General features: G+C 32.4%; 12 protein-coding genes and 1 long non-coding RNA gene across 34 annotated transcripts; 9 read left to right on the top strand and 4 right to left on the bottom strand.

Annotated features, from left to right (window-relative positions):
- The first annotated feature begins 28,129 nt into the window (after positions 1-28,129).
- LOC145314417 (uncharacterized) lies at positions 28,130-48,331 on the top strand. Its single transcript, XM_080154312.1, has 15 exons — positions 28,130-28,220; positions 32,352-32,444; positions 34,109-34,223; positions 35,798-35,861; positions 41,304-41,463; positions 42,069-42,132; positions 42,406-42,458; positions 43,083-43,188; positions 43,990-44,083; positions 44,681-44,756; positions 45,238-45,432; positions 45,888-45,998; positions 46,345-46,415; positions 46,810-46,888; positions 47,436-48,331. The coding sequence occupies exons 2-15, from the start codon at positions 32,422-32,424 to the stop codon at positions 47,761-47,763; spliced, it is 1,539 nt and encodes a 512-aa protein (XP_080010438.1). The 5' UTR covers positions 28,130-28,220; positions 32,352-32,421; the 3' UTR covers positions 47,764-48,331.
- A 439-nt stretch (positions 48,332-48,770) lies between these two features.
- LOC145314416 (dipeptidyl peptidase 3-like) lies at positions 48,771-62,486 on the bottom strand. Its single transcript, XM_080154311.1, is given in 23 exon segments — positions 48,771-49,026; positions 49,308-49,393; positions 49,771-49,854; positions 50,058-50,175; positions 50,433-50,537; positions 51,393-51,491; positions 51,855-51,963; positions 52,226-52,397; positions 52,853-52,975; positions 53,299-53,496; positions 54,043-54,122; positions 54,443-54,545; positions 54,976-55,089; positions 55,444-55,562; positions 56,164-56,276; positions 56,621-56,795; positions 57,017-57,082; positions 57,915-58,015; positions 60,357-60,497; positions 60,765-60,830; positions 61,425-61,466; positions 61,830-61,914; positions 62,438-62,486. Coding segments are annotated over 22 exon segments (2,367 nt in total). The 5' UTR covers positions 61,913-61,914; positions 62,438-62,486; the 3' UTR covers positions 48,771-48,956.
- On the bottom strand, positions 62,479-66,766 carry LOC145314414 (PITH domain-containing protein GA19395). Of its 2 annotated transcripts, none has more exons than XM_080154309.1 (8): positions 66,685-66,766; positions 66,149-66,218; positions 65,600-65,692; positions 64,774-64,849; positions 64,189-64,308; positions 63,745-63,854; positions 63,156-63,266; positions 62,479-62,751 (listed from the first exon to the last, which is right to left on the bottom strand). In XM_080154309.1, exons 1-8 carry the CDS (start codon positions 66,714-66,716, stop codon positions 62,716-62,718), a joined length of 648 nt encoding a protein of 215 aa, XP_080010435.1. In that variant the 5' UTR covers positions 66,717-66,766; the 3' UTR covers positions 62,479-62,715. The 2 variants fall into 2 exon arrangements, with proteins under 2 accessions (XP_080010435.1, XP_080010436.1); XM_080154310.1 differs by having other exon boundaries at positions 65,600-65,685; positions 66,685-66,750.
- Positions 66,767-70,708: 3,942 nt separating this feature from the next.
- OstDelta (oligosaccharide transferase delta subunit) lies at positions 70,709-77,503 on the bottom strand. Its single transcript, XM_080154308.1, has 14 exons — positions 77,373-77,503; positions 76,774-76,819; positions 76,477-76,565; positions 76,135-76,390; positions 75,830-75,913; positions 75,445-75,587; positions 75,123-75,260; positions 74,684-74,911; positions 74,262-74,319; positions 73,817-73,956; positions 73,231-73,372; positions 72,248-72,374; positions 71,785-71,924; positions 70,709-70,895 (listed from the first exon to the last, which is right to left on the bottom strand). The coding sequence occupies exons 1-14, from the start codon at positions 77,478-77,480 to the stop codon at positions 70,738-70,740; spliced, it is 1,857 nt and encodes a 618-aa protein (XP_080010434.1). The 5' UTR covers positions 77,481-77,503; the 3' UTR covers positions 70,709-70,737.
- Positions 77,504-82,689: 5,186 nt separating this feature from the next.
- LOC145314409 (elongin-C-like) lies at positions 82,690-85,191 on the top strand. Of its 3 annotated transcripts, none has more exons than XM_080154302.1 (5): positions 82,690-82,830; positions 82,984-83,051; positions 83,173-83,294; positions 83,919-84,017; positions 84,747-85,191. In XM_080154302.1, the coding sequence occupies exons 1-4, from the start codon at positions 82,745-82,747 to the stop codon at positions 84,015-84,017; spliced, it is 375 nt and encodes a 124-aa protein (XP_080010428.1). In that variant the 5' UTR covers positions 82,690-82,744; the 3' UTR covers positions 84,747-85,191. The 3 variants fall into 3 exon arrangements, with proteins under 3 accessions (XP_080010428.1, XP_080010426.1, XP_080010427.1); XM_080154300.1 differs by having other exon boundaries at positions 84,671-85,191; XM_080154301.1 differs by lacking the exon at positions 84,747-85,191 and adding an exon at positions 84,372-84,593.
- A 12-nt stretch (positions 85,192-85,203) lies between these two features.
- ND-B17 (NADH dehydrogenase (ubiquinone) B17 subunit) lies at positions 85,204-89,090 on the top strand. Its single transcript, XM_080154298.1, has 6 exons — positions 85,204-85,341; positions 85,606-85,694; positions 86,760-86,837; positions 87,735-87,806; positions 88,139-88,277; positions 88,874-89,090. Exons 1-6 carry the CDS (start codon positions 85,204-85,206, stop codon positions 88,925-88,927), a joined length of 570 nt encoding a protein of 189 aa, XP_080010424.1. The 3' UTR covers positions 88,928-89,090.
- On the top strand, positions 89,053-96,083 carry LOC145314399 (rRNA N(6)-adenosine-methyltransferase ZCCHC4). The gene is made up of 12 exons (XM_080154285.1): positions 89,053-89,160; positions 89,739-89,952; positions 90,428-90,577; positions 90,661-90,737; positions 91,989-92,095; positions 92,243-92,381; positions 92,751-92,862; positions 93,065-93,121; positions 93,237-93,307; positions 93,838-93,946; positions 94,803-95,351; positions 95,953-96,083. Exons 1-11 carry the CDS (start codon positions 89,111-89,113, stop codon positions 95,283-95,285), a joined length of 1,569 nt encoding a protein of 522 aa, XP_080010411.1. The 5' UTR covers positions 89,053-89,110; the 3' UTR covers positions 95,286-95,351; positions 95,953-96,083.
- Positions 96,084-97,543: 1,460 nt separating this feature from the next.
- On the top strand, positions 97,544-100,607 carry LOC145314410 (uncharacterized). The gene is made up of 6 exons (XM_080154304.1): positions 97,544-97,570; positions 98,032-98,135; positions 98,540-98,612; positions 99,438-99,540; positions 99,736-99,814; positions 100,261-100,607. Exons 3-6 carry the CDS (start codon positions 98,550-98,552, stop codon positions 100,340-100,342), a joined length of 327 nt encoding a protein of 108 aa, XP_080010430.1. The 5' UTR covers positions 97,544-97,570; positions 98,032-98,135; positions 98,540-98,549; the 3' UTR covers positions 100,343-100,607.
- LOC145314412 (zinc finger protein 706-like) lies at positions 100,607-102,524 on the top strand. Of its 3 annotated transcripts, none has more exons than XM_080154305.1 (4): positions 100,607-100,739; positions 101,149-101,190; positions 101,461-101,569; positions 101,882-102,524. In XM_080154305.1, exons 1-3 carry the CDS (start codon positions 100,638-100,640, stop codon positions 101,548-101,550), a joined length of 234 nt encoding a protein of 77 aa, XP_080010431.1. In that variant the 5' UTR covers positions 100,607-100,637; the 3' UTR covers positions 101,551-101,569; positions 101,882-102,524. The 3 variants fall into 3 exon arrangements, with proteins under 3 accessions (XP_080010431.1, XP_080010432.1, XP_080010433.1); XM_080154306.1 differs by having other exon boundaries at positions 101,461-101,574; positions 101,883-102,524; XM_080154307.1 differs by having other exon boundaries at positions 101,461-101,592; positions 101,883-102,524.
- Positions 102,525-102,548: 24 nt separating this feature from the next.
- Positions 102,549-112,534, top strand: LOC145314397 (CXXC-type zinc finger protein 1-like). Its single transcript, XM_080154282.1, has 15 exons — positions 102,549-102,660; positions 103,688-103,854; positions 104,437-104,935; positions 105,198-105,264; positions 105,636-105,733; positions 106,153-106,222; positions 106,570-106,655; positions 106,905-106,976; positions 108,999-109,097; positions 109,448-109,550; positions 109,769-109,907; positions 110,331-110,437; positions 110,724-110,864; positions 111,246-111,387; positions 112,163-112,534. The coding sequence occupies exons 1-15, from the start codon at positions 102,599-102,601 to the stop codon at positions 112,258-112,260; spliced, it is 1,950 nt and encodes a 649-aa protein (XP_080010408.1). The 5' UTR covers positions 102,549-102,598; the 3' UTR covers positions 112,261-112,534.
- On the top strand, positions 112,489-115,093 carry LOC145314407 (uncharacterized). The gene is made up of 4 exons (XM_080154299.1): positions 112,489-112,625; positions 114,012-114,188; positions 114,390-114,585; positions 114,878-115,093. The coding sequence occupies exons 1-4, from the start codon at positions 112,557-112,559 to the stop codon at positions 114,970-114,972; spliced, it is 537 nt and encodes a 178-aa protein (XP_080010425.1). The 5' UTR covers positions 112,489-112,556; the 3' UTR covers positions 114,973-115,093.
- On the top strand, positions 115,075-124,401 carry Cdc37 (cell division cycle protein 37). Of its 17 annotated transcripts, none has more exons than XR_013877755.1 (13): positions 115,075-115,158; positions 115,594-115,667; positions 116,019-116,067; positions 116,450-116,654; positions 118,626-118,720; positions 119,102-119,171; positions 119,362-119,483; positions 119,940-120,028; positions 120,934-121,092; positions 121,713-121,790; positions 122,578-122,794; positions 123,156-123,188; positions 123,828-124,401. XR_013877755.1 is itself a non-coding variant. In XM_080154292.1 (12 exons), exons 1-11 carry the CDS (start codon positions 115,123-115,125, stop codon positions 122,759-122,761), a joined length of 1,161 nt encoding a protein of 386 aa, XP_080010418.1. In that variant the 5' UTR covers positions 115,075-115,122; the 3' UTR covers positions 122,762-122,794; positions 123,828-124,401. The 17 variants fall into 17 exon arrangements, 5 of the variants coding, with proteins under 5 accessions (XP_080010418.1, XP_080010416.1, XP_080010417.1 ...); XR_013877751.1 differs by having other exon boundaries at positions 123,769-124,401; XR_013877750.1 differs by having other exon boundaries at positions 123,088-123,188; positions 123,769-124,401.
- An 838-nt stretch (positions 124,402-125,239) lies between these two features.
- Positions 125,240-128,849, bottom strand: LOC145314411 (uncharacterized). The gene is made up of 6 exons (XR_013877761.1): positions 128,822-128,849; positions 128,344-128,384; positions 127,874-128,010; positions 127,409-127,492; positions 126,931-127,015; positions 125,240-126,744 (listed from the first exon to the last, which is right to left on the bottom strand). It is a non-coding gene; the product is annotated as an uncharacterized LOC145314411 (long non-coding RNA).
- Between the last annotated feature and the right edge of the window lie 1,025 nt (positions 128,850-129,874).

Here is a 129,874-nt window from a genome sequence, read left to right as displayed (position 1 = left end):
TAAATACTATAAGCTTTAAAAAAATCACAATTTTTAAATTTAGACTTTCAATATAAAGGTTTTTAAAAAAAAACCTAACAACAAATTCTAACATATTTCTGATCAACATAGCAATAAAACGTCTTTTGCAAAATCATCAAAAATAAATAGCACTTACTAAAGACTTTTTTTCATTTAAACTTATACTTTTCACATTAATTAACTTTAAAGATTGATTTTTTTAAAAAGAAAGGTTGCGTGATTTTTTTCTTCATAATTAATTGCCTAATTTTAAGATTCAGACAAAAAACCTCACTACTTTTTATTAAGGGATAATCTACTAGCAGCGGCTACGCCTCTAGAGGCATGTGAGGCCCTTAAGTTGGGGGGGAAGTCGAACCCCCCCTTACAATTAAATTTTTTTTTAATGAAAAAGATAAAAACATTTATTTTGGAGAGTTATTTCTCTTTGAATAGTGGTGGTACCCTTCCCAAAATAGTTATAAACCTTACCAGGACATATGAGAAGCTACCATGTAAAGGAGAACCATATCGTTTCAGTGGTTAGTGAGATCCCTTGGTGCACAAAGACTCACATAGAACCTGTTACTTTATTATAAAGATACATATATACACAGAAACTCTACAATCAGAGTATGTCTGTTTGTTCATCCGTCTGTATAAAAACAATACAGAATATATTTATTTGGTACTAGCGGCTACGCCCCTAGAGGCCTTTAGGGGCACTTAAGAGGGAAAGAAGGGGTTGAATTTAACAACTATATTTTTATTTTAGGTCTAATAAGAAAAAGTTTTTTTATGTGTTGTGGGGTCCTTTTTTAATGGGCGATTTCTCTTAGGGAGGTAAAGGTACCATCCCAAAAGAAGTTATAAACCTTCCAAGGACCAATGAGAAGCAAAATAGTTAAGTAAAAGAACCATATCAGTTCTTAAGCGTCAGAAAGATGGACAAACAGACATTAATATATTTTGTATCATAAATAGTGCTTTAAAGCAATGAGAGAAATATCATCTAAAAAAAAAATATTTGCTATTGTTTAAAAGTTATATCCCTATATAAAAAAGATAGGATGTCCATGTGTTTTTTTCTGTCTGTGCCTAAAGTTCTTGCTAACCGCTGGACCTATTTGGTTCTTCTTTATTGACCTATCTTTTAGACTAATAATAGGATCAACATATAAAGGAGTAGTTTAGTGTCTATTAATCCTTATATAAAAGTAACAGTTTCTGTGTCTGTCTGTTTGTGTGTGTGTGTGTGTAAGTGTCTGTCGGTACTGAAGATTCTTTATAACCGCTTAACTGATGTAGTTTTTCTTTTGGTTCCAGCTTTTCATGGTCCTGAGAAGTTTTGAGTTTAAAAAAAAATGATTTCCTACCCAACATTTAAAAAAGACTTTACATACTACAACTGAAAGTAGGGGAGGGGTCAACTTCCCCCCACTTATCAAGGGCCCCTAGATGCCTGTAGGGGCAAAACCGCTAGTGATAAAATAATTTTTATCTTGAATTATGATTAAAGTGTTCTTTTTCCATTTTATAAAACATAATTGTAATTATCAACCTCAAAGAATATCCAGATTTAGGTAATTGGATTTAACAAGGAAAAAAAAAGAAGACAACATCCATAATTAGCAAAGCTCTTAAGTTTAAAAAAATACATAAAGATGCAAAGATATATTAATCAGAGCAAGATGGGACAATGGGCTGTTTATTAGACTAGTCCCCATAGTTTAATATTATATAGCAATTTGTTATTCGTTGGCTTAACTACTTAGGGGACTTGTTGCGATTTTTGTTTGGTTGGATTATTAAATTAAGTGCCCAACATTTCAATCATTAACTGAAACATAAAAAAGGGTTATCCATGTATCATATTTGGGAATGTAAATCAATTTAGCGGTCATTGTCTTATCCCTTTAGATCCCTGAATAGTATGTAACAATGATCAATGGTTCTTTTTTTCTATGTAGCTTCTCATTGGTCCTTGGAAGGTTTATAACTTTTTTGAAGGATACCTCCACCATCCTAGGAGAAATCACCCCCTAAAAAAGGACCCCATTACACACACAAAAAACAACTTTTTTTTTAAGCCTGAAATAAAAATCTAATTGTAGAATTCAACCACTTCTTCCCCTCTCAACTGCCCCTAAAGGTATTTTCATAATAAAGTAACAGGTTCTATGTGACTCTTTGTGCACCCAGGGATCTCACTAACCACTGAAACGACATGGTTCTCCTTTACATGGTAGCTTCTCATATGTCCTGGTAAGGTTTATAACTATTTTGGGGATGGGTACCATCACCATCCCAAGAGAATTTACTCTCCAAAATAAATATTTTTAACTTTTTCTTTAAAAATACTGTAATTGTAAGGGGGGTTCGACTTCCCCCCCAACCCAAGGGCCCCTATATGCCTCTAGAGGCATAGCCGCTGCTAGTAGAGTATCACATGATATAAAGCAGTAAGGTTTTTTGTCTGAATCTCAAAATTGGGCAATAAATTATGAATAAAAAATCACGCATATATATGTATATATGTATCTTCATAATAAAGTAACAGGTTCTATGTGAGTCTTTGTGCACCAAGGGATCTCACTAAACACTGAAACGATATGGTTCTCCTTTACATGGTAGCTTCTCATATGTCCTGGTAAGGTTTATAACTATTTTAGGAAGGGTACCACCACTATTCAAAGAGAAATAACTCTCCAAAATAAATGTTTTTATCTTTTTCATTAAAAAAAAATTTAATTGTAAGGGGGGGGTTCGACTTCCCCCCCAACTTAAGGGCTTCACATGCCTCTAGAGGCGTAGCCGCTGCTAGTAGATTATCCCTTAATAAAAAGTAGTAAGGTTTTTTTGTCTGAATCTTAAAATTAGGCAATTAATTATGAAGAAAAAAATCACGCAACCTTTCTTTTTTAAAAAATCAATCTTTAAAGTTAATTAATGTGAAAAGTATAAGTTTAAATGAAAAAAAGTCTTTAGTAAGTGCTATTTATTTTTGATGATAAAGATTTTGCAAAAGACGTTTTATTGCTATGTTGATCAGAAATATGTTAGAATTTGTTGTTAGGTTTTTTCTAAAAATCATTATATTGAAGGTCTAAATTTGAAAATTATGAATTTTTTAAGGCTTATAGTATGTATATAAGTTGTTTGTATCTTTTAGTAAAAAAAAATAAAAAAAATTATTTTCTGTTTGTTTTTTATTAAAGATTTTCATATTTTTTTCAATTTTTTTTCAGAACTTAAAATTGAAAAAAAACCAAAAGACCCCGCTGAAATATTTTGTCTCCACCTGGAATCATCATGGATTTATGTCTATTTTCACCCTACATAGGTCCCAGGGCTCGGCACTTACTTTTGTCTTGATTCAATTCTAGCCCACAGTGTGAGTCTACGTAAAATAGCGTCATTCTGAAGAATTTTGTGTCATGAATTGATAAAATTTGTTCAATGTCACTAAAGATCTGTAAGAAAAGGCTTAACCAATAAGAAATATTAGTTTTTTAAAAGTAGATTTTAAATCACTCTAAACAAAATTCAATGATTCATACCATCCTTGTTTTACAATTATACAACACACACACACATACACATACACATACCAAAGAACCCAAGGCATATCAAGAATAAAAATAGACACATCAATAATTATCATACAGATATTAATCACAAAAATAAACACAAAATGTATTTTGAAGTGGCATTTAGATAATCTTTATGACCAATCTAACTAACAACATGTTATGTCCGTGTGTCTCTTTGTCTATTTGTCCGTCTTTATGTACGTTATATGCCTCATCAAATCAGTCACATCTATTGACTGTTTTTATTGTTTATTGGCCAATTTTAATTAACATCCATAAACTCTTTGAATTTCAGTTTGGCATCTTAAACATTAACAATTTATTATTTTGGGGAAATCCATTTATTTTCTCAACTTTGTCATGGACAATCGGTTCAGTGGTAAACAAAAACTTGACATAGAGACATCTAAAACATATTTGAATCTTGTATCTTATTAATAAAGGTCTAAATAAAATTCATGTAATTTTTCACATTTTTAATTCGCCTTGGAAAAAAATTTACCCTGTTATATTCTATTAATAAATAATTACTGTTATAATTTCAGTGTGATTTAATAAAAAGAAGTTTAATTATAACATAGCTATTAGATAAATGTCAAATTTAATTGGTTATTCAATTATTTGATTAAAATTTGACAACAATAATTAAATAAAATAAAAAAAGTATTTAAAATTTGTAAAATTGAAACAAAATACCTACATACATGTAAAAGAAGTCTGGTTGTACCAAAAGATCTTTTAAATTAAACTTAAACAATTAGGTTATACCTTTTCAAGAATGTTCGTTATAGGTTTTCATCTTATTTACTAAACCCTACATAAAGAAAAAGAATAGGGTTGGTAGGAGGATGAAATATTGAAAATACATATATAATATATATACAAAAATTTGTAGAATATTAAAGCTTAATTAATATTTGACCTTGGTTGGTAAACTTACTAATATTTAAATCTTTAGTAATGTAATTAAATGTCGTCTTATATACAAAACTTTTATATGGTCAGTTAATATTTCAATTTGAAGAGTTTAAGAAAGGAGCTAAGAAAAGCCGAAAAATAGAGAGAGAGAAATATGTTTCAGCCTACGATTTTTAAAACAGCAGCTTTTCTATAATTAGGGTCGGTCCGTCCGTACGTCCGTCCGTCACAGAGAGTTAGCTCTTTTCGTTAATTTAAACAGGTTAGAATTGTCCTATCGATTCCAAACTTTGCATGATGATTCCTATAGTAGTTAGGTACACTTTAGAAAGCGTAGCAACTCTATAAACAATACCAGAATGTCCGTACTTCCATTTTAAACATGTTGATTTTTAAATTTTTTGACAACAAATTTTTGTGTGTTAAAATTATCCGATTCTTCTGATTTTTTGAAAACTGATTCCTATTACAACAAGGTACAAGGTTATAAGCGAAGATTCTCTATTAACAAGTCCCAAAAATGTAAGTATGTCCTTAAAAAGTATCATCTATTTATGCAGTTTTGCAACAAATTTTCTTAAAATGTTGTTTGTACTGATGCATTAATATTCTGCTAATTCAGTTCTGAAAATCTACAAGTGTTAATGTCCATGTGACCTATCGTTTCAGAGCTTCGCTTTTATGGATGTTGTCATCCTTGTTTATTTAAAAACTTTTAGGTCTAGGTCTAAAACTTTAAACGCTCGATGGAAAGGCATCGTCATGAGTTTTTCACAGTTTCAGATAAGGATTAAGGAGGAAAATGTCACAAAATAAACTCTCACCTCCCCCCCATTATCCTCCCTATACCTCATAACCCTTGAAAAAATATATAAATCTTGGAGAAGTTTAAAACCACTGATCTACTTCAAAAACATTTTTTTTGTCTATATGTTTACATTTCAGCATTCAAACAGTTCCATCTGTTATTGCCCAGTTCTAAAAAGTATCTTTAAAGATCTTCTAGGCACATATTTTATGGTTAATATTTAAAGTACCAGCTGATGCACCTGGACCTTAGAAGCTTTAGTGTAAAGAACCATATCTGTTTAGTAGTTAGCGAGATCCTTCATGACTCACGCAGTTATCATGTTACTTCTTTATAAGGATAGTGTATTGGCTAAAAATACTGAAATCTGAGGGTGGCTTTGACTTATTAAGGCTTACAGTATATGTTGCAAAGACAGGCTAAATTAAAATTTGATTTAGACCGAACCATGATAAATATATGTATATCTATAATAAAAACTACTTTTTATGCTTTCTCTTATTCTTGTTTGATGTGTGAAATCACGATTACATTTTATAGCCGCTAGATAAATATTACATCATAAAATTGAATAACTATATGCGTAGCATTTATAATTTAGATGTCTGTCAGTAGTTCATCTTTAACAAGACTATTGAACCATTGACATTATTTTGACAATGCATGCCATTGCAGTAAAAAGTGTAGCTATGGAAATGACAATAACAGCTATACTACAATTTATTCTTCTGCAGCCTATTTAGAAGATTTGTTCAATGGAAATAATAAATGAATATTGTGAAAGACGTCAATTTAGGTTGGTAATATATTTCTCAGATACATGGTCAGAGGAGGGAATGGAGTAAAGTTATATATGGGGAGTATCGTTATGATAACCAGCTGGTAGAAAAAATGGCTTATCATGGATAAATCTTTCAAGAATATCTCCAAAAAAAATTGAGACAGTACAAAATGGCACCAAAAAATGACGTCATCCGATAAAATAACCAATGAGAGGCAAGAATATATTTTACCATTGCAGGTCAATTACAATGTATACTGGACTCTCATTGGACAACTTTATTGTATGACGTCATTTTTTTGTGTCATTTTGCGCTGTCTCAAAAAAATTTGTATGAACGAAGGTAACATTGTAAACCAAATAAATAACTACATACAAGGTCTAGGTTAATTGTTTACTTAAATTACTTTTGCTATCATACAATAGCGCTAAAGATACATTATGTGTAAAAAATGTGTAAAGCTAAAAAAATGTGTTGAGTAAATTCAACGTTTTATGACTTTTAAAAAATATTCTAGAAATTAATTAAAAATTGATATAAATCATATGGGAATAAGATAGTTAGATGGGGCTTGCTTGAAGTGGGAGGCCGCTTTTCAAATTGTTTTTTTCAAGTATTGATCTATCCTTTTAGAATTATCAATATGTTCACAACAGAAACCTTTGTATTCAAACAGTTTCGCTGATTTTCATGAATAATTTGTTAGCAACATGATATTCACACCGCCGTTGACAAATTGTAGGCCAGGATGAGAATAAAATCTTTAGACAAAATTAGTATTTTAAATAAAACAACCTTAAACCTCAAATCTTTTTGTGCTATTTGCATACTGTTCTTTTAGATTTCTTAATGATCTTATAGTGTATGTTTTTTTAGAAAAAAAAAATAGTTTCAATTCTTTTTTTTAATGGTTTAAATTACAATATAAAGTTTTTTTTTACCTTATAGTAAAAACACTAAAACAAAGATAATTATTTCATTGAGATGAAATTTTTCTGGGATAATGATCTGAAACATGAAATTTTAAAAATATATGAAATTATATTTCAATAAAACAAGACTAACAAGAAAATTATAAATTGTTTTGTTGTAAAAATCAGCTCTAACAAGGATAACTAAACTTGATAAAAAGGAAAATTTAGTTTAAAACAAATATAAAAAATGTAATGTTATAAAACTTTTTTATAATTTGTTTATGTCTCAAAACTTCTGGTACTTTTATAAAATTTTTCATTGGTTTGTTCTAAACTAAAAGTATCTAAACTTTTCAACCAATACACAGATACTAGTTCTTCCAATATTAGCAAAGACAGACCAAACAAATTGTTGAGTATTCAGGCGAATCTTCAAAAAAATGTAGATTCTTATTGCATGAAGCATAAGATTAAATCCCATTTTCAAGAGGGAAATTCTCTGAAATAGCTTTATTAACGTTCAGAGATAAATATTAACAAACTAAACGAATTATTAAGTATTTACTTTTTGGTCGGGAGAATCTTTACAAGAAGTATTTAACGCCTAATCACATAAAACAGATTAAAAATTTCATTTTTAAAGTAGAAATATAAATGATATTGTTGTCTAAATTTTTAAATTGAGGTAGGGGTGGAAGGATATACTTTTTTTGGTTGACTTTTTGGTTAACTGTTACTATATAAATTGTTGATCATATATTTTGTTATGATTTTAAACAGAGCTGGATCTTTAAATCATTTTAGTGGTGAGCCAGATCGGGGTGAGCCGAATTTCAGCCAATCACAGCGCGGCATTTCATAAAATGCTGTGCTCTCGTTGGTGGAAAGTTGGCTCACTCTGATCTGGCTCACCACTAAAATGATTTAAAGATCCAGCTCAGCTTCGCTACTATTTGACGTTATTGTTCTTGTTAAATTCACGATTATTTTTTATTTATCATTTAAAATTCACGAAACCTTTTAAATTATTAATTTCTATAACATTCATTCTACATAAATTATACATATCTATTAAACACTGTAATATTATTGGCTTACACTAAGCTGCAAGTATAAAGGAAGTCCAAGAGTTTTTTTAGGTGATATTACCACAATCCCCCCCCCCCCAAACTCAAAAAATCTAAACTTCTAAAAACGTCCTTAAACGTTCTTGTGCTAGGGGTTGTAGCAATCAAATGAATAATTTTTTGTCTTAGAAAACAGTTTAAAACCATCCAGATACATAATGGCTTTCATTAAAAGTTATCATTTCAGAAATCCTTTGCTGCTGACAAAAAAGCTTTCCAATTTCTACTATTAATTATGGGATAATTATAATTCATATATAACTTATGTTTCAATTTGATTCTCCTATAAAAAAAGTATTTGTATTCAAGAGAACGTTTTGCGTATCTTAAAAGGTTTTAGACATAAAAAGTTGATTAACATAGTAATCTGAACAAGGATGATAATATTATGATAAGAGAAGAAAATGAAATAGCAAAACATATTTCAACTTCAAGAACATCTAAAAATACAGACACACAGAGTTTTTTTTAAGTCGGTGGTATTTGGTCAGGGGATTTTTTAAAGACTTTTTATTAGTAGCTAATACATTTTTTATAACATTAATCATCACAATGAGAACATCCGCCTATTTTAAATAGTTGCCAAGTAAACTCAGTTTCTTCTAAAGCGTTACGGACAGACACTGTGAGTTACAGAGTAGCTGTACTTCTGACAAATAGATCTCTCTATTGTTTATGGGTGTAGAACAACATTCTTAACGATATTGGGCCTCAGCAGGGTTAAAGGGATAGGTAAACGAAGGATAAATTTATATCATAACACTTTGTTTACTTGGCTATTGTAGCTTTCAGACCAATTTTTTAGGAATTACTTAGATCCTAAATCAGATTATCAAGTAATGTAATAAAGTGAAACTTGTAGCTGGCTAAGATAACTATCCTCCAATCAACCTTATTCCCTTCCCCTCTTCTCCTACTGGATGAACTAACTGACCAATAAGTGATGTTTACTTAAGAAACCTAAATTAACGACAATTTCCCCCTGTCATAATATCCACGTACATTCTATGTCTATTCCAATTTTTAATTTTGGTTGAGATTTCAATATTTTTGTTTAAACCTAGAAAAAAATTATTTTCCTTCAAGCTATACCTTTATTTATAGAAGTGCTTAAATTGGCCTAGTAAATCCTTAAAACAACCAAAAATTTAATTTAAATTTCTTTTGTCGAATACTACTTATCTTATGGAGCTTTGCATTGGTCCTATTTCTAAGCAGGTTTCAGTCTATTTTAGTAGGGTTAGATTAACATTATATCCAAAGAAAACGTGGTAAAAAATCCATATTGCTGAAAGAGGTTCCTCTGTAGAACGTCAAAAAATACCCAATTTTTAAAATAATTTCTCTAATCCCTTTTTAAAATGTATAGTCTCCAATATAAATGTACTTAACTTTTCAAACTATATATAAAAAATCTGCGATATTGGTTGAACACTTTTCAGGCCCTTGGCAAGATTAGGTCACGAATTATCAATAAATTACTCTCCTACCATTTCAGAGTATACTCCTTCGCGAGGAGATTTGTTGAAATATTCAAAAATTATCAGGTTTATAACCGTACAAAACATGTCGACCCAACGCAAGGATGTTTTAGTAGAGGGGGGGGGGGGGCTTCAAGATGTGTTACTTCTTTACACCATCCAAACCTTGTATTAGCATTTTATTTTTTACTAACGTTTCTCTGCAATTTTCTTTATAAACCGATAAGCAAAGTTTTAATTAATAGTTAAACATATTTCCAGCAAAAATAATGTTTATCTGAGATTTTATAAGGTTGTGTTCCTTTAATTATTCAACCTGTATAAATATATCCTTGGTACTCGAATATCTTATCCTAGCGCGGAGAAAGTTGGGGAAAATTCATGTATGTATGGATGCACCAGTGTTCTTAAAAAATAACAAGAATGTGATATTAGCGCATCCAATTATTTTAACATTTTTTTATCCCATCTGTAACGTAGCTTAGAAATGATAAAAAAATAAAAAGAACAGTAATTTATCTTAATAGAATGAAGTTTTCAGATAATATTATTGAATTAAAATTAAGTTTTTAAAATCTGTCAATAAACAAGGTTACAAAGTCAACTTCCTTAACTTACTTTGATATACTGTCATAGTGACTTACAGCAGACTGACCCTAATAAGAGTAAGCTACTAAAAAGTTTGTATCAAGGTGCATTTTGTAGTGAATTGAACGATCATTGGCGAAGTATCGTAAAAAGATTTTTGTATTAATATCAGATGTTTTATATAAACACCCAAAGTTAGTAAGAGAGGGTTTTAAGAACTGGAATATTTATATTTATTTCTACTGGGATATGTATTATGTAGAGGTCAAGTTTTCTTAACTCTATATATGGGGGATTGGGGCTGGGCTACTACTTACTCTAATCTATTAATATGGGAAAGATCTATTCTTAATCCTACATGTGTAGGGGTGGCTCGAATAAGACTATGTTTATTGAGTATTATAGGGTATTATAGGTATTTGGGGGGGGGGATACAGCCCCCCCCCCCCCCTCCAAACCACCCATCCCCAACGACCTTTTACATGAAAAGAATAAAACCAATTTTTTGATTTAAAGTAGGTAACGAAATTTTTGTTGAACTTCGTATACAATCCCCAAACAAAATCAACTGTCTTTGAAAAACACACACATTTTTAGAGTTAACCTCTTTACTGTAAAAATTAAACAGTTACAGCTGTAATTAGCCAAGGCAATTAGGTCAATATTAAACTTCAGATTTAATTTTGGGAGCACGTTTACTCTAGAATTTATTTTCTAAACTAAAACTAATCTACAATTATCGTTTTTGTTATTATTGTTATTCGATTTCTTTGATTGCTTTATTTTAGTTTTAGTAACGCTTTTGCTCTAAAATTATGAAAGTTATTTCTTTGGTCTAAGTATTTTTAAGTTGATAACAACGACAATAATGTATTTAGAAAGATAAATTTTTACAGAAAATTCATAACTTCTATTTTTTCTTCATCTCTTTTTTGTGAAAAATAAACTTTTGCTTGATAATCCACTTTGACCAATTGCCAATCCATAACTTTTTTTGTGCTTTGCTATGTTGCCAGCCTTTTTTGAAACAGTAGCATAAAACGTAACTATGACCAGTATGGAGCTTATCCGAAAATATATACATTTCAATTACACTTTCCCTTTCTTTTAAAAGGAACTAAAAAAGTTTATAGCTGTATATTTCTTTATGTTGCTTGCTCATTTGATAAATAGGCAGTAAAGAACCTTTTTACAACTGTAAATTCTCATTTACACACTAACATACACTACATACACACATACCCACACACATACACAAACAAGAACAATTATTTTCATTGCTACAAATATTAAACCTGCACTGAATAAATACTGCAATGAAACTTTGAATATTAGGGAGTAAAAGATAAAGAGAACAATTCAGAATCTCCTTGGAAGAGCGGGGATATTGGAATGATGATTACATTGGTACACAAAGTTTTATAACTACGTTATCTTATGCGTTTTATAGAATCTTGATTGGTTATTTGTAAACTAGAAGTGTTTAAACTTTACAACCAATAATTTTACAGTACATAAGGGTAATCTTGTTAATCATCATTTAGGATGTAAATCTATTTAACGTTTTATTCTTTAAGAATTTCCTACAACAACAAATTAAATTTCTGTCAGTAACAAAAGACATAAAATGACTTTTCTGTATCTTATTATACAATAGTGTGCTGTTTCATAAAAAGATAGATTGGTCAATGAAACAGCTGACAAAGGATCTAGCATAACTATGTAGAGTAGTCTCGCTTCTGAAATGGTACAAACAAATGTCATACAAATTTTGGGCCCTTTTTTAATGCTTGTCCACAAAATGCTTTAGTAACAAATTTTACTTTAGTTTTTTTTAATAGCGTGGCTACTGTATGTATAACTAAGATTTGTCCGATTAAATGTGAGAATTTCTAGACCTTCTTTATAACTTGTCCACAAAATTTCCCTTGCCGTATGGATTATAAGTTACTTAAAGGGAGCCTGCATTTTATATCTGCGGAATGCTGTTTATAATATGATGCGAGAAATAACTATAATCATTCTTATGTGCATGCGGTGTTCATTAACTGCTACACATGAAACCTTTTGCGTCAAGGTTCAGGTATATGGCTAGGTTGTCAAGTGCCCGTGTCTAGGCAAGCAAGGGGGCACACTGTTGCTGATAGATAGGCCATGGGGCCGATTGCTGCGTGAAGGCAGGCAAGGAGGCCAAGCACTGCTGCAATGATCATTATTTTGTGGGGGGGGGGGGCCCGGGGGGGGAGGTATACAAATTTTCAAATATGAAAAAAAATTCCTAGGAGAAATATACCACATGATGCCAGAAAAGAGCTCAATCAACCCAGTTGTTTTTCAATAGTTAGAGTAGGCTTTAAATTTATGTGAAAACTCTTCGTCTGCTTGAAATTCCTTTACAATTTGGATAAAGTATTTTGTCTTATTGACAGTCTAGTGTAAAATTCTTCTATAAATCAAGAAGATCTTTTGTGTATAATTTACATAACTACAAAAATAATTTGTTCAATAAACTTTTCTTCAAATTAACATTTAATATTGAATGTCGTTAATGAATCTAAGATAATATAATGTTTTTGTTTATTCTTTATATTTAGACAACATTTCTTCAATTAATGATTTAATGACACGTCTAACCTTCACTTTTATCTATAAATAAATCATTGATATTTTTTCTGTTTATCTATAATTCTTAGATTTTTATTAATGTTTGTTTATAAAAGCGAAGTTTTCTATAATTATCGTCGGTGGTCTGTTTATGACATTTAGCGCTCTTCGTTAATTTAGACATGTTAGAGATGGGCTTCTTAAACTCTTTCTGTGATATTTGTGGCCTTTGTCTAAAGAATAGTTATCTATCGCATCGTATTATAGACAGCTTTCCGCGGACATCAAAATAAAAAAATATAAGATTGAAACCAGTTTTGTTATCCCAAAGGGACTAAATGCCTGGACTACCAAAACCGGTGTCAATACTAAGATTTATCTTTTAATATTCATAGATTTTCAGTATGGCTTAGAACCGGTTCCAATCAGCTGATATTAATCGGTTTCGAAGCTATATTGGAAATAGTTTTATTTTTGTGCTTCGCTTTATGAACATAGCCCATATTGTACATTTATGTATGTAAGAATACTCGTCCTTAACCGTGGGTAAATATAAGATTTGAAATGTTTAAATATTATACATAGGACATGTTTAAGATATAAAACTATACAAATAGATATATAATTACATGGATGTTGCACCACATTATCATGTACTCTAATAAAATGATACTCCCAGCTGGCTAAAATATACGATTCCCACAATCCACCGCGCCATCCCCTCCCCTCCAATTAGATGAAAGAACTGACCAATAAATGAGGTCCATGTAAGCAACCTATAAAGACGACAAGTATTAACCTGTCAATATATCCACGTATTCTATATCCATTATTACACATGTTTCAAATCTAAATCTAAACATATAATTTTTCATAAACGTAATAATAATATTAAGTAGAATCTTTAAACGAAATTAAAATTAAAATTAAATTTTCCAAAAATAAATTAATTTAGATGGTCGGACAGAATCTTCACATGATAAAATGTTTTGGTCTAGCAAAATCGAATACATATATTCTTAAGGGCTAAAATGCAATAACTTAATAACGTTCAGGCTATTTATTTGGAATAGACTTGCTTCAATAAATAAACATATGATAAGACTGACAAGCAAAAAATTCCTTACAAATAATATTTATTGATTTGTCATTCATGTATTAAATATTTTGAAGAGTTTTAATTTAAAAGTCCCCTGACAAAAACTTTTCCTCTAGAATATTGGAAATAATTTTTGGAGTTAATAATAGCTATTTATCGCATCGTAATATAGACAACTAGACCCAAAAGTTTTATATTAAAGTTTTCTTTTTCGTTAGCTTATAACTTGAAATCTACTAAAGGGGGAAATTTGTGTTTTAACATTTGGGAGGTAAAATTTATCAGTCATTGGCCTAACCCTGTAGATTCTTGATTTTGAATAAAATTTGGTCCCTCTATTCTTGACCCTGATCTGCGAGAAATTAAAGGATATTCAGAGAAAAGGTGTTAAAATAAAATCACCAGATTTTTTCTTTGATAAATAGTCACATGGACTTTGTTGTCAACAAGTAACAAATAAGAAATGGACCAAAAAAAATTTACGTTTATTAATTTTAAGTTAAAAAATAGACATTTAACTTTGGTATTTCATATTTTGATTGAATTCCTATTTTGATATTTCTGTTTAGTCCCTTTATTATTATCTCTCTCTCTCTCTCTCTCTCTCTCTCTCTCTCTCTCTCTCTCTCACTCTCTCTCTCTCTCTCTCTCTCTCTTTCTTTCTTTCTTTCTCTGTCTCTAATTTTTACCAAAATAAATCTGTATCTTATTTTGTATTTAATGCCTTTGCTGGTCCCAGGACAAACACAGGAGTCACAAACGTAGTGGACAAACGTCGGAGTGGACACTTAACCTAACCTAACCTATTTTAGACTGTCTTAAAGTTTTTTTTAAATGCATAACCCCTGTTTTGGGCTTATTTGTACATTCATATCTTAACCTAACCTAATCTATTTAGAAATACTTAGTAAAATTAATATTTTAACACTCCTGCGTTTGTCCACTTCGACTTTTGGGACTCTTGCGTTTGTCCTAGAACCCATTTGCTAAATCAAAACAATATTTTACAAAATGTAAGAACACCGCTAGATGAAATTTGAGTGTCTGTCCATCTACCAACCAACCTCTCTACGCTTAATTTTCATCCATCTCAAAAGTCCCATCGTCATTTATAAGTCAGCATAGCAGCACAATATGAATGTAAATTGTACTGTTATTTTATTATTTTAAAAATGCGGGAACCGCCAGGAGTCAAGTTATACATAGTTACTTACATTACATCCCTGTCTGTCCGCGTATTCTCATATCCATACATCTATCAGTTAGATTCAGATAGTGAAAGTGTGTATATCATATATATACATCATGATATATAATATTTTTAACATAATAGAGTTATAATATACTAGATAATCAACAATTAAGAATAGTGAAAATGTTTAAATAATTTTTGTTAGAAATGAATTGATTCTAAAAAATAGTTACTTAAAATTACAAACAGGTATTTAATTTTTTTTATTATATCCTAAAACATTAAATATTTCGAAGAAAATTGTATTTGGATTAATTGCTTATATCAATGGATATATTATTACTCCATTATTTCCATGTTCTGTAATAAAGTGAATTATGTAGCGCTCCTTTACCCCCATCCTCTCCTCTCCTACTGGATAAACGGCCCAACCATTTAAAGCAAGGGGAAATTGTAACCTAAATTGACGACAATTTTTCTCCTGTCATAATATCCAGGTATAATATGCATCCATTTTGAAATCATCAATCTAGTTTCTAGCCAAAGAGGGGCCCGAGCCCTGTGGGGCTTATTACATCCTAGCTAAACCTATACTAAGCATATCAAATACGACTTTTTCATAAAGTTTATTCATGGTTCAAGTGGAATTGTTCAGCATTAAAAGTAAATTGTGTTTCAATACTGGAAAAATAAACTTACCTTATAAATCACAAAATTAATGCATGTTTTTATTTTTTAGTTTAAACAATCAAACTGATTAAATGGTTATGTATTGGGTAAAATCCAGAAAGAAAAATCAAAAATACGTTAATGTATATAAGTTTATGATGATAAATTTAAAACTTTTAAAACAATTTTATTCATAAATCAAACTTAATTTATTATCAAAATTTACTAACACAATGTAATAAACATTAAATCTATTGATGATAGGGTTGAAATAATAGTATCACAAATAAATTGAGTAGAGACAGCTCTGGGCTAAATAATTATTAAACCATTGACTTGATATAGATAGATTCATTATTTATTTCAAGGTTATCATCCAGGAAGGGAGGGGACAATGGGTTGTTTATAACACTAGTCCCCAAAGTTTTACAATAACGTTTTATCATTCGTTGGATTAACAACTTTTATTCAAATTTTATGGTTAGTTCATTAAGTTAAGTTTCCAAACGGTTCAGCCATTAATTTTAATCTACAGAAGGGGTAATTTTGTGAAGCATCAATTTATCAGCCATTGCCTTATCCCTTAAGATCCCTGTTATTATTAGTCTTGAGCTTGTAAAAGATTATGGTTAACAAATTTTCTCTTTATAAAGAAATTTTCTAGGTGTGCAACGTCTCTATTTTGTTGAATAAACAAAATTATTAATTTTTTGGAGGGTTTGGAGGGGGGTTACGTTACAGACAGACATCCTGTTACTTAAAGAAAAAGATACAATCATTTACACGAATAGGGTGGAGGAAGATTGATTTTATTGGCCATTTTATTTCTAGCTTTTTCCTTTTTGTCCTAAACATTTTTCAAAAAATATATTTTCTTCTGGATTTTTTATAACTGCAAATAGTACGTGAAGAAAGTAGCTAAAAAAATCTGCGAGTGACGTCATAAAAATGAGGAAGATGAGAGGAGAATTGGGAAAGAAAACCCCTTTAATAGAGATGGATAATCCCTCTTTTTTTGACGTCACATGCTGATTTTTAGGCGACTTTTTCACGTACCTGCAAATACAAAGCTATTCTGTAAATCGGAACATCCTCTTTTTAAAATTTATTACTGTAAATTTTTGTTCTTTATAAGATTGTATGTATATCCTGCAAAATGAATTGAACAGAACTTAAAATCAACAGCATGGGATTCTATTTCAATCTTTTAATTTTAAACTTAATTTTCAACTTTTATTTACTATATAAGATTAATTGAACAAAAAATTTGTCAAAATCATATTATCTACAATAAAAATAATCAAATAAACCACATTAATACTTCCAATTGTATTATTTTTGCAACTGGTCTAGTGTTGTTTTGTCTGATGTTTATGAGATTATTTTACTCGCCGCTCATCTTTATGGCACCACATGTATGGTGGACCAACACTACAATAATACAATTACAACAAGATCATAGAAAAATAAAGATAGAATGAATAGTAAGTAACAGAAAATAAGGCAATTTAAACTAGAACACGAAAAATTAATGATAGAATTATTAGCCAAATGCTTGAAAGCTCTTTTAACATCATCATAAAAATTTGAATTAATCGACCGAACAATAGTATCATTTATATAATCATAGATAAATAGTAACAGAAATGTTTTACCCTGTTTAAAAGCCGCTCATTTTTTATAGCACTATAAAAATACAATAATAACAAGATCATAGAAAACTAAGGATAAAATAGTAGCCAACAAAATAATAATAATTTATAAAAATATATCAGAATATCAAAGTTAGATTAATTACAGAAAACAAAGTGCAACATAATTCAATAACATTTAAAATAATTATTTTAATCAGTTATATTATTACAAAAACCTATATTATTACTCAATAAATCAAAATTTTTGATTAGTTGTAGATTGAATATAAGTAAGGCAAACATTTTTTTCTTGTTTCAATTCACTTTAAAAAAAAACTAAAACATATGAGGCTCACCTTTTAAGCATTCTGTTTCTATGTTTCCAAGTATGTAATTCCAAATTATTCTATGTTTTTATTTCATTCTAAAGTACATTGGGATTTTCTATCTTTTTTTCTCTATGTTCTCTTCCTATTTTATTAGAGGGCTGTATCATATAAGGATGACTTTCTAAAAAATATTTTCATAAAAGATGTTATCTTCTTGTCTCTTTTTCTGTAATACAATCAAATTTTGATAGTTTGTAGCTTCTCTATAACAGTATGTTTGTAGGTAAGTTTAAGCATAATCAGGAGAGGTAGTTGGAATGGTCCGTTTTTTATGTTTATTGTAGGTTAGGTAATTTAAAATAAAGACTAGAAAAGCCCCGCAGGATTAGAACCTCTTGAAGTTGTTAGAAATATGTTTGTTAAAAAATCTAAATAAGCAGGGGGTAGGGGGGAGCTTGAAGCTTTGAGCGAAAATTTAGATGCAGAAGTTTTATATTTATATAGATTATTTTGTCATTTTTTGTAAAATGTCAGCAAAGACTATTTTTAATAATGTTGCTGATAAGTATGATATGTTTTTTAAAATATTACATTATAATGATGTTTTCCTTCTTTTATTTCTTTGGACACTATCTTCCTTGGTTTGTAACTATTATACTCAAACTATTGTGCCATATTCTAGTAAAAAAATATTAAATATGACTTTTATCTTTACACACAGGATAGGTACAAAAAGTATATTTTAAAGAAAATTTTTTTTTTAAATATACCGTAGTAGCCATTAAATTTCTTCTCCCAAAATACCTCAGAAAGAGAAACAGATAATGTGAAATTTTAAGTTGTTTTCTTTTTTATCTCATAATAAATTTTTCAGTTTTTCAATCAAAAAACCAAATACTACAAAAAAGTTTTTGAAAATGTTAACTATAGGACTTAGAAAATAGATAGTTTGGTAATAATGAAGGAAAAATGGCAATCCTTTCAGTAGGTTGTGTGTGTTCGTACGACGATCCTCATGATTATCGTTATTCATTAACTAATAAAACTCATTATCCTTATAGACATCCTTATATGAAAGTAATAAGATGTCTATCCTTGTGTGTGTGTGTGTGTAGCTAAGGATCTCGCTAACCACTGATCCTTAGCTACAGTAAAGACCCATATAAGCCATGAGAAAATTTATAACTCTCCTGCATCCCCTTCCATGAATTTATCATATTTTGTGGTAAAGCAAAGTTGTTTGGGGCAGTTTCTACAAAAATTTTATAGATTAGTATTGCTGCGCTGTCTACGACCATGATTATCTTTGTTTGAAGACAATGTTTTAGAATAATATGAAAATTGATTAATAACTAAACATTCATGACACTTGACATATTGGAAAAGGTTTAGGGCTATAAAACATGTAATAATACTTACAGTTAGAGATAAGAATTAGGAAAATTGAATAATAGTCTTTTATGGATAGCTTTCCGAAGATATTAAAATGAAATATTATGAGATTAAAACCAGACTAACAAAACTGATATTAATTTATTTTTTTTATTTTAATATTCGTGGAAAAATGTCTGTAATACAATGCTATACATGATTTTTCAGTGTGTCTGAGAACCGGTTCTATTCCAGCGGCGGATATTAATCGGTTACGAAGATATACTGAACAGTCACTCCACTGACAGTTGGCTTGTGGCTGAATTGAAATTCGGTGGCTGTGGCTTACTGGGTGTCTTTGGAAGCCGCGCGGCTGATTCATGAGCCAGCTGTTTGTGCCTTTGTCTTCTGCTGAGGCTGCCGAGCCCTGAATAGACAGACAGTAGACAAATAAAAAGAAGAGGATTTGGCTTTTAATTTAATTCTTTGCCATTTATTGTTTATAATGTTTTTCCTTGCCGCTGATTATGCAGTACAATTGCTTTAAGCTAACAAGAATAACAACTTTAAAGATAGCGAAGCATCAAATAATCTCTAAACAACTTAGTCAAAATAAGTGCATATTAAAATGTGTTTTATTGAGTAATAGCTTTTTTCCCTTTGAATTTATTAAAAACTTGCAAAGTTTAGATTACGAAGACTAGATTATTGCATTACCAAAGGCTATATACAGACAGGATATTTTAGGACAGATTCGCTTTTAACCATACTAGAATTATGAAGTAATATTGTGTTTCAATTACTAAATTACCAAAACATTTTTCTGGTCAAAAGTGTGGTTTCTTTTATTTGTTTATGTGGGGGATTCCATATAATTATCTAGCTATTTAGGGATAGAAATTTAATAAACAATTACATCCAACATTTCTATCAATTAATAATCAATTTTACTTCTGTATGGACTAGTACTATTATTTTCTAATTTTTAAGAGAATTAACTTTGAAACCCTGTGCAAGCCAAAGAGCTAGAGTTAAGCAGGGAGGGAAGGGACATTGAGCTGTTTATTACAGTAATCACCAAAGTTTTACAATAAAGTTTTTTTTTTCGGTTTTACAACTTTGGGGGCTTCAATTGAATTTTAGTTGGTCGGTTCCAAACATCTGAACCACTTATTGTAATCTACAGAAAGGGTAAATTTGTGTATCATCATTTGCGATTTACATCAATTTATAGGCCATTGACTTTTCCCTTTAGATCCCTGAGAGTTAAGTCTAACAAGGTTAATTTTGAGTTAACCATCAATTCCACATAATTCTTCACACCATAAAATGCAAATTATTACTACAGCACAAACTGTCCCATTCCCCTTTGTTTTGCATTCATTATTAATCACCCCCTGTAATATATATGCCAATAAATGTATATATTCCTACTATTGACGAAGACCAAACTGCATAACTTTTGCACCACTTTTGACGTCACATTCTCCATCTCTTTTTTAGGGGTTTTCTTTTCCCACTTCTTCTCTCATCATCCTCATTTTATGACGTCACAGGAATCAAAAGTGACACAAAAGTTATGCAGTTTGGTCTTCGTCCTACTATTGAGCTGTGTGTTTTTCCTTGGATAGTCTCTTTTCAACAACGTTGTCGTGTATTATACAATTTCCATCATACTGAAAAGAAAAATGAGGTTCTGATAGCCAGACTGCAGCCTCCTAATCCAACAGAAAAACCAGAAGTAAGGCGTCCACATGTATCCTGCACATTCAACTGTACAGCATTACATTTTACCAATAAATGTATAAGTATACTTAGATGTATAACCCAGAGAACTACTTGGGGACATTTTTCATCTTCTAGCTAATTGTGTAGCGACTTGGCTGTGTATATATTTCTGATGCTGACATTCTTGAACCCTTTTGAAAGTTGGCACAAGGTAGAGTTACATAAAGATCGTCTCCCCTCTAATCTTTTTCTTTTATTATATGCTATTGTGTCTTTTTGAAATACCTCGTTGATAATATCTGGAAGAAATTTGTTGAAAATTACCATATGCTGAAGTGATAATGCTTCTTAATTACAAGATAAAATTACATGGTTTGATAAATCAGACACAAATATCTTGCGTATAATTGCGTATCTTGCGTCACTTTAATTGTTAATCATGCACTTCAAAGTAAGTAAAATAATGTAAAAAGTTGATCCGTATTTTATTGAATTATTATTTGAATCAGCATCCAATTGTAAATTTAATTGCAATAAAATAACGTTTTACCATCTTTAAATTTCAAATATCTAGATAATTTGATAAAAAGAATTAGGTCATGTGAAGGAAACGAAGTTGCAGGTTTCGTCGTATTTTCACAGTAGCTTTTGAAAGGTTAATATTGGGTAGGTTAGGTTAAGTTAAGTAAGGTGATTGCCCCGCAGGGTCAGGCAATTGGCCTCGAAGGGTTAGAGCCCCCCACAGGGGATAGAAATAAGAGAAAAGCTAATGTAAAAATATAACGAAACCCGCAACTTCGTTTTCTTCACACGACCCAAAAAATTCTAGGTACATAATTTTGATTTTTTTAAAGGGTTACGCTAAACAGAAATATGTGAGTAACTTGTTGAAATGTTTAATATTAATGAATAAATTGTAAATGGATATAGCATTCAAAAATCAAATCATTACTTATTAAAATAAATATGATAATATTTAGTGCTTTCATTCATTCCTGTTCTGACCCCACGGGATACTATACCTGCTTGACTCTCTATTAATATTAGATCTAATATAATTATTTAACCATGCAATAATATATTTTCTCTAAGGTCAATTTTTGGATGGTTTTCAAATCTTCAAATCAAGCTGTAAAACAATACTTTGAGATATTATGTCAAATTTAAATGATCTTAGAAGGTGATTGATACTATAATTTTTTCCATTATGCCTCAAAACCGAGCAATATCCGCTGGATCAGAACCGGTTCTAAGCCATAGCGAAAAATCATTGGCAACATCTTATCATAGACAAGTTTCTACGAATAATAAATTAAAAATCATAATATTACTGCTAACAAAACTGATTTCATGTTATAATTTTTAAATTTTAATATCCGCGGAATGCTGCCTGTGTTCCTGTGGACAGTTTACCCAAATTCTTTACATTATGGTTTAGAACCGGTTTGTATCCAGTGGAAACGAATCGGATTATAGAGCCAAAAGGAAAATGAGTATCTAAAATATTTGATAGCCCATGGCGTATTTAGAAAACATAATTTGATTTCTTCAAGGTCTCATACATAATATATTCATTGCGTATGAGAAATTATTATGTAATTTCTTTTTCAGTCTACCTCGTTGGGGCGTGATTATCTTTCTATTTTATGTGATCATCTAGAAAAGCCAAAACATCTGCTTATAATGGGATGCTCACACTTGAATAGGCTAAAAATTATCGAGGATTCCTAACTGTACAGTGTACAATGTACATTAGGATATATAAGTTGGAAGGAATTTTAATGTTAGAGGGAGATTTGAAATCTGCATCAAATTTTAAGGATTTTTTTTTATAAAATTCGTTTTTTGTATAATTCTTTATCTAAAAGCGGAAATACAATTTAAGTTTATAAATTTTGACCAATAGGATAGGTGGATTGGAAACTACCTGCGCTCTAATTGGTTGAATGATGTGCGACACTTAAGCTTCTCCAATCAGAGCGCAGATAATTTTCAATCCACCAATCACAGATGTCAAAATTAATTAACTTAAATTGTATTTCCGCTTTTAGATAAAGAATTATACAAAAAATGAATTTTATAAAAAAAAAACCTTAAAATTTGATGCAGATTTCAAATCTCCCTCTAACATTAAAATTCTTTCCAACTTATATGTATATCTTAATGTATATGGCACTGAGTTGCTCTTATCTATGGCTTATCTATGACCATGGTCTGCATGTAATATAAATTATAAATCTTTATTAAATTATAATCTTATTAAATGTAGATTCGAAAATATATATTCATTCATTCATCTACTATTTTAGCAACATATGATTCAATCCCATGAAATAAGCCAAGAAATTTTTACAATGTACCTATACAAGATTTATCCTAAAAAATCACTAGCTTATAGGTGACTGTGTTTCTATTGGTCCAATTAGTAAAATGGTCATCTTGAATTATATATTTATTGCTGAGACAGATTTCTGCGGACAATAAGATGAAAAATTATAAGATTAATTCCAGTTTAGTTGGCCCTGAGGAGTCTAAGGCTTGGGCCGACTAAACAGGTATTAATTTTATGATTTTTTTATTATTTGTGAAAAAATTGTCTATAATACGATACGTTACCGGTTCTTATCCAGCGGATATTACTCGGTTTCGAGCCATATTGGAAAAGATCATTCTTCTTTTACACAAAACAAAAAAGGGTCGAAAATTTGCAAACTAAAAACTTTCTCAAATTTGTTTTAAGCTGTCTGTATTTGAATAAACCTTTAGCAAAACAAACATTAGCTCAAAATATATTTTCCTACCACTTTCACCAATAGTGAGTGTTTATGTAAGTTTACAAAAGGTCATTGGTCTTTTTAGCAACCAATGAATTCCTTTTAATCTCTGTAGATAAAGGGTCTTTGGTTAGTTAAATAATTGATTTTTTATAGTAGGAAAAGTTAGGTTAATCTTAAATTTACTAAAACCTAAATAATAGTAGTAATGTCAATTTAAATATTTAACTTATTCAGCTCCATTTTTTTTAATTGTAAGAAAAGCAAAACACAAGTTTAAAGTTTTTCAAGTTAAAGTTAAAAAGTTAGACGAATGTCTTGAAGCTTTGTCTTTATTGGAAATAATAGTTCTTGTTGTGTTTTGGATTTTAAAATTAGTCAGTTTTGTAGGACACCTTATCTAATATTCTAGGATAATGGATCCCATTTTAGATAATGAATTTTCACTCAGTTTTTTCTTTTAGACTTTTTGGAATAATCCACTATAACGAGGGGTAACCATAGGACCCCCCCTCCCTCCAAAAAAAAAGTTTTAGTCCTTGTTGCCCTAAGAAAAAAACCTAAATGAAGAATAAAATTTTTTTGTAAAAGTTTAGGTTAAAAATGAAATTATCGACCTAAAAAATCATTAGCTTTCCATTTAAATCCCCCTTTACTCGATCCTACTAGTTACCCCCCATCAAATATAAACTTAAAGATGGCTTTGGGTTGTCTACTGGCGATAAAAGGGACTTTACCTTATTTTTTCAGTCGCTCATTTTTTACACCTGTGTTTTTTTCTTCATTATTTTACAACTAGAGCGTTAATATCTAAAAGTAGAAATGTTGTTTTAAAAGCATCATAACAAGTTTCAATATAATCTTGTTTAATGATTTTTGTGATGATTTTTTAAATTTTATTTATTTAATAAAATGTTTCAAGGCCAAGGGGTTAAAAATGTGACCTGTCTAAATTTGCTAAATTAAGGACTTTTAGTAAGAAGGAAGAATTTTGTTGACATACAATTTTATTATGTCGGCTTTATGTCATTAAACAAAAGAAGATATGACTTAAATATTATCTATACAAAGTTATTAATATATAATACTTAACTTTTTTCGGCGATATTTTAGCGAAGCCACTCTAGTTCATAATACGACATAAAAGCCCGGTCATAAAACATAATTAAGACAATAATTTAAATTTTTATAACTGTGAAATTACGTAAATGTAGTTTTGTTTGTAAACTAAAATACTAAATTGTTTGTTTTAATTGAATTTTCTTAACTATACTTTTTTCATCAAAAACTATTTCTAGAAAATGCAAAGGCCCCGTAGGGTTAGTCACTAAAAAACAAACAAATAATTAACTAGGTCCTTAATAGGTATGACTATTATAATAAATAATATTCTGTTTGCACTAAGGGCCATAAAAATAAAGCAAAATAGCACTTAAAAATTTATAGCTATCAATTTTTCAGAAGAAAATGGTGCTGAATTAGGATACAGGGAATTTAGATATAGGCAAAAAGAGATAAATGTTCTGTTCAGCTTTTAAGTATTGGAGTAAAAGGAGGGAATATTATTTTATCAATTATTCTTATCATGTATCAATATTCAAGAAATTTAAAATGAATTTCTAATGATTGGTCAACAGAAAATAAATTAATCTTACATCAATACTGACTAAAGAATTGAAACTCATCAATTTAAACAACATTGTTTTTACCATTCCCGCTTTTATTTACATATCTTAATTTACAACCTTTCCTTTAAAAAATTGTGTTAACATGGATGACAACATCCATAAAAGCGTAAAACTGCGTAATTAAAGTATACAGTAAAAGGACATTATCTCATTTTTAGGATTTTATTATAAAGAGCTAACCGTTGCGGATGGACGGACCGACCATAAATACTTTGCTTTTTAAAAGGACAAGGTTAATTTGATGCAGTTTAACTATCTATACGCAATTTATCAGCGTTTTATCTCTGTCTGCTTAATTGAAATGCCAGCAATATAATTGAATAACAAAGGCTAAAAGTTACATTTCGGAAAATAACACAATAAAATCTAAATTGACTGACCACGGGAATCTTCACTAGTAATGTCAAAGAATTTGGGACATTTCTATGTTTTGGGCATGAAAACACCATTTTCTAGAGTAATGAATTTACGTACAATGTAAGCTGTAGAGTAGATGGTCACTGGTCTTTAGAATCTTTTTTTTTTTAAATACACATATTTTCAATAGAAGCCGATAAGATCCCTTTTTTTCTTGAAGTAACGTACAAACTTACAGAAATCTAGAGTGGTCTTGCTGCTAAAATGCATGTCTTGTTGTGCAGGTTCGCGGAAACCCCCAATTTATCCGCCAGGACCGTAAAAATGTGGAGTATCTCTAATTAGAACCTTGACGAGTTTTAACTGATGCTTAAAATAATGGACTTTGGCTGACGCGTATACAGGGGTGGTTGTTTGAAGTATCAAATATGTATTATGATATATTATAATAGCCTAATTTATTCCCAGGAAGGTTTAATGCTACTTGTTAACCATGGGTACACCTTGTTTTTAAATTATATTGAGTCTGGTTTAAATTGTCAGAGCTTATTCTTTTTATTTTTAGAAGAAATTTGAGATGCAGGTCAATTTAATTTTCTTATATTTAATGTTATACCTTTTTCTCCATGCCTCATACTAAAATTGTCATAAAACTACAAATCCTTTAAAAAAAGTACCGTTTACGCCCTTGCTAAGCTGCGTACTAGTAGGTCATTTTTTGCACCATCTAAAAATAATGTCCTCACTTTACGCTTTCATACTTTGTGCGAAAGTGGAAATATTTACAGTTTTCCATAGCTTTTATTTGGACCATTTATCCAACCCAACTTTTCTTATAGATAAGAAAATTGACAAATTGAATCAAATTTTAATTACATTCCAAAGAGGTCTTAAGATTTAAAGAGAATTGAAGAGAATAGTTATTTATCGCATCGTATTATAGACAGCTATCCGCGGTTATAAAAATAATAAATTATAGGACTTAAACCAGTTTTGTTAGACCAGAGAGTCGAAGTTCCGAGCACACAAAACTGGTTTTATTTTTTTTATATTCCTTGAAAATTGTTCGTCATACGATGCTATACAATTTTTCAGTATGGCTGAGAACCGGTTCTAATCCAGTGGATATCAATCGGTTTCATAAGTGATAAATTAAGATATAAATATTCGATGCAAGTTGCGAAATTTCTACATTTATTTTCAGAGGGAACTGATGAATTCTAAGTTAAGCCAATTGCTTAACAGTTATATGCTTTTTTGAAAGTTTGAGGGGGTGGGGATTATTGAAGGGTCCATGTGAATTTTAACGAAAACTGACGTGACAATTATATTTATCACACTCTGTTAAATAAAATCTCCAACGCGTTGCAAATCATTTGTCAAATGAGGTTAAAAACCATAAAAACTATTTAGTTAATTTATCTTAAGTTCTGTTTAATTTTCAGATATAGGCACCTTGTTGTATTGTTTAAAGGTGGATAAAATAACGATTTGATTGCAGAATTTTAATAACTTCAATATCGTTACAAACAGACACCTAGTTGTTCTGTTACAAATAAAGCTGGGCATTATTAGCAGATTAAAAATATTTAAATACAAAAATCCTATCTTGCTCTTTCAGTAATAAAATTTACTTTTCTTTTATACAAAACAAAGAATTATTTTGTAGAAACAAAATAAAATATTTAATTTTTTTGAATACCTTAAGTGATGAAAGTTGCCAATAAATGTGGTATTTTGCAGTAAATATGCAATTTAAATAAATGGTTTGTTATTATGTTTATTGAATATTCTACTAGAATAAATTGAGTGAACAATTTGATGATGTTATTATTTTCAGGATGGATTTCTGGGAATCTGTACAGAGGTGGATACCTAAAACCTCTGGCGGCCACAAGATGTATACCAAGTACCTGTATCACATAATTCTATGCCTGCTCTTGTATTCCACATCTGTTTACTCTCTACAAATTCAAAATCAGGAATGGAAAACGTTAAGATAACATTTTTAGATATTTTTCTGTTGATTGATCTGTTGTTTAGTTGGTACTTCTCATTGAGATTTTAATAAGAATTAAAACTTAGGGTTACAATTTTTTGAGTTTTGGGGAAATCGAAAATATTTTTTTAAAATTTAGCAAGGGGGATAAAACACCATTTACCCCCTTCCCCCCTGGACGTCCTTAACTTCTTGTCTAAATATATATGAGTTTATGTGTGTGCAACAGCTGAACCAAAGGGTCTACACTTTTTAGGGAAGCTTAGTTTATGTCATGTGCAAGTTTTAATATTTTTTGCTTAATATTTTGGGGCTTGGTTATTAGATAGCCCTTGATTTTATAAAAGATGTTTTATTGTTCCCATGTTGTATTATACCTCTAGGCTCTAAGATCATACCTACATTCGTATTTCTGATAATGCTGCTGGTTATTCAAAATCTATAAATAAAAAGTTAATGTTTTTCACTAAAACAAGGATGCTGATGATCAAAACTCTGTAATCTGCAACTCTCTGGCATTTCAACCTCCTGACAAATCTTTTGTTAAGTTTCTCTGCTTTTGTAGGTAATCTTTTTAGAAAGTTTCTAGTAATATCATAGATGGAACCAATCAATCAATAACTCTAACATTTTTTTTCATTAAATTTTTATTTTGTTTACAGCCCCTAAAGAAAGCTTTAAACCTGTGGGTCTCTCATAAAAGTACTTAATTTTTCCCTTATTTGAGAGCTTGAGGAGGGGGGGAGGAGACATTGGACTGCAAATAATGCTACTCAAACTCATTTATTGACTTAAATACCTTGGGAACTTGTATTAAATTTTTATTTGTTAGTAAAAACAAATTTTTCCACTTACAGTTTTAAACTACAGAGGGGGTATATCATAATGTTTGATGAACATGAGTACATCAATTCATCTTTAATTGTCTTATACATCAAGTCCCTGGATTGAATGCATTTTTCTTGTATTTATGGCACCAAATAAAATTGCAATGCAATGGCATTATCATTAGTCAAAAGTTATAGTATTGCAATGATTTATTGATTACAAACAATAACATCATGTCATTGTTTTTTAATACACAGTTATTTCTCATTTGAGAATAAATTGGATGTAAAATAGTTTTTCTATTGGAGCATTTTCCATTAGTCAAAAAGGAATACAAACCAAAAATGTTTGCTTTTAAATAAGTTTAATATAATTAAAATTTTGTAAATTTTTAAGAATATTAGACCACCGAAAAGAAGTATTCTCAAGATTTTTTTATTCTTTTTCACTTCTTTTTTTGGATCCCTTCTGAATAAAGCTTTCAATAGATTTAATATTATATGCCAATTATAATTCTTCTTATGTGCAATTTTCAATGATAAATTCTATTTCATGAGAAATTGTAATTCATTAATCAGACAAAAATTATTGGTGTTCCTTCACGTCTGTAAAACCTACCAATACAGCATAAGGAATGAGATCGAATCCAGGGGGAAAGGGAGGGAAAATGGTCTGTTTATTTGTATTAGTCCCCAAAGTTTTATAATAACGTTTTCTTATTCGTTAGCTTAACCACTTTGGGGACTTTTGAATGGGTGGTTCATTAAAATAAGTATCCAAACGTTTTAACCACAAATTGTAATCTTCAGAAGGGTTAATTTGGTGTATAATTATTGGAGATGTACATCAATTTATTTATTTTTGTTGTATTATCCCTTTAGATCACTGGTTCGAATCTCAGTCCAATTGTACTAATTGCTGGAACACAGTAATAGTGTCTGACTGATTATGACGTAACAAAAAAAATTAGCCAATGAGAGGCCACTATAAATTTTACCATTGGTCAATAACGGCCTCTCATTGGCTAATTTTTTTGTTACGTCATAATCAGTCAGACACTATTACTGTGTTCTAATTGCTGCATTGTTAGATGCTAAATGTAACTTTACATTAAAATAGGTGCAGCTAATTAACATGCGCAGTTGGAAGTTTATAGAGCAAGTATATGGCTGGTTAAAAATTCTAAAATGTGTTTTGCGAAAACGAGGAAACGCTAATATCAATAAATTGGTTATATTTCAGTTTCTTTAAGATAAAATTTTCTAAACTTTTTGCTTTTGGCTATAGTTGCTATTACAATTATAAAAGGCACGAAATATTATCAAAATAAGAATGACAACATCCATAAAAGCGAAGATCAACAAATCAAGGATAAATGGACAATTTATCAGGTTCTGTGTCTATCTTTCTGTACCGAAGGATCTCGCCAACCGCTGAACCAATATAGTTCGCCTGTACAGAGTAGCTTCTCATACATCCTGGGAAGGTTTATACATATTTTTGAAAAGCAAAATTTATGATAAACACAATAAAAAGTTATATTACGGTTTTTACAGATTTTTCTTCTACAATTTAGAAAATTTCTAAAAAAGATTTAAAGATTTTTTATACTAATTTAATATTTTAAGATGTATGGTAATTGTGTGAACTAATCCGTCAAAATGATAAAATCTAAATTTAGACATGTCACTTTCATAATAATAGAAATACGTGGAAAGCAAAACGACCTTAGCTTGCCCCCCCCCCCCTCCCCAAAGACTAATAGAAAGTAAGTTATTTTCCAGTATGGCTTCAAATATATGCTGGATTAGAATCGGTTTTAACCATACTAAAAAATCATGAAGAGAATCGCATTACAGACGATTTCCCACGAATATTAAAATAAATATCATGAAATTAATACCTACAGCATCTCAGGGCTTACAAAACTGGTTGCAATCATATAATATTTCATTTTACTATCCGAGGAATGCTGTCGATAATACGATGCGAAAAATAAACTATTACTGTAATAATCAAATCTAAATATGATAAAAATGGAGAATATTCACCATACAGCTATAGCTACCATAAAAAAGCTACCATATTAATTCTAAAATTAATAACCACTGAACCGATTGGGAGAAGCGCCATTATTAGAGTCTAGGGCTGAATAATCAACAATCAAATTACACGTACATTATTTTCCCCTTGCTATCAGCCATCTATGTATTTAAGACTCTTTTTCTAAAACAAAGATATAAATAAAACAAAATTTCCCATAGGTTATATTTTCTCATATCATTCATGTGTCACCGGGAGAAAATATTCATGCTTTATAATTGTACTAGCGGCTTCGCCCCTAGCCTCTAGGGGCTTTGCCCCAAGAGGTGATCAAATTAAAATTAAAGTGAAATTTGTAAAAGGACCAAGGAAATCTTCAGCAAAAAAAAAGGACCAAGGAAATCTTTAAAAAAAAAAAAAAAAAAAAAAATTTAAAAAAATGAAAAAAAAATAAAAAAAAAATAAATAAATAAAAAATAATATAATAAAAAAAATAAGGAGGTAAAAAAATTAAAAAAAAAAAAAATTAAAAAAATAACAAAAAAAAATAAAAAATAAGGGGGGGATTTTTTTGTTTTTGGGGGGGTTGGGGGTGTCCCACCCCCCAAGAAAATAGCTTAAAACCACCACAGGACCAATAGGTATATACCCTTAAGAGTAGAATCCGATCGGTTCAGTGATAACCGAGATCTTAAGGGACAGACAGACAGACAGACAGACGGACAGACGGACAGACGGACAGACATCAAGCTACTTTGTATTATAGATAGATTCTCGCATACCCTGATAATATGTTTCTCCCAGCTGGCTATGTAACCCCCCCCCCCCTGACCATGAAGGAATGTATTGACGAATATCTGGGGACTATATTAGCAACATAAAGTGACGACAAAAATTCCCCTGTCAAAATATCCACGTTTTCTATATCCATAATTAAATACAATTAAGTTAGAATTCAATCAAAATAAGGCTGCATACTAGCTAATATAAAATAAAAATTTAAGAGTGTGAATGATAGCCTTTATATCATGGTATAAATTAAAAACTTGGTGTGCTTTCAATTCTTTTTCATGTATTATTTTTAGAAAATTTTAATGTGAACGTTTAGTACATTTCGATTTTTAGCATATTCTAAATCAGGCAAAAAAAACAACGGGGTTATATGGTTACACAAAACTTGTATTGGTACTAATCAAACCAAAAATCAAGCTTCCAAAATCATATTTTAGTTTTGTCTCTGCCCTATACTTTTTATTTTTAATCTCTCCATTGAGTTTTTAGATTTTCTTTCCTAGATTTCGAACCTTTAATGCCTGGATACAAACATTTTGGTTGTATAGTCCTTCAATCTTAAGATATATTGTAACTGCCCTTTTAAACAGATAGAGTGAGAGATGCTAATCCTTACTTATAAATTAAGAAGACCGTTCGGGTACAGTCCCTTTCGTGGCAACGCCCCTAAAGTGGCGTTTCTTCGTATTTTCACAGTAGCTTTTCTCCTTCAGAGGAATCTAATCCTGTGGGGCCAATTGCCTAACCCTGCGGGGCAATCACCTAACCCAATATAACCTAACCTTAAATAACCTTTCAAAAGCCATTTTAAAAATACGACGAATCGCCCCTTAAGGGGCGTTGCCACGAAAGGGACTATACCCCACCGTTCGCTATGTGTGTCTGTCCATAAGACGGATAAAGCTTTAGATGATTCTCCGACCGATTGGGCACTGCTTTTTAGGGAACATACATACTGCTCATCTCATGGGTTTAGGCTATTTTCTCAAGAAAAAATTGGTTAGATAAGTATTAATGATTACATTTATTTCAGAGACCGATTAGAAAGCTCTGAATTCAGTTTGGCCGATTTTCTGGTGAATATTTCCCCTGTTATTCATAACATGGGAGTAAATATAACATTCAGGTGAATTTAAAATCTTAACATAAAATTAGAGAATTATCTAGTTATTTATCTTATTTCGTAATCAACTTAATCATCTAGAAAAGTCAAGAGCATAATCCGCTTGTAATGGGATGCAATACTTTAACGATCTCTATAGGATATTAGGTTAAGTAACATCTAACAGACAACAAACCCTTTGATTGCACGATCTTTGTATGAAAATATTAACTGTGCATGGTAATGAGTTGCTCCTGTGAACGTGCCAAGGAATTCCCCCCATTCACTTGCTAGAAACAGCAGCAGTAGTTAACAATTTTACATGTCTGTTACACATCTAAAATGTAAGAAGAATATCAAATAAAATGCTTCTTCAATTAGTCTAATATATAGTTTCAAAATTAAATTATCCTAATGCCTAGCAGTTGGAGGGTTGGGAGTGTGAACACCCCCCTTAGGGAATTGCCGCGCATGCCACTGCTTATGCCAAAACAGGCTTCATAAGGCAATTACACAAAAATATGTTAAGAAATACATGAAATATTGAAAAAGATAAATTTAAGATTAAATTGTAATAGACGGTATACCTCTTTGGAGATTTTCTTACTTGTTTTTCACCACCAAATTTCATAAGTTGCTTAGTCCAATGCAATGCAAAAGACTTACACACATAAATAAATCTCAGTACACAAGGATTAACCAAGGAGAGGTGAAGCCTTGTGGTTATGAAAAAGGGGAAGAAAGTACTACCCCTCTTTCATACACCTATGCAAAGTTACAAAGAGATAGAAGAAAAGCATTATAGAACACCATGAGCGCGCTAAAAAGTTCTGTTGTCATTTAATTGAGAAAATTGACTGCATCTTTCACACACACACGCACACACACAAAAGTAAAATCAATTTAAAAATTTAATATATTAAGTTTACTGCTATTTGTCAACGTTAAATAAATATTTAGAAAGTAAGCACAAGAATATTTACTTTCATTAGTAGCGATGTTTCTCTTATGCTAAAATGGCAAAATATAGGACAAGTAAAATAATTTCCAGATTGGCTTTAAAGCCAATTGATATCCGCTGGATTAGAACTGGTTCTTAGCCATACTGAAAAACCAAGTATATTAACCTATTTCTAAATACTTTATACTTGTTTTGTGATTGAAACATTAATACTTACACACGCACAAACAAATAAATATATATAGGAAAAAGCAAAAAATTTATTATTTTTCAGTTTTACTTTTCATATATGTTGTACAGACGGACAGACCAATTTTTAGAGTAGCTACACTAAAAAATGTACATTACTCACAGTTAGGATGAAAATTGATGAGATTATAATTTGACATTCGACACAATTTTTAACTGCTTTTGTAAATTTTTACTAGGGTTGGGAAAAATTCTTATATAAAAGTAACAGGACGTCTTCTGTTGTCTGTCTGTGTGTCTGTACCGAAGGATCTCGCTAACCACTAATCCGATATGGTTCTCCTTTTCAGTGTTGCTTCTCATTGGCCTGGGAAGGTTTATAACTATTTTAGGGAAGGGTACAACAACTCTCCCACGCGAAATCCCCCCCCCCCCCCAAAAAAAGGGAAGCAAAATAGTAAAAGAATGAAAACAAGAAATACGAAGAAAAGATGTACATATATATAAAAATCATAAGGATGATTCTCTTATATTTTAGGCATTGTTGGAGTATGCGAATCTATTTTGATTTGGAGGATCTGTACCAAGTTAAGAATGATAAAGTTCAGCCAAATTTGTTCATCAAACATCTGGGAATTGAAAATATTGTTGAGGTGAGTTTAAAAATTAAAAATTCTTTTAACATTTACCATATCAACTTGTTTCTTTCACTTTCGAAGATACGGCCTAAGGATAAGTAGCTTTAGGTGGCTAAATTGAAAATTAGTTGCTGCAGCTGTGACAGAGGCTTATTGTGCAGTTTGTGAAGGCCTGCCGGGCTGAATGTTGCAGATACTATTAAGATTTAATTAATTAAATGAAACAAAAAAGTTTGAAATTTTGGTGCTTGCTTACATGTGAAGACCGGAGCACCGAAACCCCCCCCCCCCCCCGCTTAGTTTTGACAAAAATCTAAAATAAGGGGGGGGTAGTTTTTTAATGTCTGGAAAACGGCAAGGAGAAAAAAGCACGGCAAGGCAAAGAATTAACCCCCCCCCCTTAATTTTGAAGTAAATCAAAAATAAGGGGGGGGGTAGTTTTTTCACTGTACAACACGCCAGAAAGTTGAGTGAGGTAAATCAAGTAAATCCAGTATACCAGAGGGGAAACCTTATAACAGGGATATTCATGTTTTGGAGCATAATTTTCTTATTTATTGACTGATTTTAGTAATTGATGTATCCCTGAACAGGTAGTGTTAAGGAGAATATATCAGAAGTGTTTTCATGGGGACAGTCCCCATGAAAACACTTCTGATATATTCTCCTGAACACTACCTGTTCAGGGATACATCAATTACTAAAATCAGTCAATAAATAAGGAAATAATGCCCCAAAACATGAATATCTCGTAATAAGGTTTCCCCTCTGGCATACTGGATTTACTTGATTTACCTCACTCAACTTTCTGGCGTGTTGTACATTGAAAAAACTACCCCCCCCCCCCCCTTATTTTTGATTTTCTTCAAAATTAAGGGGGGGGTTAATTCTTTGCCTTGCCGTGCTTTTTTCCTCCTTGCCGTTTTCCAGACATTAAAAAACTACCCCCCCCCCCCCCTTATTTTGGATTTTTGTCAAAACTAAGCGGGGGGGGGGGGGTTTCGGTGCTCCAGTCTACCACATGTAAGCAAGTACCGAAATTTTTTCCTTAAAAGTGTTTATTGAACACTTCTTCCCCCCTCTCATTTTTTTAAATAAACAGAAAATTAGGAGAAGAGTTTAGATTTTCCCTGAAAATAATTAAAGTCCTTTCACAGATTATGACGTAACACGATAAAATAACCAATGAGAGGCCAGCATAAATTTTACTATTGGTCAATTACATTGTATACTGGCCTCTCCTTGGTTATTCTATCGTAAGACGTCATAATCTGTGGAGGGACTTTAATTTTTTTCAGGGAAAATCTAAAACCTTCTCCTAATTTTCTGTTTATTTCAGAAAATGATAAGGAAGAAGAAGTGTTCCATAAGCATTTTGAGGGAAAAACACCCAAAACTTCATGTTTCCTACTCTTCGAGGCCTATCCCTCGATGCCATAACCCTGTTTGGATACCAAGTAGCCTAACCTAACCTGCTCTAATTTTATAAAACTACCCCTACCTTATTATTTTTTTAATGTTGGATGGGTGTCTCAACAGGAACTTTGATATTTACCGCCAAGATTTGAAATATTTTGATTTTTTTTCAGGTATCAATGGAGAAAGCTTCTTTTGGAAGAATTACTGGACCTAACCCTTTATCGGCCAAATTAGGTAAATCTTCGAAAGTTCATAGTTATTTTTACATCAAAATGGGACAGATTTAAACAAAGCAAAAACTAAAATTTTGTAGATAGATTTTCCATTAGGTAAAACTATTGCATCTGTAAAAATTACATATTTTTCTTGTTTTGAAAAAAACAAAATATTTTCATTTCTGTCAAACCTTTGTTCTCTTGATATATAAGCACAATACTGTCATAACAGTGGGCAGAATACAATAAAATTTCCTTTAATTTCCTTTGAGTTGAATTCTAACATTTTCTATCTATGTAAAGCTAATAAAACCCAAACTCCTAGGTTAGCTTAGGAAATTTTAATATAGGATTTGGCAAAGTGTCACTAGAATGACTTCAATATATTGTTAACCAAGATTACTTTCATCTATTGCATTATAGTCGCCATTATTTGTAATTTCAGTTAAATAACGCCATATGAATAACTAGTGGCTTCGCCCCTAGCCTCAAGAGGTAATGGGAAGTCAAAAATTGAACGTAAAAACTTTCGTAATCAATACTAAAAAAGGTTTGGGAGGGTTTTGATTTTTTGGGGAAAATATGGGCGTTCCACTCCCCCCCTCCCCCCTAAGACAATAGCCTAAAATAAATCCCTATATATCACCTAAAGAGTAGAGCCCAATCGATTCAGTGGTAATGTATAAGTTCAGCATCAAATAGGCAGATTGAAGGACAGACATCGTTCTACTTTGTATTGTAGATAAGTAAGCCATATTACTGCATGAACAATTCTAATTTGTTTGGAGAAACTAAGATTTAATTTACTTTAATTTTCTATCCCTAATAATAACTTTCATAAAATAAATGACTAAAACTTATCTTCATATCATTTGTGTACAGTTATTGTACAAATTCGTTGGAAAAAGTGGTTTTGGTTTGTAAAAAGCAAATTATGTTTATAAAAGTAAAATTAATGCTTTTATTTTTAAATATATTTACAAGTATATAACTCTTTAAATGTCTATAAATTGTTTCAGATAATCTTTATGTAACATTTCTATCAGATTCAAAAAGGTCTATATTTAATCTATCACTAGAGGCTTTATCACCTTGTTGTGCCAATTTTCTTGTGTTTATTTGAGGGATAGCCCCTAGAGGCTAATGGAGAAGCCAACAATTACAATACCATAAAATTATAACTTGAGATATTCAAGATATGGGCAAAAACAGAGAGGTGTTCAATAGACTATAAAAGTTTTAAAGATTTTTAATCAATATAATAGATTTGAAATCTGCATAAAATTTTAAGGATTTTTTATAAAATTCGTTTTTTATATAATTCTTTATTTAAAGGCGCAAATACGATTTAAGTTAATAAATTTTGACCAATAGGATAGCTGAATTGGAAACTACCTACGCTCTAATTGGTTGAATGATGTACGTCACTTAAGCTTCTCCAATCAGAGCGCAGATAGTTTTCAATCCACCAATCACAGATCTCAAAATTTTTTAACTTAATTTGTATTTGCGCCTTTAAATAAAGAATTATATAAAAAACTAATTTTATAAAAGATCCTTAAAATTTTATGCAGATTTCAAATCTATTATATTGATTAAAAATCTTTCCAACTTTTATAGTCTAGTGTTAATTATACCAGCTACTATCTAAATTAATTGTCCTAGTAGAAAAAATGGATACTAAATGACAAAAAAAACTTCTTAACATAACATGATTAGAGAAAGAGAAATATATTCTACATCATTTTGAATTATGTAGTGTTTTTTTTTCATTTTATATCATCTTTTATATTTCCAACTTTTTATAGCTTTCTTCTAATAATTTGAGAAAATTTATAGTTTTTTAACGGATTACAATAATTCTATAGCATAGATTTCTTAAACTGTCAAAACTATTACATGGTATATATGAATTGGTTCGGTTGAATTAAATTAAAATAGAAATTTAACAAATAATCTTTTTCAATAGTAAACTATATTTTACTGTTCTATTTTCATCTAAATTGCTTTTAGTCCTACAAAGGATATCTTATTACTTGGATCACCAGATTTCCATGTTCTCTAAGAAAAGGAAAACTTGCAGCGAGCGCGGGATAAAATAACGATTCCTCCCTTCCACCTATTTACACTATCCCCTCCCCTAGTACTGGATGAACGAACTGACCGATAAATGAAATCTGTGTTAGCAAGCTAAATTGACGACAATTTTTGCCCTGTCATAATATCCACTATATTCTACACATCCATTAGTTCTGCATTACTAATTGTTATTCTAAAGTTGAAACCCAAACTTAATTTAAATTTAAATTAATGAATCTTTGACCGTATCTCTGAAGATGATTAAAATAGTAGAGTTTGTCAATGACGTGGGAATATTAGAGATGCAATTAGACTGCTCACTTCCTTAATTTTTTTTTTCTAACTCTAATTAAATCCTGATAATAGTGACAATTTTAATCATGTTTTATTTTAGAATACATAATTCCACAAAAAAAATCATAATGAAAAGTCAAATATTATGATGTAAATGGATTGTGAGGCAATTGACAACATTAACCCAAGCATTAAATGCTTAAAATCTAAAAAAAACTTCTTTAAAATGATTTGCTAATCTATACAACTCACCCTATTAGGCTATTATTCCCCAAAATATTTGCAAGCTAACAAAATGTGAATCTTACGTTACATATTAGATCCAGATTCCACAATAGACTATATAAGTTTGAAGGAATTTTAATTAATATAATAGATTTGAAATCTGCATAAAATTTTAAGGTTTTTTTTATAAAATTCGTTTTTTATATAATTCTTTATTTAAAGGCGTAAATACGATTTAAGTTAATTAATTTTGACATCTGTGATTGGTGGATTGAAAACTATCTGCGCTCTGATTGGAGAAGCTTAAGTGTCGTACATCATTCAACCAATTAGAGCGCGGGTAGGTTTCAATCTAGCTTTCCTATTGGTCAAAATAAATTAACTTAAATCGTATTTGCGCCGTTAGATAAAGAATTAAATAAAAAACGAATTTAATAAAAATCCCTTAAAATTTTATGCAGATTTCAAATCTATTATATTAATTAAAATTCCTTCAAACTTATATAGTCCACAAGGTCTTTGAACAAATAACTTTACATTTTAATTTACGTATCCGCAGATAACTAAAACCATATTAATAAATATTTATGTTTGCTCTACAATTAATTAGTCTACTATGAGAATAAGCTGGGAAAATAAATCAAATTTTGTGAGCCTTGTCTATCTTTAAACCATAAGATGTATAATAACAAAAGAGTTAATCTAAATAGACTGTTGACAACGGGTTAGGGGGGTTAGAAATGTGAATGTACTCTTTAAATTGATCATTGAGAAATTAATTCGGAAAACGATGACGATAATTTTTTAAATACTTTGATTGAATATTTTGCCTTGTACTTTCTGCCTGTCAAAAATGTTTGGACAGATATTTGTTGTTAGACTTTGGTGTACAATGTTATGGTGTTAAAGGATCGCTTGCAATCGGTTTTAAAAATGCCATTCATGATTGGTAAAAAACTATATTTTTTAAGAATATTATTTTTTTTTATTATGCTTTTTCAAAACATGTACTAAGACAAAAAAATGTAATTATGTTAAATAATCAATGGGAAAAATATAGAAACAAATAATAAAAAGGGTTAGAATTACAATAAAATAGATGGGCACATAGGAGCTTTGCATTCGAAGAAGGAGGGGCAGAAAATAGCCTAAATTCATCCCAAGATATTAATCCAGAAATTAAATACCCTAAAACCATCCAAGAAACTATATGGAGGTTCCCTAAGATTGAGAATTAAATCAGTTACTCTTTCTTGATCTTCTATATCAAAAACATGTTAAACACTGAGTCTGATTTAGTGTACAGTTTATTATTTTATTTTGTAGCTAGGCAGACAAATTATTATCCAGAATTAATATATTTTAGGATAATAATCTTTTAATCTCCCGTGACATCATTCTATTTTTTTTTATTAAGGGTAAAATGATTGTTGTTAATCGGAGATCCTTTTTCTCTGGCTACTTTATAAGAGATCCTAAGGGGGTTCCAGCCAGGGAGGGAGGGGACACTATCTTAAAATCTCATTTTCTTATTAGTTGGCTTAACAAATTTGGGGACTTAAATTGAATTTTTATTGATAGGTACATTTAGTTGAGAGTCTAAACGTTTCAACCACTAATTGTAATTATAGGGTAATTTTGTGTTATTATTGGAGATGATTAACAATTTATCAGCCATTGTCTTTTCCCTTTATCACTTAAAATTTATGAGGAGACATGATGTAATATAATAAGCAATATTTACCACAATGCTAATTTATAAAATTCTGCCTTTTATAAAAATATTTTGTAGATGAAAGGGTTGTAAATTGATTCAATTCTTAATAAACTCTCTGGGGAATTATACATCTGGAAATTAAGACATCTTTTAATGTCTTAATTTCTAACCTTATGTATCATGTAAAAATACAGTATTGTTTGGTATCATGACCTTAACAAAAATTACATCCTAACAAGATTTAAGTAGCAAAACAATAGGTAACTCTTTTTAGCTGTAATATTTCTAAAAAAGTATCTATTAAATAGATAAAATAAAAAATTAAATAGCTTTTTTTAATAAATTCTTCTTGCATTGATAAGACTGTCAAATCAATAAATGAACAAGCCTTATGTAAAAAGAATTTGCAAAATACATAATTTTAAATCAATCAGATAATTCATTCCAAAATATGCCCCTGGCGTGATAACACACCCATCCAAAGTGTAGAAAAACTTCACTGTAATAAAAAAGTGTACCTTGAACTGAACATGAATTATAATAATAGTAAAAGAAGACATATATCTTGTCAAATTGTGGGTCAATATGTCCCCCTGAGCAGACAGTGACTAACATTTTTAAAATATTTCAAAATTAGACTTATCATAGAGAGTACATATACTGGCTTTTTTAAAGTTTTCAAAGGGTTTAAGATAATATTTTTTATCTAAACAACATTAATTTTTTATTATGGAAAAGTTTAAGACAAATTAGTTTAGATATCATTATCATATAAAACATGTTTAATATTAGTCTAAATTAATGTATACAAAATTTTGTTGGGTGTTTTAGACCTTGACTTTGATAAACTATGATTTATTAAACAACTGTTGAGCTTAAATATGTTAAAATATCAAAATAAAAGATAAAGATTAAAGATCAAAGTAATAGGAAGACCATGTATCTATCTGTCATTTCTACTTTGATAAATCATAATAATGATTTAATCTTCATTTTTTTGTATGTTTAATGTCTTATTCTGTAACCATAAGAAATATTTTAATCTCTCTACTTTTCTATCTAACTAAATATCAAATTTCATCATCTATCTATCTATTATCCATTTATTGGCCAGCATTTAAACTATCTATCTATCTATGAATTCAGGTTCCAACGAGATAAAATCAATGAGCAACATGACTGTGAGCCTGGCTGGAGTCAGCCGGATCCAGCTGCAGGCAGACCTTCCAGTTCTGGCAGTTGAGGCCCTGGAACCTGGAATCATGGCCTTTGTGGACCTAATGAATCAAACAGAGTCTGAAATAACGTAAGTATTTTTTCTCATGACTGCTTAAAGTCTTGTTCATGTATTATAAGATTATGGTGATTCTTTTATATGTTTTGTAGACCTTTCTGTTTTATAAACTGTTTATTTTATAACTGTATATACATACTTTTAAGATAAAATATCAGATAAGATCATTTGATTAACTACTTTTTTATTCTACTTTTCTCTTTTCCAAGAACAAAAATTAATTAATTTTGAAGAAAAAAATATTTCCACTAACTAAATATATTAGGCAAAATCCGTATAAGTTACATTTTAGAAAATACATTTAAATCAGGGGACATTTTAGTCGAAGGGGTATAATTCAGGGAGGGAGGGGACATTGGACTGTTTATTACATTAGTCGCTAAAAGTTTATAATATTTTTTTTTCTTATTCGTTGGCTCAACAACTTTGGGTATTTTCATTGAGTTTTAATTGGTTGGTTTATTAAGTTAAGTGTTCAAACGCTAATTGTAATCTACTGAAGGGGTAATTTTGTGTATCATTATTGGGGATGTACATCAATTTATCGGCCATTGTCTTATCCTCTCAGATCCCTGAGCATAATTAGCTACATGCTCAAAACAAATCTATAATTTCAGGTTAAAAGGATTTGAGTCTGGAAATATTATGGTTGCTGGAACGGCACAATCACCTACCAGCCAGGTAAACTTTTTTTATATGCAAAACTTGTTCTATACAGCTTCTCACACTGTCCGTATGTCTTTCCTTACGAAACGCAAATTTCTCAATTAGAATTTATAGATGATTTAAATAAAGCTTATAGTGTATAAAAAAAATTCTTGATACAATAGCAACCTAAAAGCGTTAACCAATCCATGTAGAATATAAAAATCTTATAAGAAATTGGTTTTTTTAGTTAATTAAAGTAAAGGTTTCGTGATTTATATGATAAAATCATTATTTTGTTTCTTTCAGATAAATGAATTTCAACATGTTTTATCAACAATTGAAGATAATATTTCAGCAAGGTATGGTATTAAGATATGTTATCCTTATACTAAAGTAACAGGATGTCTGTCTGTGTGTTTGTTTGTACCAAAGGATCTCGCTAACCGCTGAACCGATCGGGGTCTCCTTAACAGGGTAGCTTCTCATAGGTCCCGGGAAGGTTTATAACTATTTTGGGTGAGGGTACCACCACCCTCCAAAGAGAAACAATAATAAATCAAAATATTATTTTAAGTATAGATACTCCTACGTAACATTGCGAGGTATCGTACAAAGAGACTCTTACGCAACATATCGTAGAAACTTGAACGCAACAAAAAATCAAACATTTAAAGTGCCACTAGAGGCTTCTAGGGGCGTAGCCGCTAGTAGATTAAATAAGTTATCATCGGCCAAGAATGATTAAAATTTTTCACTGGAGAATCTTTTCCGAGAAATTTCAAAAGATTGTCTTATATTGCAGTTTAGAATATCACAACAGAAGGGCAAATAGAGTTATGGAGTAGATGGTCATTTGTCAGGAGAATCTTAAAGAGACATTTCTGCTTACATTGTTTTACAATAACTATGATAAGATAGACGGACATCTAAATTATAGAGCATCTTTGCTTTCACAAACAATTATCTGAATTATTTTTTTTTAGGTCAAACTTGTTATCAATGGTCCTAATTGGATGTGCTTGTGTTGTAGCTTTGGGATTAGTTGCTTCCTTAGTGGCTGTTTTTAAGAGGAATCAATATTTGATTCAGGTAAATGTATTGAAAAGAGTCAACATTCATAATTGATATATAAATAGTTGGATGTTGCACCAAATTTTAATGTACTGTAATAAAATGATACTCATAGCTGAATAAAATAACGATACACCCCATCCACCCCCTTTATCCAATCCCCTCTCTCCCAATTGGAGGAACGAACAGGCCAATAAATGAGATCCATATTGACATATTGACGACAATTTTCTTTGATATTAATAATTTCGTTAGTCCCTCTAAATATTTCAAATACGAAATTACACTTTTATCTTCAAACCAATGGCGTGCAAAGAGATTTGCCTGGTGATGTAAAGCCTTCAGGGGGTGAAGAAAGACCTTCCTGATTTAAATTTTATGGGGGGGGGGGGAATTGTCTTCATCTTCAAACTAATTATGTAAAAAATTACATTTGCTTTAATACACTTTTTTTATACCCATGTGTATCTCATATTGATGAGAATTACAGCCTAACATTGGCTCAGTAATTTTTGTCATAAAAACATATATCATAAAAGTACACGTGTCATAAAAACATTTGTCATAAATATTGGTACCAAAAGTTTTATACTGTTACCCAAAGTTTTATACTTGTACCCAAAATTTTATTCTGGTACCCATGACAAATGTTTTTATGACAAATGTAAATGACAAATGTACCTTTATGACAAATGTTATTTATGACAAATGTAATTTATGACAACTTTACTTTTATGAAAAATGTATTTATGACAAGTGTACCTTTATGACAAAAATTACTGAGCCATAACATTGAATACAAAATTGCAAAAATTTAAGGCGGTTGTCTACTCTTCAATTGGTTCTCTGCGACGAGGCACTCAGAATAAAAATCTAACTATTAACAACAGCAACACCAATTCAGATAAATCAGGTAATAGTTATTTATCGCATCATATTATGAGCAGCTTTCCCCGGATATAAAATAAAAAATTATAATATTAAAACTAGTTTTATTATTATGACTGTACATTTTTATATACGTAAAAAACTAGATATAATACGATACGATACATGATTTTTCATTATTGCTTAGAACCGGTTCAACATCATTGGATATTAATCGGTTTCGGTTACAGTATGCAAAACATTTTCATAGATTTTCTAAATCAAAAATACAAAAGTTGTACAGTTATAAATCGTGCTTCAGTTTATTAAAAAGCTGCATTATTTTTAACTAGCGTCTGCGCCCCTATCATCTAGGGACTCCATATTCAAAGGAATGTGGGAGGGCACAAAAATAGCATAAAACCATATCCAGACCTAAAAAAGCTTCCATATTAAGGAGGACCATATCGGTTCAGCGGTTAGCGAGATCCTTCGCTACAGACAAAAAACATACTACTTTATATAAAAGGATTATGTTATTGTTGTTTTAGCAACTATATTCATGTCTGTTTTGTTAAGTAACGCAGCTACTCTTTAATTATTGGCTGTTTGTTATGTTATTCATCTTTAATTTATGTTTTAGATGCAGATTCTATCACAACAACCACACAAATCAGTTTCTTTCCAAAGTACAGTGTGAAAGAAGTCAATTCTGTCAGGTAATATATTTCTTTTAACTTAGGAGTGTAAACCTGAACTTTAGAGTAGTATAGAGTAGCAAATATCGGAAGTCTACAGAAGGGATCACCTACGCCCCCCTCCCTTTTTCTCCAAAGCTAAGAAGGTGGCAAGTTAAAAAAGGCACAATACCTTTTTAATTAAAAGTGTTTTGTACAAAATTTCTACAACAATTAATTAATCACTCAACTAATATAATGTATCTCCTGTGACATGACGCATGTGTAAATTTTAACTTTAATTCTGTTGATTAACTCCCCACCCCATTGTCTGTCTTATACCCACTAAGGCTAACACTTCTCTTACCCCCTTTGGCAAAACACTGTGCACGCCACTGGATCAGCCAAAAATACCAACAACTAAGACTGACCAATACAGTTGACCTACCTGTATAGTTGTTTCATTGTTAGAAACTTAAATTAATATCATTTCTTTAATTTGTACAAGATTATTTTTTTTTAGGAATACACTAAAATCCCAGAAAAGTCGGACAGGTTCTACTCCTAACCTCAGTGGTAGCACTACCAAACTGAATGAGAAGCCCCGCGGGACCAGCCATGGTCAAGTGGGTGCTAGTCCGGTGGTGCGGGGTGGCAGCAAGTCACAAAGATCTCACAAACATCATAAAGGAGAGATGGTTAAGGATCATGTTTCAAGGTAATACATTTTTTTTACAGGGAAGCCACTCTAGAATTTGAAATGTCCGCCCGAAAGCCATGTTTTTGGGAAATGTGTTTTTCTCGGTTATTATTCAAGATAGACGGCTGAAACTTCTTGACAACATTCTCATAATTATTGAGCAAAATTAATTATAAAACATCCATGGTGGTCAGAAGCTATAAGCAGCTTTTTGGCTGCTTTTATATTTTTCAAATATTTCTCGATATCTGGTGTTTTAGTCCGATTTTCAAAATGTTTGATGATATTACTATCAAAATTAAAACTTTGGGTACTTTCATTAAATCTTGATTGGTTGGTTTAAACTAAGGGTGTCTAAACTTTTAAACAAATAAATTTAATCCACAGAAGAGGTAAATTTGTTTACTTTATTTGAGGATTACATCAATTTGTTTTTATTTTCTTATCCCTTAATATTCCTGATATAATTTCAGAGCTAAAAGAAGTCGAAGTGTACCAGCAAAAGAAAGAGACAGGAGGGCAAAAATGGATGAAGCTACAGCTTTGGGTATCAACCTTAGCATGAGAATTAAATCTTTGTCCAGGTATAGAATATAGACATTACTGAGATATTATGCTTCAAACAGATGTTTTAGACATTAAAATACATAAATCTTATGGATAATCATCGAAGACATACTAATCCATTATTATTCTTTCGTAAATATCAAACACTATTGAGGAGATAATGATTAATGGTTTGATTAATTTACAGCCCTTTTTTCTACAAATAAAAATTAAAGATACTAAAGGAAAGACACAATTGAGATATTGGGGGAAGATTTATTATCCATTGTCCAATCAAAAGGTTTTGAATTTTGATTTGTCGTAATTTGGACTTAAGTAGCGTGTTTGATAACATCTGAATAGCTCCATAAATACATTTTTTAGAATGGCACGGTTGGGCACTCTGAAGAAGCCTCCACCACCCCCTCCCCCAGATATGGAATCTGATATTCATGGTAAATCCTTTGAATTTTTCAAATGCTTAAAGTAACCTAATGACTTTTTAGTAGCTAATCTTCTCTATAAAAAAGTTATAAGCATTTAAGTTTCACTTAAATACTTTAATCGAAATATAATTACCTGGATGTTGCACCAGATTTTACTCTTGTAATTTTACTCTCATGAAGTGATACTCACTGCTGGCTTAAATATGGATACACACCATCCCCTTCTACTAGATGAAAGAATTATCAATATCCATTCAGCCTTGTAAGATATATGCTGAATAATTTTTGTAATGTAATTTGACTGGCTCCCTAATCAACAACTGTCTTCAATCTGATAACCTTACGAGAACACAATTTATTATATTTTTGTAAATTAAATTTTTAATCTAAATGATTGTTTAAGGTAAAGATGTTGAAAAAGGTGTTTTACACAGAACCCCGTCCTTCTACTACCAGCCTCCAAGTGATACATCTGCTGCCAGGTACAAGTTTAAACTTTTATTTACTAGCAGTTTCAATAATTTGCTTTCCTAAGTAGAGTGTCTGACAACATTCTCATATGATGTGTTGAGAACTATGTACGAAATTGATTAGGCATCATTTCTAGTAACACCCAAGTCATTTCAGAACACTGTAAATGCATATTTTTTGTTTTATTCAAAAACAAGGATGACAACATTCATAAATTGCGAAGCTAATGTATATATACAGAATTAAAAAAAAAGGATTAAGGAATGAAAGACAAGGAAAATTTACCCCACTATTATTTTTGGAATAAATTCATATGAGTAGATCTTTTCCTATACTTTACCGCTGTGGTGCCCTAACTCTGCGGGGCTACCTATTACCCAATATAACCAAACCTAACCTAAAGTAATAAACAAACAAACGAACAACAATTCCCCCCGGCCCCTCCTTTTTTTCTGTTCTTAAGAAGGAATTTTTAGGAAAAACACTACCTAATTCCATAATGTTTTTAATGATCCAAAAAATTTAATTCTGTTTGAGTTCAATAATTTTTTTTTTCAGTTCTAAATCCGACTTAACCGGAAGGCGACATCATAACCTGGCCATTCCGGTCAGCGTGGACGTACACAAGCCGCCAGCCGCAGTTGCCACCAACCCACAGCCGTTCCATCATGACTCGTCGGACAACCAGTCCTCATCAGAGCAGGACATTTCCATCCCGTACCCTGCGGGCGGTGACTCTACCCGCATTAAGGTTGAGAATCTGCTGCGGAATCAGTCCCCCCAGCCACTCATTGGGGTGGATAGAAAGTATAGTTTTATTGATATCAGAGAGAAGTGTAGAAAACTCATCCAGTTTCATTTAAATTCTAGCAATACAAAAATGTGATGCAACAAGAAGGAACCATGTACACAATTACAATTTCATACTTTAATTGTTAAACTTAAATTGTTGTAAGTTGTCAATTTAATTCTTTAAGAAAGCTATTCTTTTAGCATATCAACACATTTTAAGTTAGAAATTATTTCCTCCAAAATATAGAAAATTTAAGTTGTATAAAATAATATTACAAATAAATCAAAAATAAGAATCTCACAAATGCATTTGTATTATATTGTAAATTAATCTTATATTTAATTTTGTAAATTTTTAAAGTGTATTCTACAGTGTGTTTTTATCAAGTTAAAGAAATTAAGTTAAATTATGCATAATTTGTTAAAAACATTTTTAGTGGGTAAACTAAAAAGGTCTGTCAAAATTTGAACAAGAAACACCCATTTTGATATCTTACAAATTTAAGTGAGCTAAACAAGGCAATACTTTAATCTCAATAGAAAAAACACACTGTATTTGTAATTATTTTTTTGAAGTGATAATATGTAACAATGTGCAATATTAACCCAAATATATCTCTTTATATAAATTTATTGTGTTTTATAAATAAATAATTTTTAAATTTATTAATCTATTTTTGTAGCTTAGCTTCTGTAATATTACTTTGTCTATCTAAAAAATAATTTTGTTCATACATTTCTTTCTGTTTAAAGCTAATTTGTTCTATATTAATATTTCAGATAGTTTTAAGCATGCTATTACCCAATTCAGGATGTACTCAACCAAACAGAAATGCAATAAGCCTATAGGTATTACTAGCGAATACGCCCCTAGAGACACTTGAGGGAAAGCAAGTCGAACCACCTCTTTCCATTGAAGTTTTGAAAAGAAAAAGTGCGGTAATTCATTTATTTTATTTCTCTTTTGATGGTGAAGATACTCTCCCTTTAATAAAAAGTCTCACTGTAAGGAAAATGTCGGTCCAGCCGTTCCAGAGATCTTGAGATACAAAACAAATAGTTTATAAAGATTCTATACACATAAAATGAAATCATCTATTCTAGTACTATTGATTTATTTTTAAGTTACAAATAGTTACTTACAAATAGTAAAAATTGTTACATACATAAGTAGTTAAACATTCCAAAAATTTAAAAGCAATTAAATAATTTTACAAAAAATCCATCAATTTATTTTGTATAAAATCCACAATTTCTTAAATTTGTTTTTGCATGCGGAGCTACTCTTCACCAATGTTTTCCTTCAGATTCGGATACTTTGTCAAGGATTGTCATCATTTCTGCCATGTCAGGGAACCTACAATAATAATATAAAATATTTGTAGGGTGGGTGCGCTTCTAAAATGCATGATTTCAGTTAAAATTAAGGAATAGTAGAGATTATGGGTGATGCCTTGGCCCTTTAACAGACGCAACTCATCACCATGCACAATTAGAACCTAATGTCCAGTCCATGGGTGTTATAGTATCGCATCCCAATATAAGCGGATGATGCTCTGGATTTTCTAGATCACTTAAAAATCGAAGGAGGATCGATCTTGCCCTTACGAGGTAAGGTAAAAATCTATTCTGTCATACCTGTCTCTCCAGCTGTTAATCATTCCCACTGGGCTGGGGTCATATTGTGTAAGAACAATCTTTTCACTTTCCAACTTTGTATTTCCCTAAAAAATGGATCATTAAAGATAATAACTTTTTTTTTATATTTTATTGTATAACTTTGTATGTTAATTGAACAAATACTTAGATGTAATTTTCAGAGGCGCCTGTGTTTAGAAATTTCCATGAATAAAGATTATTTTTAGTACAAATTATGGTCAGATTTTAGAACTAATATTTTTACATATTTCTCTAGCATTTAGAATTGACTAATTCCTTCACTTCCTGTAGATTATACCCTCCTTGTTTTATGTGTAATTTCATATTAGATCAAAATAAGCACTAGTATTTCTTTAAGTTAAAAACCAGACTAAGATATTGATTTATGTATGTTTATGGACTTAATACAAGCGTTTGATTGTATATTATTAGATGTTCCAACCTGAACTAAATATGGTCTTGGCTGTTTCCTGGCAACAATGATGTCTCTCCAGAGCAACCAGGGGTGGTCTCCAGTGTCGCTGACCTATACCAAGTAAAAATTTAGGACTTTCAGACAAAGGACAAACTATCAAGCATAAGTTCATAAAATTTCGAACTTGGAGAATATACCACGCAGTGAATGAATAAATGTCAAGACATGGTCTTTGAAGGTCTTATTGCAAAAAATTAGAAAAAGATTGCCAATGCTAACTATTGTCATGTGCCTGTTTTTAAAAAAATCTTTACCTTGCTGTATTTGTCAAACATCTCCCTGGCACTCTTGATGTCAGCGGTGGACTTGTAAACCTGGAGTTTACACAGGAACTTGGCAATGGCAGGTGCTCCTACAGACTCCAGTTTACTCCTATACAAATAAATATATCCTGTTTTATAAAGTAAAATTTTTTTTGGTTTGAAGCTTACCATATGAAAAACTACTGAACCGATTGAGTTCTCCCTTTGAGGGAACCTTAACTTAGGTCCAGTGATGGTTTAAGGCCATTCTAGTAGCATACAAAGGAGACTTGTTATTAACAACATGCAAAACAAAATTAATCTCAAGTTTATGTTGATTGACTTTAATAATCAGAATTTTTCCCAATTTTTTAAAAAGAAGTATACCTGTCAACAGACAGAAGAAGGTCAGGTTTACCATCAGATCCAGTGACCTTCTCCACCTTGCAGAAACCCTCGCCAGCCTCCAACATTACTCCAAGAATCACAAACCTTTACAAAAAAACGACAATTATATCCTAAGTAGCGCAGCATTAACAAGAGAACAATATTACAGAATAATAGGCTGATAATGAATATTATTATCATGACTACTTAGATAAATCATTCTGATGATCTAGTTGTCAGTCGAACGTATGGAATTGGACATGCACATAAATATAGTCGAGGCAATTTTAAAACACAAATATACATTTGCTACAATATAAAATTCCCAAATAACAATGTTTTGTCAACGTATTGATGTTAATCTGATCTCTGTTTAGATGAACCTATCCTACAACACCACTGGACCCACAACCAGCCCACTGATATATTTTACCATGTAGTCTCGTTAATATTGATTTAATACATGCTAGTTTTATTTGATACCTATCCTTATGTTGTGTTTATTAATATGCAATCAAAGAAAATATAATTCTGTTTTAATTACTATTTTATTTATTGCAGATTAAATTTTATGTTTTTTTGTTATTCCCTTAAATGAGGTTTTGATCTATATTTTATAATTTCATATTAGAACAATGAGTGGATACCGGTTCGATTGTTGTTGTTGTAGCCCAAGATACTACATTGGCCACTTCTACGCAGTGTATCTACCTCCTACAACAGCAGCAACACCATCAGCAGCAGTCGTGGAGCCAAGAGCCAATACTTACAATCTCCCATCTTTCATCATGGGAATCGTCATACCGGTTCGATTCCTAGACTTGCGCGTAGAGACACAGAGACAAAGGTCTCGCTATAAAGGTACCTCAAATACTGGTTTACCCCTGTTTTAACATGTTTTTCTTACATGTAAAAAAAAGAATACATTTATGTGTAATTTCGACTGTTAAATGATGTTACCTAGCTTGGCAGTGAGCCTGTTTCCACTCCATACTACTGGGACTGAAGAACTCCAGGCCCTTGAGGCCACTGTGCGCCATGGTCAACCAGTTGATATACCTGAAATATTTCATTACTAAAAATGTTAATTATAACCTCGCTGTCCATTTCATTGTCGATCATTTAAACAAAGATGAGAGAGAGAGAGAGAGATGTGACTTTGACTGTAAATGAAATTGCAGCTTACACTTTTGTAATATATGGAAATCAGAGAGTGTGAATTTATAATACAAAATATTGGAACTACAAGAAACAAGTAATGAACAGAAATAAACGTGAAACATTGAAACAATTTTTTTTGAATGGTTAAGAATGTAATTAAGTGGCAGAGAGAGAACACAAACTTAAATGGCACTAGAATATTTTAACTTATGTTCTATGAATCTTTCGTTAACTGGATAGAATAATCTTTTTTTTCTTTACCTAATGTGGTCAACGCCTTCGCCACTGTATCCAAAGATCTCAGGAACGCCAGGAACCAGAGAAAGGTGGAGTGCGACACATTCAGCGCGGCATTCCTCATACGCAGATCCTGAGATAAAAAATATTTAAATAAATCTTGGCTCTTAAAATAGGTAAAAGGTTGTTTCTTTCCTACATGTTCAAAAAACTTTTCATATCAAAAGGCCCGTTTCAACAAAACTGGTATTAACCTTAAGATTTTTATTTTATTTTTCGGGGAAAATCGTCTATACTATCTACATGATTTTTCAGTATGGCCCAGAACCGGATATAATCCAGCGGATATTAATCGGGTTCGAGGAAATAATTTGTTTATATAAGTATCAACTTACCCATATTGCTAAAGGCAGAATCATAAGTGTCTCCAGGATTGTACCATGACTCTACAGGCTTCTCTGTCAACGGGTTGACAATGTCTGTGGAGAAGTTGAACTTGCCCTCCGCGTCCTTCATGAACAACTTGCCAGCACCGTGACCCAGCAACTCATGGAGACCAACACCAACCTAGAATTGTTCAAGTAAATTAGGTTCACAATTTCCATTAGTAAATGATTTTTTTATATAAATATGTCAAGCATTCACTCGTTAATTAATTGCCAAACATTTTATAGTATGGCTCCGAATTAGATTATTTTCCTCAGAATTAGGAGCTGTTCTGACCCAAGCTAAAAAAACACGTATCTCGTAGAAATTTTCCACGAAAAATAACATAAAATAGTAAAATTCATCATTGTTTTGTTCTGCCAATCATTAGCAATTACCTTTTAAACTTAGATCCACAAATTTTCTAAAATATCTATTATAGCACAATAAATCTATTCAATCGCCAAGAGTCCTGTATTTGGTTACTAGAACATTGTACAAAACGACGCTTTCCTGATATGAAATTGGAACAACTATTTTAATATCTGTAATAAACTAAGATCACTAGGTACTAAGGTAGGTATAAAATATATTACCTCAAATGCTCCAACCTTCCATTCCTTCATAAGTTTATCGTCCTCATCAGAGAGATAGTTGGATCTTGTCTTGACGCCATAGGATGCCGCTAACACGTTGCCCAGTGACACGTTTTTAAAGCCCTGAGATGGATGAGAATTTTTAGAACCGTTTGTTAATTGAGAAGTTTTTAGGTTCGCCTTTTAGACATGTTTTACACGGAAAAATATTGTTTCACAGCTTTTCTTAAGTTATATCATAGATATGTAAAGTTATAAGAATGTCTTGGCTCAAGAACAGACTTAAATTGTTAGTCATTCTATACAAGCCTAGTCATAAATAATGATTTTCTGTTTTATTTGTTGTATTGTCAAAAAAAAAGAAAAGGAAATTTTGCTGTATAATAACTCCTTCAATTCAAGCAACTTATGTTTTTATAAATCCGCTAATAAACTTATTGTGTAACTTATTAGTCTAAAAATCCACATTCCTCAGATTGGCGAATCTCGTCATAGTTGGGAATATTGATTCCCGCAGGGACACCGGACCCGGCAAAGGAGACAACATCCAGAGAGGTGAAGTCGGGACGAAGGAACTTGTCCTTCTCGTATTCTGCGGGCCAGGGCAGCTTAGGCAGCAGCTCTTCGGCTTTGTTTACAAGTTCCTGAAAAAAGGTTTGATTCATACAATATTAGGCTTAGGACAACTGATGATAAATTAATCTTCACCTAAATATAATGAAAATAAAGGCTTTTGTAAGTTATGATTTAAAGAAGGAGGGTTATAAATCTGAGGAATTTTGAACTCTCCCAAGAATAGGATTAACATCGAAACTTATTTCCCTTATTAAGAACATATTTGACAAAAATGTCCATTAATATTAATCCCTTATAACATATTTAAAACTATTATAAAAGACCAATTTATTAAAGAATAGGACAGGAATCCATCAGGTATAAGGTATAACAAACAAGCGAAATAAATATAAAATAATATTTGGGGGAGGTCATCATTTTACGATGTGTTGCCACCCAACGACTGCTGAAAAACACATATGGGTTTCGTGATTTTTTCCGAATTAATTTCATTGTTGGTATAAGCTGGGAATCAATACTCAAGATGAAGACACCAAGTTTCAAGAAAATCTGGGGAAAAATAATATTCTATTTTTTTTCTGTACTCAACTATAACTAGGTATAAATTATCCTACCTGAAATTTTTCTGACATTTTCTTGTTTACAACAGAAACAAATCCTTCAAATTCTCCCCTCATACCTACAGGGTCCCTGTGAATTTTTTTATTTATACAATATATGTACTTGGTATTTATTTTCAATTACTTTCATAGCAAAGGTGATTTGATTATGTTAAAAATATAGAAAAGAGAGAAAATTTTCATTTGATTACATTAATTTAGAGGATAATGGATAAGTGCATGTCCTGTAATATTTCTGAAACATTTTTTTATACTAGTGGGTGAATGGTAGACCTAAGGTCTTAGGCTATTTACCAGGAAATTCGAGTGATGTTTCCACCAAAGAGGAAAATAATTATTCATAATTTAAATATTAAGTAACTACTTAATATTATTTGTATATAAACATTCCTGTATGTCTCAATGAATCCGATGTAAGTTTCAACAATAGGTCCTTTGTTCTGGATCCAATATCTTGAGCCATCCTTGTGCTTTGCCAGGGAGCCACATTTGAAACTCTAAAAGAAAAAGAGAATGAAAATAGGATAAATAGCCACTCTTACATAAAAAATTTAGATCTAAATGAACAAGTAAAATATGCCATAAGCCCGAAAACAAAATTAGGCTAATTTCTTAAGTAATTAAAATAGAAGATTGAATAGTTATTTATAGCATTGTATTATAGACAACTTTCCGGTGATATAGAAATGAAAAATTATAAGATTAAAACCAGTTTTTATTTTATTATTCTTAGAAAATTTTCTGTAATACAATTATATACAATACATGATTTTTCATTATGTATTATAACAAGTTCTAATCCAGCGGATATTAATCGGTTTAGAAGCCATACTGGAAAAACTTGGATGCGCTTAAAAAATATACGAATAAGAAAAACGGGGAAAAGTTAGAAAAGTTATGAATAAAATCCAAATATTCGATTCTTACCTCAATGTACTCCTTGATCATATTCTTTTCCAGGTCATTGGAAGCATATTTGGCAGCCTCAGCTAGGTTTTCATTCACTTTCTCCAGTAGAGCTTCATAATCACCAGTTGTCACCTAAGCAAAGTTTATTTATACATTTCAAAACACTTTTGGGTGTTCTATTATAATTGTAATCTTAAGGCTAACAAGGCAAAATCCATATAAAATAATAACAAAATATCTGACTGTTTTAAGCTTGAGATTTTGATAACCACTGGACCAACATGGTTCTTTACAGTGAAGCTTCTTAGAGGTCAAGGGAAAGTTTATAGTTATTTTTGGGAGGGTACATCAACCCTTCCAAAAAAATATTCTTTTTAAAATCTAAAATTGAATGTTGAAAATTTAACACAGTATAGTAATGCCAATAAGCAAAAAAGCTTTTTCTTGAGTAGTAATGCATCTTAAGGCCAATAGGACATTGTTTACCTTAAATTTGCATCCCTCAAAGTCATCTTCACAAATGACAGTTTTGTCGACACCAGCATGTCGAATTTCATACACAGGTACACCATCTTCGCTGGTCTTTATCACTCGGTTAATATAGCCTAGAATAATGGATATTGAATATATATATAAATATTAAGACAGGAAATATTGTGGTCAATTTAGGTTGCTAACTTGGGTATCACTTATTGGTCAGTTCGTTCATCCATTAAGGGGGAAGGGGATGGGGTAAAGGGAGTGAATGGTGGGAAGCCAGCTACAAGAACATGATAATTAAATCTGGTGTAAGATCCAAATAATAATAAATCTATTCCTAGAATGGGAATAAATATAAATTTAGTCGACACTAACATGTCGATTACAAAGTGATTTAAAGAGGGATACGGATTGATAAAAGGAATATTTACAATGAATTTAATACAACAGAATTTATCGTTGGTACCAAGATGATAGACATAATAAGAATTATTTTCTATGACATCTAAGAGTGCAAGTTGACTAAATGCGCCTTTTTTGGTCCAAAGAGAATTATTTCTCTAACATACTAGAAACTGCAAAAAGACAAACCGAGCATAAGTATTCCAAATCTTGAAACTCATGGAGTGTCTGATATGGCAGCAAATATATAACTTTAGCTTAGATAATAATATGGTCCAGGCTCTTCTAACGACTGTGCACTTTACAAAAAAATCGTGACGTTACCTTCAATATTTTTGTGTTTAAAATACTTGCTGACCATATCCGAGTCAGAATTATCACAGTTTCCAGAAAAATACTTTGTTATTCCCTTCTCTCCTAGGCCTAGCTGCTTCTCCCTAAAACAATGAAAATCTAATGTAATGGGTCTAAAAAGAATGGTGCTTAACTCACAAAATGCCTATCAAGTACTGAACTCCCCCCCCCCCCTTAATTTTAAAATAAATCAAAATTAGAGGGGGGAAGGATAGTTTTTAATGCCTAGTTTTCAACCTAACAAAAAGTAATAACAAAAACGAAACAACAAATCTTTTTTTTTCAATTTGATAAAATAATAAGAGGGGGATGGGGGGGGGGGGTTCAGTGCTAACATTGCACTTAAAGGAAAATTGCCAACATCACACTCAATGTAATTGTATAGGTATACAATATTGATAAGATTGCTACTAAAAATAAAACTTACTTATCCGATAATGAGTACATGGGTGCCATAACTCTGGACCAGATATCCTTGAGGCCAGGATTAGCAGCACAGGCTGCACTAGCCATCACTATCTTCTCAAAGGAAGCTTCATCCAGGTTCGGCACAAATTTAGAGTCTCCAAATCCCTTGTAGTTGCCGGAATCAGCATAGAAACCTGAAAACAAAATAAAACTTTGAACAAAAGTATTAAAAAATGTAGGTAGATAAAAGACGGAGTCAAATGATTCTGAGGTGTTTAAAAAATTTCACATTTTAGAAAATGTTTCAATATATTTTGATTCTTCAAATACACCTAAATGTTTAAAAGCATAAGGCATGTTTCAAATTATTAAACATGTTTTGAAATCTACATGGTGAAAAACAAGGAAATGAAACCTGCACAATAGACCATGTAGGCAGTAAATTCTTGCTCAGTCACACCTGCAGCTAATGCTTTCTCCTATAGAGGAAAATAATATAACTCTTTTGTATAGAAAATATGTCTTCAGTTAATAACAGCTTTACTTTAAACTATAATCAGGGGTGTATATTCTGCACAAGATACATTTTTTTCCCCGGCTGCAAATTCTTTTATTTTTTTTCCCTTCTAGTTTTTTCCAGCAAGGAAGGGGATAAAATGGAAAAATATCTTTAAAACTCTTTATTTTATTCATATCCCCCCTCCCACATATTCTTTTAGTTTTTTTCACCATTGAGTGTAGAAAAATGGCAAAAATGCTTTTCTCTTAATTTTTACATTTTCCCCCAACAACCACATATTTTTTTTACCCCCCCCCCCCCCAGCCGGGTCAATTTTGAAAATATACAACCCTGACTATAATCCATCCTTATGATTAAGTAAAAAGATCTGTGTGTGTGTTTCTGTCTGTACCGAAGGTTTTCGCTAACTGCTGAGCCGATATGGTTCTTCTATACAGTTTAGCTTCTCTTAGGTCCTGGGAAGGTTTAAAGCTATTTTTGGGGAGGGTACCGCCACCCTCCTAAGAGAAATCGAGTAAAATATAAAAAATAATGACGAAAGTCTCGCTAGGCGGCGCCACTATACGTCTTACTAGTTTGCCCTTCCTACAAGGGTGCCGAAACTTTTTAATACTACAATTTAAAGTGGAGGGGGGGGGGGGGGGTATGATGTGACATCCCTACCCAACTTAATGGCCTCTAGGAGCGTAGCCGCTAGTTATATATATTGTAAGTATAATGCATCAACGCTGCTCATAAACTAAGTTATTCTTTTTGTAAACATTATTGGATAATATAAGTTATATTATTTCCTTGAGACTTTCTGTAGATTCAGCCGTGTTCATTGAGTGAATCAGTCTGAATATATCTGGAGATTCTGGGCTAGTCTGATACAGAACTATCAAGCCTCCATACCTATATAAATAGATACATATATAATATATAGAGTAGACTAGTCTAAATATATCTAGATATTCTGGGCTAGTCTGATACAGAACTATCAAGCCTCCGTACCTATATAAATAGATACATATATAATATATAGAGTAGACTAGTCTGAATATATCTAGATATTCTGTACTAGTCTGATACAGAACTATCAAGCCTCCATACCTATAGATAGATACATATATAATATGTAGAGTAGACTAGTCTAAAAATATCTAGATATTCTGGGCTAGTCTGATACAGAACTATCAAGCCCCCATACCTATATAGATAGATACAGATACAATATACATATATTATATAGAGTAGACTAGTCTAAATATATCTAGATATTCTGGGCTAGTCTGATACAGAACTATCAAGCCTCCATACCTATAGATAGATACAAATATAATATGTAAGTAGACTAGTCTAAATATATCTAGATATTCTGTACTAGTCTGATACAGAACTATCAAGCCCCCATACCTATATAGATAGATACAGATACAATATACATATATTATAGAGAGTAGACTAGTCTGAATATATCTAGATATTCTGGACTAGTCTGATACAGAACTATCAAGCCTCCATACCTATAGAGATAGATACATATATATAATATATAGAGTAGACTAGACTAAATATATCTAGATATTCTGGACTAGTCTGATACAGAACTATCAAGCCTCCATACCTATAGATAGATACATATACAATATATATATATTATAGAGTAGACTAGACTAAATATATCTAGATATTCTGGGCTAGTCTGATACAGAACTATCAAGCCTCCATACCTATAGATAGATACATATATAATATATAGAGTAGACTAGTCTAAATATATCTAGATATTCTGGGCTAGTCTGATACAGAACTATCAAGCCTCCATACCTATAGATAGATACATATATAATATATAGAGTAGACTAGTCTAAATATATCTAGATATTCTGGGCTAGTCTGATACAGAACTATCAAGCCTCCATACCTATAGATAGATACATATACAATATACATTACCCCGTCCCGTTTTAGAAAAATTTTGTTAAAATTTTTGCCCCCAGCCAAAATATGGTTGATTTATGCAAAATAATGTTCCATGCAAAATAGTTTTTCTGTAATGCAAAAATTGCGATGGTACGAGCACTGCAAAGTTTTTTAAACTTGCAAAAAACACCTGTTTTTAAAGCTCTTGTACCATCTCAATTTTAAAGATTTTTACAAAATTTCAATTCTAGTGTGTTGATATAAACCTGAATTTTACCAAAAAAAATGGGGGCAGTCTCAATTATAACATATAAAGGACAAATGTGCAGCAAGTAATTTTCCAAAGTAAAAATTGCCAAATTTCATACATTAATAATAGGGTTGGGCCGGATTGGACGGATACAGATATCCAGCTGATTTATAATGCTGGATATCCAGTATTCAGGTTTATATTGACACACTAGAATTGAAATTTGGTGAAAATCTTTAAAATTGAGATGGTACAAACTTTTCAAAAACTGCAAAAAGACCGTTTTTAAAGCCTTTGTTCCATCTCAATTTTAAATTTTTTTACAAAATTTCAATTCTAGTGTGCCAATAGGTATAAACCTGAATACTTGATATCCAGCATTATAAATCAGCCGGATATCTGTATCTGTCCAATCCGGCCCAACCCTATTATTTGTGTATGCAATTTGGCAATTTTTACTTTGGAAAATTACTTGCTGCACCTTTGTCCTTCATATGTTATAATTGAGACTGCCCCCATTTTTTTTGGTAAATTTTAGGTTTATATCAACACACTAGAATTGTAATTTTGTAAAAATCTCTAAAATTGAGATGGTACAAGAGCTTTAAAAACAGGTCTTTTTGCAAATTTTAAAAACTTTGCAGTGCTTGTACCATCGCAATTTTTGCATTATAGAAAAACTATTTTGCATGGGTAAATATTTTGCATAAATCAACCATAGGTATTATGGCTGGGGGCAAAAATTTTAACAAAATTTTTCTAAAACGGGACAGGGTAATATACATATATAGAGTAGACTAGTCTAAATATATCTAGATATTCTGGGCTAGTCTGATACAGAACTATCAAGCCTTCATACGTATAGATAAGTAATAGGATCTCTGTCTGTCTATTTGTCTGTATCGAAGGATCTCGCTAACCGCTGAACCGATATGGTTCTCCTTTACAGGGTAGCATCTCATAGGTCCCGGGAAGGTTAATTTTAGGAGAAGGTACCAACACCCGCCAAAAGAAATCACCCCGGGAAAAAAACCCTCCCCTCCCCACTTTTAAAACTAAAATTAAAAACATGTTACTTACCAAGCAGCCCTTGACAGGTAATGACTGTAGAGACTCTCGCTGGTTGTCAGAGCACTGAATGCCTGCTCGACCTCCAGCCTGACCAGAGGCTGGTCATCTGGCAGGATGAACTGAGCACGCTGCTCACCAGAGTTCACCATTCTAAAATTAAGTTCTATATTAAAATATTTTAATTCAATATTGGATTTAGTTAGAGTTTTTAACTTTTAATGCTACGATACTAAACTCATTGTAAGAAATAACACCCCAAAAAAAAAAGAATATTTCTTGAACCAGTTCAGTAACTTTTATTTCAGTAGATTTGAATTAAAATCGGAAAGAGAGCAGCATATTTAAAAAAAACCTTAACTACAGACTAACATATGTAGTGAGGAAAGCTAGAAAACTTTAACTAATTGTTAATGTTACCTGAATATTTGAGAAACTGATAAAGATTTTCTTTGTTGAACAAAACTAGATCTGCTAAACCGCAACCTTTATCAGATAAATATTATAAACATTTGGTGTGACTCCACTTCTGCATTATGTTTCATAATCGCAAATTGTCACAATAGCAGATAAATAAGAGGTGTTACAGAGTTAAAGTTCCAATATAACGCGATGAGAAATTATGAAAATAAAACAATAATATTATGAAAACGATTAGGTAGGTATTTGATTTACGTGCGGAAAGGATAGAATAAAAATATCAATATTTCAGTTAATAATGTAATACTTTATCAATTGAATGTGTGCGTTAAGATACTCTATATTTTTTAAGGGCAGTTACTAGTAGCGCAGTTACTCTATGAATATGTTATGCCTGTCTGTTTATCAGTTAATGCATCTGAGACATGTAAAGGAATGACGACTTCGTCCCAACATAAAATGTTCTAGGTATTAAAATCTTCATATAAAAGTAACAGGATGTCTGCCTGTCTTACCGCTGAACCTATATGGTTCTCATTTATCCTAGTAAAGCTTTTTAAGGACAGGGAAGGCTCATAACTATTATAGAGAAATCTAAATAAAAACAAGTGCTGCGCCACTAATGGACATGATTGTCAATGTTAAAATAATTTTACTTACCCGTTAATGTAATTCTTAGATGGAAATTGACTTGATATTGGTCTAAAACAATATATTTCTTTATTAATAGAAAATTTGCAAACTAAACTTTTTGCAATTCAAATTACAGAAAGAGCTATTGAAAGAAAGAATAGTCTAACAATCTGTATCGCATTTTAGAACATTAAAAATACTAGAAAAGCGCAACCCATGGCCACTGGAAGCCATACCTACTTGTTCATAGTAATGAGTCCCCCTTCCCTTATTTCTCCCCTTTCTTACCCATTTTACTTTAGCTACTTCAAAAAACAAGTTTTACACCAACAAAATATTCAATTTTCGGCATTTCAAATGGAATTAATTGACTGAATCACAGCCCCTGGCATTACCCTTTCAACAGCGGGCATTAATTTTAAATAATCTCACCTTGAAGTTGATATTTGAGTTGATGGAAGTTTAGTAGTTAGAATGGAGGGAAGACGCGAGTTTAATAACTTCACTGAAATCATATCTGCACATTTATGTCAAATCAACTTAATCAGATAAAATAATAAAAGATTTTTGTCCGTCTGCCCATCTTTCTGTACAGATTCATATAATAATAGTTATTTAACGCATCGTATTTTAGACAGCTTTCCGCGGAAATCAAAATGATAAAGTATTAGATTAAAACCAGTTTTGTTGGGTCCGGGGAGCCTTAGGTCAGGGCTAACAAAACTGATAATAATTTTATTTCAATATTCGTGGAAAATTGTCTGTAACACAATGCTATACATAATATTTCAGTAAAAGTGAGAACCGGTTCTATTAATCGGTTTCGAATCCATACTAACAAAACCTTTCTAATGAACAATCAAGTTTTCATTTGTAATTCCTTGAAACCATACAAAATATCTTTCTATAGGGAACTAAACCGGTTTTTACCTAACGAAATAGACTTGAAAATATTGAGAAAATATTGATATTAGATCCTATAAATCATTAAAGCTTAAACAATAAGTTTTATGTTTGTTTTTTTTGATAAATGTGTGCACCTGGTTATTGAGAATAAACTTTAAATCACCAGGATATGTTATTTTTCTGAAAGCATAAAAAATATGATAAAACGGGCATTTTTGTATATAAGTTACAGCATTGTATATATAATATCACAATAATTACAAGTTTTTTAAGTGTTTAAAAAATATTTTTTTGTCTTACAAAATTACACATAACATTTTAAAAATGAAAAAACTTAAAAGTATTAAAAAAACAAAACTTGTGGGTATAAATGGATTAATGACAGATTATATTAAAATAAGTGATTATTGAATCAGAAGGCAGGGCCCGAACCGTGTGCTACTTCATCCTTAATAACAAAGATTGATTATATTTTAAATCACAATATTATTTAGTTATGGTTAGTTAAAATTTTTACATCCCCTATTCGAAACATCCAATCACAAATAAACTATATAATACTCCTGAAGATTGCCAGTTTATTACTACTTTTTATGTACTGAAATCAAAAAATCAAAATGCATCTTATTGCAATAATCAAGGCCATGCAGAAGATTCTCTACAAATAAAATATATGTCTGTCTGTCTGCACAGTTATTTTCGGAGCGTATAAAAATATTTTATTATAAATCAAAAAGCAAAGAACTGAGAAAACTAGGCTGAAATTATATTTCAGTAATTTACTTCAAGATTTTAAGTTTTCATATATAACAATTTGATGAAAAAAATGTCACAATTTTATTAAAAACTTACCATTAGATCTTGTTTATGATCTTCAATGCCGGGCATAGTTTCATAGACAGTATGAACAACTCCAATTCTATCTGCCTTTGTCCATTCTCCACACAGACCAATATAGAAGAGCTAAAAAATATAAATTATGATAGTTGTGCGTTTATTGGATTTTTTCCCGTCGAATTTGACTAAAAGGCATTATTCAAGACGAACTCAAAAAAATACATTTCAAAACCATTTAAATAAACAACTTCCATGTCAAATTCCAATAATGTATTTTTTTTTCATTTTATGAGTTCCTTTGTGTGTAGCTGTTTTAAAAAGAGACAAATCTATCCCCCCCTCTCCAACTTTTTAAACATGAAAAATTTCCTCAATCTTATTTGTATTATGAAATCTTCCATCTTTTGACGAACTCATAGCTATAGGCTAACCCCTATATGCGCAAATCAACTCACCTTTATTCTATTATTTTTTAGTTTGCTAAGCAGAATTTGAAAATCTGAGTATTTTACTTCAATGTTCAATCTTTTATCCAATGCGTGTCCATATACCCTAGTTTTTTTTAGTAGTACTACAGCTGCGCTAGTTAAACCAAAAGTATCACCTTTGTTTTGTCATCACCAAAGTTTGATGGAAAGTGTAGTGTTAGGTGATGAACTGATGAGAACTTGACAATCTTAGTTTTGTACTCCACTGTGCCGTCTGGGTCTCTTACTAAATTATCAAGGATGTTATTGATCATGAAAGCGAAGCTCAATAAATAAGACAGCTGGACCAACGAACATTTATATGCGTATTTTTCATGAAAACTGATACCTTTTTGAAATGAAAAAAAAGATTATTGTCCTATCGTATAGATATGCAAACCTTAAATATAGAGCAGTTATACCTATTGCCCTCTAAAATCACATCAATATTAATAAAAAATAACCATTCTCACAGCCAGTTTAAATTGGGAGAAGAAGTGAAAATTAGAAGGTTTTTTTTCAAATAGGCATAAAAATATAAAATATAAATTTCCAGCCTCCATAAGAATGTAAAGCTCTACCTAATGAGAATTTTTGGTCAGGTTCTGCCTTGGCATCGTCAAAGGTCATATTTGGACGATTTTTAAACAATCTCACTTCGTCTGGATGAGTGTCCTCCTCCCCGCCAATTATTATCACACCTTGCAAATAATAAATATGTTTTCTTTTCTGATGGTTAATGAAATACAAAATATTCTATAAATAATTGAAGTTTTAAGTTTATTTTTTTCCATTGTCCTTCTTATACTAATTTCCCTCATTTTATAGCTATATTTTTTTGCTTCTTTGTAATAGGTTAACTTGGATCACATCAGAGAGGGAGGAATCATTGGACTGTAAATTAAGATGGTAATCAATGTTTAATGATCACACTTTCCTATCATTTGCAAAAAAAAACATTAGGAACTTTTAAAATTTTAATTAATGTAAACAAATAATTTTAATCAACATGAGGGGTAATTTTGTTTATCATTATTGGATACACACATTGATCTTTTGTCCAATTACATTGTCTCAAGCCTAAAATCCCCTGGGATCAAATACACACATGAGATAAATGCACTATTTGTAAAGAAATTGTCCTTGTTGTATTCTATTAATCTTACCTTTTAATTTGACATTGCCAGTGAATGGAATGTTAATTAATAATTCTTCATCTGCATCTGATTCCACCCATTTCTCCTATAAACATTAATTGTAGAGTAGCTCCCACGCTTTTGATATAAACAAACATGAAACAATACGACAAAACAAAGTAGTAATGAATTTTATATACAAGGATGGCAACATCCATAAAAGTGAGGATCAAAGATTAAGAGTCGTAAAAACAAGCAATGACACTTAACTTTAAGAGCATAATTCAATTTATAATTCTCAATTACAATTCGACGCCATACTATCTCAATATTGCTTTAAAAAGACATACTTAAATATTAGGACTTGATTATAGAGATGGCTTCGCTTAATATTTTTCCCAGTCTTCCTAGGAATCACATTACGTAAATCAAGATGATAGGATAATACTATCATGTCAGAATTGGTGTCAAAATAGCAGATGAATCTATGGGCGTTTGGTTGATGATTATAGAGTTACTACGCTTTCTATATTGTACCTTAGTGTGACAAAAATCATCTCCAGGACGATTCTGATTTGCTTAAATTAATGATCACATGGTTGATTCTAAATGTTTTTCGTGTATTCATTCGAAAGCGATTAATATCCGGTGGATTAGAACCAGTTCTCATCCATATGTCTGGCATCGTACAGTTTTTTTACGAATATAAAAATGTGCAATCATAAGATTAAAACCAGTTTTTAACCCATGCCTTCGGCATCTCAGGGCTAAAAAAACTTGTTTCAATCTTATAACTGTACATTTTATATCCGCGGAAAGCTGTTTATAATACAATGCGAGAAATAACTATTAATACCTTTTGTAATCTATTCTCCCAGGGAATGAATATATTCTTAACTGAGTCCTCTTCAGTTTCATTCAAACATTCCAACTTGTCCATATCTATCCTCTTTATATATTAGCTAGATATTTAGTCATAAACTGTCATGTCATCAAGGTGGGGAGGGGGGAGTTCGAACACTTTTGCGTTAACAGTGATTATGGCTTTGTCTTTGGAGTGAGAGGATAGGTTATTTCACACAAAAAAAAGTTTCCTTTTGGGGTGTAGTTACCCTATATTTATAAAAAAAATTGGATTTGGCCAACAGGTTTAGGTGCTACAGGCCTCCAGGTTGTTTCTTGACAGGTATAGAGAGGAAAATATTTTTTTTTAAGAGTAAGAGGTCAACAAAATAAGCATCTTTTTGAATATTATTAAATTTTTACGAAAAAAATATAGCTTATAAAAATTAGGTGACGATTGCTTGTTTAAAATCTAAAGAAACTGAGGATAACTATTTGAAAATAAGTCACATTAGTTAAGTGCACTATTGATGTACTAAATTTTAGAAATTTATATAAATGCCTGATAAAGGGAGTAAGCAAGGCCCATTTCTTCGCCCAGCTGACCGGCAGCCCCATGATCACAACCCCCTAATTTTATATAAAATATTCTGATTTTTTTCTTGGGGGAGCGAAGCGAATAGTTCTATTGAAAAGTATTAGGACTTTTAACCTTAAAAGGGGGGTACAATACATTATATACAATGATATCATATAACATGTGTGAAAGTCCAAAGGGGACTATGCACGAATGAGAGCAATTCACATTATCACCTTACCATTGAGGTTTTAAGTTTTGTTAGTCTTTGGATAAAAAAAAATCATTGTAAACCTATCTATTTATAATATTACCTTCCTTCTAATCACGTTTTCACTTTTATGAAAGTAAAAAAGATTTATTATCGATAATTGGGTTTGAGAAATCGGACGTTATGTTACTAGAACGAATCTGATGTTTTCATTTTTGTTTCTAGTTAGGTAAAGGGATATTTGGAGCGATGGATTTAATCATTATGTATTAAACTTTTTTCAAATACAATTCGTTCTGAATATTTTCCTTCGCCGTGGTTATGATCTTTGCCGCAAACCATTTTATACCATGTACATAAATCACAATATATCTGGAAAACCCATAAAACAGTGAAAAATAAGAAAAAAGGATAAAAACAAAAACAAACATTTAATAATAATCACGCTTTCACACATAAATACATACAATTAATAAGTTTATTATTATGAATGTATCACAAATAACAAATCACTATTCTTTGTGATAAAAATTAGAATTAATGTTATTTACAATCAAAAGATGGCCTTATTATTTTTAGTGGAAAATAATGAAAATATCACAATACGTAATGCGAAATTATTTAAAACTTATTTGATTAGGGCAAAATAGTGAGGGGAAATGCAAGAAAAAAAACGTTCCAGTATGGTTCCAAAACCGTATATCCGCTGGATTGGAACTGGTTCTGGGCCGAACTGAAAAATCATGTATCATATCGTATTATGGACAATTATCTAAGAATAATAAAACAAAAATCATAAAAACTGGAATTAAACTTAAAATTTTTCATTTTTCTTCCCACAGAAAAATTTCTATAATACGATGCGATAAATAACTATTAAAAAAGTGGGAATGTGTTCATTAGGTAATTTCATAATGTAACCAAATGAAGAAAATCAAAGGTCGCGGTACAAATACCTGTTCTATGCATAAATATAAGTTTATATATGCAATTTTAACTTTCTAGAAGCATTCTTAGTGGTAGAAGGTGATTTTGCATTTTTTTTGCCAATACGCGAATTTTCTAAAACATCGAGGTTCTTGGTTACCCGTCTTTGGGCTGCCCTAAAGGCAACTTAAAGTAATTTTAGACTATAAGATCAAATAGCAACTGCCTTTCATTCTTCTTGCCATTTCTAAAAAGCTAAAGAGCGTCTTTCTGGCCCTTCTGTGAGCTGAGATCTGAAAAAAGTGTTACCAAGGCTCCATTGAAGGATTGAAACCATGGAGCTCGAAAAGTCCATCTTTCAACCTGCCTGCTGGCACAGGTGCTCTTATCCCAACAGAGTTGGGCTAGAATGGTGTTAAAGGTGTTTAAGAATGGTCATATTGTGAGTAGGAGATAACATTTAAGGATGCCTAGTATAAAATTCGTACCCTGAAGACGGGTAACCAAAAAAATTTCAATGTTTCACCTTCGCCTTCAAAATCCAAGTTTTGACTTTGCCAGGTCTGCCTGGAGAGCTAAAGACAGTAGACCAATCTTTGTTGTTAATATGTCTATAGAGAGCTATTATCATAACAAAGAGAAAACTTAAAGGGCTGAAAGTCTATTTCTCACCCAACTTACACCAGAAGGGCAAAAGTCTTGCAAAAATTAGGCTCGGTCCGACTGTCCATCTTTCCAAGACAGTTAATTTAGACATAATGATTCATATAACAGTAAAGTATGATTTTGGAAGCGTAGCAACTCTATAAATGTTACCAAAATGTCTGTATATCCTTTTTATATGATGTAAATATCCTTTTCATCTGATTTTTGGAATACTGATTCCTATTACAACAAGGTACAATTATATAAGTAAAACATGTCTCTAATCAAGTTCTAAAAATTTAAGTATGTCCTTACAACAGTATCCTGTATTTAAGCAGTTTTGCAACAATGTACTATTTTTTTCAACTTATACATTTGTATTCTGCTTATTCAATTCTGACACTCAATAAGTGTTTATGTTCTTTGTCCTACCAGTTTGGAGCTTCGCTTTTATGGTTGTTGTCATCCTTGTTTGATGAAAATTTGCAATAAGGGGAAGTTTTGACACATTTGCGTAAACAGGGAGTATAGGCTTTATCTTTGGACTGAGAGTATAGGTTATTAGGGATAAAATCATTCTTATATGATGAATTTTCCCAAGTTTTAAGATTTTTTGGATAGGCCTCCAGGTTCCGGAGCTCCAGGCCTCCAGGTCCTCTCTGTACAGGTAAAAATGAAAAAAAATTTTTTTTTTTGAAGAGTTAGAAGTCAACTTATGAAACAAAATATGCATTTTTTTCTTCAAATATGTGAATAACATTCAAAAATATGCATATTTTGTTTTATAGGTTGACTTCTAACTCTTCAAAATTTTTTAATTTTTACCTGTACAGAGAGGACCTGGAGGCCTGGAGCTCCGGAACCTGGAGGCCTATCCAAAAAATCTTAAAACTTGGGAAAATTCATCATATAAGAATGATTTTATCCCTAATAACCTATCCTCTCAGTCCAAAGATAAAGCCTATACTCCCTGTTTACGCAAATGTGTCAAAACTTCCCCCCCCCCTTAGCCAATTTCGTTTTTTTTTGTAAGAATTGCTGTAAAACGCTTCAAAATTGAAATATCTTTAAAAAAGGAATACAGATACTTATGGATAAATGTCTTAGTAAATACTAACTGACATACTCTATCTCTTACAGGGAGGTCATACCATATCATATTACCCTAACAACAAAAACACCTTTAGAAGTGATTTGGACACCTATAACTGATTCTATGGCCAATATACTAACCCAATAATTACCAAAATCCAAGAATCTTAAAATATTTTCAGTTCTCGACTTTAATGCCACCTTTCATGGCGTTTCAGAATACATGTTCAAATGGTACCTCCTAGTAGAATCCAATGCCATTTTTAAAATGCTAAAGAACATTTTTCTAGCTCATCTGTGGCCAATTCTAGAGTAATTGTTTTAAAAAATAGTTTGAAACTTTGATGTTTTTCAGTTCTCGATACATGACTTTAGAGTACAAAGGGATCTGTCGTTTGACAAATTTTTCAGATCTCAGACCACAGATGGGCCAGAAAGGTGTTCTATATCTTTTTAGAAATGGCAAGGCAAATGAAAGGCAGTTACCGTTTGAACTTATAGTCTAAAATGACAAACCGGTGCCCTTAGGACAGCCTAAAGACCGGTAACCGATAACCTTAATGTTCAGGTTTAAAGATTCATTCTTCGCGTATTTTCGAAAAATCTTGATTTTACCTTCTACCACTTAGAATCAAGATAGAACCAAAAAAATTCATAGTATTGCTTATTTTTATGTATAGAACAGGTATTTGAACCGCGACCAAAAATTTTTTTTTTTGAAATTACCTAGTGTTCATTATAGGTGCATTTTTCATTATTTTTATTATTAGCATACAAAGATAAAAATCTGTAAAAAGCTCTTACATGAAAAATCCAATTTTTTTTAATAACAAGAAAATTAAAATGCAAAGGAATCAAGCTTTGATACTATAATACATAGTTGCTTTAATTGGTTTCTTTTTATGCATGATCAAAACAATAAAAAATCATAAGGTTATTTGCTTTTGTAGTAACTATAATGCAATTATAAATATAACAGAAGGTACATAAAAAAGTATCTTAAACGCGAGGCAATTCAAAGGTTTCGTGAAAAAAAATATTAATTAAAGTTAGATATTGTGTAAAAAGAAAATCAAAATACTGTCTTGTTGAAATTAATTTTGAATTTTGTCATATAAGAAATAATGCTTTATGACTAAGTACAAAAATGTATGAAATGTTAATATTTAGAATGTATGTATTTTGTTATTTGTCAGATTTGTTTCACGACTTATTGTGTACTTGTATTTTTCTAAAACGAGAGAAAGAATTATGCATCTGACTTATTTTTATATTTTAACAATAACAACTATTTCCTTAATCAGCGCATTACAAGTAAAATAATGCTCCGTTTGATCCCCTAAAGCCATCTTAAAGCTTTTAGACAATTTTTCTTCAAAAGATCTAAAATACTGCAAAGCTTTGTGCTCTATACATTTCCACATAAATTTCAAAGAAAATTATACAACAAAAAAAAGCCTAAATAGAAACATTAGGACAAATATTTTGACTTTAAATAGAAGTTTTGATTCAACAAGGACGACTTTGCCTATAATAGTTCACCAACAGCATTTTCACTTTATTATTTATTGACCTTGAAGTAAGTGTCAGACGTTCGAACTTAAATATCTTGTGGTAGTAAAAAGATGGTAAATTCCTAATTTAAATTCAGATGCCAAATCTTTTCTTCCCTGCTTATCATCATGATTAAGAGATCAATCTACTTGGTTTTCTTTGCAATGCCGGCGAGGAGGTAGTTTCCAGAGATGAATGTTGCTAGTCCCAGGATGGCTAGGTATCGGACAGTCTCGAACATGGTCAGCTCCAGCCAGAAGTACACGTACAGCGCGAAGATGGCGCCTAGACCGGCATGGAATCCTTAATAAGTATAACATTTAAACTAATAGTTCTTAATAGCAGTAGATTTTATGACAGGGAATCTCTATTGTATGTATATAAATTTCTAAATGTGTCTCTTAGTGTGAGTAAACGTCAGTTGAGGTTACACCAGATTTTCATATGTAAGGGGGGGGGGGTTTAATGCAACCATCTCGTAATTAGTGATTAAATGGCACTTAGAATTCGAATTTCTATCTAAAATTTTTCATGAGTAATCCTTGGTAGGTCTATTTTCCCTAAATCGAACAAAAAGTTGGAAAAGTAACGGCTGGCGGCTCAGCCGTTTAGCCGTTTTTGCCTATTTTCAGGGCAAATTCATCATTAATTACGTAGGAATCAACTTTTTAAAACATATTTTTGGTTTAATTCATGTTAAATGATAGCAATAACCAATTTTTAAATTTCTAGTACCAACAGCTACCAGCTAGAACCGTTTGATAAGGTTTTTGAGTGAGAAAAAGTATTATGTGAAAATAGGTTTTGTGACTTTTTTTGCTCTTAAGATAGTAATAGAATGGCAAAACAGCTGAGCCGCCAGCCGTTAGCCGTTACTTTTCCAACTTTTTGTTCGATTTAGGGAAAATAGACCTACCAAGGATTATTCATGCAAAATTTCTGATCGAAATTCGAATTCTAAGTGCCATTTAATCATTGATTACGAGATGGTTGAATTAAACCCCCCCCCCCCCTTAAGTCAAATTCATAACTGGCTAAAATAATCCCCTTTATCCAATCCACTACCCTCCTACTGGATGAACGAACTACCTAACTAATAAAGGAGTTCCATGCTAGCATGTTCAAAATCATAAAACCTTGAGAAGTATTTTTTCGAATTAATTTAGTTATTGGTAACAGCTGATTAACTTACCAAGAGCAGAAAGAGAGAAGGAGAAGTTGGAGATATTAGCTCCCAGCTTGATCCACAAAATGAGGAGAACAAGAATGGGTGACAAGCAAAGCAGGGTGAACACGGTGGAAACAGCTTGTGGTGGCCTGGCCTCGGGCTCTCTGAAAAAAATTATCAGTAGAATTTTGTCTTTAAATAACTTGAACGATTTTATCAAAAAAATTAAATGAGTTATTTATAGTTTTAGATATCTATGTTGAACAAAGTGCTATGTGATTTAACGGCATTTCTTACAAAAACAAGAATGACAACATCCACAAGTAGTGGAACACAAAAACTTGTGGATAGACCTACGGCCAAAGTGTGTTATAGAGAATAAAATAATATTTGATGCAGTTCACGGTAAAATGTTCCTGAGATCGATTTTCTCCAAAAATCTACTTATAAAGTCAAAAATATTTTCACCAAAAAAACTTAAAATCACCTGAACAAATGTGTAATCTCAGGTTTGGGCTGGAAGGGCTTGGCCGCGTCAGCTGGGGCGGGTGTGTTCAGGTCCAGGTTCATCTCTGTGAACACCCAGGTTATGGGGTTGCTCACTACGGCATCTCCTACACATACAAAGTCATCAAGAAAGGTATCTCACAATATTATTGCCCAAATTTTTTTTTCCATTAAATCAATTTCGGTAGAAAGACCAAACATAGAAGCGTGCAGAGTGGGGTGTATCCATCCCCTTGATAAAACTAAGGGGGTTCGATATATTCCCACTTTGACAAGGGATTACACACCCATGATGAAATACTCCATAATAGGAGGGGGGGAGGGGGGTCAACTGGCGATTCACAACCCACATTGATTTAGGTCTAATGGAGGATTTAAAATTTCCCTGATCACGCCACTGTTTTAGAAATCTTACAAGTAGGAAAGGAATAAAAAGTCATTTTTTGAAACAATAACATTAGGAAATAAGAAAGATGCCTATCTGATCACAAATTATATCACGTTATAGCACTGTCTGATTTTTAAAAAAATAACAGATTATTAACTTAATTCACGTCTCTATTCTAGATTCAACTAAAGCTAACAAAGAATACAAAGATTTTTGCTTATTCATTCAGCTTTACAAAAAGAACACATATTGTATATTTACCACTTTTTTGTTGAGAAAGCTTTGATTTTTTGACAAGATATTTCTTAATACATAAAAGGTAATTTGTTTTGATCAATAATTGTAGGTATATGGAATTGTATACTGATTTTTCTGATGTGGAAGGGCAGAAAAATAGAAAAAAAATATACCCATATATAATTTTATATCAACAAAATAGCCTAAAAACCTTCCTGGAGCCTATAAGAAGCTTCACTGTAATAGAGGACTATATCGGTTTAGCGGTAAGCGAGATCCTTCACTACAGACAGATAAAGCTTACTACTTTATGTAATAGGATAAACTAAAAGCCCTACCTAGCATCAAAGAGAAAGAATATTTGCCAGATCCCTTTAACAATTCTGCCTCTGTGTCCAAGTCCATCTCAAACTTGTATACATCATTCATGTCAGCCTCAGCAACGTAAATAATCTCGGCACCGGATTCGACATGGGTCACCTTGAATAAATATTTTTTTAAACTCAACATGAGAATTAACCTTTAGTCACTGCACACATCGAAAAAGTACTTACTGGATCAAACTTAGACACCAATTGCCATGTTTTAGCAATTTTTCTAGCAAAAATGTAAAAATATTCTTTACTTTTACATATGTACGACTGTCCCTTTTTTAAAGCCTTTTTCTCTCATGGAAAAAAAAACCATATTCCTTCCTGTCCCCCCCCCTGCTGTGCAAAAAATGTGCTTCTTAAACTTTTTTTGTCAATAAAACTAAAACTCATTCTAACAGAATGTACTTAGTTTTTTAAACCAATTAATGATTTTTCAACAAATTATAAACACCGTTTATTTAACTTATGAAATAAATATAACTTGTTTAAATAAACTGTTTTTATTACTCTTAGACAACATTTCTTGAATAAAAAGTTTCGTCAATACTACCTTAACAAAAGCCTGATGAACAGTCAATGGTTGATTGTTAGTTGAGGACAGGACACTGAAGGTAAGGGCCAGCCTGTCCTTCTGTCTGACACTCTGCCCATGGCTGGTTTGTGGGTAGGTTAGCTTGTTTGACTTGGTTCCTGAATATATTGGTCATGCTCATTCTACTCTTTTAAAGTTAATAATGATGATATTGATAATATTATTTTTTTCTTCTCAAAATAAAGGTCTTAAATTCACTAGGTATAATTACTTTAACTGTGCTGTTTTTTTTAGGGATGAAATGCAAGCTAATTAATTTTGGCAAGAATCTCACCTCAATAACTGACCCGACTTCCCAACTGGAGATTACCCCATTATTTCATAACCTAAGCCTCTACTATGACAGTTTCTCAATAAGAAAAATGAACATAACACAGCAATTAACATATATTATTGTTCTCACCTGAATCACTGTCAATGACCTTCAACACGGCGTTGCTGATCTTCTGCTCAGCAAGAACCTTGAAAAATAAACAAAACTTAATTTTCAGTCAGAATAGATTATGAAAGAATTTTCTATAAATATTAAATTGTAAATTACTGCAATACTTGTCCTATTTAAAAAAAATAATAAATTAATTTACTGATAATTGGATCTTACACAAGATTTTTATGTTCTCTAATAAAGTGAAAAAAGCAGCTGACTACAATAACGATCCCCTCCACCCCCTTTACTCCATTCCCTCCCCGCCTACTGTATAAAGGAACTGACCAATAGACGACAAGGGAAATTGCAACCTTAATTGACGACAATTTTCCCCCATTATAATATATTCTACCTACATCAATTAGGTACATTATATTGTAATAAAATATAAAGGGTACCTTAACGTTAAGTTTAACAGCAGTGTTGCCAACAAGCTTGGGGTCAGCCTTGGCTGGCTTAGCCGACACGGTCAGCTCGTAGAATCCGGGCTCTGGGTTCAGGGACATCAGGTTGAGGGTATAGCCGTCCGCGGTTTTTGTCATTTCCTTGCCGGTAACCAGGCTGCTGTCGTCTATGGTAGAGGAGGCGCTATCGACGGTCACTTTCATGGCACCAACAACGTCACCCTAAAAGATAAACCTTTATTTTGATGGCATAACTAACAACCCTATGATAAGTATTGCATTATTTGTTGTTTGTATTAGTGTTACTCTGATAGATAACTCAAATTTAAATAATAGAACTACATACCAAACTGGAGCCTGCTTACACCTTAGATCATTAAGTATGTTATGTGTTCAAAAGAAATTGTGTTGACCCGTGAGTAATATTATTTACCTTAAGATCAAGGACTGAGATGACTACATTAGGATTAGCAGTGCTGATGGCAAGAGGACTGGCCAGGGACACAGAGACAGGGGTAAACTGGGCTGACCCGGTCATACTTACAATACCCTCCAGCAGTTGCAGAGCTCCCTAAACAAATGTTAATGTAATATCATCTTGATCAAGATTTTTAGTTTTTACCTACCATAAAAAATATATTTTTTCTCTCATAAAAATATTTTTAGAACAAAAATTGCTAAAAAAATGAAGAAAAAAAATTATATAGGTATAATGTCTATCATTTTCATTAGGTAATTTTGATGAATAAACTGACCTTGGCTTGTTGAACAGATTTTCTGGAGACCAAATAGTTGGCAAACTTGACTGCCTGTTCAGGGGTAATTTGCAGCTGCTTCTTGGCCTTAGCAGCCAAGTTAGCGGCTCCGGTCAAAACAATGCTAGTTACACTAAGGCCACCTTAAAATTTTGAATAAAACTTAATTAAGCATATACGAATTAATCTTAAAATGTACTATGTGTTACATTAATAGACCAAAAGAAAGTTATCTCAAATTACTAAATTAAAAAATATGTCTATCTTTCCACAAAAATTTACAATCTAACCTAGGCAGAATCTTACACTTTATAAAAAAGGCAAGGGAGTTTTTTTTAATGTCTAACTATGAATCTGTGTACTTCAATATGAAAACAATGCATACCTTCGAACTGAAGCATCTTTCCATCAACCTCATCGGCCTGGGCAACAACATCTTCAATACGCTCGTAGATTTTGTTCACATCTCCTAAAACAAAAAAACAAAAAAGTCCACATAAGCTTCGAAACAGAATCAATTTATATAAGATATATGTACAAAATCTAAAGACACTTAGCTATAGAGAAATATGAAATTTTTTAACTATTTTTACACCTTTCTTGTCCACCAAAACGGAATTCATGCACGATTAACATGAGCTAATTGTAACAATTTAGGAGTAGTTGCGCTCCTGCAATAAAAATCTTTACCGGTGACCAAAGAAGCAACATGGAAGGCAAGACCCAGGCTTCTGAGAGAATCATCCTTCTTAATGGCAGCATTCAGGGCAGTTAGAACAGCCTTGTCCACCTTACCACCAGTATTAACCAGTGTGTTACAGGCAAAGTATAGAGAAGCAGAGCTGCTGCCGTCCGAGCTGCCAGATTTGACAGCTTCGGTGGCTTTTGCTCCAAGCTTTATTGGACAGCTGAGAGCCGCTCCGACACCAGATGCTGCATACAAAACCTTAAATTAAAGTTTTTCGTTGGTTCGAACTTAATTTGTTTAATTGACTGATTAAAGTGAATAGTGTTTAATAAGATTACCCTTACCTCTAAAGAAGAATCGTCAGCAAAGCTAGCAGCAGTCTTGCAAAGTCCAGCCTTGTCGCTAGCCTCAGATCCAAGCAGCTTCAAACCTTCAACCAAGGATTATTTACTTGCGAAATTAAAGCTGACGAAAAATTTCTTGATTTGATTATTCGTTGTGCCATCGGCAAATTGATCATTTACCTATTCAATCAATGTCTGCTTAAGGTAAATCAATGTATAACCTTGCGATGTTCCAATATTCAAGATATTATCAATGATAAATATATAACAATGATATGTAATCAAAATCCTTTCCTTGAACACAATGATAAAGGCTGGTTATGTCCCCATCTGCAGTACAACTCTAAAAAGTAATAAATCTAAAGAACATACTATTTACGGAAAATATGTACGTCCATGCATTAATTTTTACTTAATATGGATTAGACCTTTAACTTTATTCGTGACGTTTCTTTGGACAAATATGATTCATGTACTAAGCCGTCAAGGAAAATTGCTATTTTTTACTGAGAACTGGATAAAATAAACGAGATTTGGACAAACAAACTTTGACTTTAATTTGAGAGATTAAAAATTATTAATTTAGAATAAAGGTAATTAGTGGCAATGTTTATTGTTTCAGCTTTTTACTAAAAGATTATAAGATCTCTTTCTATCCATTTACATCATTTTTCTATGAAGCAAATCCACTTTCTCCGAGTATCATCGATCATCAGATTTCCCAATGATATATGATCAATATTAGGTCGGATTAATTTTTATGTAGTTATTGTAAATAATTTACAATCTTATATTCTAGTAATATTTTTTTAATTTTATGTTTATAAACTAAAAACCAACAAAATACGTAATAATAATAATAATTTTAATACTTTCTCAATTATGGATTACAATACCTGTTCTAACAAAGATTTGAGCCTTGTTTTATCCTGTTGTGTCAGATGATTTGTGGGACTCAAACCCGAGCATAAAACACCAAGCAATAATATACACAAAATTCGCATCTTTAAAGTTTTGTCTGAAATTATAGTTTTGATGTCAATAAGTGTTTATATATATGTTTGTGCTTAGTAAATACGTCTTGTGAAATATACGTAAGAGAGGGTCAAAACTAGCTACATCTTACCATTTATTAGGTAAGGAGGGGACGTAGGAGTTTAAATACTATGGGTAAAAAAAATTTTTTAAACACGATCTCGATCTTTATATTCTTTATCTTTAATACTTTTGATACCTACTCTGTTTTCTTTCTTTCTGTAGCCCTTATCCTTCTTCTTCATGATTTTCGTCATCAATTGCCAGGTTGAGAAATCTGGCGGCATCCATGGGTTTGTTCCAGAGGCTGGTGACAGTGAGGTCTGTGGGGTTGCCTGGACAATTAAAAAGGTGGGCAGTAGTGTGACTATTATCGCAGTGGGGGCACTTGTCTATTACACTGCGGTCGATGCGGGATTTGTAGCTGTTTAGGTAGCTACTATAGCCAGATCTTAGTTGGGCCAAAGTTGATCTGGTGGTTCTGGGGAGGCTTTTCTCAGATCCGTTGATTTCTGGTGGTCGTGTTTGCAGAACTTTATTGTTGTCATATCTGCTAAGGGCCTCCTTTACAGATTTGGTGTGGATAAACTTGAGTTTTTGTTTGTAGTTTCCCTCCGTCAGATTGCGAGCAATGGTTTTTATTTCATTGCCAAATTTAGATGATAGGGATTGTTTCATCTGGCGGAGGGGGGGAGGTCTGCTGAGATCAGTGTGGTTGGGATGATCAGGTTTCTGGGTGGCAAGTAGAAATTGTTTGCTGATCATCTCACAGTGATCACGCACTTTCATCACCTTAGTTTCGTCATGGAGATGGTCTATGTTAGACATCCTGTGGCAGCCAGTGGCGACTCTGAGGGCGTGGTTCTGAGCTACCTGGAGTTCATCCCATGATGTCTTGCTAAGTGAAGGGGTCCAAAGAGGGCAACAGTAGTTAAGATGGGACTGACCTGTTGCTTTGTAGGTGTTGATTATTACCTCTTTTTCTTTCCCCCAGGTGGAGCCAGCAAGAGCTTTCAGAACATTGTTCTGAGCAAGGATCTTGGTCTTAATGTTGCTGACATGTTCTTTGAAGGAAAGAAGACCGTCAAAAGTGACTCCTAGGATCTTAGGCTTCTTTTCAGTAGGCACGGGTTCTCCATTAATCTCAACATCAAGCTCTCTTCCAACATCACCAGAGAATGTTGAAAACACTGTGGCTGATGATTTAGAGGGGGAGATGAAGAGATTCCTTGATTTAAACCATGAATCAAGGGTGATCAAATATTCATTGATCTCCTTAACAGCAGGTTCAATCAGAGGGCCAGAGTTAAGAATGTTACCATCATCCGCGTATGATACTAATTTGATGTTTCCAGGTGGTGAAGGCATTTTGGACATGTAGAGGTTAAACAGCAGGGGTGAGAGAACCCCTCCTTGTGGTACACCCTGTTTAACTTTCCTATATTTAGATTTTGAGTTTCTAAACATAACAAATGTCTGCCTACCACGTAAATATGAACACAGGAACCTTTTGATGTAGTCATTCATGTTGAGCTGATTAATATCTTCCAGGAGTATTTGATGGTCAACTGTGTCGAAGGCACGTGAAAGATCAATGGCTACTGAAACGGTTCTGTGGACAGGTTTCTTGCGGTTCAGACCGGTGTTAATATGGTCAAGGATGGTTTGCAGTGCAGTGTTGGTAGATCTCCCTTTCCGAAAGCCATGCTGATGGTCGGCAAGTTCAACAGCATCATTGATCATGGGAAGAAGAAGTGCTTCCAGGATCTTGATGGCAGGTGAGAGTAAAGAAACAGGACGATAGCTTGGACCGAGATCTGCGGCTTTACCTGGCTTCAGAAGGGGAATTATCTTGGCAGTTTTCCAAATACTGGGAATGATGGATGTAGCCATGCACTTGTTAAAAATCTTGGTAAGGAAGTTGATGGCATTAGGTCCAAGATTTTTTAGCATGATGGGTGAGATCCCATCAGGTCCAAGCGCTTTAGATGATTTGGCTTTCTTGATGGCTGCTAGTGTCTGGGCAGAAGAGAAAACAACAGGTTGATGTTTTGATTTCTTTTTCAGAGAACGAAGAGTTTTCCTCAGCTGTTGTAGAGGTTTTTTGTTGGATGAAGGTGTGTATTGATGGTTAAATTTATTTGCTATTTTCTTCGCATCTGTGAAATCCTTGTTATCAAAATATATACCTTGATTGTCAGGTTGTTGAGGTTTGTTGTTTAGTCTCTTGATTGTTGACCATAGTTTTTTGGATCCTTGTTTACAGCTGGCAAGGTGTTCGTGCCACTTGTTCTTCCGATGTTGGTTGATCTTTTGATTGATCTCTTTGTTGATGTCAGGGAGTCTGGCATCAGCTGGATTAGCTGTACGGATCTCGTCTCTCTTTCCCATTAGTTTTACAGCTTCCGTCGGTAGAGCATTAAAAGTTGTTGGAATCCTGCCTGCAGGGATGAATTTTCTGGAGGCTTTCTGGATAGTCTGACGGAAAAACTTTTCAGCTTTGTGGATGTTATTTATAGGACGGGCATTCTCGAAGATGTTTTCTGTAAATTCCTGGAATTTTGGCCAGTCAGCTTTAGAAAAGTTCATGTATGTAAAAGGTCTAGAATTAGATCTTTTAAGTTCAGCTGTCAAGCTAATGGTAATAGGGAGGTGGTCAGAGCTCAACTTTCTTTCTACAGACCAGTTAGTGACAGGTAGCAGGTTGGTTGAAGCTATACTGATATCTGGTGATGTTGCAGCATCATTTGTCACTCTGGTGGGCAGGTCTTCGTTAATAATACCACAATTTTGGGCAGCTACTGAGTCAGCAAGAGCATTACCCCTTGCGTTAGGTGTTGAATTGCTTAACCACAGATCATGGTGGGCATTAAGGTCGCCAAGGATGTAGTAGTTGTCACCAAGATCCAGGTAAAGATCGTCAAGGTTGGGTGTATAACCTTGACTGCAGCTGGCTTGAGGTGGTATGTACACGTTTCTGATCTTAAGAGGCGAATCCTCTCCTTGGATGCTGATGGTCATGGATTCTAGGTGTGGGTCTTGTACTAGACTGGCTGGAGTTTTGTCTAAGGTGAATGTGATCTCCTTATGTACAAGGAAAGCAAGGCCTCCACCTTTGTTAACTCCTCTGTCTTTTCTGACCAGCGTGTAGTTTGGTGAATTAAGTGACTTAGATTTAGTTGTCAACTTAGTTTCTTGTATTGCGGCAATCAGGATTTTTTTCTTTTCCATATGTTGGAGAAGTTCATCGATTTTGCTCATTATTCCATTGATGTTCCATTGCAATATCTTGGTATTGAAGCCTGTGTTAGGTAGAATGTTGGGTTGAGGGTTGTGGGGGGGAGGGGGGTTACGAGGGGGTGGGGGGGTTTGAGAAGGGGGAATGAAAGGGGGAGGGGGGTGGCGGGTGTTGCAGCATGGTCCGGTCCAGGTGGTGTATTTTCTGCGTTCACTTGATGTTTTTAGTTGAGAACATTTGACGTGGAGCCAGGCCAAGCATTTGGAGCACTGAACTGCTGTTGAGCCAACAGATTTGTTGCATACTGAGCAGAACCAGGGACCCGGATTCTGTTCAATACCAGCTCGGATGAGAAGGAGCCGAACAAGACAGGCTGGAGTTGTCTTATTCTTTGTCGGACAAATTAAAAATATAGTTCAGCTGAGGGGTGAGCCTCATTGTCGTTGATGTTAAAAAACCTCTGGATGTGGATTTGATGACGATTCCCATGTTGAAGGATGGGAGATTGTAAGCGTTGGCTCTTGGCTCCACGTCTGCTGCTGATGGTGTTGCTGCTGATGTTGGAGGTAGATGTGCTGCGTAGAAGCGGCCAACATAACATCCTACTCTGTTAAATCTTTAGATTGGATGGTTCAAAAACTAAGTATTAACAATTTATATAATCTAACAAAAGGGACAACTTAAGATTAACTAATGAAATATTGATCTTTGATGTAAACTTCTTATTTATTCCTAAATGTATCAGAATACGTAACACTTATCTACTAAGTTCAAATTAATTTAATCTTATCTTATCCAAATATTTTACAAAACGATCTATAAAACAAGGATATTTTAATTACTAGAGTATTGTTTTAAGTATAAAAGTTAATTATTTTTATGGTTAATATTATTTTCATCATTTCTATCTCTTTTTTGTATATTTGTTTAACGCCGGCTCAAAATTAATAATTCCTAGCAGAAGTTGTCGTATTTATGAAGAGTCAGCACAAGAATGTACACTAATCCGAGTGTACACTAAAATACATAGATCAAGGACAAAAAGTATCGGAAATTCAATTACATGAAAGTAATCGGATGTTTATCTTTTTTTGTGTGTGTCTCTTTCTGTCTTTGGCTTATGATTTTGCTAACCGCTTCACTCATATATTTATCCTATTCTGTGAATCTTCAACACCCCATTTCCTTTCCCTTAGGTGCCCCTAGAGGCCTCTAGGAGTAGAGCCATAGTGTTATATATTAAAACATATAAAGCCATACTATAATATAGTTTTTTTTTATCGATAACAATTATTGGGTTCTCTTTTTAGGGTAAGCATCACAATTGATGGATTTAGGCTATTAGTTATATTCAGATTTAAGACTTGGGTTGGTTTTAAGCTATTTTTTCCAGCCCCTCATTGACCTTTTCAATATTGAGCGCCTGAATGTTGGGTCGTAGTCGCTAATATAATATACAAGTATTGTCAAGCAATATTAATCTCGTTTTGATATTTTGGTTATTATATTCAAGAATTATCTTTTAGGCATGTATTTGGATCTTAATTAGGGTTGTCGTCTACTAATCAAGTGTGAAAACCCTAAAATATTGTGGTGAAACTGCAGCATAAGTTGAATTGATAGATTGCCAAACAGACAAAATAATCAGACTTTGAAATAAATAGATTGCAATTTTGGTCGACCTTTTAGCATTTTTTATTAATTAAAACTATTTCCGATCTAGAAATAAGTAGTCAATGAAAGTATAAATGGAGTGCCAAACCTCTTTTCGCCAGACAGCGCGGCATTTTTACCATCAGTGCGCGTCAAGCTCCATTTTCATGCTTTTAATCTATTTTTCTGCTTATTATTGTGATTTTTATCTAATTTACTAGCCAAAAGTCAAGATTTCTGCACTTTTTTCATACATTTTCCAAATTATTAAACAATTTTATATAGTAAATGTATTAAAACTGTCCCTTTTGTGTAAAAATAAAGAAATTTAGCCATTTTGAAATGATTATTTTGTTTTTAGAATTGAGCACAAAAATGGATACAACCCCAGTGACAGCTTGTGGCGGCTGTGAAGGGCCAGATGCTATGTAAGTTTTATTTTATAATTAAATACTATCATAGAATGTTCAACTTTTGATATTAGTCCTATTTTATCGAATCTGTACGTTTTAAATGCGTAAATATAAAAAATACTAATGTGAATTATTTTATTCATCTTACTGTTTTTTTTTTATCAATAGGTATGTAAAGCTGATAAGTAGTGACGGTCACGAATTTATTGTGAAAAGGGAGAATGCTTTGACTTCAGGTGAGTACTTCATTGAGAACTCTAGAAATCTTTATTTTTTTGTTAAAATTTTTATGTATTTATTTCTCACACATAAATAATAATAAAGGGCTTTCTATCGATAATGTTATTATTATTCCAGGTACTATTAAAGCTATGCTATCTGGTCCTGGCCAATTTGCAGAGAACGAAACGAACGAAGTCAATTTTAGAGAAATTCCATCCCATGTTCTTCAAAAAGTGTGCATGTACTTTTCTTATAAGGTATGTGTATATATAATTAGGTGTATGTATGTAGTAAATATCAGCAAAGAAAATATCTTCAACGTTATAACGCCTAATTTATATATTGGATTTAATATATACGTGATGCAATTTACTACAGGGTGTCGGAGCCGTATAATTTTGATGCGGCTCCGGCTCCTCGAAGCCGTATCTGGAAATACGGCTCCGGCTCCTTCTTTAAAATTAACATCAATTTTGCTCATTATTGAATTTGATAAAATAAAATAAATATAAAATATTTTGCTTTTATTTGATTAAAGCTATATAAAAGTAGAAGGATGTGTGTCTATTTGTTAAGTAACAATAGTTTTTCAGTTTATTATATGGAAATAGACCGTTGCCAAATTATAATATTACTTTAAAAAATCATTTTTAGCTAATCAGGAGCCGGAGCCGTTTTTAACAAAAAATACGGCTCCGGCTCCACCAAAAATGTTGCTGCTCCCAGCTCCGGCTCCGAAACACTGCAATTTAGAATGTCTGACAAATCTTTATATATCATCCCTAATCTTTATTCTATAAAATACCGACCTACCTAATTCAAAAATTATATTAATATTAGAAAAGCTATGCTAATTATAACTTACCTAATAATTTATTCAGGTACGTTATACCCATAGTTCTGCTGAAATCCCAGAATTTCCAATTCAACCAGAAATTGCTCTGGAGCTCTTGATGGCTGCAAACTTTTTGGACTGCTAGGTTTATTTTCAGTATTTAGACTATTGAATCTTATTCTCTTCCTTTCGGCAAATGAGAAGTGGAAAATATACCTACTTTAAGTTCTAATTTAGATATTCAAGATTTTTCCATAACTTTATCTCTTGTCATTATGAAGAGAAAACTTCCCTTGGCTGTTATTTGTTTAAGAAATAACTGTCAAAGCCTCAAATTGTATTATTCAAATCAGTCATTAAAATGCCTTAAAATGCGCTTGCCTTCTCATTCTTAGCTTTGCTGAATAAAAAACGTTAGCAAATATTTTTGTTAAAACAATTTATGACAAGTAAAACTCACATATTTACAGTCAAACACTCGAAAAAGTTTTTCAAATAGTTTGTAGCTTTTGTTGCTCTATATCACTTAAAGTAAGTGGAAGGCTCTCTCTGAATTACTACATAGATAATAAAAAATATGGGTTCCTCAAAAATTGGCAAATCAAATACTTTTGACTTATTTTTGTTGATGCATCGACTAACAAAATGCAACTAAACCTCTTAAGACCTATTTCGAGTGTCATGCTGTATTAAGTAAAGTTTATAAAATATCTGAATGTAATTGATGATTAATGTTTGTTTATTTCTAATATTTACAATAAGCTATTTTAAGCTTTTTTATGTAAGTCTTATTTTTAGGTGATTAACATTTTCATCTTTTGACCATTGTTCTTATGTTGCTTGATCTCATTTTTGCTATTTTTTTTAATATTAGTTAATTATGGTTGTGATATGAACATTTTAACAGTATCTTTCTATTTTCTTATTTATTTTAATGGATAATTGAATTGGACATGAAAATTAAAGAATAATTAAAATAACTTTAGGGATATAAAACTTAAAATAAATTAAACTTTTTATTGCATAAAGTTGATGGTAATTCCTTCGAACTGAAAGTTATCCTTAAAGAAATGTATTTTTATTGTAAAGTTAGCAGAATTAGGTGTTTAGGAGAGTTCAACTGGGATAATGATTTGTCGGGAATTTTGGCCCCACAGTTCCACACGTCGGTTCGGGGTATTATTTATTTATTTTCCATGTCCATTCACTTTTTCCTTATTTTTTTTGTGATTTTATTACACGTAATTGCACAGTTGTAATCCTTAAAACGACGTATGTAATGTATCTATCTATCCATTAAATTCATTCTGGTTTCAGAATCACGCATCAAAATGGGTGTCGCCGACGAAAATTGGGGATCTAAGAAACGTGACCTGTATTCTATGTTCGGTGACCAGAGGAGGCGTGTAGCCCCCGGCCTGTATGAGGAAATTGATAGGCAATGGAGACAAAAATATCTTCAGGCTAATGTAAGTTATTTTTTTAGCAATTAACCTGATATATTTAGCTGATAATTCTTTGAATTTTATTTTTTAATGTGTTATTTTGAGAGGCATTCTATTTTTGTAAAGGGACTTTTATCTAATATAAAGCATTTCGTTAAACGAATTCAAGATTAATAACATCTTTTCTCAATAAAAGGACTTAGGTTACTTTATAGGACATTTTATGGTTTTATCTATAAACTAAAAAAATATAAAAATGTAAAACTTTTTTTATTAATATTTATTTAGATGTGGACAAAGAAAGACATGTCCTATCATTTATTCCACCTGTGGGACAACCCAGAATTCCGCAAGGACAGGCTTAATATTTTTAGAAGGTACGTGCTGACTGACAGTTTAGTTTTGTAATGACTGGCTATACATGTAATGATTTAAGTAAAAACTTTTTTTTATTATTTGGCAATTGACTATGACAGCTGTTCTACTTCAATAAATCTTTTCAAGAAGATTTAATAGTATGTCAATGTGTATTAAATAAAAATCATTTATTTTATGTTATTCATTTGGTTAATTCGACAAATCTACCCTCGGCTTGCTTGCGAGCCACTAAACTAGCTAATCTCAATAAAATAATAAGGTTATCTAACTTAACAGAGTAAATTATACTTTTGTAGAAATACCATATCATAGAGTGATCAACACAGTTTAATTAAACATGTTATTTTTATTTGATAAGTCCAATACACAGTGTTTCATGTCAAGAACAATCTTCAGTTGGATAAATAAAAATACATGATGCTTTAATGAGCATAAATTCTATACTGTTTATTAAAAACAAAAGATGATTTTTTTCTTGCAGTGGAGGTAAGGAACGAGTGGGGGGGGGGTTATATTGCATAATAAAAAGGGAAAGGTGGTGAGGTATTTAAATTTTAGCATTTAAACTATGACTAATGTTTCTTATTTAACACATGAAAAGGCAATATGTACTTTGTAGTAATGAATATTATGCATGATATATATAAAAAAATTGCTTTGATATGGCCATATAAGGTTAAGTTTGGTCCAGTAAGTACTTTTTTCGATGTATGCAGTGGTTCAAGACTTCATTTCTCATGTTGAGTGATGTTGTGGTTGATTTTGAAGCATGGGCAATGGAAACACATTCTGTCAGGCATAATTGGCATTTCTTGAAGTTTTGGTTGTAAGTCGTTGCAAGGGCTTTTATTGACCATTTTAGGCTGTGTGGCTTGTTCTGTTCTTTAAGCTTTGAAATGCAGTCAGAGAGCTTGGTACCATTGTTGTTGTGTCTAAATGAGTGCAAGTGTTTGTAGTATCTGTTTTTAAAAGGTCCAGATGACAGCCCTATATATTGGTATTTAGTTTGACCCCCTTTGTAAATTTTTTATGTGATGTATAAAAAACTATAATTTTATTTTTAGAATCTGGCAGGCTCCTGGAGAGGCTTTTGAGCACGCACTTCGTCCTATTCTGGGCATGGAGCACGCCTTTACCACCAAGTAAGCATATAGTTATTATATCCATAAGCAGCGCATTAAGATGAATGCTAAACTAAAGGGAATGTAATTAATTTCTTTATATAAATAGAGGGGTGTCCGTCGGAAACTGTTTTTTTTAAACTCTTATTACTCCCTTAATATTTGAGCTATCTTATTAAAATAAAAAGTATTTGGCAGCCTGCTTCTGACCATTTTATGAAATAGCGATGAAAAATCCACAAGTTAACAGAAAAAAATCTCCAAGAACTGTGAGAAAGAACTGGCATTGAAGTCTAATGTTAAGAAATCTGGTATATTTCAGATTCTTGTGTGCATTTGAAGCGAGCTCAAATGAAAAATAAATAAAGAAGACCTATATTATGCTTATTTTTACATTTTGTTCACTTATAGTACACCTCAGATTCTTCAATATTGTTAATTTATTGTTTGCCATGTCAAGCCGGTTCTATTGGTATGCTTAGCAAGTCTGAGCAATCAGCCGTTTGGGCCCTAACTAATCTAAAAGTCCACAAAGCAAATATTTTCTGCTGGGTTAGTCTAAATTCAATAAAATCAACCTCTTATGTACTACCTCGTAGATTTTTTCCTGTTTATTTTGTGGACTTTTCATCGTTACCCCATAAAATGAACAGTAGTAGGCTGCCAAAAACTTTTAATTTTACTAAGATACCTCAAATATTAAGTGAGTAATAAGCGTTTTTTAAAAATCAGTTTCTGACGGACACCCTGTAGAACTATTCGTCTATTCAGTATTCCCTCAAATATTTACCAAAGGCAGTATTTTAATTTTCTATATTGGAAAAGATTTATTTATCGTTCATTTTTTATTCCAACTTTTTGTTTAAAGATAATTGTATGGTATTTTCGACGTCCAATTTGTAATTTATTTCTTTTTAGGTGGGTGACAAGCAAGGTTCTGTGGAGCACCGCTTTCGTTTGGCTTTGCACCTATCAATATTTGTATAACAGGTTAGGAAATATAATGTGAAATATGATTAATACCTAGCTTAAAGTAGATATTATTTATCTATAAGTTTAATTTACGGATTAACAAGAATAAAATTAAAATTATTTTTGTAGAATTTTTTTGTGACTAGCGCTAATTTCATTGGTCCTTTCGTTCATCAAGTAGCAGGGGTGGGTATTCAGTAAAGGGATAGGAGTGGGTATCGCTATTTTACCCCGCTACGATTTTCACTTTATTAAAAAATCTGGTGCAACATCCAAATATTTTTATATTCATTTTTCTTTGACCAAGAATTATCCATTTATATTTTTAAAATCACTGTTATTTTATTCAGAGGTGACTGGACCAAGCAGACTGGCTTCAGAGCCCAGACCTCCAAGCGTATGACCGTACCCGAGGATGCATCCTTCCCCCTGCCCAACCCAGACTTGGAACGTGGCGGCCCCAGCGATTACTATGACATGGGATTTAAGGTAAGCAATAAGCATTGATGATCAATTACCATTGTTTCGCAATAAATATTTAAAAATCAAATGCAAGAAAGATGTATTAAGAGATTTTTTGGTATGTAGTAAGGTCCTAGGATATATGTAGAAATTTCTTGTCCTATTAATTTTGATTACTTACATAGTAAGTTCAGGGGTGTATATTCTGCACAAGATTTATTTTTTTTCCCCTGCTACAAATTTTTTTATTTTTTTTCCCCCCTACATTTTTCTTAAAAAGTAGGGGGGGAAATAGATAAATATTTAAAGAACTCTATATTTTATTTATTTTATCCCTCCTATTACACATTTTTTTAGTTTTTTTAACCAAGGAGGGGGGCGAAATGGAAAAAATGTTTTCAGTTTTCTTAATTTTTACATTTTTTTTTCCTCCAACCACTTATTTTTTATTTCCCCCCCCCCCCCCCCCCTGAGCCGGGGATCCCATGCAGAATATACACCCCTGAGTAAGTTTTGGCGAAGTTGGCAATAAATGCCCCCCCCCCCCCCACACACACACATTTTCCGATTAAGTTAGTAAATAAAAATTAGGGAAATTAGAATAACTAATATCTTTATTGTAGAAACACCCCGCTGCCTCTGAGTTGAAGCCAAGCCTTCCCGTCAAATGGGATTAATTTTCCTCACTGGTTTGTCTCTGTAGTTCAAAGTATAGTTGATTCATTTCTGTTATTATTATGCAACTCGCCCCAAGAAGAATATATATTATTAACATTTTAAGTTATCCTTAGTCACGTAAAGATTATACCACATAAAATTACAAATTCTGAATTTTTCAGATTTAATGATTTAGAAAAAAAATGTACAGAAAAACTGAGGTTATTGTAGATGGATTAGCAAATAATCCAAAGTAAGTTGCATTTTTATATATTTTCAGATACAATGTATAGTTATCATTTGAAAAATACACTTCTTAATACCTAGTGCAGTTGTTATATTTAAGATCACAGTGCTACTTTAAGAAGGCTGGTTTTTACATTCTCAAGTTTTATTTCTTATAAATAAAGCCATTTATTTAAACTATATTTGTGACCATGGCCCCATTAACAGAAGCACTGTTAGTCCTTGTGCTTATATGGCCAAAAACATCTGACATTGTTTTGGTCAGGATTTACGCTATATATTTCATTTTGACACTCAAATCATGCAATGATAATTTATCTTTCTATATGAACAGTGGAAAAATTCTGTGTGTTTTATAAGTTGATCTTTTTAGTTCATTATAACCTGAGAACTTTGGTAGAAAAAGTAACTAAACCTCTTGGCATTTACTAGGGGTTTAGCTTCTTTAGGTTCTTAGTGTTTAGACTCCAGAGGTAGTCCTGGAATAGGACTTGATAATGTTGTGTACTTGTGTAGCCATTAGGGCCAGCGTTTTAGCAAGTATAAATTGTCGAGCTGTTTCATGGGAACACTTTAATATTTCAGGTGTGTCCACGGCCCAACTGTGCTATTCAAGGACACCATCAAAGGCAAGGAACGAGAATTCTACGCATGCTCTGCGTACAGGGACAAGAAATTATGCGACTTTCACATGGCCAAGGATGACAAAATTACGGCGGGAAAAATTTTTAAATGGAAGGAATGCTTGAAGGAGTTTATGGATGGAAAAGATCACGAGGCTTGTTATCAGAAAATGAAGGTAAAAACTTATTCTAAAATATCTAGGTACTAAATTAGAATATAACATAGAAACCATGATTTTAATATTTTAAACGTTTGGAAGATTAATTTATAAGGTTCAAAACAATTTTGACTAATTGGCCTTCTGATAACAATAATGTTCTGGCCATTACAATATTTTTTCGAGGTTCTAAATTGATAGGATAATTTCAACATAGGGTTTTTGGTATTCGGTTTTTTTTATTATAAGGGAGGAAGGTTACATTGAAGTTGAACTGCAAATTAAACTGGCATTTAAAGTTTAATAATCAAGAAGTTTGCTTGCTTTGGGTATTTTGAATAAACCATAATTGTTTGGTTTAAACTTGCGATGTCAAAATTTTTAAACCATTAATTTCTTTTTATAGAGTGGGTAATTTGTATTATCAATGTATCGACGATTGTCTTATCCCTTAAGATCCCTGCGAATCAACGTATAGTATTTAAAAATTTAGGAGTTTAAGACTGCTGCTGGTACAGAAACTGGACATTATTGCCAGTCATGTGGAGTATTTATTGACCGACAAGCTACGGGTCAACATAAAGACCACCCCATTACAAACTTGAAGCCTGAACATTTGACAAATCCTCTAAATTTGCTCCAGGTATTATAATTCCATTAGCATAGGTATAACTTAATTAAGTTTTTAAAGTCCTACTACTGTTGTGTTATTATGTTTTTTTTCAGGCTAAAACTGGTAGTAAGCGAGAGGCGCAATATTTTTTCACAAATGAATCTTCCAAGTATTTAGAGGAATGCATTAGGAATACATTTTCTCATTTAATTTTTTTGTATGAGAAGTAATTTTATTTACCTACTAAGGGCAAGGAACCAGGGTTCTGGCAATCTATTAAATTGGATTTCTTATTTCGTACTTACGAAGACGGATAAGGCATTTAAACTAAATTCCTAATTTTTTTTTTTAGGGATGGCAATCCGTCAAATTTTTGGACCAGATTCGGATTCTTACAAGAATCCGTCCAAAAAATGGCGAATTCTTATTTTTGGCGGATTCGGATTCTTGATTCTGGCAATATTTTAAAAGGCTTTTATTAAAAATTTAAGTGCTACATATGTCCTAAAAAATTATGTTCTTAGTGGTCTTTATAATTCACTTCCGATAATCGAACCAGATTTTAAAAGATATTATATATAATGATGATAATCTTTGCCTTCAAAAAGGGGGAGTTGAACGAAAAAACTCAAGACGCTAAAGGGGTAGTTTCACGAAATGCATTTGAACTTAATTTAGTGAACCGCATATTTTATCCTGGTTAAATGGTTAAACTACACTTATATGGCATATATTTGAAAAAAATTCAATTTTCTACCACGTAGTTAAAATATCAAGACTTGAAAATCGTCTTTTTTTAATTTAGTGAACCGCATATTTTATCCTGGTTAAATGGTTAAACTACATTTATATGGCATATATTTGAAAAATTTTCAATTTTCTACCACGTAGTTTTTAAAATATCAAGACTTGAAAATCGTCTTTTTAAATTGCATATATCACAAAAAGACAATTTTCAGGTCTTGATATTTTAATAACTACGTGGTAGAAAATTGAATTAATTTCAAATATATGCTATTTTAATGTAGTTTTCCCCATTAACTAAGAAAAAATATGCGGTTCACTAAATTAAGTTCAAATGCATTTCGTGAAACTACCCCTTTAGCCTACCAATTAAGAATCCGAATCTGCTATTAAAAAACGGATTCCGGATTCGGATTCCAAAATTGCCTAAAAATTGGGCGGATTCGGATACGGATTGCCAACCCTACTTTTTTTTACCTTTTCAAAAATCTAAATTAAATAATAGAATATAACCAAAATCTAAAATATTGTATAAATAAAATATTTTGGGGTATCCAATTTTTCGATTGTCCAACATATTAGATTTTTGTAGTAGTGTCTTATCAAATAGTGATCCATCTAAACTAGATTAGATAAGCTTATTGATATCCCGCTACTGATCAACAATTATATTTGGAATGAGAAAACTATTTAACAGATGTGTAGCCTCAAGTCATGTGATATGTATTGGTTCTCCCAGCATTTTTCAATCTTTGTCAACAGAGTTTAAGAAACGTTTGCTTGACATAGATCACAGGTTTTTGGGTAAGGTTTACTTATTAGTATGTTAAAGAATCGTCCCCTTCTTTTTAATCTCAGTGAATTATTGAATGATATTTAAAAATTGGTCTTTTTTGGTATTCTTCGCTCTTATTTTTCTCTGAATGTCATCATCCTTGTTTTTTTTTCTAGGCCTATACAGTCCGTCAGAATTTATGTGGTTTAACATGATGAACTTTCATTTCTTCCATGAGAGACAGCCGGATTTGGAGGATTTCTTATCTTTAGCGACCAGTGTTTCCATCGTGTTAGATCCTCCTTTTGGTGCAAGGTATTGAATTATTATAAGCTTAATAAAATATAAACTGTCAAATAAAGATTTATGCAGGGAGGGAGGAGATATTGACTTGGTACCCTTAGTTTTATAAGCACTTCCTCTTACTTGTTGGCTTTAAAATACATTTATCGGTTAACATCTTATCCCTTGTGATCTCTGAGAATAATATTTTTAAAAATAGCCTATCAAAACGATTGATTGAGGATGTATATCAATTTAGCGGTTAATATCTTATCCCTTGTGATCCCTGCTGAGATTAACATTCTAAAAAATGTCCTTCAAATAGCCTTAGTGAAAACAAGGGCAATAATGGTACAACTATTCAGTGTAGCAATTCAATAATATGTATTCTAAACATTCTAGACCTGAGCTGATTGCCTACACATTGAATCAATTCAAAAGCCTTTTGAAAGACAAAGATGTCTGTTTGAATATCTTTTGGGTTTTTCCTTACTTTTTGGAAAAAAAGATACAGGTTAGTGATAATCCTCATATAACAGTAACAGGATGTCTATGTATGTGGATGTGTGTCAATGTGTCTGTCTGTCTGTACCGTAGAATCTCGCTAATCGCTGGACCGTTATGGTTATTCTTTACAGCGAAGCTTCGTATAGATCATTTTATAAGTATTTTGGTGGAGGAAAAACTTATTTACTGATCTCTTTATTATATTTTAGGCGGTTGGACATGATTTGAAAATGTGCCATTATAGAGTTTGTTACACAAATCATAAGGTAAACATTGATCAATTTTAATCCAATATCTGAGAAAACACTCAGACTTAATCTAACTTATTTCTATTAAACTTTTAGGTACACTAATATGTTTCTGAAGTACATATATGCTTAGGAGTTTAGTGGCTCGGAGGAGGGAAGAAAATATGGATCTCCGATTAGAATATTTACCAATGTACCTTTAAGGTAGATATTTATTAAAAGCGTTGAAAAAAGTTATGGGTTGTTTGACAGGGATCGAAAGGGATAAGACAATGGCCGTTAAATTGATGTACATCCCCAATGATGATACACAAAATTACCCCCTCTGTAGATTAGAATTAGTAGTTGAAACGACTGAACGATAAACTTAATAAAACAATCAATCTTAATTTACTGAAGTCCCCAAAGTTGTTCAGTCAATGAATGAGAAAGAGTTATTATAAAACTTTGGGGACTAGTGTTATAAACAGTGTTATATAATTGTCCCCTCTCTCTTTGGTTGTTCGGTCAATTCTTAAAAGGAACTGTAGCATTAAGGCTTAAGTTCAGTTTATTAAGTATTAAACTAGTCAAAGGTCAATAGACTCAATTTATTCTACGAATCTACATACATTTATCAATCATTAATATTTAACTAAATTAAAATAATCTATCAACATCTACTGTGAAAATACGACGAAACTCGCTACTTTGTTTTCTTTAAATTATTTCAATATTGCAATTTTTCTATTTAGTAAACTACCAATGCCCGAGGAAACGGGATACAAGATGTGTAATGAATGCAAATATTTTGTAAGTGCTACTGACGTTCACTGTGAACACTGTAAAAGCTGCACTTCCAAGGTAAACTTTATTCTGTTTTATATTTACCATTTTTTAATAATTTTTTTTGCCCTTTTAAGAGCGTAAACGTAAGGATATACAAATCTCTCTTTGTAAAGGGGGGGGGGGGGGGGGTTTAATGCAACCATCTCGTAATCAGTGAGCAAATGACACTTAGAATTCGAATTTCGGTCTGAACTTTTGCATGAGTAATCCTTATTAGGTCTATTTTCCCTAAATCGAACAAAAGTTGGAAAAGTAACGGCAAGCGGCTCAGCCGTTCAGCCGTTTTTTGCCTATTTTCAGGGTAAATCCATCATCAATTACGCAGGAATCGACTTTTTAAAACATATTTTTGGTTTAATTCATGTTAAATGATAGCAATAACCAATTTTAAAACTTCTAGTACTAACAGCTACCGTCTAGAACCGTTTGATAGCGTTTTGGAGTAGAAAAGAGTATTATGTTGAGAGAGGTTTCGTGACTAATTTGCAGTATAAATATCAAAAAAATGGCAAAATAGCTGAGCCGCCAGCCGTTAGCCGTTACTTTTCCAACTTTTTGTTCGATTTAGGGAAAATAGACCTACCAAGGATTACTCATGCAAAATTATAGATGGGAATTCGAATTTTAAGTGCCATTTGCTCACTGATTACGAGATGGTTGCATTAAAAACCCCCCCCCTTTGTCTGTTTTTAAACTTTGAATGTATGCTCCAAGATATTTTGTAGATGACGGGGTTTAAAGTTGATCAAAAACTCTGCAGGGTCATCAAATGTAACGCCAATTAATTTGGCTGGCCTATAACCTGTTACTGTATTTTAGTGACTTTCAAACTTGTTTTTTTTTTTAAATAACAAAGATTCTTTTCGAACAGGATGGACGACCCTATCATCATTGCCATGCCTGTGCTAGATGCGTCAAAATAACCTACGACCACTGCCTTCTCTGTGATAGATGTCATCTAAAAGGGGGTCAGTGCTCACAAGCTGGCCTGGATGACGATTTTACCGTTGAAACTTCTGTTTTTACCAAACCTCCCGCCAAATCAGCTGTTTATGACAAAGTACCTGCAAAATCAGCTGTTAATAGTAAAATGCCTGGTAAATCAGCTGTTATTGGCAAGAATGGTCAAAAATTCGCTGTTAACGGCAAAAATGGTCAAAAATTCGCTATAAACGGCAAAAATGGCCAAAAACTAGCCGATAATAAGAAGCATCATCAAAATTTCAACAATCAGAAGTTTGATGCAAAAAGAGAGTTCAAAAATCAAAATTCAAACAAACAGAAGTTTGATAGAAAGAGAAAATTTGACAACCAGGGTTGGCAAAATAAGAAAAGTAAAAAGATGAGAAGATGATTTGTTTTTATTTTCAGAAATAAAATGAGAAATAGAGTATCGAGCTTTCTGCTTAAAAATTATCAGGTTAGTAAATAAATTAGATTTTTAAGTTACTATCTTAACTGCAATTAAGGAGGAAGGACAAGTAAATCACAGATAAATTAATCTTATCCCTTTTCTTTCATTTTTCATGATTCAAAATATCATACAAAGTTAAACATACAGGTAAGGATGGTTTTATCTTTTTATTAACACCTTGAAATATCTGGATTCAACCAACTCAAACTGGTTTGTACGACTGTATGTACTTGCATCTAGTTAGTAAAACGTCACAAACTTAACCTATCCAGTTAAGACAGGAGTTAAAACTTGTAAATCAACATGTCTTGTTTATCTCATTTCTTTCTCGGTTTTTGTAGTGAAAAGATTATGTGATTAAAATAAATAGTGTTATATTCTTTTTATTGTTTATTTAATTCTAACTCGAAATTATTAGATCATTACTTAATAAGTTAATATGCCTTTATTTTTCTCTAGGTATTAAGTAACAAAAAAAATTTAAAATATAAATGTTTTAGTTTTTTAATAAATGGATTTGTTTTATATTTTATGATTTATTATCATTTTACTTATAGCTAAACTATCATTTTGTTCAACCAAGTTTTACTATTTATGTATATTTTAGAGTTCAGTGAATCAAGTTCCAATACGAGGATGTGCTCCCTTGCTTCGTGTAAACTTTGTTCCAACATTTTTACCTGTCAGCAATAGTTTTGTATCAAGTAGTCATGTCATGCTTTGCAGACATTTTAACAGGGATCAATATTTTCCATTCTTTAGGGGGAGAGGGAGTTGTTGAAACTCTGTCTGAAATAAATGTTTACTTTACTTTTACCGTATAAATAACAAATTTAAAGTGCTACAATTATATATGTATTACTAGCGACTACGCCCCTAGCATCTAGGGACTCTGAAGGACAGAGAGGGGCTAGAAAAATAGCTTAAAACCATCCAACGACCTTTATCTGAAAATAAGATAGCCTAAAATCATCACAGGGCCCATATGAAGCCTTCTTAAAATAGATAACCCAATCGGTTCAGTAGTTGTTGAGATATTAAGTTTCAGACAAAAAAAAACCTGACTTCTTTATATTATAGGATGTACTACTTAGCCAATGTATAAAATGATGCGTAAAGCTAAATAGATATTAAATTCAAAATTCATTTTTATGTCCAATGGCTTGCGACAATTAGGTGTAAGGGAGGTGTCTTCCTTAAAATAAAAGAGGGTAGTTCTTTCTTTCCCGTTTTCACCCCCTGTCAAAACACTGTATACTTTTATTAATAAATCTAATACAACTAGATATTAGATGAATTAAATGATATGGAAAATATACGAATATGCAATTTAACAGTAATAGTAGAGATGACAGGATAATCCCAGAACTCATGGAGTTTCCAAACATTACTCTGCCCAAGCTTTCACACGCTTTGAGGTAAGTTCGATCTTTGATGCTTGTCTCAGTCGACCTGTTATCACTTATCAGTCTTTTAAAACATCAAATGTAAACCATTCATTTTAAAAGCCAAGCTTTTCTAAAACTAGGGCCTGTGCATACGTTTGTGAACCGGTTTGCTCTTTCGTTAATTTAGACATGTTAGAATCGTCCTATCGATAACAAACTTTGCATGTTGATTCCTGTAGCAGCTAGGAACAATTTAGATGGCATAGCAACTTTATACTAGTTACAATTAAGTCCATAAGTCTATAAAAAAAAATAGCTGATTTTAGATATCAAGAGATGGATTTTGCAACAAATCTATTAATATACAATTCAGTTTCGTCTTATAAATTAATAGGTACTCTGCGTATCAAATTGACAATCTACAAGTGTTTATGTTTGTCTGCTTTACCGTCGAATTTTAAAGCTTTGATTTCATGGAAAATAACTTCTATATGATGTAAGGTTTCGTGATTACTTATAAAAATTGAAGTATTTATTACACGTGTTTTATACATAAAATGATGAAATAATTGCATTCTAATTAATTTGCAATAGTGTTACTATTTTCTTCATAGTTACCTATAAGAAACCACTTAAAAGTAATTTTCTAAAGAAACTTTTTTTTCTTGCAATGATAGGTACCTTATCATAATAAAATGTAATGTTTTTAATGCAAAAAGTACCTCAAAAAAACTATGTTAATGTATTTTAGGAATAAGTTTTTGGCGATGACATTAATCCGTCCATATTTTGACAAGGAGTTTAGTCTGAAAGAGTTTTCCCAAGGTGCCAAGGAAGGAATGATAATGCATATAAATATTCAATTTCTGACAATTTCGTCATTTTTTTTATTTTCGAGAATTGAAAGGTTCCCTATAAAATTCCCTTTTTCATTGGCTCATAGAAGGGCCGAAAGAATTAATTTTTTTTATATTTTTTTTTGTGAAAAAATGTCTAACAAGATACCTACCATACATATGATTTTTCAGTATGGCCCTAAACCGGTTCTAATCCAGCGGACACTAAGCAGTTTGCAATTTATACTGGAAAATAAGTTTCCAATGAAAATATATTTTTCTAAACAGTCGTTTAAACTTTTCCATCCATAATTTTTATCTGCAGAAGGGGTGTTTTGTTTATTGTAATTGGCATTTTACCGTAATTTATCTTCCATTGTGTTATCCCTGCTTTATCCATGCTATTAATTTTAATGAACTTTAATATTATATTAATATTTGGTGCATTATTAAATGAATTAGTTTGCTGCAGTACAAATCTCCCAAAGTTTAAGTAATGGAGACCTGGATGAATTGGAGGGATTGTGCACCCCTGAGTGTGTTAACATTGTTTCCAAAAATTTAAGGTTAGTTACATTTAGTTTTTAACTTTTCCATCAATTCTTCCTAAACTTACTATTTTCGTCATATGATATGTATGGAATTGAGGCCTTCAAAACAATGATACCAAATTTTTTATGTGCAAAAAATTATGAAGGATCATGGAAAGAAAACGAAGTAGCGGGTTTCATCATTTTTTTACAGTTGCTCTTCTCCTACTTATAGGCCCCTGCAGGGGGCACTAAACCTGCGGGGCAATCATTAACATTTACCTAACCTAAAAAACCTATCAAAACTACTGTAAAAGTACAACGAAACCCGTTACTTCATTTTCTTTTCATATTCCAAATATTCTAATCATCAAAATCATGTTAAAATTGTGTCGTACAATGTAACTCATTTTATAATATAATTTCAATATTTTTTTTAGTTTGTTCACAATGAAACAGCGTTCAGAGTTAAATCTAGAACTAGATGATATATATTTTAGTTTTCCATATCAGGTATATTATTTTGTGTTAGCCAGGGAAACGGGGCCGTTTGATTTTGATGCAGCTCAGGACTCTGGCTTCGGCTCCTTCCTAAATTGAAGAAAAACTAATAAATAAAATTTTCCAAGTTTATTTTTTACTTGTTAAGGTTTTAAGCGTTCATTTTTTCAGAAAATGGACTTGAAACTCTTAAGAGGGTTTCTAAATTATAAAATTTAAAGTTTAAACATTAGGGTTAATCAAGGTATAAATAATTTTTTTCCAGATATTTTTTTAGCTACCCTCGGAGCTGGAGCCGCTCTGAAAATAACGGCTCCGGCTCCAGCAAAATATGGCGGCTCCGGTTCCGCATCCCTTCTTTTTAGGATACAACACGAGATTTTATTTTGGTGTATCTCTTATTTAAATCATGCTTAATTGTGCATGATTATTATAGTCGGGTCATTTGCATGCTTAATTGTGCATGATTATTATAGTCGGGTCATTTCCACATGTTTTGGGCCAATGCATTCCCCCTACTCTAACTATTTATGTCGTACACATGGTAACCTGACATATAAAGCATTTATAACGTCTTCGTTTATAACGTGACGTTGGTCAAGATTCGCACCTATTACCTTCCTAGCAACAAGGGGATGCACTACGTGTTACGCTTAAAAGCGCATCTACTCCATTTTTCTTGTCCATGATTTTTGGAATCACTCATAGTTATACAATACACAAAGTTAAGTTTCTAAATAATGTCATATATTTAAGTATCTAGACTCATTTACTGGAGCCAGATTGTAATATTGTTGTTGTGCTACCTTACATATGGACATAATTATCCTTGTTTAGATAGGCATAATGATGGACGATGAACCAGACAGTAATGGTAACTACGGCCGCCAGGTGGAGTGTACCTGGGTGGCTCATTCCTTCAAAAATTATATTGGAATAAGTAAGGATTCAACTTTTTAAAGAAAAACTACTTTACATTTTCATTTGTTTGCCTGTCTGCAAAGGATTGGTATCGTGAATTAAGTACATATTTTAACAATGAATACCTTTTTTGTTGGCCAGTCTAAAAGTTATCCTTGTCATAGTCGTGTATGATTACCATTCTTTTATGTTTGTAAAAATTTGTTTTTTCTAGTGGAGGATTTGAATGGTAATCCAAAGAAATTGAAGGAACATTTGGACGAATATGGTGGTCCCACAGTTCTGAATTTTAGGTTGGTAGATTTTAGATTTTTAGTACATAATAACTAGTCCATAGATAGTGAGTGTTTGTCCGTATGGCACTCTTGTAAAAAAAGTACTTTTGGCTGTTGAAATGCATAAAAAATATCCTTGACACTTTTATTTTGATGACATTGATTCTATCTTTACATTTACAATATTTTCTTTGTCTACTGTATAATATTTTTATTGTTTTTCGACTGCTTTCTAATGATGTTTTCAAACTCGTATAGGGAGAGGCCACTTAAAAATGAAATAATCTACTTTTCTTTAATATTGACAAGCATACGTTCGATTCTTTTTTTTTATTTAAGATTGTGTTTCGAGTTTTTAGTTATTTACCTCAATTAACCTTTTAATCTGCACTTTAACAATCGGTTAATCATTCATTTTTAAAGAGTAGCTTTGCTACAATTAAGTAAATACGTTTTTTATTTAGGTTTATCCGTGACTTTACAAAGAACGTGGAGGATTCTTGGACTGTTAATGCGTTGAATTATTTTAAACTTCATGAAATTTGATTTTCTGTGATAAATATTTCCTATCCATTTTGTAAATTGACTTAATTTTGTTTAAAACTAAAGAAAACATACTTTGGCCAAACTTGAAAGTTCTAATGAAAGTATTTGATATGGGCATGATTTTTTTATGCATCCTTAACTTTGCAATGCAAACTGTTCAATTAAAATAATCTATCAATGAAATCTTGTAATATGAAGGTTAAGAATTTTTATCCTTTTAATCTAATATTATTGTTCCCAAAATTTATTGCATTTTCATTGCAGACATTAATCCCAACTTACTAAAAAATCCAAAATGGCCCGTGGACAGCAAAAGATTCAGTCCCAGCAGAAGGCTGCTGAGAAGCAGGCCAAGATGAAGAAGCAGGCTGGACACAGCGCCAATGACCAGAAGAAGGTGAGCACAAATTTCCCTTTATTGTGATTTAGAAAATATTCTTTTAAAGTTTTCTTATATCAGATTATTAGCATAAATATCTTTCCTTCAAGGCAGGTCTTCGATATCGATTAATATCCACTAAATTAGAACAGGTTCTCAGCCATACCATCAAACATAGCATTGTATTAAAGACAATTTTCAACAAATATTAAAATAAAATTCATAAGATTAAAACTTGCTTTGTTATCCAGGGCCTAACAAAACTAATTTTAATCTTATAATTTTTTATTTTAATACCCGCGGAAACCTGTTCATAATACGATGTGATAAATAACTATTCCCTTTTTATATAGTTTTTGCGGCTCAAGTAGCTTTTAAGTTGAAAAAAAGGAGCTGAACTTTGTAAAATATATTCCTTTTATTTTAGGCTGCAATGGCTGCTTTGAAATCAACCTGCGCCATCTGCAAGGTAATATTTCAGTAAAGGAGGAGATAATGGTATCGTTATTTTAGTAGTCAGCTGGTAGAAACATTGTTGTCATTGTATTAAGGTATATGAGAATGTCACAATATCCACGATCTCTATATTCATTAGGACAACTAACCTAAAAATCCATATGGTATGAAAATGTTTATTGTTGCGCCTGTTTAGGATTTTAAAAGTTTACATTATAACGTCAATCATTGTACAAATAGAAAGAAAAAAGTATACCTAATTCAATTATCGTGTGATTTTTAGGCTCTGATGCCTGATCCCAAGACCTACAAGCAGCATTTCGAGAACAAGCACCCCAAGAACGAGCTCCCCGCTGAGCTCAAGGAGGTCTAATTCATCAGTGCCTACTTCAATCAGGAAACCTTTTCATTTCAGGTTAAATGCGCCGAATCAAATTTTGTACTATTATTTTAAGATAATTTGCCTTAAATTTGTTAGTCTGTTATACCTAAGGGACAAAGTATAGTTTTCAAACATTACACCATAACTCTTCCATAGAAGGTTTTCCCAAATTAAAGGGTATAGACAGGATGTGAAAAAGTTAATTTGTATAAACGAATGCAGAATTACATTGTAGATGATTTGATTTTAAAAATGCTGTTTTTATTGCCTTAATAATTTTTTCCTAATGTTCCAACTTTTGAAATGAAAATGTTATTATTCAGATCCATGACTGACAGAACAGGACTCGCAAACTGATGTTTTACCCGTCTTCTATACTACTAAAATTATATTCCGCACATCTCCCCACACCCATCATGTTGACATGCAGACCTTCACCAGATCATAATCCTAAAATTTAAACTTCTCTAATCTCATCAACTTATTCTTCCGAAGCATTTTAAAACTCTCAGTGTTTTTCCTTTTTTAGCCTTTTCCGCCTCCAATAAGTCTTTTCGCTAATTCTATTTATATCCTATTTAGTATTTCCTCCATTTTTTCGCAATCCAACAACCTCAATGATATTTTAAAAAAACTATACCTGTCCCACAATCTATTTTTGCCTCTCCGCAATCCAATAAACCCCAAGCTCTACTATAATGCTTCCGCCATTTTGATTTTTAACTCCCGCGCTTTTTTGGTCCTCTAGCAAGCATGTCAACCCTTGTGTATAAATAGAATCATCATTTACTTCAGTTTTCTAGTTACATAAACTTGCTAATAATGCTGATAAAATAATTCATCATCGTATAAATAATCTTGTATGTGTTCCACCTTTGATTATATTTTGATATTTTTCTTTTTAATTTTTTCTACAATTTTGCTCTATGCTTTTTTTATTATTAATAAATTCAATGTTTTTTATGTATTCTTTGTAAGGATTTAAACTTCAAAGATTGCAGAAATTTGATTAATTCTTGTTTTTTCCAGAAAGTAAAAAATGGCTGTAGAAGAAGATATTTATTGTATATGTAGGACGTCAGATGTCAACAGATTTATGATGTAAGTATTTTGCTATTTTTTCTCCTTCTATAGACTGAATACTGTGAAAATGTAAGTGAACGTTGATTAGTTTCGTACACACCAAAACTGGTTTGGGGGGGGGGGGAGTTCTGACTTCCTTTAGTAAACAGGAAGTATAGGCTTTGTCTTAGTGAGTGGATGGGTTTTTTTGGCAAACAACTTTAACCTTTTTCCTTGCATTTTAAAGAAATTGGATTTGGCTTCCAGGTTCAGCTGCTGAAGGTCTCCAGGAAAAAATTATAAAAATTTTTTGAGGCGCTAGAGGTCAAAATATTATAACAAAATATGCATATTTTTGAATTTTATTTACATATTTGAAGAAAAAAGACGCATATTTTGTTTGGTTGACCTCTACTTAACTCTTCAATAAGGGGGGGGGGGGGGTTAATGCAACCATTTCGTAATCAGTGAGCAAATGGCACTTAGAATTCGAATTTTGATCTGGAATTTTGCATGAGTAATCCTTGGTAGGTCTATTTTCCCTAAATCGAACAAAAAGTTGGAAAAGTAACGGCTAACGGCTGGCGGCTCAGCAGTTTAGCCATTTTTAAAACTATTTTCAAGGGAAATCATCACGAAACCTATCTCCACATAATACTCTATGCTGCTTCAAAACGTTTTCAAACGGTTCTAGCCGCTAGTTGCTGGTACTAGAAATCTAAAAATGTTTTTCTGTATCATTTCACATGATTTAAAGCAAAAATATGTTCCAAAAAGTTGATTTCTACATAACTTATGGCAGATTTGCCTTAAAAATAGCCAAAAAACGGCTAAACGGCTGAGCCGTTAGCCGTTACTTTTTCAACTTTTTGTTCGATTTAGGGAAAATAGACCTACAAAGGATTACTCATGCAAAATTTCAGATCGAAATTCGAATTGTAAGTGCTATTTGCTCACTGATTACGAGATGGTTGCATTAACCCCCCCCCCCTTTTTAATTCCATCAAGATGTTGCTGCGCTACTAATGTACCATTTTTCCTTGTTAATTATTTATATTTTATTTAGTGGTTGTGATCATTGTGAAGAATGGTACCACGGAGACTGCATCAACGTCACGGAGAAGGAGACAAAGTATATCAAGAAGTTTTTCTGCAAAGAATGCACGGACAAAAATCCGAATCTCAAGATTGTTTACAAGTCAAAGTATATGGATAAAGTTGTTAAAATACAAGGTATTTTTCTTAAATTTAGAGTTTTTGTTAGAATAGATTGAGCGCTTTCGTAAGTGCCCGGAGCAATATTTTGAATTTAATCAAAAATAAGGACAGGTAAGGGAAGGGGGAGGGAGTTTTTTTCGTTTATTACTTAAGGTCAGTAGCTGTTTTGTTAGCTGTAATTAGCCCCACATAGCAAGGGTACCACAAGTATTGAGTGTAGACCAACCTTCCCGAAGGATTAGGCATGGGCCGGGGGGGGGGGGGGGGGGGACAGGTCAGTGTTCAACTAGAACATAGAAAGTTGTTTCCAGAGGTTAATATGTTTCTTAATATTAAGTTACATCAAATTACAAACGATAAAAATGTTCTAGGCCCTAGAAGTTTCTAGGAGCACTTCGGTGGGAGAGGGAAAGTTTCAAAAAGAAAATAGAAAATTTTTTGTTGGGTTAGCTTTTTTTATTGGTAGGGTTGATATACCCTCCCCCAAAATAGTTAAAAACCTTCCCTGGACCTATAAAAAGCTTCACTGTAGAGGAGAACCATATCGCTACAGACTAAAAAGCTTATTACTCTATGTAATAGGATTGTTCTTTTTAGAAGAAAAAAATACATCACCAGAAAAGAAAGAGAAGAAGGAAAAGAAAAAGGAGAAAAAGAAACACAAAGAGAGAGACAAAGAACGGAGTAGAAGCAGAGAAAGAGACCGTCACAAGCATAAGGATAAGAAACATAAGAAAGATAAATCAAGAGAGAGGGATAAACATAGTCCAGAGGACAAGAAAGATAAAGAAATTAAGAAGATTAAGGAAGAAAAGAAAGCGAGAAAGATAATATCCGATAGTGATGAAGACATTACTGATAATATTAAAATTGAAAAGAATAATGATAGTGAGAAAGATAGAGAGGAGGAGAAAAAGAGAAAGGAAGAAAAGGAACGCAAAGAAAGAGAAAGGCAAAAGGAGAAAGAAATAGAGAGGGAGAGACAGAAATTAAGAGAGGATAAAAGAAGGGAGAAGGAACTGGAGAAGAAAATGAATGAGGAAGCCAAGGAAAAGATTAAGAAAGAAAAACCTGTTCCTACTCAAGTTAAAATCAAGTAAGCATATTTTTTTCTTAAGTAAGAAGCCTCGGGTAGTATAGCCGTTAGTAAAAAATTTAGATGCAACTTTTCATATTTTTATTTTTATAACAATTGTTTTTATTCCGGTTAGGATAGCTAAAAACAAACAGTCTTGTAGCTTCACTTTCATTTTTGCCTAATCTTGTCTAAAGGTTTGGTTTTTCTTTATTCTATATTTCCAGTGTAGATTTCATCTTATGATGCTCCTGATAAGTATAACACTTAACTTTTGAATTAGGCAAGAAAGTTCGGATACTCCTACACGAAAACCTTTACAAGTTAAAGAAATTCAGAACATTAATAAGGTAAGTTTGACTTTCTACAATACACATTCTCGGAATATTTAAAATTCTGATATTAAAAATAATTGTAAATTTTAATACTTTAATTTAATCAAGTCCTTTTAAAAATTGTGCACTTGTATTCACTTTATAAAATCTTTAACATGCATATTATGCATTCATACGTGTTTTATTTATCTATCTAATCTATTTCCACAAATATTAGGAACTTATGGCTATTGAATTTTTCTACTATTTACTTATATCTTTTCTGACTCCTGATGGGTAAGCTAGTCCATAAAAGTCTTATTATCAAAAGGGGAATGAGGAGGGTTTAAATCCCCCTTCCGTACGCTTCTTGCGAAACATAGGCATTTACCAATTCACTTGTCCAGTATGGTAGTGAAGACGAGTGGAAACCAGCCGTAGTAAATTCACCTGCACAGCCTTCACAGAAACGAAAAACTGTCAAAGAATCTGGCCCTAATAAAAGGTAATAAATAATTTAAAGCGCAGCTACTCTATAACTTAATTTCATATTCCTGTTTAATTTACGTTTTTATAAAAGAAAACAGCTAAGAAATATGTTGTATATTAATAATAAAATACTATGGTGAGCAGCTAATCTCCGACTATTATTTATTATTTTTAATAGTTAGGATTTGGCTCTTGTCTACTTTTCTTACTTGAATCTTCACTTACATCCTAGGAATAGATATCTTGTTCTACGATAAGGTGCAACTCTCAGCGGGCTAAATGACGATTTCCCCATACACCCCCTTTAACCCATACCATCCCCTCCTAATGAATGAACAAATTGACCAATAAATAACACGGGAAATAGCAACATAAATCGATGACAATTTCCCCCCTATCACAATATCCACATATATTCTACATCCATTATCTTAGGAGACGAGCATGGAGGCCGGAATATGACAGCAGTGAAGATGAAGAGAGCATCGATCTAGCACCTCGACAGGTATATTACATATATTTCAGTCATCTAAAGGGAAAAGACGATGGCTGATTTATAACCCCAATAATATAAACAAAATTGTACCTTCTTTAGACTACAATTAGTGGTTGAAACGTTAGGACAATCAACTTAATGAACCAACCAATAAAAAAAATAGCACCTAAAGTTGTTAAGCCAACGAATAAGAAAACCTTATTGTAAAACTTAAGGGACTAAAGTAATAAATAGCCCATTGTCCCCTCTCTCACTGCCTTTTACTAGTTAATTATTTTCTAGGTTAATGAAATCTCAGCATAATATTTACGTTAGAAGAAGTTTGGTCTATTTTACAAAATAATTCTTATTCTTAGTGTTATGGAATGGATTGCGTTAACTGTGCTCGAGTTGGAAGCAAATACTGTTCTGATCAATGTGGACTTACAGTTGCTTCACTGAGGTGGGTCAATTATAGAGCTGCTACGATTTTACTCATCAAAATCGTATAGGGGGAAATTATGCCTTGGGTTGCCCTTTAAAAGCAATGTTATTTGTAGATTATGTACAGTTGATATTGTTTACTTGTCTCTTCTGTTTTTTTTTTATGCGTAGTATTGTTCTATTATGATTTTTTTTTAATGGAGGGAGGGGGGGGGGGGTATTAGCCGGACATGCAATTGCATAATAGCTGAGTAATATTCATGTTTAGAATCTACCAAACGTTACCAGATAGAATGAGAGAATGGAATAGTGCAACGTGCCAAGCCGAAGAAAAAAATAGGTAAAAAAACATACAGCAATTCCAAAGATAGCAGCTGCGTTGACTTTACTGTTAAGTAACCTGGCCATAAGTCTTGTTTAGATCTAAGGAAAAACAAAAAAATGGGCATTGTTGGAATGCCATCTTTAATTTTTTTTGTTGTTGAAAATTTTTCGGGGTGAAAATCTTTAGTTTCTAGGGGCGATTTTTCTTGGGATGGTGAATGTACCCTCCCATAAACTGAATTAAAGGGGGGGGGGTAAAATGTGGTGACTCGTGCCACGACATACCAGCAATTTTATTTTGGGTGCTACTCCCTTAGTTTTAGAGATAATTGGATAAAATCTTTTGGGCTGGGTCAGTAATTACCCCAACTAGAGGTATCTTTCAAAAAAAACGGCGGCGGGACCGCCGCTCCCGCCGCCCGCCGCCGTTTTCCGCCGCCACCAAAAAAATTTTTTTTTTTGCATTTCTCGCCGAATTAGGCAATTTGGAATCATTTGAGACCATGTTATTTTTTTCAAAAATTTTTCCGCTTACAAGCAGCCCTGCGGGGGGACTTAGTCATTTTTTTCAAATTCTCGTATATCAAGGTATATCTTAAATACAGTACTTCTCCTGTGATTTTGAAGATATTGAAACAAAATCTTTTTAGGTTGGTAAGTAAAAAATATTTGAATTAAGAAAACGGCGGCGGGACCGCCGCTCCCGCCGTCCGCCGCCGTTTTCCGCCGCCAACAAAAAAAATTTTTTTTTGCATTTCTCGCCGAATTAGGCAATTTGGAATCATTTGAGACCATGTTATTTTTTTGAAAATTTTTCCCCTTACAAGCAACCCTGCGGGGGAACTTAGTAATTTTTTTCAAATTCTCGTATATCAAGGTATATCTTAAATACAGTACTTCTCCTGTGATTTTGAAGATATTGAAACAAAATCTTTTTAGGTTGGTAAGTAAAAAATATTTGAATTAAGAAAACGGCGGCGGGACCGCCGCTCCCGCCGTCCGCCGCCGTTTTCCGCCGCCAACAAAAAAATTTTAAGATATTGGAACAAAATCTTTTTTGATGGGTCAGTAATAAATATTTGCGAGAATTGCAAAAAAAAATTTTTTGTTGGTGGCGTAAAACGGCGGCGGACGGCGGGAGCGGCGGTCCCGCCGCCGTTTTCTTAATTCAAATATTTTTTACTTACCAACCTAAAAAGATTTTGTTTCAATATCTTCAAAATTACAGGAGAAGTACTGTATTTAAGATATACCTTGATATACGAGAATTTGAAAAAAATGACTAAGTTCCCCTCAGGGTTGCTTGTAAGGGGAAAAATTTTCAAAAAAATAACATGGTCTCAAATGATTCCAAATTGCCTAATTCGGCGAGAAATGCAAAAAAAAATTTTTTTTGTTGGCGGCGGAAAACGGCGGCGGACGGCGGGAGCGGCGGTCCCGCCGGTCCCGCCGCCGTTTTCTTAATTCAAATATTTTTTACTTACCAACCTAAAAAGATTTTGTTTCAATATCTTCAAAATCACAGGAGAAGTACTGTATTTAAGATATACCTTGATATACGAGAATTTGAAAAAAATGACTAAGTCCCCCCGCAGGGCTGCTTGTAAGGGGAAAAATTTTTGAAAAAAATAACATGGTCTCAAATGATTCCAAATTGCCTAATTCGGCGAGAAATGCAAAAAAAAAAATTTTTTTGGTGGCGGCGGAAAACGGCGGCGGGCGGCGGGAGCGGCGGTCCCGCCGCCGTTTTTTTTGAAAGATACCTCTAGTTGGGGTAATTACTGACCCAGCCCAAAAGATTTTATCCAATTATCTCTAAAACTAAGGGAGTAGCACCCAAAATAAAATTGCTGGTATGTCGTGGCACGAGTCACCACATTTTACCCCCCCCCTTTTCTCCCAGATTCTATTAAAAGAGTCACTGAAAAGAAGTCATATCGTTCGATTGTTTAGCGTGATCTTTCAGAACAAACAGAGACAGTGACACACATCTTGTTACTTATATAAAAGAATATATATAATATAGAATTTGATTAAGGAAAGAACTTGAGAAAATCCGGGAAGATATTCAGAATGCCAAACAACGGTTAGCTGAAGTTGACAAGGAAGCTGAAATGTTGGAACAAATCATTGCAAAGTAAGACAGCTTTTTTGGCTATTATATCTTCTTGATCTTTTTAGTTAAGTCATTCTGTTCCACTGTATACGTAATCGATATATTATTATTTGGATGTTGCACTAGATTTTCATGTAAGTGATGATTGCAGCTGTCTAAAACAACGATACCACTTTACCCCATCCCCTCCTACTGTATGACCGAATAGACCAATAAATGAGGTCAATATTAGCAAGCTAGATTGACGATAAATTTTTCCAATGTCAATATATTATATATCCACGCATAATAAAATCCTATATCCATTCTTTACCTATAGTTTGATCTAAGTTTCTGGATTTTTTTTCACCCAATTAAATTGACATTTTCAGGGGTAAAACTGTGTCAATAATTGAAAACAAGTCTGATGACAGTTCAGAGAGCGAAGATGAAAGTAAAGGCACTGGTGTTATTAACTGTATCACTTGTGGAAAGGTGATTTGTAATCTTAGTTTTTATTGGCATAGAGCTTCTCTTAAAGTTATCTTAATTTGTTGGATTTTCAATAAATTGATATGGAATATTTTCTTATTTATACAACGATGATAAAAAAAAACAGAATAATTATGAAATCATTCGCAGATACCAATACTCCGTTTCTTTCGACATTGTTGTATTTATTTATGCAAAATATTTTTTTTTTTACATTTTAGGATGTAGCTGCGCGCACAGCTATCCGTCACATGGAGTCTTGTTTCAACAAGTTCGAGTCCCAGACTTCCTTTGGTTCTATGTACAAGACAAGGATTGAGGGATATGAGATGTTCTGCGATTTCTTTAATCCACAAACAGGTATGATGTCTGGTGGTTGTGTTTCAAGTTACAAGAGGGATCTCTGCAACATAACGTTGAGGTTTAGAAATTTCTTACTTCTTATTGCTCGTCATTGAAGAACCTTTGCCTGCATGTGGTCTTAATTGAAATAAATTCGTTACCATGTACGTGTTTCCTTATCCTATTATTATTAACGCAATACGCCAGGGTTTTGAATATACTTTTAAATGCTCTAAATAAATATGATAATATTTTTATATTTACCTACATATATTTTTTTTAACAAGAGGCTTCGCTAGTAGCGTAATATCAAAGAGACGTGTAAATCTGAGGGAATGGGCAAGATATGTAAGAAGATACAGCCCATCGTCAAAGAGATTATTTTAAATGTTTAGTAGGTAAAACCTCGTAATTTTTATAATATAATAAATTTCTGTTTAGGTACATATTGTAAGAGAATACGAGTAATTTGTCCTGAGCATACCAAAGTAGAAAAGATTTCTGATACAGAAGTTTGCGGATTTCCTCTCACCAAAGAAATTTTTAGGGTAAGAAACATTTACTTTTATTTATACTAGCGGCTGCACTCATAGGATCTAGGAGCTCTGTACTCGATGGAATGGAGAAAGTAAATAAATAGCTAAAAACCAGCCAAAGACTTAAAACTGAAACTACTTTATAATTCACTTTGTCTGTCAGTCCGTAACTCTTGGGGAAATGTGATTTTAATGGCTGCTATCAAGGATAAGATTTTTTTAAAGAAGATTCCATATACTAATGAGCATCCAGTATGTAATCAACTTGGTCCATTATTCGCATTAATTTTAAATTTAGGCTACTGGAGATTTTTGTCGGTTACCGCGAAAAGTGTGCCACGACCATTTCAGCTGGGAAAAGTTGAAACGTGCCGAACTGGACATGGACAGAGTGAGGCAGTGGCTTAAAATTGACGAGCTTTTAGAGAAAGAAAGACAGGTATGATATTTAATATTCTTTTAATTAAGAATAAAAATGTAGATTTTTGGTAATCTTGATGTGCAATGCTTAAAATAAAAAAAGGTTGTTAGTTGAAAATATGAATTTTTGTTTTACACACTTTCTAATAATACCAGCGACTTAAAATACATTTTTGTCATTTGCTTCACATTACACGAGCGGATAAATTTTTACACGATATGATCTAACTTTACTAAGTATACGGCTATTTATAGTTGACTCAAAATACGAATTAAATGAAAAATTAACAACCTTTTCTCTAGATCTGTTAACTTTCTAACAGTATGGCCAGGTTATAGTTCCTCCACTTCTTTCCTTTTTTCTGATTTATAGAGTGTCTCTAGATTATCTTTAATCCAGGAGAAAGAGTCAATGTCCCGCAGGGCCGGCGTATTGAGCCTACTTCTCCATTCAACGTACAACCATGAGCTGGCGAATAAAATAAATATGATGAAACAAAAGAAGGCAATGGCGGCTGGCGGTGGCGGTTTCCATCAACAAGGTTTGTCAAATATTTGTAATTCTACATTTTTTTGAATATGCCACCATATTGTTGATATTGCTTTTCTTTACTATTTTGTTAGCGAATATTCTATACTTGCATACATCTTTATATCCCACAAATCGTCCGATTGTCCTTTTAACTTTTTATAACAGTTTCAATGCATTTTTCACTATAATACAGGGGTGTATATTCTGCACAAGATTTATTTTTTTTCCCCGGCTACAAAATTTTTTATTTTTTTCCCCCCCTAGTTTTTTCTCTCCAAGTAGGGGGGAAAATAAAAAAATATTTAAAGAACTCTATATTTTATGTTTTTAGTTTTTTTCTTCAAGGAGGGGGGGAATGGAAAAAATGTTTTCAGTTTTCTTAATTTTTACATTTTTTTTCCCTCCAACCACTTATTTTTTATTTTTTTTCCCCCCCCTTTAGCCGGGGATCCCATGCAGAATATACACCCCTGCTATAATAGCTTTGAAATTACACAAAACATCAATTTAACTAATAATTTTTTGTTTTATCCTTGATGTCTGTCTGTGTGTGTCGAAGGATCTCGTTAACCGTTAAACAGATATGGTTCTCATGTAGTGAAGGTTCTGATAAGGCCCATAGAAGGTTTTTAACTATTTCGGCGGATATAAAACCCTATAAAAAGTTTAAAGTTAAAGTTCGACACAATTCCATACCTCCCTTAAGTGCCCCTAGAGGGATTTAGGGGTAAAGCCGCTAGTTCTAAGATAGATAAATGCCCAACAACATAAAAATATTTGTTAAGGTGGAGGAGGTCACCACCACCAAGGTCACGGTGGAGGCAGTGCATCTAATCACCATGGAGGTCACCACAAGCACCATAAACACAGGACAGCCTCATGACATAGCAGCGACGCCACTAAGAGTTCAAAAGTTGACAAATCTGTGATATCTAAATTGTAAAAATGATGCATTAATAGGCGAAGACTTGGTTTTCTGAAAAACAAAAGAATAGCGCAGAAAAAAATTTAGTGAAGTTATTAAAATAACTGTTCAAAATTATGTTTTGTTTTCCAGAATACTTGTCTTTGTAACCGTATTCAGTATTGTTAAGTATTAGTAAATAATTTACTTACCCTAATTACAGTCACAAATTTTCCTGTGATTTCAGAGATAATATGATAAGTAGTTGATATATTATGGATGCAAGCGCTATTGCTGCTCTACTCAAAAAATTTGATGTTGCTTTGGATCAGTGGAAGCTTCAGGTGAGATCTTAACCTGTTGTTGTATACAGTTTAAAATTATTGGTTGAAAAGTTTGGACAATACTAGTTTGGAACCAACCAATCAAAATTTAAAAAAAAAAGTTTTTCTAGCCTGACGTTGTTTTAAAACGTTATATATCAGAATAAATCTTAAGCCTAAGAGAAGTATGCAAGAACGGGAGCAAGTGATTCTAAGCATCTCCCAGGGATTCTGAATGTTACTAGTGTTATGTTTAATATCATTATATAAATTTAAAAAAAAAATAAGTTTCACCCTGGTTTTCTATGAATAAAACTTTGAAATGTTAAGCATTTTTTAATGAAATATTTGTTGAGTTCTAAGGTTCAAATAAAATAAGACGCCCAAAACATAATCAAATGCTGTAAATTACGAAAGTACGCTAATAAAACTGTTTACAATATTACAAGTTACCATCCATTTTTAGTAGCGAAGCTACTCTATAATTCGAAATGTCCGTCCGTCTGTCCGTCCGTCTGTCCGTCTGAGACAAAGTGGGGGAAACGTGATTTTCTCGGCCCCTATAGAAGATAGACAGCTGAAATTTTTAGTGAAGATTCTTATAACATATGCCCATCTAATCTATACATTGTTTTGTCTATCCGTCTGTTATTTGGGGTGCTAGATCGATTCCTACATTTTCATGTTTTCCTGATTTTCTCAACTCCTTTTTAAGATAATGAGCTAAAATTTTCAGGAATTAAATAAATTTACATTCTACCTATTTTCCTTAAGTTTTATTACGATTTTTCTATTAGTAGGGGTGCTAGATCGATTCCTAGATTTTTAGGTTTTCTATTGTTTTCTCAATTACTATTCAGGATTTGCGGCTGAAATTATTAGGAATTGAATATGCTCATATTCTACATTTTTTTATCGCGTTTCATTAAGATTTGTCTATAAATTGCGGTGCTAGATCGATTCCTAGATTTTTAAATTTTCATGATTTTTAAGGTTGCGTGATTTCAAAGATTTTCTGATTTCTCTATTTTATCAACATTAATGTTTATTTATGACACTGCTTTTTAGTAATTTTTCCTGATATATACTCATAATCTTTGAGCTTCGCTACTTATGGATGTTGTCATCCTTGTTCTACATTAACATTTTTCATTGAAAAAGTTTACTTTTGTGTCACAGCAGTTTGAACTCAACAAAACATTTAATGATTTATAGTAACAAAATGCCCTAGGGTTTTTCGTATAAAACCATGGTGTAACTAATTTTTTTAAAAATTGATTTAACGATATTAAACATGACCGTAGTATATTCACCAAAAAACATTCAGAATTGCTGCAGGAAGGTGCTTAAATTCACTTGCTCTCGTTCGTGCATACTCCCCTTTAACTTACCTACCATAATTTTCAGGTGTTAACAGGGAAAAGAATAATAGCTGATATAATAGCTACTCTATACCCTTCTGATGACAGACAAACAGAACAACTAACAGACAGTTTGGAGTCAAGACTTCAAGATCTCAAGTGTGCTCATGTGTTGATGGAAAAATGCGTCAAAGACTTGAAAGGTGTTAATGTCAAACTAAAGGTAAGCGGATCTAAACTTATTTAATATTGTGGTTTTCTTTTATAGCAAACAGGCGTTAAAATCTTTATTTCTTTTATTTTACTTTTACTCGTTTCCACTTAAGGAGCATGGAAAACAATTGGTTGGACATAGTCTTCCTTGTTTAATGATATAACAATGAAAGTTTAATTATTTTAAAAAAATAATAATTGGTTTATTCAGGCTAGACTGGAGTTAAGTTTGATATCCGACCCTAAAACCCACATGCACATCAACAACATATTTGTCAACTATGAAGACATACTTGCCTGGACCAATGCTGTTGCTCGAGATTTGGAAGAACAGCTGAAAATGAATGCTGTCATCCTCTCTAATATTTGCCATTTGAAGACGAGGAATCTAGCTTTGTTTCATCAAGGTAGGAGAATTTGCAATACTTTAAGCTGTCCCATTATGGAAGGTTTCGTGATTTTCAGCAATTTTTTGGTCATTTTTTATTAGTAATGACTACCTCTTATCTGCGACTGCCTGTAACTTGTTTTAGATTAATTTCGATTGTTGAAAATACTTTTAAGTTATGCCATTTTGTAATACATTGTCAGATGTGTACGGACGAACGGACTGATATTGTATTACTTTCCCCATGAAACTATTATTTACTTATCTATATTATGTGTCGTTTTGCTTTAAGGATATATTTTTATTTTTAGGTGTATGGACGTTGCAACCTGCCTTAAAACCCCAGTCAGAACATTATATGTCAATGTTACGGCATATTAATCAACAAGAAGTTTCTTCAAGATAAATATTATTTTTGTATTTCAATGGCTGTGATTTTTACTTATATATACGTATAGTTAAAATCTATTTTGTATTATTTACCAATCTAAAGAGATTACCTAATAAAAATATAATTTATTTCCTAGTTTCAGACAAATACACAAAGAAAATAAAAATGCCGGTAGATTATAGCAAGTGGAACCATATTGAGGTAATGAATATTGTCATATGTGTCTAGTTAATCTAAATGTAGATAACTATGGAAAATGTATATAGAAAGTCTAAATATTAGGTATGTGTTGCGTATAACTTCTAAGAAGGTAGATTCCTCAAACCGTCATAATGAAATCTTAAATTAATAAATTCTAAATTTACTGAATATAAATTACTTATTTACAGAGATGATTCGCTTATTTAATGTTTTAAAATCTTATCAAAATAGCCTTATGTAATCAACATTTGTTAATGTGTATTAATTATAATGGTAGCTTTCTGCATAGTTTTAAAAAGCTAAGCTAATTTTTACATCTCGAAATCAACGATCAGTAATATTCGCACGGATTCTGATTGAAGAGTAGTTTTGCATTTTTAAGTAAATCTATGTAAAATCAAAAATAACCTATGACAAGAATGATTATGTCCATAGGTGTCTGACGATGAAGATGACACTCACCCCAATATTGACACACCATCCCTCTTTAAGTGGAGACATGAAGCCAGGTAAGAGTGTTTTACATAATTTCATATTTTGGTAAAATCTATAGCTAAGTTGAATAAATATTATGGTATGTTGCTATTGATGCCATGGTACTAAAAGTTGTGTCGTGCCATCTGTAAAAAAATAAGTAAGGAAGTTCATAGCATCTATACAACTTTATTTTTAATGTATATCTAACGTAAAATCTATTTAATCCTGTTCTAATCTTAAAATTAGTTATTAGTTTAATAGTTTGTACTTTCTCTCCTCTCAGTTGTATGTATTTAAAAAAAAAAGGGATTTAAGTGCACTTAAAACATAAACCACAGTGCCCTTAGTTTCTCAAAATTACAAATATTATGTGTTTTTTTAAGAGTACAAAGAATGGAAGAAATGCAGAAAAAGAAAGAAACTGCAGAACAGGCAAAAAATCTTTAGATATTTCCAAACTTATTTTTTTGATTGTCTTAATCGTCCCTTTTTTCTGGACAATGAACAAAAAAAAAACAAATCTCCATAAAATCCTTCATTTGGTAGCTCTTAATAATTAGTGAGAAGCTAGAGAAGTAGGTAAATTTTATCTTTGTTTTGAAGAATTTGTGGACCCTCATAATATTTTAATATTTATGATTTTTTCACCCTTACATTCAAATTCGGGGAAAGTCTGTGAATATGTACGTTTGTATGTCTGTAAGATTCTTAAAGAGGCAATTTTCAGTAAAGTAGATTTTAGGATCTTAATGGACAAGATACATACACAAATACGGTAGTATATAGGAAGGAAACATTTATGGATTAATAACAGGAAAAGAAGAAAATCGAGGCAAAATTACAACAAATCAAAGAGCGTCTAGCCAAAGAGGAGGCTGAAGGTGGGGAAAGCCTGGAGGACCTCAAGAAGAATCTGACAGAGGCTGAGAAAGAGGCACAAGAGGCCGAAAGGAAGCGGCTAGCCGTCCTCAAAGAAGAAAAGTCACAGCCCCTGAATGTTGACACCCTGTCGCGGGAAGGTATAGTTAGACTTGAAGTTTGTTTTATTTGTCATACTGGAAGTTATATCTAACCAAATGAGAATGAAATTTTCCATTAAAGGGAAAATCAATTCACAAAGCACTCGGACATGAGGCTTCATATTGATTAATTTACAACTTAGTAGTAACAGAAATGTTTTCTCTTTTTTTTAAGCATTATCGTTTTAGGAATCAACATTTCAATCAACTGATATTAATCCAACCTTGCTTTTACATTTATGGTTTTAAAAGCTCAAAAATCGACATATAAATAAAACTTCTTATTGTATATTAATAAATTAGAGACAAATTCACCAAAATGTAGAAAATCTTCACTTTTTAAAATTTCGTGTATTGCAACATTTTTGTCATAAAGGGGGCAGCGGTTCTGACACTTTTGCGTAAACAGTGATTATGGGCTTTGTCTTTGGAGTGAGAGGATAGATTATTTCACATAAAAGTTTACTTTTGAGATGTAGTTTTCCTATTTAAAAAAAAAAAATTTAAAGAGGTAGAGTTCAACTTATAAAACTAAATATGCATCTTATATCTTCAAATATGTAAATAACATTCAAAACGATGCATATTTTGTTTTTTAACCTGAGGTGGGTTCTTAAAAAAATTTTACCCCACTAAAATCACTTTGGAACATTATAACCAGTGGGGCAAATAAAAAATTTGGTAATATTGATTCTTAAAAAACTTTTACCCCACTGATTACCTATAATGTTCCAAAATGATTTTTTGAGTGGGGATAAAATATCCCCATTAGAACACTATTTTGAAAGAGGACTATCCACGAACAAGAGCACGTGATTCTAAGTACCTTCCAGCATTGATCCTGAGTATTTTCTTTCAGAATATAATAGGTCACTATCAATAATTAATATATTGACGAGAAAATTTATGTTTCACCACTTCATGTTGAAGAAAAGTAAAAATATGTCCACCATTTTTAGTTAAAATTCTATCAAACGTTTTGTTGAGTTCGGGGTGTCTTTAATTGTCCATGTTGTCAAATGATAAAAATTAAAAAAGGCAATAGCACATTTACTATATTTTATATGTATGTTTAAATTAATGCTAATATGGATTAATTTACAATCTATATAACACGAGTATTCGCATGTATCATCAAATATCCATTTTATTAAAAGAATTAGCTTCATAAAAGTTTTCAAAATCAATCAAAATACCTAAAAAAAACATGGTGAAACATAAATTTTCTCGTCAATATATTAATAATATATGGTGACCTATTATATTCTGAAAGAAAATACTTAGGGTCAATGCTGGAAGGTACTTAGAATCATGTGCTCTCCTTCGTGGATAGTCCTCTTTGGAAGATTTTTTAGGTTTTTGTCTTTGTTGATTTTTTTTGACATGTTTTTTATGCTTAATTTAAATATTTGAAAATTTGAAAAATCTCTGAATTAAAAAAAAAATATTCCAAATTTAATTGTGACTACCCCACTCGGTCTTTTAGAACATTATTTTGGCCCACTATTTTTTTCAATTAAATTTTTTTTTAAGAATGACATTTGCATTTCCCCCATTTGATGTTCCAAAAAAATGGGAAAACAAGGGAGCAATTGAGTGTTCCAAACGAGTGTTTCAAAGTTTAGTGGGGTAAGGTTTTTTAAGAACCCACCTCTGACTTCTAACTCTTCAAAAAAAAATTTTTTTATTTTTACTTGTTCAGAGACAACCTGGAGGCCTAAAGCATCTGAACCTGGAGGCCAAATCCAATTTTTTTTTTTAAAATAGGAAAACTACATTCCAAAAAAAAGGTTTTTTGTTGTAAAATAATGTATCCTCTCACTCCAAAGACAAAGCCTATAATCACTGTTTACGCATAAGTGTCAGAACCGCTGCCCCCCTTGAAATGTTTATCTTATTTTGTGATCTAAGCTAGACAAACACTTATTATCAATTGATTTTATCAATTGTAATCATCAAATGTTTGTGTAGGTTTTAGCAAATGTGTGATCAATACTGGCACCCCGGCTAATAAAGAGCCCATGACAGATGAAGAAAAAGAAAAGAAAATGAAGAAATTTGTCAAGGCATAGATTACTTTAGATAAATAAAATGGAATTTTTTTAATGAGAGTAAGGACCTAATAGCTTTCATGCTTGATTTTGTATATTGTCTTTTTTACACCGATCAATGTCTTATTGCAATTTTTCTAGAAAAAAAAACAGAAATTAATATATTAGAAATATATATAAATAGAAATCATTACAAATATTGTTAACCATTTTTGGCTCTTACAATACTTCTTTTTTCAAAACAACAGAAAATTTGTAATAGAAAAAAAGCTTTGTCTAAATTTATTTCCAGACGTTATGAGATCGTAAGTAACAGTTTGTCATGCATTGTACATTTCATTTGTATTTGAATACATTTTGTCTGGCGTTGATTTTCTAAAGTAATCTATGTGCTAGGATAATGAGAAGTTAATTAAAGAGTATGGTATGATGCAGAAATTTGATGACAGCAAGCGATTTTTGCAGGGATGAATGATATTTAAATAGCTAAAACATATGATCAAGATTTTATTAATACCTAGGTATAAAATTTTAATTTAAGAGTTTGGCTGAATTTTCAAGTAGGTAAATAGAAGATGATTTTTAAGTTTTCGTATTAGATTAGGTTGGAGATCTATTTTTCTACGCCTATACCTTTCATTTTGACACCGTGCAGGAGAACACCCACCTGGCCTGCGACGAGACAGCCAACTACCTGGTCATCTGGTGCCTGGACCTAGAGATGGAAAGTAAGACTGACCTCATGGAGCATGTCGCCCACCAGTGTATCTGTATGCAGGTAGGAACTAAATTAATTCTAGGGCAGCTACTTCTAAAGGATGTCTATAAATGTTGGTAAGTTTGGAAGAAATATCATAATGTAATTAATAAGACAAATGTATTTTAATGTGTAGGTATTTGTTTGTGTCTATTGTTTTTTTTTTAGCAAGGATAAGACGATGACAGATAAAATGGTGTATATCCCCAATGTTAGTGCACAAAAGTACCCTTTATGTTGATTACTATCAGTGGTTGAAACGTTTGGAAACCCAAGTTAATGATCCAACTAATCAAAATTTGATTAGTCCCCAAAGTTGTTGAGGCAACGAATAAGAAAATGTTATTATTGTATTAGCTACTAGCTTCATGTGTTCAAGTAAATTATGACTTGACACGTGTATCTTTTCTTTTTATAGGGAGATTTTAATCAAAATATGCAGGACTAAGTTTTCATTTCAACTAACATTGTTTTTAGTATTTGTTGGAGTTGGCTAAGCAGCTAGAAACAGACCCAAGAGCTTGTATTTCATCTTTCTTCTCAAAAATTCAAATTGCAGACCAGGAAAGGCTACATTTATTAAAATACTGAGTATCCTTAATTTTTAGACCCATTTTAGAGCATTTTGATTTATCGAAACACGAATGTAAAAGATTTTTAACACAAATACAAAATGATTTGGGGAAATTACATAAGGAAAAAGGATGAGAGGATGAATACTCACCCCCTTTTCATGGTAAAATATTACTTCCCCACCCCTAAATTTTTAAAGAAAATTTAGTAGACGAAAATCAAAAGCCGCCCAGGGCTTTTTGTATGTCAATCATAAATAATAATGTGAATAAAAAGAAAAGCGATATTTAGCAAACAGCCGTGGGCGGTCAGAATCAGCAGAATTTTTATTATGAAAAAAATTTTCCCCTTTTTAGAAATGAAAGGATTCATCTTTCATGCACAAATTTTTTTAAATAAAAATAAATTCTTTGTAATTTTTAATTAAAACATTAAAACGACAATATCTAAAAGTAAAAAAAAATATTTTTTTTAGATGTTGTTATTTTAGTATTTTTTATATTAAATAACAAAATTTTCTTTTATTTTTAATTTAGATAATATATTCTAATTATTAAAACTTTACATATTAATTTTGTAATCCTCCCATTTGAAAAGTGGTGGAATAGCAATAAAATTTAGCGCGGCAACAGCGCTAATTAAGCCCCTGGGCCCACTGCCCATTTTCGTCTTCTAGTTGCTTCCATTCCTCTCTTTTATTTTTTTCTCTTGGGAAATTATAATATGTTAATGAGAAGAAACTAGTCAGTATCTTCTTTTTCTTTATTGCCAGATTTTTAATCTCGAAAACTATCGCTGGAGTTAAAATAAACTAATCAGCTTTTTTGTAGCGGTTTTGGATCTCTTACATTTTTATGTACAAGAATATAGATAATAACTTGAAGCCTAATAAATAGGACTACAAAAACTCCTTCTATTCTGAGCTGGACGCATTTAAAGTGCGCATCAAGAAACGCGCACAAGAAAAGATTGCTGAGGCGCTCGAGGAAGAGAGGCAAGAACGTCTTGGTCCTGGGGGACTTGACCCTGTTGATGTCTTTGAGTCTTTGCCAGAAAGGTAAATGATCTTAAATTGCTTTATATTTGCGTTGATCTTTTTTACTGAAATTATCATTTATCATGTACTATCAGCTGCGCCGCTTACCTCTAAGGGCATCTTTGTATTTTCAGAAAATTTAATGACCTGCAAAGGACCAATATTAAACTTTCTTGATATAATCGATGCAGTTACTAGCATTATATCTTTATAGACAGTCAAAAAGAGTAACTACTTAAAATCACAGAATAATTGTAAAAAATCCTTAGGTTTTTACAACACCAATACATTATCTTAACTCTATCATAACGAACAATAAACGCTTTGATCGCACGATATTTGTATGAAGATACCTTTTTTTACTTAGAAATGAGTAATGCCAAAAAAACTAGATTCCATTCACGGATTAATCCGTTTTTTTGGGGGGAGGATTTTTGTAAGAATCCGAGTCCGACCTAAAAATTGGTTGGATTCCCAACCCTAATTTTTATACTTATGTTCTTTTGTCACTTGACATGACGCAAATAATGATATTCTGTAAAAAATGAACAGAATCTGAGTCTGTCTGTCTATACCGAAGGATCTCTACAAATATGGTTCTCCCTAGACGCCAGTAAAAAGTAATGTTATGATGTTATTAGGATGAGAGAATGTTTTGAGTCTCAAGATATTCCCATGCTACAACAAGTCATCAAGGAATTACCGGAGGAAGAAGCCAGGTAAATTATATAATAGTCTTACTGTCTTGGCAGAATTGTTAAGGGATAAGATATGTACTACTCAATTATTCTTTGAAAAGAACATAGGGGTGTATATTCTGCAAATTTGACCCTGCTAAAGCGGAGATAAAAAAAAAATATGTGTTGGGGGGAAAAAATGTAAAAATTAAGAGAACTGAAAACATTTTTTTCCCTCCTTGGTGAAAAAAAAATAAAAGAAAATGTGGGAGGGGGGATAATATGAATAAAATAAAGAGTCCTGAATTTTTTTCCATTTTCCCCTTCTTTCCGGGAAAAAACTAGGAGAGAATTTTTTTTTTTAATTTGTAGCAGGGGAAAAAATGAATCTTGTGCACTGTGCATGCAGTATATACACCCCTGAAAGAACATTTATTCACCATATGTAGACCAGTAATAAGAAAGCTGTAATGTCAAGCTGAATAACTAAAATAAATAGATTTAAAGAACCAAAATAGTAACTAAAAGAGAGACTCGTATTATTTTAAGATATCCTCCTAATATATAAAGTAGTAAGCATTTTTTTGTCTGTAGCGAAGGATCTCGCTAACCGTTGAATTGATATGGTCCTCCTTTACAGCGAAGCTACCTATAGGTCTCGGGATGGTTTTAGGCTATTCTATTTTTACAAAAAGACTGGGTATGTGTGGTTTAAGGCTATTTTTCTGCCCTTCCATATTCCTTCGAATATATAGTCCCTAGATGCTAGGGGAGTAGCCGCTAGTTCTTTAAAAAGAGTAAATCTTATTCTTCTTATTGATGTTTCTAGGTATCACATGAAGAGATGTGTCGACTCCGGGCTGTGGGTGCCAAGCAAAGAGGACCCCGCCACCAACACCGAGGACGGGTTCGTCAAGAAGGACGGAGACAAGGACAGTGACGGCGAGGGGGAGGGCGACACCAGCGAGAAGGAAGGAGAGAAAGAGGAAGAAATTTATGAGGAAGTCAAATAGGAATTTAATATTAAATAATTTTTATGCAATACGGTAAATATTTTCATTTTTAAGGTTAAACTGGTAAACATTGATAAAATTATTACTCTTGACTAATTCCTTATTTTAAAGCCTTTAAAATTATTTGTGAAAATAGCCTCTTAAATAATAGTTATTTCTCGCATCATATTATAGACAGCTTTCCGCGGATATAAAATGTACAATTTTAAGATTAAAACCAGTTTTTTATCCCCGAAATGCCGAAGGCACGGGTTAAAAAAAAACTATTTTAATCTTATGATTGACATTTATATATTCGTAGAAAACTGGATATAATATGATGCTAGACATAGTTTCGTATGGATGAATACCGGTTCTAATCCACCGGATATTTATCAATTTCTATGAATATGAGAAAATTCTTTAATAATTTAAAAATTCACAAAGTGTAAGTTTATTTTTATGTGTTGGATAGAAAAAAGTTTTGCTGGTTACATGTAATTGTCCTTATTGTATGTTTCATGTGTGTATATTTTCAAGTTCCTCATATTCAATTAATATATTTCAAAAGCTACAGTGTCATATTACTTAGTATTACCATTTAATATCATATTGATCTTAAATACTTTACCATAAATAAAAGTTCTCATGCTTTTTATTTTAACTCACTTTTTATGTAGTTTTCAGCACTTTTATACTTATACTTTTTATCACTTTAGGATTTACATAAAAACAACTCAATCTGTGTTCTATAAGAATTTAAAATCAGCTAATTTGGGTTTGTTAGGCTGATATTTATAATTGATATAGCTTTAGATATGAACATATGTTATTGTTAAACAATAAAACAATAGGTTGTAAGCAAATTCCAAACCTTCCCCATCTAGCATTATACGGTTTTAATGTTATGTTCTGTTATTGTGCATTTTTCCTAAATGCATCTTCGCATTAGGCATTTTTTCTCTGGTGATTATTTTTTCCAAACTTTTATATTTTTTCTGCAAGTTTATGTAATTTATCATTATAAGCTTAAAAACACATAAATATTACTAACAAATAAATTATGAAACCTGATTTAATAATTAAGATAATCCATAAAATTGTCATTTATATATTGTATTTTGTATTTCCAGTGAAATGTTCTTATTGTATTTTGTCTTGATGAGTTAATGTTCACAAAAATGCTCTTTTAATGAATTTCTTTTGTAATAAAGTCATTCATCTTTACCAGGAATTAAGGGATGGATAAATGGTCCAAATCATTATTATTTTTTGCTTATCCTAATATAAAAGCAGAGCATAAATCCTTGCCTTTAGGGCCTCAATATACCCCACTCAATTTTAGTTTAGTTTAGGTTAAATTGGATTTTTAAAAGCTTTGCAGGGTTAGACCTCTTCTAGTGGCTAAAATCTAAATTTTTTGAACAGGATCAATAAAAGAATTCTTCAAATGTCCCTGAATGCGAAATATATTTTGATCCATTTATCCTTCTTAATATTTCCTTTTGGGATAGGGTTGTTTTTTTCTGAAGAAACTTTATTTTGTCTTGTAACTTCTGTTTTCTTTAGATGGAATATCCCTCCTATAAAATTGCGCCCTTTTTACTGATATGAATGACGCAGAGACATAATTTTTATTCTACGCATTTCCTTTCAGAAAACTAATGTAATCAAGGGTTTGTAGACTCAAGCACAGATTTCAAGTTGGGGAGTCATGGTGTACATAGCTTCGGACGGACAGGTAATTTATTTATAGAAGCGCAGCCACTTTTAACTAGTGTGTCTTTTTGTCGACATTTGAAAGAACATCTATAATATAGATTTATATACAGAAAACTACCTCCGCCCTTTTTCAAATGTCATTTTTCGTCTTTTAGCAAATTGTTTTCTGCTACTTGGCTGTGTTGATATTCCCGACAACATTGGTTTATTTTCAAACAGGGTTCCGGAGCCGGGAGCAGCAACATTTTTGGTGGAGCCGGATCCGAAGCCGTATGTTTCGTTAAAAACGGCTCCGGCTCCGGACTAGCTAAAAATGATTTTTTAAAGTAATATTATAATTTGGCAACGGTCTATTTCCATATAATAAACTGAAAAACTATTGTTACTTAACAAATAGACACACATCTGTCATATATTTATGTTGTGATGTCATATATTTAAGTTTGCAGACCATATGTTAATTGTTACTCTTAATTGCTCTTTAATTGCTCTCAGAAAGAATAAAGAGAAAATATATTTAAGTCAGTTGATATTGAGAGTCCTAACACAGAACATTATCTGGTTTGGGTTCGAGTCTTTATTAAGACCAATACAGCTATTTACAGACATCCTACTACTTTAGATAGTTTGCACAGACAGATATTCTACCCCTTCAAAGTGCATAGTTAATTAATACATTGTATTAATTAAACAGACAGTCATCCTGTTGTTTGGTGTCCTGATATACAGACAGACATCCTGCTACTTCAGAACTATCCAGCTTTGAATAATCAGTAGTTTTGACTTATTAACATATTTAATCATTTCTAAATATAGTATCAATATATAATCTTATTTACTCAAAAACTGCATTTAATCCAATATAATAAATACTTAAAAATCTGTTTGCATTTTGAATTGAACATTAAGTCTACTCTATCATTAACTTATGTAAGTCTGTCTATATCACATTTGGCGCAGTCTTATTGTGCTACGTGTTATTTAGACCTGCTGCTGAGTTAAGGGTGGGGGAAGTGGTGTTTAATTTGAAGTCACTCACTTTTTGAGATATTTTTTTATCTCGGATTTTTCACAGTTTTGTTTTAATTTTTATATTTCTAACTTGATTTATATTTCAGGTTTCTGTGGAATTTCATTCTTTAACTCTTTTGATCTAAATTTCACGGCGGATCTAGTTCCAGTGCTCGGATATGGCTGATGGAGAAAAAGGAGAGCGGGGTAAAACTGAAGGCAAGCGTGGACGGCCGCCTAAACGTCCTCGGGAGAATGACAGTCAGGATGATGATGGAACTCCCGAACATTGGGAGGAGGAGGATGCTGCGGCTGAGGATGCTGGTGCAGGTGCCAATGCGAATGTGGAGTTGGCGTTGGGCGAGGTGGAGAATGACGTTGTGCCTGAAAGCATAAAAAAATATGTTAGGGCAATGTTGCAGGAGCATACGACTGTCAAAGATCAGGTGGATAAGTTAACGGCGGCGAATAAACGGCTGGAGAATAAGGTGAAAGAGTTTAAGAACTCTGATGAGCATAAGAAGTTAGGTTATGATGTTGATTTGGCTACTATTAAGAAAAAGGTGGCGCAATTGCCAGTGGATGGGGATATTAGCGGTTTTTTGTATGAAACAAGTATGGGGGCTAGTGTATCTGCAGTCAAGGCGACGGGGGATGATTCGTTTAATACATCTTTCATTAATCGTTTGAGTGTGGAGGCTAAATTGGATTCTACAAATTTTGAGGCTAAAAGAGGGAAAAGTGCTCCTGGACATTTGAAGTTTTCGCAGATTGAGTTTTTAGGTCCTGTTGGGAATGGAAATTGGATGAATGTTCGTGAGAGTTGTCTGACCGAATATGAAAATCAATTGTTGGATATATTTCCTTTAATTGAGGAAAGGGCTGAAGTGCTTAAGGCCTATAAAAAGGTGGCCGGCGGTAGTGTAAGCCAACAGACTGTAGAGGAGCAGTTTAAGGAGTTTTGTCTTGTAAGAGGAGTCAAGTGGGATAGTGATTTTGTGCGGGATGCTCCATTTTGGGATGGAAACATTGATTTTGAGGATTATTTCTTATCCTTATGGAGGGTTGCTAGGTTCGCAAAGTTGGAGGATCCTATGCTTTTCAAGGACATCCTGTACAATAGGATTTTTGAGTGCAAAGGGAAGAAGATGGGGAGGTTGATTACGCCGGAGGCTAATGCTTCCTTAAGTGCTTTAGGTTATTACCTGTTGATAAGAAGGTTGGTGATACCCTTTGCTGATACAGAGTCGGCTACCGAATTCTTTTACGCCCTGAAACAAAAGAGTGGTCAGAGTGTGGATGTGTTTTTCAATGCTAAATTGCGTCTGTTTAGGCTTATGCATCCTGGTCAAATTTCTAGACAATCTTGGCGTGATTTCTATAATAATGTGGCTAAGAATTTGCTGTTTTCTGATTTAGCTAGAGATATGGCTAATTTCATTGAATCTATGCATTACCTGGAAGATTACAGTGCTTTCTTGACTTATTTGATTCGCAGAGGTCAGCATTATGTAAGCTGGGCTCGTTCTGGACACGTATCACCTGAAAATGTAACGTCCTGTTATTCTCAGGCTATGGAAGGGTTGAGGCTAGAGGATTCTAGGGAGGTGAAAGCTAGGCCTGTAATCAGTGAAGTGCATGTATCTGATATGGAGGGCAGGACTGAGATTGGCGATAATAATGCGTGGATTGAAGGGGATGATGATATTCCTTGGGATCAGGTTGAGAACGTGATTGGGGCTCTGAATTCGAAGGCTAAAACTATGATTTGTTGGTATTGTGGGAAAAAAGGTCATGTAGTGGCTAGTTGCTGGCAGAAGAGAGATGGCAAGCCGCCAGCTCCTGATTCTCGCATAGGAAAGACCAAAGCTAAGTTTTTCTCAGCCGGTAGCGAAAAGAAAGAGGGTCCTGGAGTGCCTAATAATAGGGTAATACCTGAGCAGTTTCTGAAGAAGACAGTCAATCAGGTGGGGCCTGTTGTGGATAGGTGGGGCAATCAGGTGGGGCCTGTTGTGGATTCTGAAAAGAGTAGAGATGAGAAACAGTATGAGGCTATGATTGCTGACATAGCCAGAAACAATTTCCAGCAATATCCTATGTAATGGATATGATTGATTTGATGTATAAATCTCATTCTAGGATGAAATTTATAGATCGTTCTTTTATTCATATTCATTATATAGGCTATAGTACTGTAAATAGTTAATTTTGCTGTTTTGTATTTACATTATTGCTTTCAACTTTATAAAGCATTACTGTCTTGTTTATTCGTCAGTCAAGGTGTGATCGTGTTAATGAAAACATAATATATATATATTTATATATATATATATATATCTACTATATATTATTTTTTTGATAAGTACCTATGCAAGGTTGAATACTTCGAGAGGTACTTACCTGTATAAAAAAAACTTGGAGTGTAGCTGTGTGATGCTGGTAGTTTGGGAGATGTACAGGATTTCATAAATTGAACAGTATGTTGGCGGCTGGTGACAGATGAGGGGCTGACTGCTGTGTAGTGGAATGATGTATATCTAAAATATATGGATATATTAATTATAATGACTAGTGTTTTCAAGAGATTGTGAAGTTTTTGAAGATAACGAAAATGCCTATTTGTGCGGATTTAGAATTTCTTGTGCCTGGGGCTGATATTCCGGTGAAGGAGTTAGGAATTATTGATACAGGAAATAATTTTAATTCTTTGATATCTAGAGAAATTCTTGATAAACATGGAGTTGAGTTTTGTCCTGCTAAATTATCAGCATATTCAGTAGATTTAAAGAAAGTTAATATTATTGGATATGTTGAGTTGAAATTTAGATTTGCTGGAACTCAAGCTGTGTTTACGGAGATATTTTATGTACCTGAGGTGACGAGTAGGTTGGTAAATCTTGGATCTGATTTCCTGAAAAAGAATAAAATTAATATTTGTTTGGATGAAGATAAGTTTGAATTTTGTGGGGAATCTGTTCCTATTAATTCCTGTTTACAGAAACAGGTGGTGGCAGAGATACAGAAAATTCCTATTTTGTCCGGACGAATGAATTCTGAAATTCCATCTAAACCTACCTTGCCAGGGATAAAGGAGGGGGGTGGGTTTGGAGAGTTATATTCAACGAAGTATAATGTGAAGTTGCTGGATAAAACTATTTTTTATCCTGGAGGATCTACCGCTGTGGTGCATGTGACTGGATTAAAGAATGATGGGCTTTGGTACGTGTCCCCTAATTCTTCTAAGATGACAAGTGGCAATGGGATTATGATTATTGAGGGGGTGTATCAGCCACGGAAAGATGGGTCCTGTGTGGTTAATGTGGTTAATGCGTCAATAAAACCTATTACCTTGCTGAGAAATGTGAAGATGGGGCATTGTTTCGTCATGGATAATCAAGATGTTACCTGTAATAAAACAATTAATGAATTGGATAAGCCAGAAAAGTTGTCGGGGCAAAAAATGCATGAACGGGTACAGTTTATTATTCAAAAATTGAAGTTAGATGAAAATCAGATGATTAAGGAAAATCCAGAATTGAAACCCAGGATTATTAAAATTTGTTTGGAAAATTTTGATATCTTTTCAATGAATGATTCAGATATTGGTGATTGTAGATTAATGACATATAATATAGAATTGTTACCTGGAGCTAAACCTGTGAAGGCCAGAAATATTCCTTTGAATCCAGAGTACGATGCTAAATTGAAGGAACAGTTGACCAAATGGCTGGATGCTGGCATTATTGAGGAGGGTTTCTCGGATTGGTCCAGTCCTATCTTTGCTGTGAAAAAGAAGGCTGCACCTGGAGCAGAGGCTAAGTTGAGGTTTGTCATCGATTTCCGCAACCTCAACAACGTGACTAAGCGGGTGGCGTGGCCGCTGCCACTGATCTCGGATAATTTGACGAAGCTGGGTTCTGGCAAGGTGTTCAGTACTCTTGATTTGACAGCTGCCTACCATTCGATGACTATGGATGAAGACTCTAAACCGTTAACAGCTTTTAGTGCAGCAAACAGGATGTATTTGTTTAACAGGTTGCCATTTGGGTTGTGTAATGCACCCAGCCTGTTCTGTGCTCTGATGGATAAGGTGCTGTCTATCCTGCCAGGTATGTATGGATTCTGTATCAGCTACTTGGACGATCTGATCGTGTTTTCATCAAGTCCAGAGGAACATGTAGAGCATCTGCAGGCACTGTTTCAAGTTCTTCGGCAGGTCAACCTGAAATTAAATTTAGATAAGTGTGATTTATTGACTAGAGAATGCCATTATTTGGGACATATTATTAGTGCCGATGGATTGAAAATGAATCCTGCATATCTGGAACGGATTAAGGATTGGGGCAAGCCTAGAACAGGGAAGGAGTTGCAGAAATTTTTGGGATTTACTAATTATTACAG

The sequence above is a fragment of the Acartia tonsa genome, chromosome 3 (assembly GCF_053477335.1).
Source record: "Acartia tonsa isolate MP-2025a chromosome 3, ASM5347733v1, whole genome shotgun sequence".
Taxonomy (NCBI): Eukaryota; Metazoa; Arthropoda; class Copepoda; order Calanoida; family Acartiidae; genus Acartia; species Acartia tonsa.
Note: the sequence above shows the minus strand (reverse complement) of the source record. Positions and strands in the feature narration are given on the sequence as shown.

Excerpts from the sequence above, each read along its gene's own strand:
- LOC145314417 (XM_080154312.1), top strand. The coding sequence starts at position 32,422 with ATGGGAGTAAATATAACATTCAG. Across the intron at positions 34,224-35,797 it reads GAATTGAAAATATTGTTGAG|GTATCAATGGAGAAAGCTTC; the intron begins GTGAGTTTAAAA and ends ATTTTTTTTCAG. Across the intron at positions 41,464-42,068 it reads CAAACAGAGTCTGAAATAAC|GTTAAAAGGATTTGAGTCTG; the intron begins GTAAGTATTTTT and ends CTATAATTTCAG.
- LOC145314414 (XM_080154309.1), bottom strand. The coding sequence starts at position 66,716 with ATGGTTTGCGGCAAAGATCATAACCACGGCGA. Across the intron at positions 66,219-66,684 it reads AAAGATCATAACCACGGCGA|AGGGGGTTGTGATCATGGGG; the intron begins AGGAAAATATTC and ends TTATATAAAATT. Across the intron at positions 63,267-63,744 it reads TTGGTGATGACAAAACAAAG|CTCTTCTATATTGGTCTGTG; the intron begins GTGATACTTTTG and ends TATATTTTTTAG.
- OstDelta (XM_080154308.1), bottom strand. The coding sequence starts at position 77,480 with ATGCGAATTTTGTGTATATTATTGCTTGGTGTTTTATGCTCGGGTTTG. Across the intron at positions 76,566-76,773 it reads CAGCCTTTATCATTGTGTTC|AAGGTTTGAAGCTGCTTGGA; the intron begins AAGGAAAGGATT and ends AATCCTTGGTTG. Across the intron at positions 75,914-76,134 it reads TGTTGCTTCTTTGGTCACCG|GAGATGTGAACAAAATCTAC; the intron begins GTAAAGATTTTT and ends TTTTTGTTTTAG.
- LOC145314409 (XM_080154302.1), top strand. The coding sequence starts at position 82,745 with ATGATTATTTTGTTTTTAGAATTGAGCACAAAAATGGATACAACCCCA. Across the intron at positions 83,052-83,172 it reads GGAGAATGCTTTGACTTCAG|GTACTATTAAAGCTATGCTA; the intron begins GTGAGTACTTCA and ends TTATTATTCCAG. Across the intron at positions 83,295-83,918 it reads GCATGTACTTTTCTTATAAG|GTACGTTATACCCATAGTTC; the intron begins GTATGTGTATAT and ends TAATTTATTCAG.
- ND-B17 (XM_080154298.1), top strand. The coding sequence starts at position 85,204 with ATGGGTGTCGCCGACGAAAATTGGGGATCTAAGAAACGTGACCTGTAT. Across the intron at positions 87,807-88,138 it reads TATCAATATTTGTATAACAG|AGGTGACTGGACCAAGCAGA; the intron begins GTTAGGAAATAT and ends TATTTTATTCAG. Across the intron at positions 88,278-88,873 it reads ACTATGACATGGGATTTAAG|AAACACCCCGCTGCCTCTGA; the intron begins GTAAGCAATAAG and ends TCTTTATTGTAG.
- LOC145314399 (XM_080154285.1), top strand. The coding sequence starts at position 89,111 with ATGTACAGAAAAACTGAGGTTATTGTAGATGGATTAGCAAATAATCCA. Across the intron at positions 92,096-92,242 it reads CATAGATCACAGGTTTTTGG|GCCTATACAGTCCGTCAGAA; the intron begins GTAAGGTTTACT and ends TTTTTTTTCTAG. Across the intron at positions 92,382-92,750 it reads GATCCTCCTTTTGGTGCAAG|ACCTGAGCTGATTGCCTACA; the intron begins GTATTGAATTAT and ends TAAACATTCTAG.
- LOC145314410 (XM_080154304.1), top strand. The coding sequence starts at position 98,550 with ATGAAACAGCGTTCAGAGTTAAATCTAGAACTAGATGATATATATTTT. Across the intron at positions 98,613-99,437 it reads ATTTTAGTTTTCCATATCAG|ATAGGCATAATGATGGACGA; the intron begins GTATATTATTTT and ends ATCCTTGTTTAG. Across the intron at positions 99,815-100,260 it reads CCCACAGTTCTGAATTTTAG|GTTTATCCGTGACTTTACAA; the intron begins GTTGGTAGATTT and ends TTTTTTATTTAG.
- LOC145314412 (XM_080154305.1), top strand. The coding sequence starts at position 100,638 with ATGGCCCGTGGACAGCAAAAGATTCAGTCCCAGCAGAAGGCTGCTGAG. Across the intron at positions 100,740-101,148 it reads GCGCCAATGACCAGAAGAAG|GCTGCAATGGCTGCTTTGAA; the intron begins GTGAGCACAAAT and ends CTTTTATTTTAG. Across the intron at positions 101,191-101,460 it reads CAACCTGCGCCATCTGCAAG|GCTCTGATGCCTGATCCCAA; the intron begins GTAATATTTCAG and ends TGTGATTTTTAG.
- LOC145314397 (XM_080154282.1), top strand. The coding sequence starts at position 102,599 with ATGGCTGTAGAAGAAGATATTTATTGTATATGTAGGACGTCAGATGTC. Across the intron at positions 102,661-103,687 it reads GATGTCAACAGATTTATGAT|TGGTTGTGATCATTGTGAAG; the intron begins GTAAGTATTTTG and ends TATTTTATTTAG. Across the intron at positions 106,656-106,904 it reads CTTACAGTTGCTTCACTGAG|AATCTACCAAACGTTACCAG; the intron begins GTGGGTCAATTA and ends ATTCATGTTTAG.
- LOC145314407 (XM_080154299.1), top strand. The coding sequence starts at position 112,557 with ATGGATGCAAGCGCTATTGCTGCTCTACTCAAAAAATTTGATGTTGCT. Across the intron at positions 112,626-114,011 it reads TGGATCAGTGGAAGCTTCAG|GTGTTAACAGGGAAAAGAAT; the intron begins GTGAGATCTTAA and ends CATAATTTTCAG. Across the intron at positions 114,586-114,877 it reads TCTAGCTTTGTTTCATCAAG|GTGTATGGACGTTGCAACCT; the intron begins GTAGGAGAATTT and ends TTTTATTTTTAG.
- Cdc37 (XM_080154292.1), top strand. The coding sequence starts at position 115,123 with ATGCCGGTAGATTATAGCAAGTGGAACCATATTGAG. Across the intron at positions 119,172-119,361 it reads CAGCAAGCGATTTTTGCAGG|AGAACACCCACCTGGCCTGC; the intron begins GATGAATGATAT and ends ACACCGTGCAGG. Across the intron at positions 119,484-119,939 it reads ACCAGTGTATCTGTATGCAG|TATTTGTTGGAGTTGGCTAA; the intron begins GTAGGAACTAAA and ends CATTGTTTTTAG.